This window comes from Strix uralensis, chromosome 4 (assembly GCF_047716275.1).
Source record: "Strix uralensis isolate ZFMK-TIS-50842 chromosome 4, bStrUra1, whole genome shotgun sequence".
Taxonomy (NCBI): Eukaryota; Metazoa; Chordata; class Aves; order Strigiformes; family Strigidae; genus Strix; species Strix uralensis.
Window position 1 is genome coordinate 95,408,020 of NC_133975.1, and position 142,306 is coordinate 95,550,325.

Here is a 142,306-nt window from a genome sequence, read left to right on the forward strand (position 1 = left end):
GCCCCAACAGGCTGCCTCCAGGTCAGTTGAAAGTGCAAGTGCTGAAACCCCGTCCACTTCTGCCCTGTGAAGAGGATGGGGTAGAGATGTTAGGGGTATTTTTAGCCAGGAATAATGATGGTGAGTTTGCTGTTGGCCGTAACACAAGAGGAAGCCACATCTTCCTTTATATTAACAAGTGGCTCTCCTTTTTCAGCAGGGGAAGACCCAGGGAAGCTGTAAGGGCAGCTTTCACTTTCCAGAGAGGAAAGCACCACCACTTTCTGCCTGTGTGCTGGAGGGCAATATAGAGCAGCGCATCTTGACCTAGGCAGTTATTTAAACAGTGCAGATGGCTGGAGCAGTCAGCCCACTCCCAAACTCCCCACCCAGCAGTTCTTCTTCTTGCCACTGGTTTGGTCCTCCACTTCTCAGCTTCGGTCCTAACAGCCTCCTGCTCCAGCACAGGAGAGAGACGATGGACTCTGCAGGACGGAGGGCAAGAGGAGCCGCCCCGGGGGGTCCAGTGCCAAGCAGGAGGTGCAGGCCTGGGACCCCCCAGCCAGTGGGACGATATCACCCCTGCTGCCACTCAGCCGCCACCATGCTCCATACAAGGCTGGAGGGTTTTCACCTTTCCTTCCCTGTGGCTGTGCTGGGGGGGACGAGCCGGCCAGCCCACGGGAGCCAGCCTTACCCTAAATGGCTGTGAAAACCTTCAGGCTCCTGGCCAGGCACCCTGGGGCCAGGCACAGCCCAGGGTGGGGGAAACCTGGGGTCAGGGGGTAGCATGGCCCATGAGGGTGACCAGGGGCTCTCCACTCTTGTCCCCATACCAAGTGCTGGCCACCGCTGGAGCAACACAGAGTGGATGACAGTGAGTCCAGTCCCCAAGTGCTGCAGTGATCCAGCTTGTGCGCATCTGTCCTGTCCACAGGCACCCAGTCAGGTCACCAGCTGCTGGGCTGGATGGCAATTGCACTAAACCCCTGTTTAAAGCTTCAAATGATGTCATGCAAAAGTCTACAGTTTGATTCCCCAGGCATCCCTCACGGGAGCGGATTTGTCCTTTCCATGACAGGAGCGCAATTGCGGGGAAGGCCTCTGCTTGATGCCTGCCCTGCCAAAAAAAAAGAAAAAAGCCAAAGCAGCATTTTCTAGATTTTTTGCTGATCTGAAGGTCAGGAAAGAAACATGTACCCACAGGGTATTGATTGGTCCAAAAAAAGACATGAGAGAGTGATGTCTTGACAGGTGGACTTCAGGCTTAATGTGAGGTCTAATCCACAACTTCATATTGTTTATTGTTCCTCAGCCCCTTCATCTCCTTCTCTACTATTGAGGAAATAGCTGAGGCTTTCTCAGGGAAAAAAGAAAAAACCAACATATTAAAAAGCAGAATATTTAAATGAAGAGCAGGATGGCCTGGGAGGAGCTCTTAGGGATGGGGGAGGACTTGTTTATGGGACAAACTCTCTAAACAGTGAAGACAACTTCTGAGCCCTGGCCCTGACTGCTGGGCTACAGCCACCGAAAGCACAGGCAGGGCATGCAGAGTCAGCAGCCCAGCCTGAGTGGGGTGGTGCTGGGCTGCTCCCAGAGCCTCCTTCCTTTGGTCTGAAAGTGCCACTGTCTGCATTGCTCATATCCCTCTTCACTTGCTGTGTTGTAAAGCTAGTTTTATGGTAGGCTTGGAAGGAAGGCACAAGCAGATAAATAGTCATGGCTCAGAAAAATCAGCAGAGGCAAAGCACTACAAGGAAACCCAGGGCTTACCCTGCTGGTTTGGAGCCTCCTCTTACAAGCAAAATCACAGGTGTACATTATGTGAGAAGATGGGGAGGAGGGGGAAATCCTACTAGAGAAGAGATTAAAGGAAGCTGGGGAGAGCAGCTTACCTAATTTGCTTGCTGAGTAGCTGCCCCTACTGTGTGCTGTTGGTGCTGCCCAGCAGCATCTTCCTCACTTGTGTGTCTCCTCCAAACTCCATTTTACAGCACTGCATGTATTGTTTCACAAGTGTCACCTTCCTGACAGTGAAGCTACTGCAAATATAAGGGTGTGAGGTTTGCTGCTGCTTCCCAAATAAGAAGCTTTTTTGATGTAGGAGGTAACTTCACACTACGCAGTTTGTTTTGAGGTAGCTGTGCACAGTTGCTCCCGCCATACAGAGAAGAAACAGCAAGGAGAATGAGCCAGTTAAGAGAAAAGCATAATGAACATGAGATGATTTTCTGTGCAAAAGCATGCATAACCCATAGCTGCTGCTGTGCAGCAGTTTTTGCTTGTGGAGCACAAGAGCTTAACCTGCTCTGCGGAGGCAAGCAGGCTGCCGACCACCCAGGTGCTCCCTGCCCCCTCCAGAAAAGTGGGATGAAGGGGCTTCTTCAGGCAAAGCCCTTAGCCACCCCTCCTTGCACCATGGACAACTTCAGGCTCCCACAAGTGTACTTTGGGAAGGCAAGTTAATGGAGCGGTGGCTTTGGGCTCAGCGTGTGGGTCCTGCTCCACTTCCGAGACAAGTCTGAATTTGGATCCCAGCCTCACTGACTCAGCGTCGTGTTCCCCACTCACTGCTGGGCCACTATGTGCTGAGAAAATCTGGTGTGCCTGTAAGGCTGTTGGTGTGTTTTTCAGCTGTACCAACCACTTTTCTGAAAGGAGTGAGCTCTTCCTCCACACCACGCCGTGCTAAGCTGTGCCACTTCTGCTGCTGGTGGAGGCGGGTGGCTTGGCATGGTACAGAAGACACCAAAAACCTGCAGCTCAGCTGTTCTCCCTGCTCTCCCAGGGCAGCATTTGGAGCACTAGATGATATTACAGGAGCCTCGATTAGCATCCTGAAGACCACAGCTAACAGGTAAGAATTAACCCACCCCTCTTCCCCTAATTTTAATAGCACTTGTGTTCTGTTGGTGCACTAATGATGAGGGTGGGCCTCCCTTCAGTCATATGGATCTGCATTTTCTTAGCCCTTTATAAACTATCTGTCATTGTGGCCTCATACCCAAGCATGGATTGTGAATATAGTTTTCAGTCTGATGTCACTGTGACCCATCTCGCTACTGAAATAATCGATGCTAAAAGCACGAGGAGATGTAAAGGCCATGAGAGGTGCATTTGAAAAACCAAACCTAGGAGTGAAGCATCTCTCTCAGCATTTGGAGTACAGATGCTGCATTTTACTGGTAGCTGTAACACAAAGAGAACTGCCACTTCCTTTATGAGAGAGCTGCAAGTGGATTTAAACTGGTTTTTGTCCATGTAAGTGTACATAAATGTGTGGCTGCATTTTTTTCCCACAGCCCCTTTCACCTTAGTCAGCTCTCTTGGCTGAGTCAAGTTCCTGCTGCAGTCGTGCTTTACACATGGGCATCTGATGGGACTGTCTAGGTCAGGTTCCATAGGTCCGATTTTACATTTTTAAATCCCTGCAGCTGTAAATGCTTTTCTTCCACCGTTAGTCTTTTTATAACCATGTCATGTTGCTTCATGGTACTGTCTTACCCTCTGAAGCTGACTGTTGCAGGGCTATAACCAGAGCTGGAGGGGATCCCAAAAGATGACACAGGGTTCATCCTCCAGGCTCTTGGTGGGATCAGCTGTCCAAGTTTAGCCTTTCTTGTAGCTGTCCTACTTGTTCTTTAAAGCCTTCAGCAGCTTCCTTTGGTGGCCAAGTGCTTTGCTATCCTGGCCATTTGCAGATTCTTTGGTGGCTATGGCAAATGGTGTACTGTCTTCCACTTTGCAGTAAACTTTTCCATATTTGAGGTCTGCTACTGCATCTCACTTCAGTTTTTTTCTTCCCTAGACTAGACGAGCCTGCTTCTCTCAGTCTTCCCTCAAAGGTCGGGTTTTCTAGACCTCTGAGCCTTCTTGTTACTTCTCCTTTGGACTCTCTCCAACTGATGTGTATCTTTCTTAAAAACTGGCACCCACAGCCAGACACAGCACTCCATCCACAGCCTCACAAATGCTGAGGGGAACAGAAGGTTTCATTCTCATGTTCTACAAATGACACTGCTGTGTATGTGCACTTCTGAGCATGGATTTCCTGGGGGAGGCCTGAGAGAGCTGCAGCTCTGGGATTACGTCGGCCTGCATAGCACACATACCTTGCCATGTTGCTGCAATTGCACAGCGTTCCCTGGCCGCTCACAGTACAGCCTGCTCTAGATCTGTTGATATCTGTTCTTCTGTGTTTGCTCTGCATATATAACTAGTATAGCCTCAAAAGCAATGCAATGCAAAGTTATGCCATCTCACACCATGAACTCCTGCAGCAGCCACCTAGAATCAAAGACTGCAGTAGATGCCTGGCCTGCATGTATCGTATTTTTCATTGGATCAGATTTCTACCATTCAACACCCTCCATGGTTCCCCCTATGGGATCATCCTAGGCCTGCGTCATGAAGGCAGCAAAAATAGTGAGCAAATGAACTTCACGCATGATCAGGTCTTACACCAGCGCTCTGCAGGCGCTGCATAAGCAGCCTGTCAGGGATGGAGGGGCCGCGTGACCAGAGCACTGAGCTCTCTGTAATCCCCTCCCGAGGCATTATCCTTGGCAGGCCCAGTGTACGCTGGAGCCAGACCCATGGTTGCTTCAGATATCCTGCAAATCTCCCCCCAGGCCCTGTTCTCTTGTGCAAAACTGCACCATGGATGGATGGATGGAGCCTGGGGTCTCCAACTGGCTACAGACCGCTGACACAGCATGTGAAAGCTCGAGCAAGCATCCCCAAAGCACTTTGCTCTAAACATACCTGAGCGTAGTGGTGGTTTTGGTCAAGCAGGGATTGCTGACACACTATTGCAACAGCTGTAACCTCCTGTTGCATGCCCTAACTGTACTAGCTGTAACTGCAACAGACCCAGCACGTTCCAGAGCAGCGATAGGTGGCACAGCAATGACTATTGCTGCCCTTGTCAACGTTAGACTCGCAGGTTAGCAGCAAGGAAGCTGGTGCAGCATGCTGTTGCTGAAGTGCGACAAAGAAGCTGCCCTGCTCAGAATAAATGAAATGTTTGTTGTCTCTCTCTCCAGAAAGTCATTCCAAGCCATGGAAAGAAAGGGGTTCTGCTAGAAAACAGCCTGAGGGTACCACTGTACAAGTGATGTACTTGGAGATGGGGGAGGGCTGTTTTTTTTCAAGCACTGTGCTAGAAAATGGCAGACTTGCAATTATGTAGAACATCAAAGTGAAGGGAAGGGATTTTAAGTGAAGTTTTTAAGCTGGGGCTAAATAATGACAGGTCTGAGGGTTCAGTGACTCTCTCATAAGAAAATATTTTCTGTGAGGGCAAGGGTGGAGCTGGAAAGAGACTAATCCTTGTGCTTGCCTTCCTGCTACCATCTTCCCGCTGTTCCCTTTCACAACACTTGCCTCCAAAGCTTGTCACAGTTGCTCCATGGCCAGTTTTGGTGCCTGGGAAGTGAGAGAAGCAACAAATTCTGCCTTTTGCATCTGCAAGCCATGGACACATCATCAGGAAAGCTCCATTCAGCCAGAGAGTGAGAACAAGAGACTCAAATCCAAGTGTCCCCCTTGGTGGCACCAGGAATGAGCCAGCCTGGATTTCTTCTGCTGTCTCCAGAAGTAACCAGGTTCTCCTGATTTCTCACTAGCTTGGCTGTGTGGAAGGCACAGGCTGGCTCTGCCTTTCAGAGCTCTGCTCATGGAGGCAGGTACCTGTGGCAGCCCCTGCTGCACTGTAGCTTCCCCTGTGCCTCAGGGCAGCCTCTTCCCCTCCAGCTGCCTCCACCAGAAGAGACTGCACAGAGCATGGCCTGGATCAAGCCTTTGGTTAGGACATAGATATACTGGCTGCCAGGGATTTGTGTGCTTATGGTCTCCAATTTGAAGTGTGTTCTCTTCTACACTTTGACCCATTCCCTGCCTCTTGTAGGAACATGGAAAATGCTGTTGTCTTTAGCATCTCTGGTCCCCGAGCCTCCTTACTGCTTGGGCCAGACAGAGGTACTGTGACAGGCTGTGAAATGGAATGTGCTTTAAAGACGAACACAGAAAACCCAAAGGGCTGAGCAAACAAGCCCACAAAGACCTGCACCTCAGTATAGGGCAACTAGCAGGTAAAACATGAAAACGAGAAGCCCTGACCATGGGTGACTGACGGTCTCTGTGCCCATGCCATGGAATAAGGATGCTAACCCCACTGAGGTGATCGCTTTGTTGTACAGCATGTTTCATGGGCATCTAATGTGACTTTGTAGGTGAGGTATCATGGGATGATTTTACCCTTCTACATATCTCTGCAGAACCAGTTCAGCAGCTGCTCGAGCTGAGCCTGCTTCACTTGCACATGATGCTCCTGGGCACTTCTGAGCAGCAGACACCTTCCCCTTCAGGGGTGAAGGGAGGCAGCAAAGGGAAATGTATGGGCAATGTTGGTCACGTACTCACTTTGTCTTGCAGGATGAAAGTAGATACAATGGGTATGTGATAACAGGAACATGGGACTGGAGGTATAATTCCTGATTCTAATGCTGTTCAAGTGACACTGTGAAAGCAAAGGGAGCGATCTAGGGTATATTCTGCTAGAAAAGCAAAATCAAGTTTTTTGCAGGAGGAAAAAAAGGAATTTTCACAAAATGACATGCTTCAAACAATATTAAGCAATTGTTTATTGTGTGAAGACAGCTCTGTAAATCACTTTGGCCTTAAAGCTCATGCTCTAAACAAGCACAGCTGACCCCCAGTCAGCAGAGGATGATATAACACCTTCTTTGGGTACTTGTGCAGTCCCAGAAGCCACATTACTTCCTGGGTGCAGGGCTGGGGAGCCAATTTTGGAAGTTCAGGTAAATGGGGAGGGAAGTAAAGGGAAAGAGGACTTAGCATGGTAAGGGCAGAGTAGAAGAGGAATACAGTTCAGGTGAAGAGGCCCTGAAGGAGGAAGATGTTTCATACATGGGAGCTTCATTCAGGGTCCTTTTTTCTCTCCTCCAAACACAGCATCCCTGCCTTGGTTGTTCCTTTTTTTTTGGCCTCGCTTCCAGCTATCCATGGATGACCATGGCACTTATTCCATGCGTTCCTTAAAAGCATGTTTCACCCAATCTCTGGGCAGGAGCTGCCCCCTCCCTAGTCTCCCATGCAGCATGGTATACCCCACTGAACTCCACCAAATTAAGGTCTGCATTTCAGAGGTGCTGAGTTTTTACTGGTAATGTGTCCTGGACTGGGGAAGTAGAAATGATGAAAATGTTGAATCCTTTACTGTAAGAGCCCAACATGCAGTTCAAATTTAAGTTGTAAATCCCAGAGCTACAAAGTTTTTGTGTATCTGCAGAATGTAAGTGTTGAAACTTGGCTGTGAGACTTCCCAAAACAGAAGTCAAGGGCCACTTCAACACAGCCTTGTTCATTGTTGTACAGTGACTGAGCTCACCTGCCGGGCCTCATTACAGAAGCTTATGGATGTTCTTGGCAAGAAAACAGATATCTCCCCAGGGAAACTCATGACCTGTAGCTAATATGCTAAGCACAAAGAGAAAGAGCAGAAAACAGTAACCCGAAATACCCCAATGCCCTCGGACTCCTTCCTCTTTTCATCTGTCACAGGCTGAAAAAGTAGGATGTTCATCCAACCATTCCCATGGTGGCTCTGCCCGCTGCCCTACAAAAAGCCCACTCTCCCTTCGTTGGATTGGAAAGACCTTACTGGAGACCCACTTGGTCTGGCAAGGTTTGAAGAATGCCCAAGGAAATCAGCAGCAATCTTGTATGGGGGAGAAGAGAATTCTAGGAGACTAAATAAGGAAAACCAGAGTACTGATGTGGTTACAGGCATCTCTCCCATCAGCAGCACCAGCTTCTGTAGCTTCTGTTGCTGCTGTGCCTCCCTCTCCCATTGCAAGCTCATCTCTTCCCCTTTGTGGTGCTGGTACTATTCTTCACAAGGTCAAGAGTCAATTGGGTCTGGGAACTATCCCAAGTTTAGAAACAATCTTTTTTTTTCCCCTCTCTATTGCCCGTAAGTTCACGAAACTCTGGCCAAGAACACTCTCCTGCTTTTGTTAAGGAGTCCGTGAAAAGCTAAGTCTTGGAATGAGGTTAGTAGTGAAAAGTTAAGATATTTCCCAGAAATCCAGGCAAGAATTTTGAGAAGTGAGGATCATGAAGTTAGAAATACAGATGGCAGGGACAATTAGGAGAGAGGCTCTAATACATTAGAAACCTCAGAGTTGCTCTTGATTTTATTACATTTCATTGCACTGATGCTATACATTAAATCATCTAATCCATCCTCTACCCTGTGCAAGAAGAAAAAGGTAAATGAATGGGATATTGGCAATTAATAACATTTTTCTATTTATAGTACTACTAAGCTCTGTAAGAGAGATCACTAGGTGTATTTTATACAGCTAAGAATAATAACATTACGACTATGGGGATAGTTGCTTTGTAACTCAACTCCAAGGAACGAAAGAGGCAGCATCCAGAAGATTCAGCCTCAGAAATCTACCACGTCTTAGGGCTTGGATCTCCATGGTGCTGGGCATCTCCTGGAAAATGCTGAAAATCCTCACTCACTGAATGGCAACTGAGACCTCTCACCACATTTGGGGAGGTGTGTAAAGTGGCTTTCAATAATAAGGTCTTAAAGTACAAGGGTGGGGAAGAAATGCAATAGGACCCCATGCCTTAAAATACAAAGTCCAGGACTTCTCTCAATGAATGTGTTTGCTTCTCTACTCCCTTTGTATCCCCAGATCTTGACAATTCCCATATTCTTCCAGATTCCTCAGGTTAGAAGTGTCTTGATAAACAAGAAAAACTAGAAGGTAGGAAAGCTTTCAGACAGATTTGTTGTCTTTATCATGTGATCAGGCTGTAGCTGTTGGTTCATAATTTCTGTTACTGGGTGTTCATCAAACAGTTGTAAGAAATAAAAACTAGGCTTTTCTCTTCAAACCCTGATGATTTACATATTTCCACAATGTAAATTCCTCCACTCTGCTTCTCAAAAACCAGCGATCATCATCTGCACCTCTCTGCAGTGCGGAACGGTGGGGGAAGTTTCTTTCAAGTCTGTGACCAGCTCTCCAGAGTGACAGGACTATTTTGCATTCCTCAACACTTCATCATGAAGCGCATCCAGGAGGATTTCCAAAGTGCTGGGTAGTTCTGCATTCCTCAGATCTGGCTCCCCTGAGCTGGGATGCCCTGAGTGGCCTGGTTTCCCAAAGGGTCTCCAAACAGAGACATCTTGCATTGCTTTTGAAAATCATGGATATTACTGTACTTACATATTTAAATAATCTTTCTGCCCCAAGTGATGCATGGCAGGGTAAATACAAGTCTCTGAATGGTGCAGAACAACTCTGATAACTGTATTTGTGATTATAATGTCTGAAAATGTACACAAGGAGCATCATATGACACAAAAAGACCAAGAACCATACAGAGCATCTGTCCATTATGGTCTACGCAGTTATTTATGCCGAGAAAGAATATATCCAATTTCACCTCCAATGTTGGTAAGAAGAAGAAAACAAATTCCTCTCTTTTGGAAGAGGAGCTCACTGGTGTAATTGGGGGCTAAATCCTGCCTGATGTTGTGCATTTCTGCTCAATTCATCCTGATGCTTTGCAGCATCCTTCCAGTCCATTCTCAGCATCCCTCTCTCCCACATTCATGGGCCACAAACTCCCCGTTTCCTCTGAATCTGGATGAACTAGGAAACGAGCTCACTCTGCCCTGGTTGGTGTGGGGTGGCATTTCTTTGGGCTTCCTCTCACTTTTGTGAGATACCATCCTGCTTCTCAGACTACCAGTAGAAACTAATAACGCTATTGTCATTTTTTCCCCTCGACTTGTTTAACTGACAGAAACCTGTGTCAAGCAGTTGTGGATCAGTATACTCCTTAACGGTTTGTGTTTCTCTCCAAGGAAGCTGCTAGATGATCCAAACGCACTTTAATTCAGCGTTTCCTTCTAAAACAGGATATTTGTGGGCAGGAAGCGGTAGGTGTGTCTGGGAGGCCTTGGTGCAGCACGGTGCACACTGGGTGGCTGTGGCACCCCATGACTGCAGCTGTTGACTCCTGACTCCAGGTGCGAAGCCTCGGCCACCAGCGCTGGCAATCCTAACCTTGACCAGCAGTTACCAGTCAGGAACAAGAGAAAATAGTTATTTTTTGGCATCCTAGGTGCGGGCACACCTGTGTGACCCTACGATGAAGTTGTATTTCCAGTGGGGTGGCGGCAGGACTGCAAGGGTGTGACCGAGCACCCTCACTTCGGGGCCGGGAGGACGGGCCACCCGTTGTGCCACACGAAAACATCCTCCCAGTGACAAAACGCTGCCCCCCTCACTGCTCAGCCGTCCCGCCCATAAGGTCGGATCTGTGAGGGGCCCGCTGCCGGTACGGGCTCCCGCGTGGAGCCGTCGAGAGAAAAATGCCCCGAAAGCGGCACCGAGCTTCCCCGCACGGCCCCGGCCCCGGCACCTACCGCCCGCTCTCAGCCGCCGCCGCGAGGCGAGGCGAGGCGAGGCGAGGCGGGCCGGGTCGGGTTGGGTCGGCAGTAGCCCGCCTATCGCGACGGCCGGGTGCCGTGACGGACGCGCAGGACACGCAATGAGCGCGGGCGCTGCCGCCGGGCAATGTAGGCTCGGCCGCGGGTGATAGCCAATGAGAGACGCGGGGGCGGGCCGCGGGCGGGGGCGGGACCGTCCCGCCCCCGCGGTGCTGCGCGCGGCCGAGGCGGTGAGGTGAGAGCGGGCGTCGGCGCCGCCTGCTCGGGCTGAGCGGCCGCGGGCCGGGCACAGCGGGCAGCTACCGGGACAGGCCGCCGTCACGACAGCAGCCATGGATCACTACGACCCGCAGCAGACCAACGACTACATGCAGCCGGAGGAGGACTGGGACCGGGACCTGCTCCTCGACCCGGCCTGGGAGAAGCAGCAGAGGAAGGTGGGCGCACCCTCCTCCCATCCCCTCCCCTCACACGCACACACACCCCGCGGGGCCGCCGGGACCCGGCCCCGCCACCCCCACCGGCCTCGGCGGGGCCGGTGCGCGCCCGGCCGGGGGCTGGCGCTGCGCGGCCTGGCGAGGCGAGGCGGCGGGCCCCGCGGGGGCGGGCGGGGCGGGCAGATGATGGCGGGGCGGGAGGGGAAAGGTGCCGCGGCGGGGGGGGGGTGTGTGTGTCCCAGCAACAGATGTCCGCCCTGTCACCGGCGCCCGGCCCGCCACGGCGGGCCCGACCCGCAGGTGCGCCCAGGCGCAGCGGGGACCCCGGGGGGCGGTGGCGGGGCCCCCCCGCAGCCCCCGTCGGCCGCCCCGCTGCCCGCGCCCCGGCCCCGCCGGCCCGGCAGCGGGACGGTAACTGCCTTCTCGTTTGAATGGTGTGGTTTAGGGCAGGGCTTGCGCGGAGCTCATGTCCAAAAATGGTAACATTCAGCCCTTTTTTTTAAACCGAAAGGGTGGCGGTGGGGAGGGGAGCTCAGAAGGAGCTCCAGCCTCGCCGCTCTCTAGTTATGTATTTTCTTTTTTTCCCTCCTCCTTTAAACCAAAAGCATCCTGTATTGATCACTCGGGAATGCTAATTCCCCGAAACATTTCCGTTTTAGTCACTTCATCAGACAACAATGAAGCAGAATTGGAGACAACTGCTCAGGCTAACATGGCAGGGGCACCTCGGGGTGCAGCGGGCTCCCGCTGCTCTTCCCAGCCACTCACTTGTTCGCTCTGGGCAGGCGATTTGGATCGCGCCTTGCTCTGCCTGAGCTGCGAGCAGGCAGGAGATTCCCCAAAGCTTTCATGCTAGAGGGGAGGATATTGCTCACTTATGCATAGATGATATATTAATACATAATTATACATTAATACATAATAATATTAATGTAACCCGAGGTGCGGGGCTTCCTGTAAGGAGCTGGTAGCAGCTGGGAAGGAGGGCACACCAGTGAGAAGACTCTTCTTCCCCTTTAGCCCCTTTCCTTTCTCCCTTCTCTGCTTCCAGATGAAGGCTTTTCAGGTTCTCGTGTTCATAGCTGTCTGAAATGGTGCTACTGAGAAGTCTTTCCCCTGGAGACTGATGAGTTAATTGAAGGTGATAGCTACAGAGCTGCTGTCAGCGGTTTCCTGCTTGGAGGGACTTGGGTGGTGAGAGTAGACAGCATGAGAGTTAAAGCACACAAACAAGGGCATTCAATTGAGAAAGAGTTGATGTCGTTTGAGCCTACATTTCAACAAAGGAGAAAGAGGAATGTAATCTTGGTCTGGGGTGTGAGTGCTGGATGGCTTATCAGAAGACCGGGCTCTACACCTCTGAGGAGGAAAGTTTCTTCCTTTTCAAAAGATCCCCCTGGCTGCGATCTGTATCTCCAGTCCTATGCCTGTATCTGGCCAACACATCTAAAAACAGCCAGCAGGGCCCAGAGCAAGATGGGCAGTGTTGCTCACAGGCTGAGGGGAAATGATTGTCATGCCATGGGGGTTTTTTGCCTTTCAGTGTGCAGGGTGACACCGACTTGGTTGTCGGGAGAAAGAGCTGAACCTTTGGAATTAAAAAGAAGTCCCAAACCCCAAGTTGTGGTATGTGCGGTAAAGGCCATGCTCTTTCAATATTACCTCCTTCCAGGAGATTTTAAGTCCTCTTGGTCCTATCACAAGAGGGGGACAGAGAGCTACTCTGTTAACTTGGGTTACTTGTGCAGAGGAGGGGAGAAGCTAAGAGGGAGTTTTAAGGAATTAACACGTCTGCTTCAAAATAATCCAAGCCAATTTCTTCTGATGATCAACTGCTACCAGTTGAATTTGATGTGCTGGGTGTGACTCCAGCCTGCTGAACGGGAGGGCTCCATATAGTTAGGTGTCCTTCTCTGATGGTGCGGTCACTTGGTTGTTTCCCTTCCTGCCAATGGACAGCTGAAGCTGTTCCCTTCTGCAGTGGGTGCAAGCTCATAATTTTATTGTGACCCACCCCTCTGGTGTCTGTAGGTAGGAAGATCAGGTCTGTGAGTGATGGCTCTTCCCAGCTGCAGCCCGTCAGGCTAATGCCCCCTCAGAGGGATCAATGACTGGACCCCAGCCTGGACAGGCTGTGCAGTTATTGAGAAACAGTCTTGTTCCCTTCCCTGGGGTCTGAATGTGGCCAAAAGCCCTGCTGGGGTCTTGTGGCTTGTTTCCTTCAGAGGTGGGGAGATAACAGTATCCACCAAGCATAAGTCTGGGATGTATGGTATAGTAAAACTGTCACCCCTTCTTACCTGTGAAATTAAATCATTGCAGTAATTAAAGTTAAATGTTCATTTCTGTACATGTTAGTTAACAGCTTACTGAGGTGAACTGAAGAGATACATGGCTCCCAAATAGTCCTGTAGGCTTTCTTCAGGCTCGGTCTTTCCTGGTTGACTCACATGTTTTAGGTTTTCCTTCACCTAAGGAATAGCTAGAGAATTTCTGACAGAGGAAATCTGCCTGATTTAAGTACTAAATCAGACAGTACTAAATCTGATTTAAGTAGTACCGAATTATTGTCGTCATTATTGTTTATAGCACTGAGGCCATCCAGTGAGGCAGACTTGAAACTTTCGTGCTCCAGCCCTCTCTGGGAGGGGAGACAGCATGTCTGAAGTGGTGGCATGGCCAGTAATCCAGTGAGCAAATGTCTGTGTGAGAAGTGGCTGTGTCTTGCTGGCTGTTTCCAACCCAGCCCCTCATGTCCCAGCCCAGTAAGGCCCTGGGGATGGCTGTGCCACAGTGCTGTCCTGTGTGGCTTTGCGCAGCTGGGACTAATTGAGACTTGGGAAGCAAACAGTCTAGAGATGTTGCTCAGGGATGAATTGAATCCAGCTCCCCTTCTCCTGGCCGCACAGGCTCAGCAGAGCCCATGGCAGGCGCTGCTGATTTTTAGTAACAGCCTCAACAGGCGCTGTAAGGATGACAAGCTTGCTGAGTTTTTGGGAGCTGGTTCGTCTGTTTCCTACCTGTGCTGAGAGGCAGATATGACAGCCTTTACTGTCTGGGATGGTGCTTGAGATATGTTCTCATGAGCTGCTTTGAGATGGGTAAATAGGTGAGCTGCAGAGTGAATTTCATATTCAGAGGGTGAAGCTTGGCCTCTTGAACATGATACAGAGAAGAGACACTAGTCTCTCACCTCTTCCCACCTGTCCCTTCCTGAGAAGTTACTGCTTTACAATGTAGAGATAAAGTGACAGTTCCTGGGAGGAAAGCAGCTTTCCACACAAATCGTATTTTTCATGTCTAGCAGAAGAGACTCTAAGAGGTTTTAAAGAGCTCGCCACAGCATTGCTATTCATAAGCGATAAAAAATACAATGTGAAGAACAAATTCATCTACTTCTTGCTTGGTATAAGCCTCTGCACAGCCTTTTGTGCATGAGCAGGGGGTCTCTTCTGGGGTTAAAATACTTTCCCCTTTGCACTGTTGAACTCGTCTCAGTAGTTTCTTCTAATAGCCTTTTCTTTCCTTTCCCTCTCTCTTCTTTCCTGTCTGGAGTCAGGCCTCAAAGTAGCACTAGCCAAGGCATAACAAGATTGATCCTGCTGTTTCCCAGTGTTAGAAAGCAAAACTTGCAATGGTCTCATCTAGCTGTCGAGATGGGCAAGCTTGCCATGTAAAAAGTACGTATGTGGGTGTTTACTGACCAAGAGATTGTCACTTGTGCCCACGAGGACATTTCTCCCTCTTGATGACAGATGGCCAGCTGCAGTGTTGAAACGTTTCCCAAGTCACCTGGGGGCTTTTGGTGAAGGAGCTGAATTTGGCCTTGAGGGACTGGGTGAGCCCCTTGGTGTTCAGCATGCCTGGCTTGTCTCTGCAGGTGAGGCGAAGGGTAGTGGTGAGAAGGACGACCTCCTGCCACTACCTCCTGAGTGTCCTAGGGAGGTCAGGAATGGCACTGGGGTGAAGCTGGTGCTGCTTTGAGTGCTGGTAGGGGTCAGCCCTTGGGCCCTGCATGCAGAAGACTCTCCTGTTGGCCACTCTCATTTCATGAACTGGTTGCTTCAGGTGCACCTTGTTCAGGGTTTATTTTACAATCTGACCTGAAGCAGCTTGTCCAAACTGTAGAGCTGGGGGGGAAACTTTAAATGTTGAATTGCTTTCTGACCTGACAGCTGCGGTCTTGACAATATGAGTAGGAAGCAGTGTTTGTTTGCAGCATGTAGAAGACAACCATATACAACTTAAATGCTGTAAAGAATGATAGTAATGCTTTTCTTTTAAAAAAATTAAAAAAAAAAATTGATGAAATAAATGTGCCTTGTCTTTATCCAGTGCTGCTCTGTCTCACTAGGTTGGCATTTCTGTGGCAATGTGGCAGTAAATGATATCTCTGGCTGAGAGAACTGCACGGTTCAGATTCACAGTGCTGCTGGAACAGTGATAGCACAGACTTTGGGAGCACTTTTTCTGTCTTGAAGTACTTGCTAAGTACAGTTATTTGTGAACTTACAGAAATTCCCTGTTAGAAATGGTAGTCTCCCAGACCGCTCTTGCTGCTCTGTGCCATGCACTGCATGTAAAGATACAAATAAATACAAGTGTAATCCCATAACTTAAAAAGCCATGGGTCTTGCATCCTTCCTGAGTCTGCATCCAACAGGTCTTACTGCTCTTCTTATGATTTGACTTTTGCTGTGCTAATCACCTCTCTGTTTGAGGTGGGGTTGTTAATTACAGAACGCACCCGTTGAACAGAGCCCAGGTCTCTCATGGAAACACCTCACCTCCAGGCCTGCTGTTAGCATGCTCAGATCAGGTGGTATGAGTGTGACTAATACCTCCAACAAAAAGTCACAATCACAGCTTCCTTTTCCCTTGGCTTAAGTGTCCTCTTGTCCAGACAGGTTCTCTTTTGAGAAGGGTATCTAGATTTCCAGAAAGTTACAGCTGTGGTAGCTGCTGTGGACCCACATAGAGGTGTGATACCACACCTAATGTGTAGTTTGCTAAAATTTCTTTCAGTACCATCATAGATTCAGCCGTGAGGTAAATAAATGTGCATTATTGGTGAATGTACAGCATCGAGTCCCTTTGCTCCCACTGTGAGTGACACTGTGTAGTACTCGGTGGGCCACAGCAAGGGATGGTCCTTGTGTGGTCTTCACAGTGTGGGTGTGCTGTAGGAAAGGTGGCCCTGATGCACCTGAGGATCCTCTGTGCCTTATTTTGCACCAACCAGTATTGATACAGAAGCAGAATGATGAAATTCGTAAGGCTGCTTGCTCAGCTGCTCTTTTACAGTCAAACAGGCAGGCAATATAGGTCACCAGATATCTCTTATCTTTCATATCAAGCTTTTGTTGTTTAACATGGGTAGCTTATTGCCTGATACTTGCTCTTCAAAACATTGAACTCAAAAGTTGCTGTAGGGGGCTCTGGAAATATCTGGCTTTGTAGATCAGTTATTTGTCCTTGAGTGTGGGAGCTGCCTCATACTTTCTGTGATCAGGTTTTGTCAGGATGTGCGCTTGTGGTTTTTTTAACAAGAACATTATTATTCATTGTAACCTCTTGGTGCATGATGAATGAGGCATGTGCGCTTCACAGTGACTTACCCGCCTATTCAGCATCCTATTTAAGGGGGGAAACTAAGGACAAAGTGGGAATGGGTTAAAAAGGAGACTGCATGTTCTTTGGGAGAGGCTCTATGACAGATCTCAAGGATCCACTCATGCGAACACATACTCACCAAACTGTATTGAATTTCTCCTTCTAATCCTCTAGGGAAGGGTGAAACACCTCAAAAGCATCCAGCTACCAGCTCAGTGATGTAAAGTGTGTCTGTCTGGGGAATTTCTTGCTGACTGCTTCAGGCAACCGCTTTAAATTCTTGTGCATGTGATTTGGTAATGACGTTTTTGCTGTGCGTAAGTGCAAAGGCTGGAGAGGATAACATTGTTTTCCTCCCTGACCTCTTGCAGTGCTCGGTGGTGTAGCTTGGGGTGTCTGGTATGCCACATAGGGCATCTTTAAGCAGAAGCTGTTTGGAAATTTCAGTTTTCTTGGCTGTCTGGTGAGAGGTTGTCCCCTTAAAAGGAAGCGGGTGCTTTTATATGAGGTGGTGTTGTCTGGCTATGAAAATCAAGTGTAACTGGATGGTAGCTGTAAGAATGTGGGCCAGTAAACCTGTTCAGTAAAAGTGTTTGTGAACACTGGGATCACATTTTTGGAAGCTGTGTGTATTACAGTGGAGACCCAGTGAATGGTACCTGCTCTTCCCAGCACTGAAGTGACCACCATGAATGGTAGTAATACACTCCCAAGCTGCTCCTGCTGTAGGCATCTTGCTCTTCTCAAGTGTGCTGTGTGAGAGCTGTAGTTCTACAGCCTAACATCTCATGCATTTTTAACTGGAAGGAGGAGCAGGGTTCAGTTGGCCTCCCCGACCAGGTTGTCAGCCTGTGTGCTTTTCTGTGCTGCCTCACTGGAATCCACTTAAGACTTTGGCCTGGAATTCTTAAGGTTGGCACAAGCAGCAGTTGCAGAGATGGTGAAAATTTGCATGGCTGGGCTGGGGAGGGACTGAGAGCGTTTTCCAGCTGCCTTTGGATTATCACTGTTGTGCCTGACACTTAGGCTGTACTCCGGGGTGCACTTACGCTAGCAGAGGATGGCTGTGCTCTTTCTGACGATGAGGTGCAGAAAGCAGTCACTGTAGAAAAGAGGCTGGAGAGCTGTCTGGGGAGACATTGGGAAGCTGCTAAAATACAGCACATACAGTGGACTGGTCTCACTTTAATGTGTTGCATCTGCCCCAGGGGCTTGCTGGATGTATTGCTGTGATTTTTTTTTTTTTTTAGAGGTATTTTGTACCGTCTAAGCAATGATGTTTGAGGAGTATGGGGGACAGAGTGCAACAGAGTTTACTCGTCTTTTATGTAAGAACGTAAAACTGATTTTTTGCCGTATGTGACTATTGGAAACATGACGGTTACCATAAGGAATGTGCTTCGCATGACTTCTACAAATCTTGTATAGCAACGCAAGACACTCTTATCCCCTCAAAGCCATAGGTGAACTGTGCATGTAGGGAAGAAAATATGTGTAGTATGCTTGGCAACTACTAGGTGGGAAATCATGACCTTAGCAAGAAAGGCAATGTCATCTTTTCTTCAGAGGCATAAGACTTGTTCTAACTCTGGGATTTTGGGGCTGAAGCATGTTACACAGAACTTGGATCTGTTGGGGTGAGTTGGTGTAGAGTGGTGAGATGGGCTTGTCAGCAGTAGGACCTTCTGTCTGGTGGTAGTCATGCCAGAAAAGTCTGTTTTATTGAAGTCTGTGGAGCCCCCCACTGCTTTATTTTGACTGATATACAGGTTCTCACTAGAATCACCCAGACCCCTGAAACAGAACTGGGGACTTCTTGGGCCAACCCAAAAGATGCTTAAGTGAGCAAAACCACTAGCATGAATATGATTAGTAAAAAAAGCTCACTTCTTGTTCTCCTCCTGCTGTTGCCTTCCCTGCTCTTGTTCCCCCACTGCATGAGAGCAGAACTTGGTCATAGGGTGTTTGTGGTGTGACCTGGCACCAGTTTAACCTCTTGGCTCCCTATTAGGCAGTAAAGCAGAACCATTTTTCCCCATGTTGTTTTCCTGTCATGTCTTTCCTGCTCAGCTGGCAATGCGTGTATCCTATTGGTAAGGCCTGGATCAGGCCTTTGCAAGCCAACTCTTGCACCAGTACTGCAGCTGGCTGACCTCTGGCCTTTACCTACAATTGTCCTCTCTTCTCCTTCTGCCAACTCTGTTGCTGCTTTGAAGCACTACAACATGAACAAGGCTCTGCAGAGACCTTCTTCGCCCTCAGTGCACTGAAACAGCTGCCATTGACAGGGCTGGGGTATGCATGAATAAACAGAGGGGACTTTGGTCTCTCATCCAGATGAATCCCTGATTTGTCATTCTATCTGTGTAGACTGAAAGCCTCCTGGAAGTGTGTTCATCCCTGTGGTGTGGGAAATGACAGCAAAACTGGCCTTTCCATTGTATTAGAGCCAAGATGGAAAGTGCTGGCAGGTGAAAAGGCTGTGTCTTGGCTATTAACGCTCACTACAGTGGACACCGCTGATGTTAGTAGTCTCCATATATCACCTGTCTGTCGCTCAGATTGGAGTGGTTTTAAGTAGATCTCTGAATGACAGCAATCCAGGGCTTCTGGGCAATCTTACAGAAACACACCAGTGTGGGTAGTTGATAGGCAGGTGAGGCTGCAAGGCAGACTTCTTAAGCAGCAACTTGTTCCCCATCCTCTGAAATGGCTTACATGGTCAGTGGGAAGGCAGGGATAACTTGTGTATCAGTTAGTTGCTTCTTTGGCAGTCAGGTTGACTTTGCAGTGAGCGTGCATTACTGCTGTGTAGGGCCTGTCCTTCAGGAAAGCACAGGTGGGCTCTGCTCTTGCATCTTATGTGTGGCCCTCATTTTCAGAGGGACCCTTGTGAAATCTTGTATCTCTGAGCTGCACAGCACAGTGTGGATGGGCAGCCTGTTAGTTCTGCTCCATCCACGAGCAGAGTGCTGGATGGCCAGAGAAGTTTCATGAGGAATACTCATGCTTTCTTTTACAAGGCTGAGGACAACTCTCCTGTCCTACAGAGGTGCTGAACCAAGGCCAGTTGGCAGCGGAGGAAGGACTTCTGCTTTCCGTGGCTTTTGGATCAGGCAGCACTTGCTACTCCTCGCTGCAACATATGATGCTAAGCACTCAAACTTCACTGCTGCTGTAAATGGAAGTTGTGCTGTTTACATCTTTGCTCCAGGAGCTAGCCCGTAAAGGCCTCTGAGAGATGAGGGAGAGCGAGAGAACCATGTATGGTCTCTGCATCCCAGCAAGTGCTCTTTTCTTCATCATGGAAAGTGATGTGTACATCCCTGAGCCCTGTTTCCTAGCCAGATTCCTTGGCTCTGTAGCAGCTGAGTTTCTCTTGCTACCAAGTGTACTTACCTGTGAACCTCCTCAGTTTGTTTAAATCTTCAGTAGATTATGAGTTCTGCTACTTAAATGTATTATCCCCAAGAAAACTTTAAAATTTGGCTCTACAGGTGAAAAAGATGCAAGTTAATTTCTTAACTGCTCAACAATGCCAAAGAAAGGGTACTTTGTTTAAAGCTGTTTAGACCACGTCTATGCCAGGGTTTATCACAACGGAAAATACTTAATTTCCTAAGGAAAACTTTGATTACAGCCAAAACAGTTCCAGCTTTTTTAAGCATATTTATGCTTCCGGGTGAGTTTCCTACATGTCTTATCTGGTTTGGGAGCTGTGGAGATCTCCCACCGATGAGAGCAGTAGCTCAGATGCAAGGGCGTGGTGGGAAGAGGAGCGTGGGGGTACGTTTGTTCAAGCCTCTGCCTTCCCTCTAGCTCCACTCACAGTGTTGCTGTACAGGAGGAGGAGCATCTCCAGAGGAAGCGTCGGTCTTGGCCACACCTGGCTCCATGCACAAAGCGAGACCTTGCGCTTCATCAGTGCTTGCTCATCAAGCACCTTTTGGCAGCAGCGCTTGCAGCGGCTGCACCACGCAGAGGAGGCTGGGTGGGGGCAGCGGGGGAGTACATTCATGAACACGAACCAGTCTGTTTCAAAATGGCTAACGTGTGGAAACTTGCCGTTTCCCGAGGGTTTTGTTGAGCCGTTGGGGAACTCTGGCCAGGGATGAGACTATTTCCAGCTGTGGTGAGCCAAGTGTGAACTCACTCTGGGCAAGATGCCCAGCTCCACTGGTTTTCTCCTGCCAGAAATCCTCACCCGCCAGCCAGTGATACCAAACTCAGTTTCTGCCAGTCCTGAGCTGAAGTCCTCTGAAGGGAGAGGAGAATGAGGAGACTAAGCAGGGCAAGATACTGCTGAGGAGGGGGTGAGGGGAGGCACTGAAGAGCTTGTGCAGGGGGCATGATGGTGAGCTGTCACCACCGAGGGGTGGCTGTTGTGGGTGAGGGGTGTAGGGACATGCTATTCCTAGGGCAAGTGGAGAGGGAAAAGTGGGTGGTGGGGGTTGGCTTTCCTTGGTTAGGCAGAGCTACCCAACCCACAGGGAGGTACTGCTGGCAGTACCATCGGGATAGTCATCTGGGAATGAGCATTGTTCCCTTCAGTGTGGTTTCAACACGCTGGGGATTTCTTCTGTAAAATAGGATATTCCTTTCCTCTTTTGTGGAAGGTGTCGGTCAAGGGGAGAGGCTGTGCATCTGGGACCTCTTGCCCTCCACAGAAAAGGCATGGCCACAAAACCCCTTTGTTTTCCAGAGCTGGCAGTCCTCCTTGTTGCAGTCTCTGTGCATTGGGATAGGACTTCTTCAGTCCAGCTGCTTTTCCACAGAGACTGCTCTGCAGTCAGATGCAGCAGAAGAACAAGGAGATACGTGACAGTCAGGTGTTCAGGGAGCCTCCCTGCATGTTCCTTGTGTGGATTTTTAGCAACTGGAGAGACTAAGGGATTAGCGCCTGATACTGTGGTTCTTCCAGTGCTGGCAACAATTACCAGTGAAAGGAAATTTCTATCTGCTCTTTCTGGTGGGTGCCTTTGGCTCCCCATACTGTGGGTGTTTGCATTCAGCTGTTTGGTTGAAGCTAGCAGGTATCTGTTGAAGAGTTTCTAAAATGCCTGCAGTCACAACTCCTTGCATGCTGAAACAAAGCATCACAAGCGTGATACTGTGTCAGTAACTTAGCGTGCATACACCTGTCTGCATCATGTCTTCTGGGTCCAGTCATGCAGAGGTGTTGGAGCTGACGGGGCCAGCGTATGAACAGGAGACCTTCTGTTCCTGCAAGCACACCACCTCCAACATTGATAATTTTCATGTGCCAGCATATCATTTAGTGACACATTACACTGCTCCTTGCTGTTGCAGCCTGTTGCAAGTGGTGTGACCAGCCAGCTACTGACAGCCTCCTACAGAGTGGACTGCTGAAAGCTGTTTCCATCCTAGGAAAGGAGTATTTCCCTCCCCCTCCTGTAATGGCTTGTTTCTTTAAAGCTGTTAACTGGCTATAATCCAATCATTACTACTGTAATTAGTGAACTGCTTACAGTAACTAAAACACTTGAAGCGTAATAGCCTCTACGTTTGCAGAGCTTGGAACAGCTTTTTGCCTGCAGTCCTGTGAGAGGTAATTACTGTGGATGGCCCAGGGTGGGGTGCAGGGGAGGAGGGGGCAAGCCTGGTACAGGCCATGCTGCCTCTCCTGCCAAGCCCTGGCTGGCGCCACGCAGCCTTCCCACAGCTGGGAGAAGCTCAGGAGCCCCATGGAGGTGAGCCAGCATGCCCAGCTCATGGTGATCTCCTGCTGCCCCTTTGTCAGAAAGGAGCCTTCTCTTTGCAAGCAGTGTCAGAAGACACCGGTGTTGGGTGGAACTTGCAAGGCAGCTGGTGACATTGAAGGTGTGATGTAATAGTACTTAACATCTGGTCTATTATATGGTAGAAAATCCCTAGGTTGCAGCAGACTTGATGTCTCTTCTTGCTGTCAGAGTACCCTCTTGTCCCTGTGCACAGTGTCTGTGCTCTCCCCCCACCCACCAAATTACTGACTTTGTAGGCAAGGCCAAGAGATTTCAGCTCCCAGCCCTGCAGATTCATTCTGCAGGACTTGGGATTTCCAAGCAGACACATACCTGTGCTGCATTCTTCAGCCACTTCTCCTTTTGGGAGCAATGAGCCGGCGTTGCTGAAGGCTCCTCCTGCCCTCCCCTTAATACCCTGACAGGAGGACAGTACCAGCACACTTGTCTCAAGCCTTTGTTCTGCTTCCTCATTTTTACATCCTGAGATGAAGCTTGTTGTAACTCAGGCTCTTCCTTCTTGGAGAGGAGGAGGACCGTGGTGAGGAACAAGTGTGGGGGCAGCTTTTAAAGTGGAGAGCCCTGCTGGATAGGAAGGGGTGAGGGTCAGTGCATACTCACAACTGCAGCAAGCAGAGGGCCTGCAGTAGTAAAATACCTAGCTGCCCAGCAGCCTGCAGGCATGCTGTACTCAGCAGCTGAGTAGGGTATTCATTTGCAGTATTTGACCCGTGATGGGGTCAGAAAAACGAAAAGACTTTTTGGCCTAAGGATGCGGTTTAAAAAGAAACCAAAACCCCCCAAACTAAAACAACCAAACAACACCCCCCCCCCCCCAAGCCCCAAACCCACTGCCATCACAGAGTTTTCATTTTGCTCTTGAGCAATTATTGTGCAGCTTTTCCAGGCTTCATTTCTGTGTGGTGCTGGGCAATAGAAGTGCTGTAAGATGTGCAGTCTGCATCATGGTCCCTGGCAGGTGAAATGAATGGAGAGGCAACCTCTGATGAGAATGAGTTTGCTCTGTGTGCTCTGGATTTAGCTGTGGAGGGGAGGGATGTTCTCAGCCCTCTGCATCTTGTGTGTGCTGTAAGCCTCTGCCACTGCTGTCTATATACTTAACCTTATTGGCCCAGAAATCTGCTGTTGTCACTGAGTTGCATGAAAGATTGAAAATGTACTTGTTGCCATGCAGGTCAGAGTGGTCAGTAAGGTGAGGAGCAAGTTCTGGAGTACCAGTGGCCAGAAATATGTGTGGTAGGCCCCGTGATGTGCCAAGACCTCTGCCTGCTCACCTGAGCAATCTGCCTGTTGCCTTGCACTCCACCTTTGCAACTGTCTGCATCTTCCTGCAGCAGTCTCTTGCCATGCTGGTAGCCTGTGGGGTATCTGGGGAAAGGGACAGTATTTGTACACTCCCCTGCACCACAAAGCTCCCATCTGTGAGCCTGGTTCCCTTCCCAAATGCTGCAAGACCACAAGCATTGAAGAGATGGTAACTGATTTTAAATTGACCTTTTTTTTTTGTTTTTTTACTGTTAAGTGTTACCTTAAGACTGCTTGTGCTGATTACAGCACATAAAAGGTGAAGGTCGCTTTCCTGTCTGTGGTACTTGCTTACAATCCACTTGACTCAAATTATTTTTAATTCTGTGTTCTGCACTAGCACCATGCTTTTACTTGCTGTTGGCTGTAGGTGCTGGCACAGCCGCTGTCGGCACACCCTGCTTGAGTGCTTCCTAGTCTCTCTTCAGGATGAGGTCTAGTAACAGACCATTTCAGAGTGGTGCTTCTGTATTTCTGTCATCTTCAGTTTCAGATGTCTTGCTTTCAGTGTGTTGCTACAAAATTGCAAGTATAGATGTCCCTTTCTCCACACCCTTCCAACTCTGCTAGTGTAGCATAGCAGTATTTGGTAGTGAGTTTCTATGTGGGTGTAACCAAAGAGAGTAAAATCACCAGCATGCTATTGTGTGTTAAATTTTGCTTTGAGTTTAAAGCCTCCAGTGGTGCTCCTTGACAGCTCTTTGTCTACCTATATTTTCCAATCCTAAATTCTCCCTCCTCTTCTTCCTTCCTTTCCTTGCCCCACCTTCATTAACAGGAGCTGGGAAGGGAAATCTGTGTTCCCATCTTGCTCTGCCATTGTGTTCAGTGATCTCATATGCCTTGGATTGATATTGCTGTTCTGCTTAGGTGGATACCTGGCTTTCATGGTCTGATACATTAACAAAATGATGTGATGCTGGAAAGAGCTTTTGAAACTTTTTGGTAGTAAGTTTTTAATAATTATCTTCATCTCTTTCACGTAGACACTATCTTGGTGGTGTTGCTTTCCTTCAGAGTTTATTTGGCAGTCCCCCACTGGCAGTGGGCCCCAGCAGCCCCTGAGCAAGCCTTGTTCTGCTTCTGAGCAAGGCAACAGCAGGCAGGCTTGAGGTAGGGGTGTATTTGCACTGGGCACAGTCAGGCTGTCGGAAGCGAAGATGATGCGGTCTGCACAGCCCACCCAAAGGAACAGCTCTCCAGGTAAAGAGCAAAGCTCTTCATCAGTGCCAGGGCGCAGTACGCAGTAAGAGGTGTCCTTTGGATAAGCGTGCCTCTGGGTGTGTCCTGATGCTGTAGCATTGGCAAAGCTTGGGTTTCTGTTCCCTTCTGAACTTTCCTGTGTGGTGGATTAGTAAGTTACATTCTCCTATGACTTCTTCTCATGTGAACACTTAACAAGGTTTTGTCAGGGTGCTTATTTGTCATGAAGTTGCAGTGCAACAGAGCAACCACCACCCTTCCAAGTCTTAGCAGAAGAGAATAGAAATGTGAGCTGGACATGCCTGTTTCTGTGAAACTAACTAAGGTTTGATTTACTCTGCATTTGCTACTTGCCTTGCCTTCCCAAGAAGATACGAGTGGGCAAAATATTTTACATGTGTATATTGGGGATAACGTACTCCAGAGCCCTTAATGTAGTTCATGTAGCACTTGCTTTTTGGCTAGTGAACTTCGGTACTTCTGCAGTCTTACAAAAGGAGTGAATAAATGTATTGTGTAATTGCACTCTGTAAAGTGTATTCTAGACAGTTTGCTTGAGGGTGACATAAGGTATATTCAAATTGGCAGCACCTGATGATTCCAAAGACCTGCCAAAATCTTATGTTTTGCACCTAATTTATTTAACTTTTGCATATGTGAGTGCTGAGTGTTCTCTCTTCATCCATTTACATGGGGCAAGACTCATTCCAGATGCAGTTTCACAATCTTCAATCCAGTCTGACTGTGTTTATCTGCCACTCGTTCTCAGATGGACGCACCCATGATCAGTACCTGCACATGCTGTGGAAAAGTGAGTTTTCAGCCACGTAACAGAGTTGATCCTGCTGAGCCTAAGGTTAAGAGGAGGAGGAGGTGACAGGGTTGGGGAAGTGAAGGGCAAGTGCAGAGTGGGACTGCCCACTTTAATGGCAACTTGTCAGTAAAGTGGTCGACACCAACCGTGAAACCAGTCAGTCCCTCAGCAGTATGGTATTTGGAGCTGCAGCAAATGCAAGGGGACCTGGCTCCGGCAGCCAAAGGAGCTTGAGGTTTGTGCTCTGTTTCAGACTTGGTTGGAAAGCAAAGCAGTGCTTTCTCACTTAAGCCCTGCCCAAATTCCTCGAATTGTTGCAGCTTGGACCAGGTGATGGTTCTAGTCTGCATGTGAAAAGAATAAACTGTCCGCCCTGCCAACTCTCCATAGGTAGGAATGCAGTTTAAAACCACCTCTAGCCATGCAAGATATCTGAGATTATGGGGGAAGGGTTTTGGAGTGGGGGAATGGAAATCTGCTTGACACAAGTAATGTTGGAAGCATCGAGACTGTGCTTATGGCTTGGTAGAATAAGGGGGCTGCACTAGCTGTCTGAGAAATACGTGTCCCCAGCTGCTCCTTCCCTCCTTTGCAAGGCACAGCCTCTGCATTGCTTTGGCATAACTGCTTGTGCACATGAACTGTGAGCCAGATGAAAGAACTTAATCGATGTTAAATATAATTTACCAAAACAGTAAGAGGGAGAAGAGTTAAACCTAGATAGCTCCCCACAGTGAGGGAGCAGCAAGAGGATTGGAAGGAGCTGGAGAGAGTCTAAGTAAAAAAACCCCTCTTAACTGTTTTTGCTGTGGAAATAAATATCGATGGATCTGTGTTCTGAACATCGCACTGCCTGGTTCCCCAAGCACTGGCCCTGGACTGGGATTTGGCATCTGTCTCGCTTTCAAGTCCAACACAGTCTCCCGCCTTCTGGAAGCGAGTGCTGGTCAAAGAACCGCTGCGCAGCAGCTGCTGAGCTGGGAAAGAAGCTGCTTCTGTTGCCTGTGCAGGAACATTAGCCGCCTCCTCTTAGGCCCTGCAGAGATTGCCAGAGCTTCAGAGCAGATCACACGAACCCAGTTGCTGAAGCTTTAAGGAAACAAAGCTGCTCAGCAAGTGCAGTCTTTAGCCCTCCAAGTCTGAAAGCTCAAAACCTGAAGACTTTGCTATGCTGCTTTGCAGAATACCAGACTTCTTCCATGAACAGGTACCAGTAGTCTGATCCCCATCTTTAAAGAGCAGTAAGGCTGCTGTAGGGAGTTTGGGGAGCCAAAGGGCTGTGCTGTGGGTTGGCTCCTCATGCCTGGGAGCTGGTGCTTCCCTGTTGGGATAATGCAACAGGGCTGGCTGCTGCTACACTGAGCTGTGTGGGAATCCCCTGTCAGTGGGGAGATGCTCTGCTGCAGCAGCAACACTGATGGGTGCCTAGCTCTTTATTCCCTAGCAAATGCATAATGCTCTGATCTGATCTGCTTTTGCTGCCTGGTCACTGTTCATATGGACCTGTATTGCTCTGCCAACTGTTGCTTCAAGTGTAGTTCAAAGTCTGCAGCATGAACATGTCAGGGCTCTGTGCTGAGTCTTCCTGGGTAGAGCTCAGCCTACAGCAGTCCTAAATACAGAGAAACCACACAGAGAGCTGGAGACAGGCTCTAAATTATCAGGGTTGGGTTCTTAAGCATCAGGAAGTCAGGAAAAAGAGTGCTAGAGCTAGATGCCTGCTAAGCAAGGCAAGAGGCTTAGCTGTTTTGGCAGCTGAGAAGGGAAGAAATAAATTCTAATTCACTTAACAATACCTTACCTGCGTGCAGAAATGGGCTTGGCTGGCTCATGGCATGGGAGATAGTCTACTGTGGAAATGACTAACTTCCTCTGGCAGTTGCCAGTGCAGTGCATAGGATGTAGGAGGTAGGATGTGAGGAGGTCCTGAGCTGCTAGTAAGTGTAGCTTGGCTTGCTAAGTACCAAGTTGAACTTAATGCTGTGAAAACTCCACTTTCTGAGTTGGATTGCCTCATTTGTGCAGGAAGAAAATGTTTCCCCTACAAGCACAATGCTCTGTGGCCATCTGACTGCATAAGAGGAAGGAAGAGTCCTGCAAAGGTTAGATCCTACATGCCTTGATGATAGGATATGTGATCCTGTGGGAGGGAAGAGGATCCCATGGGAGAGGGGGGTTGAAATTCATTACTTACCTGGCTTCCAGCCTGCTGGTTCAGGTCACTTTCTCTTCCCAAGCTGTGGTGGGTGCTGGTGTAGGGTTGCGTGGTCATTACTGCACAAGATGTGTGGCAGCAGTTGGAGTGGGAGCACAGCGTGCGATGCGCTGCACCGGATGCTTGTGCAGCAGCCGCAGTGCCCCTGGGCAATGTCCAGTACCTACTGTAGTGTGTTACAATCGCATGATTGCTTGGTGAGAAAAGGGTTGGGGCAACTGTGCCCTTGCTCTTCAAGCCCACCCACTGGGTATTCAGCGTGCTGGGAGTGGGATTATTTCTTCTGGCCTACAGACAAGATCAGCTTGAGCCTCACACTGCAGGATTTTAATTACCCATACCCTTTTCCCTGTGAAGCAGCACGTAGACCGGTGGCGGTGTTTGACATGGCTGTGGCTGGTGCCCAGCCATATGCTTGGGTCAGAGCAGCGTAGATCACCAAATAAAGCGGACTTCCAGGGGAGTGGTTATGGTGGAAATCGCATTCATCCTTCTGCAACCTTCCATTGTGTGGATGTGGTTTTCCAAAGGAGACAGCAGTGAGCGCAAAGCTGAGGACAAAAGGCCAATCAGTCTGTGGAGACACTGTTTTGCTGTTCTCAGTGCAACATAGTGCTGTTGTGCAGCTGCCAGCAGGAAGAGGGTTAAGCATACATATCACATGGCATGGTTCTGTTTACTGCATACTTCTCATAATCGGGGCTGGCATCCAAATCCGGAAGAAGATTAGCACTTAACCAGAGACCCTGAAACAATGTGTTTCATGTTGGTATTCCTGTGAAGCTATGCAGTCTGCCATCAGCTCTCTTGCAAAGAGACCTGCTCGTCCTTGCAGCCCTCAGAGGGAGCTATGGGGAGAGAAAAAATGGAGCATTTTAGGAACAAAGACTGAATTGGACTGAACTGCATTTATCATTGGTGTAAGCTTGAAGCCAGAGGAGTTTTGCCAGGAATGAATTTATTCCACAATAACTTGATCTCTACCAAAGAAAGTTCTATTTGGACCCTGCTCTGAGATTAGTGCATGAAGCTATCCACGCTCAGCAGTGACCAGTCTGGGAAATGGGACCGTGCCCCTTGGTGTAAGAGTTTGGGTGGGTGTCACCCAGCAATTTGGCCAGTACTGAATACAAGTGGTTGTGGTGGTGAAGAACTAAAGTATAAAATTCAAATTAGTTATTGAGGTATGGTTTTGGACAAGAGGGAAGGTATAATTTTGCAGCATGGTCTATAGCTTACCCTTGCTTTCAGCACAGGCCTACCTATAGCAGACTTCCATGAGGCCCAAGGCAGGGTGTGATTTGCCTTCCTACTACTCCTCATTTAGAAGGCAGATCCATCTGTTTCTCTCTCCTAACAAACTCATCTCTGCCCATAAATATAACTCAGCACGGGGCTTTTCCCTTCTTCGGTCTAGTACTGGTTCACTTGCAAAGACCTGCCTTGTCCTCCTTAGAGCTTCAACACATGGCAGCAACCTGTATTGCTGCTGATTTCCAAAGCAGTTTCTGAAGGCTCCTATCATCATCTCTTAGGAATTGCAGAAGTCTGTTTTCTCCCATGCTTCTAAAGGTCTTTTTCCATCACCCTTTTTCTCTCTTATCTGAAAAGTCTGATCATCATCCATGGATGAAGTTTATATGAATTAGACATGGAAGAGGAAAGATGGAGAGGTGTACTTTTTTTTTTTGTCCTCTGTGATGAAACCAAAAGCTAATGGAAAAAACTTCTTTTGGCCATCCTGTTTGTTATTGTGGTCTACCTGCTTAGGAAGCTCTTGGGCTGAAGGGGAATAGGAGAGGTTTGCTGGTCTAAGCATGAGCTTGAAATAAACCTGTCCATGTGTCCGTTAGTAATGTCAGAAGGACCCCTTTTCAGCGGAGTTGACTTTTGTTTACTTTTTTTGTGCTTCAGCAGGAAAGGAGATGAGTTCCTGCTTCCCGTTCTGTTGAGTGCTGGTTATGACTGCTAACCTATGGTACAGTTTCTTTAGCCACAAATATTAAAAGTACAGCAGTTTGAGTCTATCTTGTATTAACTTTTCTGTATTGGTCTTAACACTGAACTGCATTATTGTAGGAGAAACAGAATGCTACTTGAACTTCCAGAAATAATCCCAAATTCCTCTGATTAGAAGACTCATGGTGGATGTCTTAAGGTGCTAGCAAGATTTCTGTTTTCAGTAGATATTGACAGACCTTGTATAGATATTGCTGGAGTGAGGTTTTTAGGTCTTCTGAAACAGGTGGCAATAAATGTTCCTTGGGTGTTTGTACCAGGGTGTCGTGGTTTAACCCCAGCCAGCAACTAAGTACCACACAACCACTTGCTCACTCCTTCCTCCCCAGTGGGATGGGAGGAGAATCAGGGGGGAAAAAAAAAAAAGGAAAACTTGTGGGTTGAGATAAGAACTGTTTAATAACTAAAACAAAATAATAATAAGTAATGAAAATCAACATAGGAAAAAGAAATAACACCCAAGAAAGACAAGTGATGCCCAATGCAATTGCTCACCACCTGCTGACTAATGCCCAGCCAGTCCCTGAGCAGCCATTGGCCCCTCTCGGCCAACTGCCTCCCATTTATATACTGGCAGTGATGTTCTATGGTATGGAATGTCCCTTCGGCTGGTTCAGGTCAGCTCTCCTGGCCATGCTCCCTCCCAGCTTCTTGTGCACCTGCTCATTGGCAGAGCATGGGAAACTGAAAAATCCTTAATTTAGGATGCTACTTAGCAACAACTAAAGCATCAGTATGTTATCAACCTTATTCTCACACTGAATCCAAAACACAGCACTGTACCAGCTACTAGGAAGAAAATTAACTCTATCCCAGGTGAAACGGGGACATGGGTAATTTGACTTCCACGTGGTAACTAACACTATCTGTCATCTGCATGCACCTTGCCTCACTCAGATGATTCCTTAGCTGAGAAAACAGATGACAAAGTCATGGCAATGATGACTTGTAGATTGCACACAAGCTGCATGTCCTGCTGTTTGGGTTATCTATTTCTTGAGTGGTTTTTTTTGTTTGTGGATTTATTTTTTTTCCCCCTAATGTAATATGATGCAGGATCCAGGATCTGCTAGTTTTATTATTCCTACTGTACCCGTGCATGCATATGTTTCAGTAGAAATGATTTAGGCATTCCCTAGGTAAAGAATAAAATATCCTGAGTGTCATAGATCTGAAAGAAAACCCTGGTAGCTCACAAAATGAGCAAGACTCAACAGTCATGTATTTTACTGTGTAACCATTAGGAACAATTGCCATGTATCAGTTGTGATAGTAAGCTGAATTGCAAATGTTTTGCTTAGCAACTGTTGCAAAGGAAAATTGTCAGGCAATAGCAAAATTAGGAATGGTGAGTATGGAAGGCACACTTTTTAAGAGATGAGCTGTACTCTGACGTATTATCTGTGACTAAATGATTTGGCATTTTCTTACACAAACATGTAAGAAGCATTTATGAATATGCATAAAAGCAAGTTCAGTCTAATCCCCTAGCTCCATGAAAGCTCTTGCTGGCTTTCTGTGTGTAGTAGATATCTCTAGGCAACTTCCCAACATGAGGCAGCAGAGTTGAAGAGCTTTCCACCATAGAAGTTACTACCACGTATCCTTGGTTAACACTGATGAATTTGAGTGGACATCCAGCCATGGTAACTGAAGAATGGTGGCTGGCTTAGTCATTCTGCATCATGAAACCATTCCCTTTCCCCTAAAATAGATGATGTAGTTGAGAGGATTGTGACCGTGTTTGAGATTTTCCTCCTATGGAACTGAACCAAGGTTGATGGTGGTGTAAACACAAGTGTCAGTGAGGTACTGGTGTATCCAGTACGTAGCAGGACAGGACAAAATGACAAGCGACGCACCATATGCTGTCTGCAGAAGTGTTTGCTCAAGCAGTGTTGCTACAGTGACAAAAGCTTTAATTTTGTCATGCATAAGTATGCATATGTCATAGAGAACACTGCATTTAAAAGACTCCATGAAGGAGGCTAATCCAGTGGTCTTGAGGCCTAAAGTCTGAAATAAGAAATTGGTACCAAGCTAAACAACTGCTTTAAGCACTTATATTAGGCAATTTCCCCTTCCACATGTCTCCTGCCCTTGCTTCTGTATCTTAACAAGGGACTGTCTTAGGAGAGGCATATGAGTAACAGTTGGGCATTATAATACAAATACTGTCAGGGTAAGAGCACTTTCATTAGGTGTTACTTATGGGAGAAATTATTAAAGGCAAATGAAACCTACCTTGAACTGGCACACAAGATGTGCCTCTGTGCAGGACCCTTTCTACTGGGTTATCTGTGAGAGGATGCTTGACAGATGTCTTAGTCTCCTTTTTAGTTGATTATTAAATTCTATGCAAAAATAGATTTAAAAGTTATGTAAGGAAGAGTCAGGGTACAGCTTAGTAGCAGTCTGCCCAGGCTACTTGCCTGGTCTTGGAGTAAAGGTTTTATTTTTCCTGGTATCCCAGCACTGCAGTGAGGTTTTATAGTGCTTTCATTGCCCTTCCAGGCCAGGGCTCAGCTGGAACCAGAGCACTATCTCCTAAGTATCTGCCCTTTCTTCCTTGCCTGTCCCAAATGTGTATAGCACGTGACAGGGGGGAATCAGTGTTTTGCTAGGGTGACAGCATAGCTCAAGTAGAAGTTCTCCAAGATGAGAGCTTCCACGTTTGAACCAGAAGGACCTGGCAGGAAAATATTTTTGGCAAGGCGTTATCTTTCTCTGAAATTTTCTTCCCACCTGAGTCTGAGATATTTCTGCGAGTCCTGTCCCTTGCAGTGGAGAGACACCGGAGAGGATGTCCCTCACTGTGTTGGGTTGTGGCAGCTCTGGTATGAACATTGGTGCCATTTGCTGTGCTTTGGTCTTGCAGTTCTGTCATTCTGGCTGTCTCGTATGGGGTTTTGTGTCCTTCTTTAGCAGGAATCCTGTTTGTTGCAAGCTATGGTAGCTCCCAAATAAAGGTCAAGTCCCTGCTGCCTCATCCTCCCCTCAAGTGAAATGTCTTGTGTAAATCATTTGTCTTTCCCTGGGCAGAGACCTCATTTTATCCTTCACATTAGGAGTGGAAGCCTCTCCAACTTCATTGCCCTGCTGAACCTGTGGGGTTTCAGACAAGGTAGCAAGGGGTGCATGTTGCTCTGTTACAGACATAGTGTTGTACTCAATCCCTTATGCATCTCCTTCATCGCAGTGCTGATGAGCACAGTGTGAAACAGGCCCTGGGGATCCTCCTCTGCTGCTGGAGGAGGCAGGTGCTGCTGGAAGGTACTGGGGAAGCCTTTGCTGTTGTGACTCGCTCTTCTTTGCAATTAATTTAAAAAACTGTGTTTAAAAAAAAAAATGCTTCTTGGATGCACTTGCTTTTCCAAAGGCTATGCAGTTGGTGGAAAGCAAATGTGTGTCACAAGACATGGATGGGAGGGTGTACGCAGACACCCGTCCCTGGTGCTGCTTGGCTGCCAGGCCCTTTGCAGTGTGTGTGTGACCTGCTGTCTCCCTCCCCCGCATACCAGTAGTGCTGTGTGGCTTGTGCCTCTTCAACAGCAGTCTCCTCTCTTTCTTCCAGCTCTGGACTGTGCACTCGGCAGAGCAGCCCCTCAGCCCAGCACAGGGTGCACCTCTCCCCATGCACGGCGTGGTGCCCTGTCCCTAAATGAGAGTGCGCCCCCTGCGCTGGTGGCTCTGCTGTGTCCCACATCTGTCGGCAGGGTGACTCCTCTCTGCCAGCCTCTGTCCCACCACTCTGGCGGGGCAGTACTGGGTGCTGGTCTGTCCAGAAGATGAGGGGATTGCCACCCTGCTGCCTTCCCCGTCAGCGAGAGCGCAGTCTCCCCTGCAAGCAAGCCAGCCATGCCTGCACCCTGTGAATTTATGGGCTTCCTCAGTGTAGCTTTGTCTCTGTTTACCAAGCAGGGAATTTGGCAGGTGTATCAGCTAATACAAGAAATCAGCTGACTTGTGTCAGGAAGCAGGGGTAAGGGTTGAGAGACCAGCTCTGGTAACTAAGACTGCTGAGCAGGCATCCATCTGTACATGCTTCAGGGGTGTGCTGAGTGGGTGCAGCTGAAAGAGCCTGCTCAAATGGAGACAGTGGCTGGGAGTACAGATGTGGAAAGCACAACTTTGTGGTGCCTGCGCACCGTACCACACTGAGGGTCCCCAAAGTGATTTTTTCTAGGATCAAAAAAAATCCCATGTAGGCCTAAACAGAGGTATCGGTAAAGGACTTAAAAGGTTGTGGGGTGATAGAAATCCAGGATCGTGCTCTGTTCCAGTGGGAAATCCTTTCCTATTGCTGGTCATGGGGAGCATCTCCATGAGTTCAGCTTCAGTCTGCTGCTAGCACATTGCTCAGGTCCCTAAGCTTTTCCAAAATTGCCATAGAAAGCTTAAAACTGTCTGGAATTTTATCATGCTCCTGGGTTGAATAAATCCCATGTCAGTTACTAAAGAAATTGAGATATGTTGTTTTGTTTTGGTTTGGTTTTTGAAAAGCCATTCAGGATTTACATGGGATTAGAGGGTTCTCTTGTCACTGGGGAAAAAACCCCATTCTGCTGTGCCAGGGCCCCAGGGTGACAGACTTCTGTGGTAGCTTGGGACCACTGCTGTAGAGCACCTCTGCATTTAGTTAGTTTGTGCAGCACAGTGTTTCGTGCTTCACAGAAAACAAGATGAGCCTGTGTCCTGGAGAGTTTCTAGGTAAAATTAGTGGTTCCAGCTACCAGTGTGCAAGCATAAAGCAACAAGCATCCTTGTACTTTGTTCTTGCTGACAGGCTAGACCACGGATCATTTCCTGTGGTCAGGAGCCGCATCTGAGAGTTTTGAGAGCAATGCATGCAAGTTGGGGACCTTGTAGCTAAAATAATATATGTTTCAGATGAGATAAGAGCTTACTAGAAAAAAAAAAAAGGCTAAGGAACGATATGGGTTACAGATATGATGTGTGCATATTCACTTCAGGCAAATAGTGTGTTGTGATGGTTCACAGTGGTTTTGATGCCCTGTTTTATAGGGGGTGCTGAAGCACTGCTTTTTGAAGCAGCCCAGTTCTGTTACCCACCCAGAATGACTGTCTTTTTGTAAGACTGTTTCAAAACTTGGAGTACATATTGAACAGTTTCACTTCTGCATATGAGAGAAGGGCACCTCCCCATGCTACCCTGAGAGCTGCTGTTATCGGTGGCATTTCTCACTGGTAGTTAATATGCAACCACAATGTCCACAGAAAATCTAGGTTCAACAATTATTTCTGTACCTTGACAATGTCTTTTTCAAGAGTGGCAAGGGAGGGGCAGGAACAGGGTGATTTACTTTGTGTTGCCTTAAAAAAGCTAAACAAATCAACTGTAAGCCACATAGTATTGATCTGACCTTCACTTAAGTCAAACTACATAAAATCTGCTGTGGATGTATGGAACAATTGCTGTGTAATTATATTCTGCTCTTTCCTACTGAACTGTAAAGCAGAAGTAAATTAACATCTCACATGATTTAAGGAGTTTGCTTACAAAAATGTTTTGTTCCTGCTCTCTTGTTGTGCAGGTTGAGGACCCCACTGTGCTCTGTGTGCAGGCACAGCACGGAGCGGTGTGCTGTTACTGTAATGTCCCTAATTGTTGTTCATCCCTTTCCTTCCTCACCTTTACTTGTGGTCTTGCTTCTAGGGTATTGCTGTACATTAAGTGGATGAGTTGGTGAGTTGTTTGTCCCAGTTTATTCTGAATTAATTAATGATCCAGTATGAAACAAAGAAATTGACTCAACAGTAAAGTTTTTTTTACTGTTAAGCAGGTATTTTTTATTAGCAGCACTGAGGTTGCCCTGGGGATTCTCCACCATAAGGGCTCCCCCAAGTTAGTAAGGGACATCAGTTTACATACGTAAAAATCATACATATTCATTAGATTTCCTGGGAAGGGATGTCTTATGATAATGAGTTCTTGGAATCCATTTACATAAGTTGACACCCCTTTGAGCATGTGTCCTAAGTTCTGTTGGGGATCTTCCGTGAGGGAGTAGTAAGGGAAGAAGTAAGTAGTCTTCCTCACGGTGATCGCTAGTTGACCTTCTTTCCAGAGCATGCGCTGTGAAGTAAAGTCCAGGTGTCTTCTTCCTCAATCAGCACAAATCATCCTCCTCATTACAGGGTCTCTGTATTCGTTTGAGTCCCTCCTATATTAGTTTGCACATTCCAGGAACTGTCCAAGTGTTCATTGAAGGTCTTGAGTCTCAGTTATTAGTGATTTACGTAGGAAGCCTAATGAGCATCTTAATCTTACCTAAACAGACAAAGAGGCCTAGGGAAACAGTTAGGGAGTCTTGGGGAAGCAAAGATACAAATGAAGCAAAACACAAGCAAAGCTTTCATATATCACAGTTTAGTCCTAATCAAGGACTGTCATGAATTCGTTTGTTTGAGCTCTTTCAAGTAAAATGTTTGAGTAGTTCAAATACAACTGAATCCTTGAGGATTTATCACCAGTGACTTTTGTCATTGTGTCACTCACCTGCCTTTGATTAAATCTTATTCTTCACAGCTAGGCTTTATAAATGAAAATGTTTTCACCTTACTGATCATCTTAATTTTTTCTATCACTAATAATTACATTAGGTGATATTTGTGCTTGTATGAAATGTTGTGTAAACCCCCCCTTCCCCCCCCACTTAGTTCTCTCCATGATGGAGACCATCCACTTTATGCTTTAATTTTCTATCTTCTAGCTAGTTTATATTCCAGGAGAAAATATCCTTCTTGCCCTATGACTATTTGCCTTCGAAGGGTCAATGATGTTATGATAACAGCAAAGTTAGCGAAAATAAGTCAGAAGTCAGGCAACACAGAAGAAAGGTGCAAACTGCATTCTTGTTTCTGGAGGTGTGGCAGCATGGGACAAGTCAAATAGGTTTGTTCCTTATTAGAAACAACAGACGCACACCAGAGCAGTGTAGTAAGCCAGACTTTGTTCGTTCTGCTGCTTACTGAATGCTTGTTATCAAAGAATAAATAGGTTAATATTTGACTTTGGGGATGAGGCATTAATTTTCAAGAAGAGCTGAAACCAACTAGAAATTTAATACAGTGGTTTGTAGGAAATGTTGCAGTAGCATTATTTTGCATTTTTCAAGAATTGCACATTGCCTGTTAGTAGTGATTTGTTCGTGTTGCCAAGGTCAGCTGATGCCTAGCAGTGCTGGGAGACTAAGGCACCTTCCTGGAAAAAAAGCCCTACTGATGATAAGCAAAGCAGCTGTGGGCTTTGATAACCCAACAAAGGGGGGGGGGGGACAGGGACACAGCCTCAGTGGTGGTTAAATTTAATGCTATTTTAATGGTTAGCCATGATCACTTAAAGCCATCACTAAGAAGATGGTGTTGAATTAATACCTGTGGCAGGTGCAGTCATTTCAGCTGTACGATGGTAACCGACCCACTGGAGTGTGATGGTGGTAATGCAGGTGGAGCCCGTTGTCTGAAGGGGCAGTACTCCTAGGGCGCTGTCCTCCACTGCCCTTTGCGATGAGAGCTGTATGTCCTCCAGTAATGGATTTCCATTACTCTGCCTGGGAGGCGAGGCCTGTGATGGGATACTCAGTCACCTGGCATAGAAGGCCAGTGGATTGCTCTTGGCACCACAGTTAAACTAGCTTCTTGGGGGGACTTTCTTTGTGTTGATCAGGTCTGGTACAATTTTTGAAAGCTAAGTGCCATTCTTTGTCATACATGAGGTGGGAATTAAGCTCCTGTGTTGACCCTACCACATCTCTTTTCAGGAGATAATGACCTGGAGTAGGATGTACCTCAAGGATGGGGAAACTTTTCTAGGGCTCACACCTGATTTGAAAGGAGACTTTGGATCTTGAGGTGGAGCAGCTGCAGTTCAGGCACACACTCCTCCTTGCTGCACCTCTTAGTAGAGTTGTGATGTTCAGCAGTGGAGCAAGGTGGAGAGTTGTCTTAAAAACTATGGCTGCAGTTTTTTTGAGCCTACCCTCTTGTTAAAGCTGGAAAAAAAACAGCTATTGGGAAACATTGTTACCCAGTGTGTAATTACATTGGTGCTTGTGTGCTTTCTGCTCCACTGGATGGTGTGCAATTAGCCCTGAGTACTGCAACGTTCAACAGCCCACTACATGTCAGGCTGTCTTTAACTCTTTTGCCCTTGCAGCTTTGCAAGTCTTGAGCACAGGAATCCTCACCTAAATTTATATGTAGCCATGGCACAATGCTGAAATGTGATGTGTCCCATTGATTAAGTAGGCAGCGTGTGCAACACCCAACTTCTGAAGTGTATCTTGCGTGGCACCTCTCCCATCCTTCTTCCCTCACCTTGGAAGAGCCCGATTGGATGGCACTGCATTAGTCCTTTAGCATTTATGTGGCCAGAGTAGCAAGCAGTGCTTTCATGCCATGATTTCACCTGCAAGATTCCTTTTGTGCCCAGGTGAATGGCAGAGGAGCTGTGAGTGCTCCTGGCGCAGTAGTTAGAAAGCCAGGTCTCTGCCTTCAAGTATTCATGAAGAACATGTGCTTCCTGGGGGGGTTGCAGTGCGTGGAGGGCTGCTGAGTTCACTGTTGAATTCAGACAAGTGGGATAGAGATGAAGAGCAATACACAGGCCCTTTAAGAACAAATTGGCAAAAGAAGAGCTCAGTATTTAAATTTAGTGCAGACGAAGAGGGAAAAAATTCCCTACAGCATCTGGTTTATATTACTGCTCTCTGCTTCAGTAGAGGGTGTGTTTACAGTGAAGTTCTCCGGTGCGTAGTGAGGGGGGTGCTCAAGCTGTTCGTTTCTGGGGGACTGTGAGCTCAGGGTATGCCTTGCAGCTACCCCTATGTCCTTCCTTTGGCCTCCTTAACTAATCCCATCTCAGCTGTTGAGCAGAGCGGAGGGGTGCCCTGTTGGGTCCAAGGTGTCTGACCACAGCACTCTGTCTTTCAGGGCTTGCTGTCCTGGCTGCTTCCCCTTTTGCTCAGCCTAGAAATGGAGGCAAACAGTCCCCTGATTATGAGTTTATGAGCACAGATGACCAGTGGCTACCTCCAAAAACTATAAAACTGCTGATGCATCTGTGTCCTGGCTGTTTTAATGCTTTGAACAGAGCTGGTCACTTTTGACTTTTCTAAAGGCAAGGTTGAAGCTCAGCGTGGGAGGTGGAAAGAGCAGAAGGATGGCTGGGTTTTAGCTGTGGTGGAATTTCTCTTCTCTGTGTGTGTGTGTTTTCTGTATTAAAGCATGGTTTGTGGTCTCTGAGCAGTTTCAGCAGAGCTGAGCACCAAAAGGAAACCTGAACATAGTAGCATTAGTGAAGTGAGCTGCTCATCACAAAGTGGTAGAGCTTTCAACAGGTAGTGCTCTGCACAGGACTGTGGTAACCTGTGCAAATGCTCCCTTCTACCGGTAGCTTGTGCATCCTGTAGTGTATCTCCTTCAGGACTGACTGCAGCTCCAGTCATGCATGCTGTAAAAGTACAGTTGTTGGACTCAGGAGCAAGCTCCTGTGCTCTGTTTGGCAGGCAGGGAGGTTAAAAATTCTCCTGAGTTAAGTAATAATATAGCTGTGTTGCAAGATTTCATCATATTCAAGGATAAAATACAAATTTTTTAGACCTAGAGCTGTAAAAAATAATTCCTAGCCCACAGGGCTAGTGATCATTTTAGTGTCTGCTATTTGAAACCTTTGGGAATAGATGCCCTGTGTATCCATGCAGAAGAAAGAGGAATGGAAAATTCTGGATTTATGTTCATGTATAATACAGATTTTTTCATATGGTCATTCTCTCCAGCTACTGCTGGACTAAAGCCTGTTGCCACCACTGCCAGACTGAGATTAAAGCTCGTAACACAAATAAACTCTTCCCCCAGCTATTTTTGCAATTTCCTGTGTCCAAGAAAACACAAAACTAATCCCCACCTCCCCTTTTTCCTCCTCCTCCTGTCCCAGGACGAGTCAGAAGCAGTTCTCATCTTGCAGTTTTCATCATCCCTTCTCTTTAAACAGCAGCAAAGGCAAACAATTAATCTTTGCCTGACCCCATTCAGATCAGTTCCCCTCAACTATCAGTCATCCTTTATAACTGAATGCATGTCCCTACAGATGAATCAGAAGTTAAACCCTACCCTTGCCTCTCTGCCATAACTCTTCCTGCCAACCACTGTCTTTCGAACTGCTGTGTTCATTTCCCAGTGACCGTCTTCCTAGGGGCAGCCTGCTGTCAGTGGGGAGAAAATACCTTTTCTGCACTTAGGAACTGCACAGTTGATAGCAAAACTGGCAGCACCATGTGTGTCCTGTTCTCTTGATAATGCTTTGGGAAACACTGGTGCCTAGGGGGATGTTCAGCAATTACTCCAAAGGGGGCCAGTCCTTTTCAAACTGTTAAAATGTTCTGCGACCAAAAATACATATACTTTTAATTGTAGTATTACAGTTTTTTAGGTTTTGGGGTTTTTTTTAGTGAAAAGTGTGTGTTTTCTGTGGGGGAAAGCAATACTGGGGTGATTTTGGTTTTGGTTTTTTGGTTTGTTGGGGTTTTTTTCCAACAAAAAATGCCAGATATTGCAAATGCCCAAATCCCAATGTTTTGGTCAGTTTCCTTTCCCTTCTACAAAGTACATTTGGGTATGGAGCTAATAGTTACAGTTGTATCTGTGGGGTGGTTTCCAAAGGGAATCGCAGCTCCCATGATTTGCACCTGTCAGACTCTTGTACCATCCTACTTGATAGCTTTTTGTGGAAGATGCCTTTAAATGAGTTCTTGCACAGCAGAAGAAAAGGAAGCGTGAGGCATCTGTACAGCTCCTGATAGACATCACAGCTCCACTGACGAAGCAAAATCCTGCAACTTGTGACAGAGTGTTTCTATTATATGCACCCTTGCTGAAAACAGGTCCTTTTCTGTGGAGCAGGAAGAAGATGTCTCTGATTCACTCTAGCCAGTATCTCAAATTGACAGAGCTATCCTGAAAGTCGCTCACTTTTCTAAAAAGGGTGAAATTGCAGCTATTGATTGGGAACACTCACTATCTAGTAAGAATATAGCTCGTTAGGGTTGAAATGGAGCCTCAGAAAGGAAGGGAAAATCCTAACAAACTGTTAAGTAATGTAGAAATGTCTGAAAAAAAAATATTTTGACTTTGTTTCCAGTGGGATTTTACTCTTCTTCCATCTTCTGTCTTTCCTAAGATACTTGCATTAATGCACAGCATCTTGGGATATTTGGCATGGCAAGTAAGAATTGTTCCAATCGTCTTTCTTCCAGCTTAAAGCTGGTCAAAAAAAAAGGTTATCTAGCTCTTTTTGTTGAAAATAGCTAAGACATCATTAACTCGGAGGTGTATTCATTTTCCTTGATGAAAATACCTGATTTTTCTCCTCAAATCTATCTTCCAGTCCCCTGCCCACCTGAAAGCTCCTCCTTAGAGAGGGAAAAGTTTTTCTTCTCTCATCCCTTAACTGGAAGTGCTGAGCTTTGGAAACAGTGCTAGCATTTTTATACCCAGTAAGATGCCTCCTCCTCTGGCCCACTGAAGAATGCACCTTTTATACCAATGGCCTTTCCTATAAATGGAAAGGCTCTGGGTATGTGCAGAGCACAGTGGAAAAAAAACCTAGTGCTGGCACTCAGCATCCAGTTTACATCATCCATCCTCTCTTGTGGTGAGCTCTTTGACCTCATCTCCTAGAAATGAGTGAATGCAAGAATGTGAACGTGTCTGTGGCTAGGGCTTAAATCACACTCTGTCCTCAGCCATTGGAGCTGCTGCAGCTCCAGCTCCTGCCTTCAGATTATTCATATGTTTTCTTGACTGCCCTGTGTGCCAAGTTAATTTCCCCAGCCAGATGCAATAGTGTGGTGTTACTAATCTAGGTTACATTTGGGCTTGTCGCATCTTTCCAGAGGGTGATCGAGAAGCAGAGGATGACTTTTACAGAAGGTGGTCCTGGGCTGGTCCCCACGTCCTCACCAGTCAATGGGGATGTCTGTTTGCCCAGGGCATCGATGCTGGGACTTATCTCCCCACTGTCCACTCGTGCTCTGTCTCTCAGAGAACATTGTTTGAAGCCTCCAGCTCTCTGTGGCGGAAAAGTAGAAACAGCAAACATTTCCTGATGGGCTGAACTGACTGGTGGCAGTGTTTTCCTCCCAGTTCTTTCTGCAGTGTGTTTTCCCCTATGTTCCCATAGGCTTTCCTGTCATCAGGGCGGTGAAAATGTTGCTGCTAGGTTTAAAAAGAGATCAAATTTTTCCCATTAGTATCTAGCAAAGTGTTCTGCGTGTCTGCTTTTAAATAATGCAGCAGTTCCTTATGGCTTCTTTGGACTTGATTGGAGTCACCAGACTCTTTCTGTCGTTCTGCCACTGACCCCCACAGTGCAGGGCCTGATCCCAACCCCCTGCAGTCAGTGGAAACATTCTCCTTGGTAGCCTTTGGGTCAAGTCCAGAAAGTTTTCTGACTGTGTTTCCCAGGCTTTACCTAGGGCAGCTATTCTAACAGGCTCAACACCCTCCCAAAGTACTGCAGATCCCTGGTGTGTGTCTTTAAGCCTCAATTTCTTTTTTCCTTTTCATAAAAGTTTTGGAAAACTGGTCTGTAAAGCCATAGCACAAACTTTGTAAAGCATAAGGGATACCAATAGATACTAGCTCAGAGCTGCTGTGCTACTGAGAACTGAAACTGCCTTTGCTAATGGTTCAGGTTGAATAAAAGATCAAAGGGGAAAAAAAACCAAACTTGAATGTTTCTCTTTCCCTTTTAATCCTTGATATCAGTCCCACATCTGACTCCTTTAGAGAGAGTTTCTTGCTTTGATAAACTGCATAAACAGTTTCAAGACAAACAATTAAGGTCAAAATAGATTAAAAAATTTGAGGTTTTGGTCCTGAGATCAAGAAAGTCTTTAAAGACTACATCCCCTTAAAGTTAGGTCATATTCTGCTTAGATTCACAGTCTGGAGTCCTGGTAGCCATGGGCAGGGCCAAGGGAGCATGAGTTTGGAGCAAAGACAGCAGTGTGGGGGAAGCAGACAAGTGCTGTGCTGTCCTCAGCCAGGTGTTATGTTAGGTGAGCCAGCATTGCCTCCATATCTCTTAAGTGCAGTTGCTGCTCTCTTGGGGTTTCTGAAACATTGAACCACAGTAGTCTGGAACAAAGCTCCTGCTGTAATTATCCCCTATCATAATTTTTAATCTTCAACTGCCTTTTTTTTCCGTACTTTGCTTTAAGATCTCCATCCTGGTCTGAACACATATGCTGGGAAGACCTGACTTGACCTCCCCTGCTTCTTTGTTCCACTGCAGTACTGAGCCTCAGTTCCTATGCTTGCTATGTACTAATCTTGGCAGGGGGGCTGTGCCCTGGACCCCTGGTACCTCTCCTACATTGGAAAGCCCTTGCCAAGCTGTGTTTTGCTACCACTGCTGTTTCTGGTACTTTGTCTCAGATACTCGGACACCCCTACGCTGGTTTTCACTGTGCTGTCCAGGTGTACCCACAGACTTGGCACGGATCTCTCAAAGCACACCTCAGTACCAGTCAGGGTCATATATGGTGACTGAAGATACGAGATCCCATCACTTGCAGTGCACGTGGTGGTAAGGTGGTGGTAGAAGCTTGCAGCGGCATGCTGATGCCTTAGGGCCCATGAGGGTGCTCACTAATTAGACCACTCCTTGGGCTGCGATGCACACTGAGAAATAGCTTGTTACTCAGTGCTAGTGTAGACAGTTTAAATCCTGTTTTATCCTAGCTCTTAGATGACACATTCATGCTTCAGCAAGGAATGTGTCTTAAGATCCCAGAAAAGACCATCTTCATAATCTCACCACCCACAGTAGCTTCAGCACTTTCAGTATCCAATTAAAAATAAGTCACAATGCAATTCAATTTTAAATATGACTGTTACCTTAATAAATGCCCTTCCCAACAACCACAGGACACACAGACACTGATATATATGAATTTTTGGTGTTCTTAGCTGTTTCATTTGATGGGTATTTAAACTATAAGTGAAAACACTGTTGAACCTACAGCTGTGCAGATGTGTGTGCCCAGTTAAGAGTTACAGCCTGGGAGGAGAGATGCCTGTGGTCAACTCCTAGCAATTCACTGAGGATTTGATCATCCTGACACTGATTGTCTGTGCACTGTTGAGGGCCTGCAGGTTCAATGAGACATGTAGTGGATATGTTGGCAAGGCTGTGCCACAGTAAGGACCTACTTCTCCTCATGCGTGAGAAGGTGCAGCTCTCGGCACCATCCCGATTATTTGTGCTGGCTTCGTAGAGGTAACAGCAGTAAAAAGTGACAACTCCTGCTGCTCTGTGTAAATGAAAGGAGCACATCTACTTAGGGATAGGTAGAGGAGCAGCTCCACCTTTTCACTGTCTCTCTGTTGGTCTGTCTTGCAGATGGTGGGAGGGAGAGGAGGTGCTGGGGTGGTCACCATTCAGAATTCCTGAGGCTCAGTTCTGTATTTTGCCTTTTAGAAGACATTTACTGCTCACAGGGGTTAGCGGTGGGACTTTTTTTTGCAGCACCTTTATGTAAATAGTCAATATCTTGCCTACACCCAGATCAGTTAAACCCTTTCATCCAACGATAGATGTGACATTCCCTACTCTGACCTGACATTTCATTTCCCTCTAGAATGGCAGATGGATCGCTCATACAGCTGCCACATGGACTCTTAATTATCTTATGTCTGAGTAATGGCAACATCCTTTTTTTTCTGACCTCTGTGAAGCAATCCAATCACACTCACCCAAACATCTGCAGTGATAATGTTTGTCACCCATCACTTATAAACATGCCCTTCAGTTCATGTCTCTCCAGCAGCACCCCTTTCTTCACCTTGTTAAATATGAGGTACCTGTCTTTGCTTTCAAGGCCCCATGTTGTCTCTCTCGTTCTTCTTATCTCTCTGCTGTGAGATGTCAGTTCTCACCTCTGTCAGTCCCTGATGCCAACTGTCTTTCTGCTCATTACATTTTCAAACAAATGCTTTCTCGTTCTTGTTTGCCACCTCTCACTTAGGAGTAATCTGCTATAGACAACCACAGTTCTGTTGTTTCCCCTCCAATTAGGCTGCCAGCACCAACTGCGTGGACCAAGCCAGAGCAAATTGCACTGTGGCAGCAGGATGTAGCTTTTGAGAGCAAGGTGATGGCACCAAAATGTAACATGATGGCACCAAACATTGGAGAGCGTGAGGGAATCAGTCCTGTGGTCTTGCGTAGGAGGCTGCTGTTCAGACGCAGTTACATAGCTTATAGGGATTGTGAACTATTTGTTGTCAGATATGGTCAGTCCTTTTTTGGATTAAATCTCTCTTTAGTTTACTGTGATCTTGGTAAAGAATGTGACAAGAGGTAGGTTGTGGGTGTGCGGAGACCAATGCCAAGCACCCTGACAACACTGCCTCATTCTGAGATGCACTATCTCCACCCTCATCTCTGAGTCTTATATTGAAAGTGCTTTGGAGCACAGAGCAGCCCTTCACCCTGTGTTTATGTAGTCCCTAGCATAGTAAGATCCCTACCCATCTTCAGGGCCCTTACTTCTTTGGTAGTATGTATCCATCACAGTCATATTGTACCAGGAGCTATTTTCTTAGTTTTGGAAAATCCCGTATCAGGTGAATGATCTTAACAATTGCAGACCTTGTTCAGAAGGAACCCTCTGGAGCTGGGAGTAATGCATTTCACAGCTGCAAATGAGCATGAGAGCTCTGAGCATTGACAGCACATTGAGTCAGGGACAGTGCTGGTGGCCAAGGGGGCAAATGTATCTGAAAGTCTTATTTTCTTCCTGTACATTTTAGCTAAAAGTTTGTGTGACCAGTGATGGCAATGAAGCCCAAATATGTCCATGCCATGTAGCCTTCAGAAACTGTTGGATACAGGTATCCTTTCTGATTCCTTGCTCTTTGTCAGGGAGCTCTCGGGCTTCTTGCCAAACACTGCTTTGGAGTCCCTTTCTCACTAGAAATGTAGCTATAGGTTCTTTAAGCCAGGACGCTTGCCATCATCCCTTAGAAAACCAGATTATTTCAAGTTTTTTCTGTCTTCCGGAGCTGCAGAATCACTAAAATTCTGTAGCCTGAAAAGCCCAGAGCAATGCTTTGTGCTAATTTTGCAGCATCCATACAGAGCAGTGGGCAAATACATGTTAAATTGTTTCAATTATTCAACCTGTTTACTTAGCTCTGTATTTAGAAAGCCTGGATAAATGAAGCTGTAACTTCCTCTTCCTCCCTTTCCCTTCACCAACAAAGTAAACAGCCAAAGAAGAGGCACAGAAAAAGCAACACTGTGAATCCTCCCAGGAGGCTGGAGGAAGCAGTCCCTTGGGACAGCAGCATGCAGGGTGGGCACAAGGGCTCTGGGTAATCAAAAATGTCTCTGAACCTACACTGCAGAAGGGCTTTCAGCCAAATAGCTCCTGCACTACTGGCTTTGTGGATTTAGTGTAAACTGATAGCCCCCCACCCCATGAGAGCAGAAGCACAAGACAAATCTTCAGCGGAGTGGTTGTGTTAATGTCTGTCTGCAGAGCAATGTGAATCCACTGGAGAGAGGGCACTTCCCTGCCCTGCTCCAAGTTGAAAAAAGTCCTGTACCATTGTCCTGTGCTCCCAGACAAGCCAGGGCTGGAGTGGATCTGCATGTCCTGATTTGTGTTACAGCGCCAGGCACTCTCTGTCTTTTCCCCCCCAGCCTTTTCCTGGGACCAAGTGGGTGACACCTCACCATGAAGTTAGTACTGGGTCTGGAGTACTGAGAGAGTAAAAACTCTGAGAGAGTTTGGCTGGGTGGTGAGATGTAAAGTGCAGGCCTGCCATCAGGAACATAAGGCTGCTCGTGAAGGTTTTCATCCTGGTGTCCTGGCTCAGTTCTGTGCTGGATAGTTCAGCCCCCATGAATCGAACAGCCTTGCTTTCAGGGGTTTGCTGCCACTTTTCAGTCCATAAATAGTTGCATCCTAGTACTCAGTAAAATGATTTCTTCCTGTATATCTTCAAATGCTATAAAGCATTTGGGAAGCTCAGCATATAAAGTGCAGAGACAAGCTCTGTTTAATTTTTGTTATGAGAGAGCTTGAAGAAAGTTGACATTTATGAGCTGATTTCATAGGAGAGAGAAGAGCATAATGAGGAGTCTTGCTAGTCTGAGCTTCACAATAAGCTCTAAAAGATCATACTTCTAGCCAGTTAATCTCCTTGTACAGTTTTTCTGCATGGTTTTTGCATGTCTGAAGACTTCTTGTAAGTTCCTAGCTATTAGTGCTCTCTGGTAACTCTGGGATAAAGAGAGCTTGTACTTTACTGATCTGAAATGTCAGCCGACTCATTGATTTAATGGTCAGTAGCTTTTAAATGCCAAAACCAGATTCTTCCTGAAATGGTCTGTAGCAGAAATGGAGTTAAAGGCTCCAGAGGCACAAATGTAGAGAAGAGCAAATATTTACCCTGTGTTGGACAGGAAGCATGCTGGATTGAAATTTCTGCCCTTGCCACTTTAGCCTGTTGTTAGCTAATAAAAGGAATTGTTATGACTCCAAAGCAGTTAATACCACACCAGTGGAAAACCAGTGTGGAAGGACTCTGATGCTTTCATTTTTGTTCTGTCTTCCAGGAGAGGAGACTTAAAAATTGTGCAAGACACTGAGAACTCTATTCCACTGAGCAAAAATTAAAACTCCTACATGGAATTCACTTGCGCTTCTTGCAAGTAACGTGCTGATTCTTTGCCATCATCCAAAAGGATAAATTGATTGTCAGGAGGGTTTATTTTCCCTATGCAGTGCTTCCTAGCTCCTCTGGACAAGGAGAGGCTTTGGTGGTGAACTTCATGTTCCCAGTGGGATCTAGCTTGGCTTCTGCAGTTACAGTTAGGGCTGGGGCTCTTAGTGTTGTTCTCCTCCTGAGCTGCAGAGATGGGTTTTGGGAAGTGGCTAAGAAGCAGTGACGGAGCTCTGTCTTTCTAAGTTGCAGGGGCTGTGCCCTGGAGTAGGGAAATGCAAGTAAACTTACAATTTACTTTTTCAGTAATTCCTTACACAGCCACCAAATGGTTCTTTAGGTGGATGCTGGGAACACATAGTACAATGTAATGATACCTCCCATTTTCAGGACATAGTACTTCAGAAGCAGCGTGGGCTATATTTTGTCTTTCAGCCATGCTTGGAACTCAACAGCTGCAATTAAACCAGAACAGGACATTACCACTGATGCTAGTGCTACTAAACTCCTTTTGTGGAGGTGGCAAAATAGTGCTGCAAGTAACTCTAATGATTCCTTCTAAATACCCATTTAATTCCTTCAGCCTTTTGAAGAGAATTGACCAACTACATTGGAAAGCAAAGCTCTTCACTGTGCAGCATTGGTCTAGTTGACCAATGTATGGGTCCCCCTAGGGGTTTCCAGCACAAATCCAAAACATAGCCCCATACTGACTACTACGAAGAAAATTAACTCCACCCCAGCCAAACCCAGCACACCATCATACCTGTAATTCTTTAGAGGTCAGTTGCTGATTGAGTAACTCTTCAACACAAACCAAGCTCTTTGTACCACCCCTGTGGCCTGGAGAATGGGCTCGGAGAGTAAATGCTGAAAGGGTTTATCAAATGCCTTTCTTCTTTTCAAAATTGTTAGGTGGCTTCAAATGCAAAGCAACATGCAGTGGAGGTATTTCAGGTTAGAAGATGACATTGGATGGTATGGTAAATGCTGACTGATCTCTTAATTCAGGTTCAAACAAAAGGCACTCTGGACTTGCAATGAGGTTTGTGTAGAGGATCTCCAATCTCTAGAGCTCCTCTGCGGGGAGAGGACAGCCATTTGTTGAGCATTTTTGGGCATCCTGGCAGACATCCAAATAAACCAAGAGGCATAGTATACAGAGGTGAGGGCTGTAGGGTTGCACTTCCTCTTCGTCGCAACTGAAAACCACTAATATAAATGTGTATAAAGCTTCTGTCACTTGCAGCCTGTGGGCAGAGAAACTGTTCAGTGGGACAGGAGACTGTTTTGGCTTATTTGATCACAGTTGTAGTTCATGAAGGGCCCTTTCAATGCCCAGCTTTCTTCACTAGGGTTGTTGGTGTGATCTGCCTTGTCCAGCCATGACCTTTCTTGTGCCAAGGTGTTGACAGCATCCAGGATTACTTTGTAATTACTCCCTAATTAACTGAGCACCTCCTTGTCAGCTTGTACCACAGCCTTGGGCAGGAAAAGAAGCTGCAACCAAGCCTGTCTTTTGAGTCTGTGTTGAGTGTGGGGAGGGTGACAAGCAGCCACCCACAAGACCCCAGCAATTCTTTCAAGTGTTTTAAGGTGTGAAAGGATGATTTGGAGAAGGGAGTGCCACAGAAGCTGTCAGGAAGCAATAGGACCAGGAAGGGGAAAAATCACATGAGACCTGGGGGTTAATGCCAGTAATGAATTCTAGTGCTGAGTGCAGGGGAAACTTGGACTGGGTGGTTGAGATTTGTTTCATGGCCTGCCCAGCCTTTCAGTCCAAAACCATCTGATTAATAAGGTGTAATGATGGCCTAGTCTGTTCAAGAAGCAAGAGAGAGAGAGATTTGTGGTGACTGTGGGTTAGTATCATCCTTACTTAATACAGTATCTTCAGTGCTCAGACTACCAAGGTGGAAAGGATCCCATTTTGGGGCAGCTGGAACTGCCTTATTAGTAATTCTATTGCTTAAAAAAGCAGTGTGCAGCAGTTTTCTGCCTGTTCTTAATAAACTATTAGTTGTTATTAGGTAAGTGCCTCAGTCATTGTTCAAGATAACTTCATTTAAATTAAACTTCTTGCAGCATGGAACTGGCTGTAGAATTTGTTGCAAGAATTAGCAGATCTGTCTCAGCAGCCCTGTACCGTATGGCACTGCAGTAAGCAGGCGCCACGGAGAGTTTGCCCTCAGGGCTGGCAGGCAGGCAGTGCAGCCTGGCTGTGCAGTCAGGAGCCCAGGTGCACTCCCCTGAGCATGCAACTAGCAGAAGAGCAGCACTTGCAGCTGGGTAAATTGATTTTGTTTTCCAGCTGTGCATGATGTATTGTTTGAATTTTCTGCTTTCTTTTCTGGTGACTGGAAAGGGAGTCTTTCTGTCATTTTCTCCTACAACACTAGAAGAAAGTCTGAGCTAGTACCCGTAGCTTTCAGCCTGTTCCAAGACCTCACTTTGCAGAGCACATGTGCAGACAGCATGAAACTGTGCTACTAGGCTGAGATTTGTGTGTGAGCAGCTCCATCCCCTTCTTAACATGAGCCAAACCTTTGTGGACACATCTCAACAGCAGATCTGTGTTGAAATACTTGCTTAAAATTCATCCCCCAACATAAACACAAGGAAGGAGGGTGCCTTGGTGGCTGTGAACACTGCCTCCCTTTGAGCACAGTGGTAGTGTTCTGGAGAGGCAGTGCTCCAGTGAATTCCTTCTTCGGTTGCTTAGACCAGACCTTTCTCCTGTTGGAAAGGAGGCAAGCGGCACTGCTCTGGCTCACTTACAGCTTCTCTGGGGCTGTTACACAAATATGGTGGTCTCTTGGCTGTCTCAGAAAGTTTACACTCACCCATGGAAAGCAGGGCTGTGTGGAAGAGTGATTTAGCAAGAAGAGAAGCAAAGAGCATCTGGAAAGGTCAGATAAAGCTGGAATGTCACTGTCATAGCCACAAATAGATAAAAGTGCCCATTTATTTTTTTAATATCTGTCAGTTATGTGGTTTTGGTAGCTTCGACATTTACATTGCTGAAACTGCTTAGCGACTGAAGTGCCTTATGGCTGTTTTCTTGCAGCAAAGAGCTCTCTAGATCTGCTCTCAGTGGTGTCACAGCACTGCTGCTTTCAAGGCAGAAGCATTCTTTAAAGTGTTGGCTTACTGTCCTGCTTCCCCAGGTTTCAGGAACATTGCCTCAGCCACTTTGTTACCAGAAAGGTACTGAATTCAGAAAGGACAGTCTGAAGAGAAAATGTTATTTGGTTGCAGGAACAAAAGCAAAAGTTTGAGAAGTGCAAGGAGTACCAGGGAGTGCGTGTGTGCATGCACGTGTAATACAGGGAGAACCAGAGGTAGGTTTGCAGTTGGCAGTACTGGGAGATGTCTGGAAGAAGATAGCTGAAGATGGTATCTCAGAGTTTTGGCTGCAGGACCTCCAGCAATCACCTGGCTCTTGTTTTCGGTTAACTTATGCCTGGGCAAGGGTTAATACAGTGAACTCTGAAGAAGCAGGGACTTTTCATGTGTTGTCAGAAAAAGGGTGTGTGTGCCTGTTAATATAGGTATGCAGGTAGGCTTGTAGAGGTTACCCCAACAGTAAACCTGCCTCATGTGCTGAGGCAGCAGAACAGTTGATCATATTTGCTTGCTTTTAGTAACATTTGTTATTCTTTTTATTATCTGACAGGTTATATTGTGGTAGAATATGAAGGTCCTATTGTTCTTACAGCACACAAATAGCAAGAGTTGATCTCAGTGTCAGGGGTTTTGCTGATGAAGCTGGGGTATAAAAAAAAAAGCTACAAATCATAGCTAGATGGGAGCAGGGGGTGCAGAGAGCAGTGATGAGAAATGCATGCACGTGCATGCAAACATACACAAAAATGCACATGTGTCCCTTCATTGGGCATCCTCCGTTGTGAACACTGAACAAGAGGCAGACCTGCAGGGGGGTCCTGGCAATCTGTTCTGTCCAAAGATAAAATTAAGAGTACAATATATGGAAAGATACAAGGGCCAAGAAATACAGCTCTGTTTGCACCTCTTGTGCAGTTACCATAGAAAATTTATGGTGTGAGATTTGTATAAAGAAAATCCAGTTGATGGTATGTTTTTGTGCTGCTATTTAACAGTAAGTAGTTTTCCAGATCTGTGAAATTTCCGTAAGCCTCAAGATTAACAGAGTATTTGTTTCCTCGTCTTTGGGAGGGGGAGTTAGAGGTAAGCAGGAGGATAACGTCCAGGTTTCTGTGTCTGCAGGCACCAAGGAAGCACATCTGCTGCCTCAGAGCAGTGGTCTGAGCTCACGACTGAGGAGACCTTACTTCCCATGTGGCAGTGCATTTCTGCCCTCCGAACTGGGGTGCGTCTCACCTCACCCCACCAGACACAGGTGATTTGGTTTTGGATTTTTTTGTCTGGCTGCTCCCATGGTCAGGCCTGTGCTGGAAAGATGGCTGGCTGGTCTCAGCAGCCCTTTCCACTTTTGAAAGCTTGTTTGCTGGTGACAGGCAGCACAGCAGGGCTTAGCGGCCGCCCTGAGCTGATTGCTACTGCTAGCTGTGACTCAGGGCGTGGGGAGGAGCGGCTGTGTTGCCCAGAAGGTGGATGGGGCGAGTGGGTGGTTTCAGTAGGTTTCCTAGAATAACAAAAAGGATCCTGTGCAGATGCGTGAAGCCAAGTCAGTAAAAACAAGACTGCCAAACAAGACTGCCAGGATTGCAAGACCCAACGGACAGCAAAAATTTCAGCTCTCCCTTCTTCTCTTGCTCCCTCTGACTTTTCTGCCACATTTCTCCAGCCTTCTCCTATCTGTCTGTTCCAATTTACTGCTTTGAAGTAAGAAGATATTTTACTCCTGTGCAGTATATGCAGCAGATGCAACATAAAGCTGTTTTCTGATTATTATGTTTTGATGGATGCTGCTCTGGGTTGGTCTGTGAAGAATATAGTTTGTGAATCCCACTGCACTTATTAAAAGCATTCATAATCCTGCTTTCTTGTAAAATGGCCTAATGCATCCACATTGGGCTGCTGCTTGTTGCCTTTCCCACATGCTGTTGTGCTGCTTATGGTATTATGCTTACTGCAGCTCATGTAGGGCCTGAAGGGTGCCTTGACAAAATGTCTGGGAGTTGTCTAGTGGGGACTGTGTGTGCTCTGTCTGTTAAGTCTTCATGGTCTGTGTTGTGGAGGAGCTGAGGTGTCACCTCTGCTGCTGATGGCTAATGGCAATGTTTTGCAGAGTCATCTCACTTCAGCATGTCTGAGACTGTGATATGGTAGAGATGGATCCAGCAGAGAAGTTGGAGTGCTGGCTCCTGGACTTAGTTTTTCGCCAAGCCCTAGGTGACTCTTACAACAATAAAAGTACTCTCACTGATCTGATTATTCTGCCGGGCTTTATAATAATGCAAAGTTCAGAAGATTTGTAGTTTGCTTTTAATTTCATCTGTGTTTCTTAGAAATGTAGACCTGGTTACCCTCTTCCATCCTCAAAACATGAAAAGAGATGCCCAGTTGACCTATATTGGTATTATCCATGATTTCAAGCAGAACTTTCTGATCTGCTTTGGGCTGATGGAAAACAAAACTGAAATGGCTTCAGAGAAGTCATACAAGAAATAAAAGTGCAGCCTGGTGACCCGTGAGTTAGATCTCAGGCTTCCTCCTCAATTCAACATAGATTTTGTAATGTGGCCCAGGGCCAGTCCCTAGGTCTAGGTATCTTGCTCTGTCTGCTTTCCAGATATGAGAAGAAGGTTCATGGGTTTCCACAACCTTCCTGACATAAATCGCTCTCATACTTTGATATTTGATGATGATGTACCATTTGAAAGCATCTCTGCTCTCATTTGCCCCTCTGGAGGAGTGAAAGAGCCTGGCTGCAAAAGGGAGCCAAATAAATGAACCTCTTCTCACATAATACAGTGCAGGCAGTGGAATGAAGAAAGTAGTGCTAAAAGGATGTACTTCAGGATAGAAGGCCCATTTTCAAATAAAACCACTCTTATTTGAAAAAAACACCACTTCTCTTTCTCAGGGGAATAACAATAAAAAGCAATAAAAGGTGCTTAATGACTCTACTCTCTTTTTTTTTTTTTTTTTAAAAAGGCTTCCAAATCTGGAAGGAAACCAGGCCATCTTGAAAAAAGAGATCCCAGACTTTCACAATACATGCATCCGTCCAAAGGGCCATTGCCATGAAAGTATTTACAGCTGCACTGTTATCCCGCTCCATCCCACAGCCCCGGCGGAGAGCAAGGCCAGAGCACAGTGGTGGGAAGAGCAGCTGTTGAGCAACGCTTTTTCCAATAAAAGATTTGCTATGCTATTTGTAGTTGTGTAAGCATGAATGCGAGCAGGTTAGTAGAGGAAGCCCAGCTTCCAGACAAATAAGAGCAAGCCCTGATGCTCTTTGCCATTTGGGGTGATCTTTCTTTTGAAATTCTGTGCATGGTGTAAGCAGCGGTGAAGCATTTCTAAGTTTTTGGCATGCCATGCTTCAGTATCAGCCGAGTCCTTTCTGCTGCGGTTCCCCAACAGCCTAAGATGGCATGACTGCTGTGGTCCACTCCACCCTCTTGCTTTTGGCTCAAGTACGCCCAGTTTTCTCTTGCAGAGGCTTGTTAGGCTCTGCTATTTGCCTATGTGCACTACTGAGCAGAAGACTATCCTTACCAAAGAAAGTAAACAGTTCTTTGCTGAATTGGCTCAGGGAGCACATCTGGAAGATCCTTTCCTTGTGGTAGGACTGAGCTTTTGGAGCCGCTCATTTTTTGGAGTAACCTCACCCTTCTATTTAAAGAGTGATTGAGGGGTTATCAGTTTGTACAAAGGAAAGGGTTTACTTGGTGTCCTGTTCAAACACTGTGAAACACGTTCATTAGCACTTGGACAAACTTGTCTGCCTTAAAAGAACTAGTTGCTACCATTTACTCTTCAAACAGTACTGTCAAACAGCTTCTGCATCTCCAGGTTGGGCTCTTTGATTCACCTATTTAAGACCATGCCACATTGAGGTATCTGAGGTGTTTTATATGTTTCTTGTGTTTTGACCGTTGAATGGTAGCACTTACTTTTCTCTTTCAGACCTGTTCACGTGGTGTTCTTTTGAGATAATACCTACTACCACATCTGTTGGATGAGATGGTTTCTTCCCTGTCAGTGCCCTGCATGCCCATTGTTCTGACAGATTGCAACCACAGAAAATGTGTCTTGTCATCAGTTGTGGTGAAAATCATTTCTGTCATATGAGAGATCCTCTTACCCTGATCACTTGAGGTCAGAAGGCATTTCCAAAAAGAGTTTTGTTTAGCCTGAATGCGGCTGGCTGTGTTGTAGTTTGGACCTCAGTCCCTCCCACACTTTGAACTCATATTATTACTACGGTGGTGGTGCATAATATCACTAATTACAGAGTGGCTGTGATTTCTATCATTGAGGTGACTGCAATAATCCTTCTGCCAGAGGCTCTCAAGTAGTGGGACTTTGGGACTGTGCTAGACAGTAGTGTTGCTAAGTAATGCTTACTTTTATCCTTTCTAGGACTTCCACTTATGCTGAGACAGGTGATAGCATCATTATTCAGAAAGCATTTATTCCCCCACATGAGGGGGGAGGGAAGGTGGGACAGTCATGCAAGTGAGGGAGGTCTGCTTAGCAGCGAGTTGGAGGCAGCAGGACAGACACCACTAGGGTGTGGTTTATGTGGCTGAGGAGCTTGGCACGCTGTCTCTCAGTGTCTGTCTAAAGGCTGCAGTGTTTGCTGGGGGTGGAGTAGACCAGAGGCGGTTGGCCATAGAAGAATGGTCTTTTTTTTTCTCAAGCACCTGTCTAGAGACAAGAAGATCTGGAATGCTGTTTTCAGTTCTCCTTCATATTATGTTAAGATGTGTCATCTAACACTACTGGAGTCCCTGGCATTCTGAGCATTTAGCATGCCTTAAAATTAGTTTCAAGGTATTCTAAACCAAACACAAAATGTAGGAGCGTCTCCAGAAAATCAGACATGCTGGAGCTGTGAAGTGACTGTCTCTCTGACTCCCTCTGTCATGGGAACACCCTGCAACTTGTTTGGATATTTAGGTACTAACACTTGTGCTCCACAAGGACAGTGGGTGGAAAGATAACCGGCATTTGAATCTATGTCATGGTACCTAGCAGCACTGCTTTGGTTCTGAACTGTTGTTTGGCTTCTGGGAAGATTACTGACTGCTTTTTTTTTTCTTTCTTTCTTTCTTTCCTGTGTTTTAGACATTTACAGCATGGTGTAATTCTCACCTCCGCAAGGCTGGAACACAGATTGAGAACATAGAGGAAGATTTCAGGGATGGTCTTAAACTCATGTTACTTCTGGAAGTCATTTCAGGTGAGAGAGGTTCTGTGTGGTGCTCTCAAGTGTCCTGAGCATCTCTGCTCTGAAATCTGTCCTCCTCCTTTCTCGCAGAGCAGGGACAGCAAGGGCTGTAATGCTGCAGATTTTGCTGGAGTATAAGAACAGCTGCTTTCTGATTCAGAACAAATTTCTCCCTAACGAGTATCTTGTCTCCAACAGTGACCATTAATGTACTTTTGGAATGTACTCCAAGCCTCATGGCCTGTGCAGGCTGCCCATTGCATTCCTGCTCCTGCCTCTCAGCTTTCCTCTGCCCGTCAGGAATGCACAGCCTCCTGTGAAGGCTCAGGCAACGGCTCTTACTGCTTGGCAGGGCTGATGAAACAGCTCTGGGAAGAGTGTGGGAATGATGCACTGGCAAATCATACCAAAGCCGCATGACAGTGGGAATAGGATAGAAGTTATTGGAAGAGGAGAGTCAAACCAATAAATCTGTGTCGTTCAGTTTCAGCTGTGACTGAAGTTTTTCCATTCTAGTTTCAATCTGAGCTCAGTGCTCAAGCCTTCAGGGGAAAAAAAAAATCCCAAAGAAAAGCAAAATCCAAGAAAACACAGTTTGAAATAAAAACAGTGGCATGAACAAGTTAGGTCAGATTTGTTTTCACTCTGTATCACAAATGTCCCACTACTTGACAGATATCTCCCTGGGATTATTTCATCTAAGCAGTAATTCCTATTGATGTGCTGATGAAATAAATACCTTAGTAAAGTATTGTGGGAGGCATCGAGGGGGGATAAGACTATATGTATGAAACTGGGGTTTTATGCCCACAGACTTTCTTTTGATGGCTTTTGAGCCAGTAATAGTATCCCAATGACTTGCACTCCTGACCTCCTCCATATGTTTTCCAATAAAATCACCATGATAGAAACACTCAAACTGCCTTCCCTCTGCCTCTCCTTTCTTTTCCTTCCCTTCTCCTTTGCCAGCTCCTGCAAAGATGCTGTCAGTATATGTGTTTTTCAAAATTTATGAATATAGGATAAAACCTCAGGAGTTTTGCCCATGCTAGTGGTTTGGAAGAATCAGAGTTCAAAATATTATCAGTGCACACATTGCTTCTGCAGTGCCTGTAAGAAACGAGGTAGCAGAGTCTTATTAGTTTATTTTCTGTTCCCTTGCAGAGGAGGGGCTGCAGCATGGAAGCTGTGGTAGATGGGCCTTGACGGCTTAGTTTCTAATCACTGAACTGGAAGATAAGGGAGAGAAGCATGAAGGGGAGGCTGGATGAGGCTCAGTGCTAAAGTGGGGGTTCTCATATCTCACGCTGTTTAATTTCCTTGCCTCATCTCCCACTCTTCCTCTCCTGTTGTCTCTTTGGGAGCCCACTGGCAGGGCCTGTCGGAACCTCTTCAGTTTAGGAAGAAGCTAACAGCTTCTGAGTACCCTGGTGGTGTGGGCACGGCATTTCCCCATCTGCTGTAGAGCAGCTCTGTGCCCGCAGCCTGGTGCTAGATGACCAGCAGGCAAAGGCATTGGGACCAGCTGTGGGCAGCATCCCACCAGAGGCTATGGTCCTTCACACACTAAGGATTGAGCATCCTTTCCTTAGAGCTGGCAGAAGCTAGAACCACAGTTTTCACAGGTACAGTGGCAAAAGAGGAGAAATCTAGCACAGTTGGTTTTTCCCTATTTCGTTTCCATCATTGACGGTTCCATTTCCAGTTGTGAGCCCTACTGCTCTTATGGAGCCTCCTTCCAGCTGCTGGCCCTGCTAGTAGCCCCTTTGGCCCATAGTTGGGGAAGCAGCAGCCCAGCCTGGGAGCAGTGTCAGGGTAAGGAGTCTCCTGCTAGTTGGCAAGGGCTTGCCTCTATGTTCCTACCATGGTTCCCACTGATCACCTCCCAAAAGGATGAGTCTCCGGATGGCTCTTAGCCCTCCAGTTCCAGCTCCTGGCCTTTCCTTTCAGCTCTTGGCTCACTCCACACCTTTCTCTTCCCACATTTTGGGGGACTGCAGAGCAGCTGACAGGAATTTGGTGTGGGCAGGGTTGCTCTATGGCAAGCTGATCTTTCCCTCTAACTCAGAGAGTGATGGCCATAAAAGCCTTCAGCCATGAGAGCACTGGGTTGGCCTGGCTAAGAGCTGCACGGACCACAGTGCCGCCTGTGCCTGGTTGCCCGGCCAGGGTGTGTGGGAGTGAGGGAGTGCCATCCTCCTCTGCCCCCACTGCAGCAGTGGCTGCTGCCACACTGCCATGGGAGGAAGGATGGAGCCTTCATCAGGGAAGCTGCTGGAGACCCTAGGGTGGGAGAGGCACTGTGCCACTGGGACTGTGGGAGACCTGTTTCAGGGCAGACCCTCCTGTGTGTCCTTGGGGAGATGTTGCTGCCAGGCAGCTAGGGCAGGTAGGAAGCAGTTTTCCTATCCGACGCAACTTCCTAAAGTATGTGAAGCAGTGATGTTCTGCAAGAGGGAGAGCGCCTCAGTTTTACTCAGCCCTGTACCTTCTGGTGGTGAGCTGTGCTGCTGATGGGCTCCCTCCCAGCCCAGCCAGAGCATGTCAGTCCCCCAGCCACTGTGTGGTGGGGGAAGAAGCTCTATGAACAGTCCTGGGACCTCCTCATTGCAAATCCTCTCCCATTGGCCTCCGTAGTGGGAAGTAACAGTTGGGCCCTCCCTGCCCCCCAACTGCCCCAAAAGATACCCTTTCAATTTTCACCGCATGCATTTCCTTCCCCTGACAAAACCCATTAAAAAAATAATACTACAAGACTGGAAAAGGCTAAGCTCATGTTTAGTACGTTTAAAATAAAGTTATAAGCTTGGGGGTTTTTTCCCCAAACAGAAGGAATGACTAATTGAAATTTTTCCTAAACAAATTTGCTGTAAACAACTTCTATGCCAACACTTCCTTGCACTGTTTGGCTTTTAAAGTACAGCCTTGGGCTAGTACATGAGAATTAGAGAATGGAAGTGAGTTAGACCATTTTCATTTTCTCAGCTGGGTGAAGTACTGAGAAATAAAGCCATGATGCAAATAGCTGAAAGTAGAACATATTTCTAGCAGGCTTCCCTTTTAATAGTCTATGTAATTAATAATGTATGGCATGGAACCAGATGAAGCTTTTCTCTGGAAATCTAAATTTGTAATAAAGTCCAAGTCTGAAGGGAATAGCCATTGGGTTTTGGGACTTAAGTTCCCCCTCAAAAATTATTCTAAAACAAATATCCTATTGTGATATCTGAGAGAGGAAGACTGCAGTTTTGCAATCACCATCAATTGCTCAAGGATCGCATTGCTGTCAGAGGAAACAATCCTGCTCTCTCCAGCCCCAGGGAGAGCAGTTCAGATGCTCTCCCTTGTGTTGGCAATGCACATGCAGCCACAAGGTGAATTGGATCAGCTTGCTGTTCCAGTTGAAACCCAATCTCTTGTCTTTTTTTTTTTTTTTTTTTGCAAGGCTAGTTTACAGTCACATGAGCTGAAGAAAATGGTTATTTTTTAGCTGGCTCAATCCATTTGTTGACATTTGGCAACATAAGTCTGCTTAAGTCCATTGTGAAACTGTCACAAAAAATGCTTCCACTTTTATTTAGAATGACTAGCATTATCCAATGGAAAAAGAAAGCAATGTATCATGATGTGTACTTGAGGCTCCATTAAAGCAGAAGAGAGTTTTTTTCATCCTAGCATGGAGGTAGTGCCATAAATAAATCTTTTTACTTAAATTATCAGACATCAGTGTTTCATTTTGAAAGTGAATCTGGTTTTATCCTTAAGCTTGAGAACTAATGACACCAGCCTACAGTAATCACTGAAACACTTTTAAAGGATTTTCATTTCCAGACTTTTTTCTTTGTGGGGCATGGCTATGAGGATTATTTTTCTCCCTTCTAGCTTTTCTCACTCCTTTGTTAGGAAACAAGCCTTCCAGTTTTATTATGAAAAAGAGTTCTTTAAAAAGTACTTCTCTTTCTCACCCTTAAGCCTCAAATAAAGGTTTTGAGTCAGCTCGTGCTGACTTAAATATTCAGGTTCAAGATAAAGCAGGAGACTCTTGGAACTGAATAGGTCAGGTGAGTAATTACTTGCCTAGACTTGCCCATTTGATCTCTTTTAAATTATCTCATAACTTTTTTTTCAAAGTGCAAAACCTGCTTGCATTTTGTTTAGATCTTTTTTGTGTTCTGGAGCTTGTGATCTGAAAGTGGTTGTTCTGTTCATTTTTTGGTGTTGTGTGCCACGTACGTGTGGTTCCTGATGTCCCATCTAATTATATTTCTATCAGAGGTTTCTTTGAAAAGCCCACTTGTCTGTCCAAGCTTTAATTTGCTTACTCTGTGTGTTGGGATAGTGTTAGTAAAAGTAGTCTGTAAGCATAGTTACAGGCAGCCTATCAAGAAGGGCATGACTGCAGTTAATGCAACACTCTCAAATAAATAAGGTCAAGGAAGTGCTTTTTCAAATCTTCCAGCTTTGTTCCAGTCAGGAGCTGGTGTTTGCCCTAAGTCTCATTCCTATGAGACTTACCTGCCCTTGCCTCAGAGCTAGGCTGCTTCCCTCTCTGCCTTACTGTAAACATTTAAAATGCATACCACTGGGTGAGAGACCATTGCATAGAGTTAACAATACATCCAATGTATAAGGGAAGGGAGCAGAGATGACAGTCCTTACAGTTATAAAGCCACTAGCCAAAGAAGTGATTTTATTTCCTGATACAGGTAGTTGTGGCTATTCAGTGAAGAGACTAGAGACATAGGAGGTCTGTATCCTGGCTGGGGAAAAGGAATACAAGATCACCCTCATATTTGACTGTAAGGAGCTCTAAGAGGGAGGGATTTGCTTTGTAAATTGGGTGTTGTAAATGCTGGAGGGGAGCTCCTCATCTGTCTTTCTGGGAGAGGGAAGTTTGTGCCGTTTCCAGGCATTGTTATCTGGGGTTAATGTTATGGAGGTTAGTTCCACTGCCTAGCTCAGTGTGATTTTGAAGGACCTTTTCACCTCTGATACAAACCTGCTGTGGAAAGGACTCGGTGCCAATGGTTCCTCTGTCATTAAACTATCAGGGATGCAACAAAAAGATACTTTTCTGTCTGATTCTTTCTGGGGGTGAGTGTGGGCTGTCCCGCATTCAGTAGCGAGAAAGGATACAGGGCGTCTACCCTCTGCCTGTCTGAGCAGCGGGAGTCACCAGCATGGGAAAACACCCACCAGGGAAGAAAGGGTTCAGAATTGTTTTCTAATACCTTTTGTTTTTTCTCTTTTCTTCTTAGGTGAACGTTTGGCTAAGCCTGAAAGAGGCAAAATGCGAGTGCACAAAATATCCAATGTGAACAAGGCCTTGGATTTCATTGCCAGCAAAGGAGTCAAACTGGTGTCTATTGGAGCAGAAGGTAAAGAAAACAGCTGATTTGTCTGGGCCCAAGCTGTGCTTAGCTGTTGCCTTTCTCTCATGACTGCATGTCGTTTCCCTTTGTGCCTCCCTAGCCCTACCATGTCCTTCTAGAATAAGCCGTGGAGGTAAAAAGGGGATTTATTAGGCCTTTAATCTGGATTTAAATCCCACCTTCACACCAAGCTACCAAACCTGATTCCTGCTTGGGTTTATTGGTCAGGTCCTCCTGCTTTTCTCCTACTTCTCATGAGTTAAGGAAAACATTGAGCAGTGGCAGAAACAGAGATTTTTTTCTTAAATGAAGAAAAGTCTCAACTGAAGCAGAGCTGCTGCGAAAGAACCCCCCCATTGCTGCAGGACATGCCATGGGTCAAAGCTGAGTGCAGTCCCCAGCACAGGTCAAGGACTCCAGTTTTTAGGGCTTCCAGGCTTCTTGTTGTGTACCCCAGAAAGCTGGGTGCTCTGGCTGGAAGCCTGTGCATCATTATATAGAGACCATTGTGAGCAGCACTGGGGATGCCCTCAAGACAAACTTGCTGATCATGCAGACAACAGGGAGGATTTCTGCCTTTTTAGCAAAGGTGGTGAGTGTTTTGCAGGTATGTCACCTGAGATGCACAAGGGCTTGCAGGTTAGTAAGATAGTTTGCTCTTTTATAAACCTTAACAATTTGTCATCTTATCTGGTTTGTGTTTTCATGACACTTGTTTTCCTCTGCTCTGGATCAGTGTATGAGTCCTGCCTATGGACTCATGTTGTCACTGTTGCTGTGGAGACACTCTGCTTCTGTGGTATTTCTAGGTTTGTCTTCACAGTGACCACAGAAAATGAGGGAGGTTTGTTATCTCCATCTTACAGATGGAAATATGCGGTTTCTCTGGGGAAACTCATGACAGAGCCAGGAAATGAGCCCATGATACAGTTCTGGATGAGCATTCCTCCTTCAGGAGAGTCATGGGGCTGCAGGGCTGAGCCCTGCCTGTTCTTAGCCCAGGAGGTCAGAGCAGTGTCGGCATGCTGTCCCCAATTTTGGCATTTCAGGCATGCTCTTGGGGACATCTCCAAGACACATGCCCTTCCTATGGTCCACTTGTTCTGTGTCAGAGCAGGGAGAATACCTCAGCTGCTGCAGGTGCTTATGTTTGCCTTGGTAAGACCTTTACCTCAACGTACTGCTATAACTTTATGGAGGCTTTGGCACAATTTTAAACTAGTGTCCAGGAGCATTGCAGACACTTCTTTACCTAAGAGCAAAGTACAAGAGATGAATGGCTCAATGATATTTATACTTTGCATGTAAAACTTTTCTTTCATTTTCTCAGCTTTTCCCAAGAAGCAACCTGACGGTGTTGCTGGGCCTGAATACTGTTTATGTAGCCTAAATGCATATCTAAGGACATTTGGTGCCTTTATAAAATAAACTGATGCATCCAGTTTCTGGTACAGTAGTCCATATCTATATGGGACTCTTCAAACTGGAAGTTGGACCTGGCACCAGAGGTCTTCTGCCTTAAGACAGCTCCTGGTGTCATTTGGGTCTCGGACTGAGACACCTATCTTCCCTGCTCTATTTTTTTTTTATGGTTCTGCTCTTCCTAGCACTAGTTTCCCTTTTCCTCTCCTTCCACTGGATTTTTCTTTTTTGATCTCTGCTCCTGAATCAGCTGTGACTGTACCCTCATTTGCAAGTAAAATGGTCTGTGACCAAAGATCTCCAGGGCCCTGTTATTCGGTATGGATTCATAGCAGTTACCCTGTTCAGAAATAGGCTGTGAGGTGCCATTTTGTGACAGAAGCCATGATTATATATCATGGTGGTGATATATCAGTCTAAATAGTGATCATGACCTCCCCTGCCAAATATTCCTGGCTCTCCTTTGTCCTGATGCCCATGCAGCTACATGGTGAACACATACGAGTTTCTTTATACTACAGTGGTAGCACAGCACTGAAGTTTGGACCAAGGTTAGCTTTGATTTTTATAGAGAGTGCTTGTGCCCATGCTGTGATGCCAGCTCAGGCCATGTAAGTGTGATCACAGCATGGGCTCCCCCACCCCAGTGGCTACCCATGCACCCAGTCCGAGCCCAGACCACTCTGATTGTCACCAGGAAACATCCCCTGCTGAAGGGCCTTCTGCCTGGTCCATCCAGGTGCTTGGTGTACAATGAATTACACATCAGCTATAAAATTGGACTTTTACTTTGAACAGCAGTTACTCTGTCCATGGAAGCTATTATAAACCTTCCTGGAGCATGAATTTTAAGGGCTTACTTTCAGACTTTAAGAAGACATCATGCAGCAGTGAAGTAGAAGATAAAAGGCAATGAGGCAGTCATAACACTGCACCAAGAAAATGAGCTGTAAATGCCTCAGTCAGGTTGGACTGATCTAGGAAACTTTCCAGGTGGCTTTTTTCCCAGAGGAGAAAACCACCATCCAGTGGCAGTGTGGTGGTACAAGGCTAGGGCGGTGCACTCCTCACCTCAATGTGGCTTGCTCCATCTCTGGGTATCTGCTGGGCAGCAGGGTCTGCTGTGTGAAGGGTCTGCAGCCCAGCTGTAGTTCTCTGTATACATTAGACAAATGTCGTTGGCCATCAATGTCCTGGCTTGCTTTATTTTTTTGTGGTTAAAAAATAAACTCCAGAAAAAATCCCAAGGAGACTCTCAGGTCGTCTTAAGCCTTGTGAAACCTTGTGTTTAATCAGAGTTAAAACCAGCAAAAATGTTTTCATGGCATTTATCTTACATTTCATCAAATAAAGATCCCTCTTTGCTGTTTACAAGCCAAGCTCTGCAGCCATGTCCCAGTGAACAAGAACCAGAGTTGAAGAGGATGTCCTACTCACAGCATGAGTGCAGGACATATTCTATGTCCACATTAAATGGAGAGTGAAATAAGCAATGAGGGTTAAGTGCTGCTTTTTACAATCATCTTTGACTGTTAACAATTCAAGATGCTTCTAAACATCTTTGTTAGCCAGAGTCCATAGGATCAAAGCAGTTGTGGCATACAGCAGATCTGTGTAAATCTGGATCAAGGAAGGCTCTAGCCTGGTGCAGCTTCCAAATGTTTTTTCATCTCCTTTTAAATCTCACTGTCATCTGACACCTCAGGAGCCTTCTTTTGCTGTAATGGATTCCATACTGGTGTCAAATGCTCCTAGGATTTAACAGATTGAATAGGTCAAGTATGTGACCCTGAGACTGTTTTATTTGCACCTCTAATCTGCATAGAAAGTTGGTGCTTTCTTAGACAGATGTGGCTCAGTTCAGCAAAAAGATTGGATGAACTGGTCCCTATTCTCATCTGCACAAGTGAAAGGAGAAATAAAGCTTTGAGATTTCAACAACTGCAGAAGTCTCATCTGAGCAAAACATGTACTGAAGCACCAGGCAGAGCAAGCATACGTTTGATCGTGGAAAGAGGGGGAAAATAAGGTCTGTCCATTCAGTGAGTGAAACGTAGCATTATATTTGTCCCTATTTCCTGCCTGCTCACAATTAGGGAGCTGAGATGTACACCCCAGTCAACAATGCCAGCCATCTGTCCTAAATCTGACTGTACCATCATTAGCGACATGCTTTCTGAAGACAGGGGTGCGGATGCTTGTCGTGCTTTACTTTGCATTTCTTAGGATAAACCAGATGCAGATCAGCCTTTATTTTATGTCACCATTGTTGCTGTATGTCTCAAATTCCCAGATCATAATGCTATCCTACCAGTTGTTCATCCCCTGCAATTTCTTCTTTCCATGGGGTAACGAGAGGCTGTGCTCTCAGTAGTAGTTAGGGGGGATAACACTTTCTGTAGCATTGGTTCTGCTTCTAACTACCCAGGCCAGGGTAGAAAAGTAAGCTTGATCGTTTTTGCATTTTTCAAAATGAGTTCATGCATTTAAAAAATATGGTAGCATTTTAAAAGCCACACCTATGTAGCTAGCCAGCCAGTTGTGCTCTGAAGGACTGAATATTTGTCAGGCCCTTAATTGGCTGTCAAACAAATGGATGAGAGTACTGTAGCTTTTGCATTTTTTTGTTCACGGTATTTGGTACAATAAAGGGAGCTATGTGGAAGCATATTCACTGGTGCAAAAGATTTCCTTCCAGTGGATGCAGATGCCGCACCAGCTTTAGCCAGCGACTGATCCACCCCCAAGCTGAATGTAAATCACATTAATAACATATACTTGCTGCTGCTGTTCAGACAACAGCTGCTGGTGGTGGAGGAAGTGCAGACAACACTTGCAGAAGTCCTGCCTAGGAAGAGCACTGGGAAAGCACAGTCAGACACAAGATACTGTCTGATTATTAGCCTTTCAATAGTGAACTGCTCTCACATTATTGAGCCTTACTTATATCAGCAGGGAACAAACACAGTATCTTTAATTAAGCATTAGATTGTTCTAGCTTTGTAGTGTTACGTTCAGTTTTTTAACAATTCCTGTGGAGTTTCTTTCTCTTCATCACCAGGAAGCAGGCGGCTTCATGCAAACCTGTTTTGCAACCATGTTTTTCACTTTTGTTTCTTGGCCATATTCCACTATATTAGAAAGAGACTGGCAGTAGCTGAAGGGCGCTGAAAGGATCCTAAAGGAAAAGAAGGTTGGCATTGGGGAATGTAAGGGTGGAAAACTGAGTGAGTGGGGGCCAAAGAGCATATGGCCTTTCTGATCAGACTGGCTGACTTTGTAACCACGTTGCCAGGAGAAGTTTTTTAGCTCCAGAAATGAAAAATGCTTGCCTGCTTCTAGCAAATAATAAGTTTTGTCAACTCTATTTAAAAGGAAAAAAAAAAAAAAAGGTCTGGGGATGGTGTGGTTGGTTAAATCTGCATCCTGGGATGGATCACTCACTAATCTCACTGACATCAGTATCTGCTTGGTAGGTGGTGGGTTTTCTCTGTGTCAAGAAAAAGTAAAATGATATGTAGAGATGAAGTGGTGGAAATATCGTGGGCTTCTTCCAAAGCAGCTTTGCTTTGGTGTACTGCTAAGGAAGAATCAGACATGGGAGCAAGGAGCACGCATCTTCCTTTTTTAAATGACTAATGCAATGAAGAGGGCTGGGGGAGAAGAGATGCCTTCCACCTTAACTCCATCAGCTAGCTTTATAAAACTGGAATTTGAGAACGTGACCAGAGCATAGTGCTGAATTCTAATGCCACATTAACAACTTAACACCATCTGGTTTTATGTAAGTATCTTGATCTTTATTGCCAATTAAAATCCATGGAACAGTAATATTAATTACCTATTTCAGCTCACTGATTGATTTATTAGTGTTCATAAAGCATTTTCAACATTAAAGTATTGCCATTCAGATTTTAATCTAGTCCATTAAAATAAGAGCTCAATTTAGGTTCAGATCTTAAATATATCCTAGGGTCCTTCTGCCAACTGCTGTGAGTTTTACTAGCATTGGGGTTTTTTGCTTTTTGAAAATCTCCACAAAGATTTATTGCATGAACAAAATAAACTGAAAACACAGATGCTTTCTTTTGTGTTTTAGCTGTAGTATCTCAGGTATTTGTAACCATAGTAAGGATTTTCCTTTAAGTTGATTGCAGTGCTTTATTGGAGGGGTGAAGAATGCAAAAAGTGCAGAACTGAATATACTTGCTGTCACATGACATTTCTTACATCAGCCTAGCAAACAACCCCCAAAATACCTGTAAAAAAATTAATTTGTGAGGAAAACAGGCAAACGTAGTTTTTTCATGCCAGCAACAATAACTGTAGTTCTTTTGTACTGCACTGAAAAGTTGTTGGCTGTTTAATTCTGGGCAGACTGATGCCCCACCAAGATGCCTGTGTGTACCCTTAAGTGCAGAAAGGAGTGGACACAGAGGTTTACTGCAGTGGAACAAGGTGCTGTGTCTTGTTTTCTATCTTACAAATCTCTAAATCCCTAATGCAGATGTATGTCCAAGCACAGTGGAGATTATCCTTCTAATTTATGCTGGAAGTTGCACCACATGTCACAAGCACCACTAAATCACAAGCTTTCAGGAATTTGGACCAGATGGACACCGGTTCTGAAGCAATGTGTTTGTGGTGCATGCTACTTGTCTGTTGGTCTTGAATGCACTGAGGTTCACATTTTGAAAATTTTTCATAAGAGGAAAAACTTTTTTTAATGCCTTAAAAGGAAAATTTCAAATATTGTTACTTTTGTGACAGGATCCAGACAGGTGGCAGTTGCCTATACTGCAAATTTCTACTTGTTGCAGATCATAATGTGTTCCTGCTAGGAAGCTTTATGGAAGCATTGGCACAGAGATATCTACAGTAGTACAAAAATGGTTTCTGGCAGCCTTGTTAGAACTTGAATTATTCTACCTCCATACAGTAGGTTAATTCTAACCATTTTCTTACTGAAAATACTCTTGTAACTTGTCAGTTGTTTGTGAAAGATCCTTCTGCCATGCAGAAACCTCCCAGAAAATGAGTAGGAGAAGGCAGCTTGGCTAGTTTCACTATCCAAAAAAAGTGAAGGCTGTAAATTTTATAACATGTATATATAGTCTGTGTGGAATTTTTGTAGATGCTGAGGATCAGCACTTGAGACCCAGCTGCTCACTGTTTGGCACTAATCTATACATGGTGGAAGCCCCTTTCTGGGCCAGCATCCCCCAGAACCTTGATCCTCCACACTAAACAGATCATACCTCACACACACAAGCAGTCGCTTTATAAAACCTCTAAGTTGTTGACCCTTGTTGATATATATTGCGGAGCCCAATGAGCAATAAAGCACAATCTGCTTAACATCTTAGTTTATGTTATGGTCTGCTCAGGCTGATCAGCATGAGTCTTCGCTTCCTCTTCAAGCAGGATGCATGTACTTTGATGAATGCTCTGTTGTGTCTTTTGGCAATTATATGACTGAAAGAAGTCCTATGCAGGCAGGCTGGCCTATTTAGGCTTGTTTGAAATTAAAATGTTGACGTTTCTTGGTTTTCTTAGTGGTATCTTGTTCACACGACAAAACCAGCTGTCAGAGCTCATCTGCACTGGGAAGTCTCACTGGTTCTTCTGGTAGAATTACGCTGGGGCAGTTATATAGATGATTTGGAGTAGACATCAGAGTAAGAGAGGAAGGCTTTTCTTTTGCCCAGTTTGGCTTATATGGCTTCTAAGTGATCAGAATTAAACCTGAACAAGGTGTTTTTAGGCCCCTATGAGGAATTACACTGATGTAAATCGGTCCTTATTCCTGGTCTTTTGGATCATCCATGTCTGTTTTACGCTCAGGATTGCACTGCAGGACAACCAGTCTGGTTACTGGGTACTACAGGGCAAGACTGTGCTATACCAGCAGAGCATCTGGGAAGGTGGGGAAGAACAGTTTTCAGCTGGAATTCCATTCTGTCATCTGTGAAAGGGAATGCTTCCCAGTGCTCCTGCTTTACTAGGATTTGCACTTGCAACTTGATGCCTTCTATTTCTTCTCTTTCTGCCTTTTTTTTCCATAGAAATCGTGGATGGCAATGTTAAAATGACCCTTGGAATGATCTGGACCATCATCCTTCGTTTTGCCATTCAGGATATCTCAGTTGAAGGTAAACCTTAGTTCTTTCCAGTTGCTGTTCAACAATAAACAACTGACATAACTAAATGGCTTTGCCACTTAAAAGGCCCAGCATGTGCTCTTAGGTGAGTCACTGGAAGATCCTTCCCAGGGTGCCCTGTCATCTCACTGACATTTCTGGCCAGGTTCAGGTATACTGAGAAGAGTTTTTCACATCCTTTTCTTGTAAGAGATTTTAAGAGCAGCTCTAAAGTATGGTTAAGCCTGAAAGCCAACTTTGGTGTTGGAACCTATTGCGTTTCTTGCAGGCTGATTCAGGGAATAGCACTGAAAATGGTCCTATCTCTTACAAGTCGTACAAAACTCTCTAATGCCAAAAAGCTATCTCCTTATTACAGAACCTCATTAAGAAAATAATGGTAACAAAATTATCCCGGTGGAGTCTTCCAAACAAGGAATTTTCTGACAAGTGAAATTAAATAAAACACAATTTAGTGCGGTCTCTACTAAAGAGGAGTTGGTCGTGTTTTTATAACATGCTCCAGAGACTCCTGCTTTCTAGAAAATTAGTTAATTGGTGTGTTTTCTTTCCTTCTCTAGAGACATCTGCTAAAGAAGGACTTTTGTTATGGTGTCAGAGGAAGACAGCCCCCTACAAAAATGTAAACATCCAGAACTTCCATATCAGGTGAGTTACAGGCAAGAACTTAGCTTTACAATCTGTGTTATTTTCATATGTCTCTTGGAATATTCAGCAATGTTCCTGATAGACCTCCCAAGGCAATGCAGATGCACGTTACACAGTAGCAGCATAGTCCAGAGAGACACCTAGGAAATTAAAGGCAGAGGTTATAAGAGGATCCAAGTACCTACATCCCAGTTTCTCATTCTGGTTACGATTCCTGCTTTTTAAAGTTCTTCAGAGTATTAAGTCCTCTGAGAACAGCATATGTGCCACAGGCTAAGCAAGACAGCTTTTGTTCTGTGAAGACTTTGGAACACTTTAGGAGCCATGAAATAAGGGCTGCACCAGAAACTTTGTAATATGGCAGAGTTAGGAAGGGATGAGAGATTTTCTTGCTCTGCTCTTAACATTTCCAAACTGACAGATGTTCCAGTGAAGATTCTGCATAATAGTGCTTTTTCCAGCATATCTTGGAGAGCTATATGAACCATATAAATGTTAAGCACTTTTTTTGAGAGCTTAAGTGCCATCCATGCTAGTCAGTACTATAGTGGAGCTAGCTGTGGGCATCTGCCTTTTCCCTAAGAAATGTACTTTTCCTCCTTTAGGGCTTGTATGGGCTTGTATCTACTCCTTTTTTCAACCCTGAGCTCTACACCTGTCCTTGCACGCTCCACAGGACATGCACAGAGGACTGGCAAAAAGGAGCTGGCAATGCAAAGAGCAAGTTCTAATCACTGGATTTTTGTAGGGGTTGAAAGGAATCTTTATTGCAGTCTCAAGCAGATACAAGGCATGCCTCCTTCCCAGCACTTACAGAAGCACTGTTAGCTAGAAACTAAACCAGAATTAGTCGTCCAGCTGTCTTAGTGCCCTCCCTCATGCTTGTGCCCGTCACTGTGTCTCTCCCTGGCTGAGCACTGTTCATTGTGCTCTCTTCTGTCTCTCTCGTAGTTGGAAGGATGGCCTTGGTTTCTGCGCTTTAATTCATAGACACCGTCCAGAACTCATCGACTACGGGAAGCTACGAAAGGTACAACTCAATTTGTTTGTCAGACCAGATGCTTGGCTCCTTGGAAATAAAGAGGGAGAAGAATTAGCTTGATAAACATAATTGGAGAACTTCAGCACAAGCTGGCAGTTGCAGGATTGGGGGGAAGGAAGGAGGGATGAATCAGTACATTCAGGCTTCTTAGTGAAGCATGAACTTAATGAGCTTCCTGCTTGACTTTCCCAGCTTTCAGACTGCTTTATATGAGACACACATGCCCCAATCCCATCTGATGAGCAAAAGCTGGCATATTCAGTAACACCAAATATGAGACTAGTTCTGTGCTAATGTCACAGACTAGTGAGTCAAATCGGACTTAACATTTCTGTGGAGAATTGGATAGAAACTGGTTATCTAGTGTTCAAGTGCAAAAGCTCCTTGAGGGGTCTGTGTGCCCTCACTGGACATTTGTCACATGCTTCTGGCTTAGCACTGAGCCATCTGCAGTACTGGGCTTCTCCTAGCGTGTAGGTATCAGGTGCCAGAAAAGCATTTGTCGTAACACTCTTATTGTACTTTAAAAGTTGCCACTGGTAACATGATATCTAACTGCTCCAAAGTTTGCTTCCTGTGTGTCTTGGAGACAAGATTGCTAAGTGGATGATGAGAACAAGCGCTCAGTGGTTTGTGCTGCCAGCAGTGTCTTGAGCCAGTAGGCCAATGGAAGACCAAACTGGGTTCTCATCCTACTGACATTCCTGCAGTCTGCCAAGATCCTGTTTCACTGTATCTCTGTGCAGGTGGAGTGAAATGTCACCAAGAGCAAAATTCATGTGTTGTTACTGCAGCTAATATGCACAAAAAGTTTGACCATCTGATCTCACAGGCTGGGAGTTATAAAGCGTGTACGTGATCAGTGTTAGCTAGGGAAATAAACATAGAAGGCCATCACTAATAGACCTGGGCTCTTGGATCACTGTGCAGATAGACAATATGTAAATGAGTTAATCAAATTAGCTGCATCCTTGAGGCAATGAATTGTACAACGCCTGATCTGCTTTTCAGTAACCTTTTAAATCTTTACTGTCTTGCAGAGCAGTCAATTATATTATCTGATCAGTTTTAGTGTCTGGAGCTAGCACATGATGAATAAACAGTGGGGAGAGACTGTACCTGTTTACATAAACAGCAGCAATTTAAAAAAAAAAATAATAAAAGGAATTATTAGAGCTATGTTTTCAGTGCCTGATCTTGGGAAAATAAAGGCAACTAAGCAATCTTTGTCTGCACCAGGTAAATGCTACAGCGCTCTCTTATCAACAAAGCCCTAAGCCAAACCCAAGCTAATCTAGAGGGTGAAGTTAGTTACTTGGTCATAATCCCTGCAGGCTTTTTGAGGTGAAGAAGAGGGCGATTGTCCTACCTAGTCAAAATCAAATGTAGATGGGAATGGATTTGTCCTCCTTGGAGTAAGGTTAAAGGGAACCAGCATCTTTTGTTCTCCACTTGCCTGTGATCCCATCCTTCATCAGGTTCCCTCTGCCCTCCTGCAGTCTTCTGATTCTTTCTGTATCATTTTTATTGTTGTTCTGCCTTGATTACTCTAAAGGCATTGGGATGAAATGCACGTTTGAGAACTCTGCCACAGCTGAAATCTTGAGCAAATAGCTGGGAACTTAGAACTTAGCTCAGAGCCTAGCCTTTAGCTCTGGCAGTTGATGTGTGCTGAAGGGAAGTTGCCTTTTTTATGCTAGATCTTTGGAACTCATTTGTAGAATGTATAAACGTGACGCCTTCCTAAACCCACTATTTGCCTGGACTATTTCTGTCACTTGTTTCCTCCTTTGTCACTTCTTTCTTGTCCCTTTGGCTCAACTCAATGGATTCTTGCCTGTCTCCTTGAAGCCTACTTCCCCTCTCCCCCTTCCCTCAAAACCAAGCAAACAAACCAACCATCCCCAACATTTTGAATCATCCCTGGCTCTGCAGGGGACTTATCTTGCAGAGAAGGACATGAGAGAGGCTGCTGAGAAGCAGCCATCACAGTGGATAGTAGATTAAAGGTCCACCTCCAGGTCTCTTCCAACTATAGGAAGTGATTAATGGCATCTTAGTTGTATGTGCCTTTGGTGATATTGTGTGTGTTTCTGTGAACACACACAAACATCAAATGTGTAAGATAGAGAGGTGAACATCAGTCCAAGCTGCCAAGAGGTCTGCACTGTACCTCCTGTTTGGGCATTCTTGTGCAGTTTCCGTGTTTCCTGCTGCTTCAGAGGCTGTGTCTGTGCTACAGACCCTGAATTGGCAGTGTATGCTAGCAAAATGTAGCCAGTGTAGCTGCATGTTGTCTTCCCAAAAGTTAGCAACTTCTTTTGTCAGTTCAGTTTTGTATTGAGTTTTATGTTCCTATCTATTTTTCCTAGTCTAGCTACCTTAGTAGGGCAAGCATAATTCTTTTCTGCCTACATGCTCTGCCTAGCCGAAGTTGCTTGTATAGTCCAGGCCCCAAAATAAAACGTGTAAGTCCACCTAGCTTGGTGTCAGTGGTTCTCTGACACCACAGCTACTTAGATGCTTAGATGGTTTCTATTCAGTGCTGCTCTGTCTGCTATTGTTCAGCTCACTGTAGACAAGATCTCGAGATTCAGCTCATGGTGTGCATGTGAGGGATATGCAGAAGATGGGGTTTCACTTTCTCCTTTTACCCCAACTGTAGCTCAACCGTGAGCCACATCTGTGATCTTTTTATTATGTACCATGGTTGACCAATGGCTCAAACACCCCCTCATATACTGCAATCCATATAGAAATGTGGTCTGTGTACTGCCCTGTTGGATGCATTTATTACAGATATTCCTGAAAACATAGGTTGTACCAATTGGATTTTTTTTCTAGTGTCTTCAACTCTGGCAGGTATAGTAAGTGCTTGCTCTCTCTTGATTTTTCCTCCCCCTCCATCTTCTTCCCTGATTGCTAGTTAATAGATTTATTTTTTTTATGTCACACTGCAATAATTGCCATAGCAACCTTGTGTGCTGCAAGGACTTAGAAGTAGCTGGAGGAGGAGAGAAGACAACTCCCCATGTGAGTTTGGGTTGTGGTAAAAGACAAGGAGCTGCAGTAGTCTTTAGTCAGCAAAAGCAGAGAACATGCCAGGTGGGCATCTGTTTAGGACAGGTTTGCTGTCTGACACTGTTAAAACAACAGAATTCCTCCATGGTAAAACTAGCTTTCCTCGCAGTTGGCCCAGCTAGAGCCTGGCAAGTTATTGCTTCTCTTCATGTCTGCCATTTCTACGTTCACGCAAGCAGAGTGGGAACCGAGGCACCTCTGCAGAACCTCATCTGGGTCAGTGCTCTTCTGGGGTGTGTGTTTCAGCTGGGGAAGGAATGAGGGGCAGGTGACTTGGCTTTTGTTTGCTCTGCTGCCTTTGGCTCCCTAAAGTGTGCCTGCAGCTGTGGTGCTGCACTGTGAGGCTTGGAGCTGCCAGGACAGTCTTTACTACTTTATCCCTTTTCATGGGAATCAACTGAAACACGTAATTTGAAATAATGATTAGCTGGTGTACGGTGGGGTGGAACTGAAAATGGTGGAATTTGGAGGAATTTCGTAGGACTTGAGACCCTGTTGTATTCTTGGACAAGCCCCCAGGGAAACCCTATTTCTTGCACCTTTGTGATGAGCAGCTCCACTGTCTGTTGGGTGAAGCTTGTCCCACAGGGAACAGGGTCTTACTCAGGTTTAGCGCTCTGCTTATCTCGGAGCTAGTCTTGGACTTGTGTAGCTTGTTTTCAGTAGCACTAGCTTTAACTTCATTCCGAAGAGACTATGTGATCACACATCTTTCTTACTTAAGAAATAGAAGTCTGCTGGCTTCATCGAGGTGAGTCTCCAGTTTCCTGCATGTTAAGACTTCCAGCCCTTCCTTTGGGAGTGCCCAAGCCCAGTAAGCTTTCCCATCAGGAAACCTCTCCCAACTTCCAGCTTAAAATTTCTTTTTAACCTTTGGCAACATTGCTCCTGGTGTTGTTACTTGCAAACTGATAGGAAAGCTATCTGCAGTGAGTTTGTTCCTCCCTTTCCTCCAGGAGAGGCTGACAGATCTTCAGTCAGCTCGTTCAGATGTGTCTGTGTTAAAGAAGGGTCTGCGTTAGCAATGCCCCAGTGGTCATGGTCAGCAGAGACTGAAATTTGGTACATAGTGGTGACATTCTACAGAAGTATAAAATGGCACATGGGCTAGGGGAAAACTGGCTAGGGAGCTGCCTCTTGGCATTTCTGGATGCTCCTGCACTTGAGTGAAAGAAAAGCTGTTACTCTTCCTTCCTAAATGGAGCGAAGGCCCTGCCTACACATAGTGAACAAGGTATGTTACCAGCTAGTCTCATCTCCTCAAGTAAGACTTTTGCTTACACTTTGGGTTCATGGAGGTTTCTCCACAGCAGGTACAGGAGACAAGTAGTCTGAAGCTGAAATGGTACCAGCCTCTAATTCCATGGCATGGGGTGGTTCCTTGTGGCTGGAGGAGAGTAAAAATCCCCTGCCTGCACTGCTGCTAATCTCTAAAGAGGTGGATATAGACATATATATCTGATGTAGTCACCATTGAAAGTGTTTTATATAGGGATAAAGTACTCTTTGACACTGAGAGGGGGGCCTGTTACCATGTGTGGCAGCTGCTGGTTTCATCACAGCATGCCTGTGCAACATTTCCTTGCTTAATATTAACTTGTCCAAGTGGACTAAATACAGATCACTGGTCGTGTTTGTTTTGATGGCCTCTGCGTGCAATTTATTTTGGTAGGTGAAACATTGCAGTCTACTTGGAGACATTCGCCCAAAGGAATATGATACTGATATGGGATGCCAACCTAATACATGCATTAATTTGTAGGGAAATGCTGCAGGAAACTGCTTTTCAGAATAGCTCAGTTTCCTAGTTTCATGAAGGCTGTAATCTGAGGAATACATAATAGCCAGTGCCATAAAGGAGCTTTTCTGCCTGCCCCATACCCTGTCTGCCCAAGCCTGCCTAGCTTCATGTTGCATGCTGGGTGGGTTCAAAGGAAACTACTTGTTGATTAGAGTTTAGGCACAGCTTAGTCTTCCAAGTCAATGGAATAAGCAAGCACATGATCTCAAATAGAAAAGAAACAGAATATGGATGCCACTCTAGAAAGAAGGTGAAATAATTATACTCCTTATTTCCAAATTTTTAAGGTGGGTCTCAGTGCGAGTGGCACAAATGACAATATGGAGAGTACTAGCCCATCCTTCCTCTCTCCCAAAAGACACTTAGCAAACAAGATGACTAAACACTAGCAGTTTATGCACAACCTTTCCTCCAGCAGAAGCCACCTGTCTCAACAGTAGAAACTGACAGTGCAAATGGCATTTGTCATCCATGAAGTGGCTTGATCCTTCAGAATAACTAAGTATCGTGGATATACAGGAATATAGGAATCAGGCTTGTATGGGGGTCTCCTACAGGTACTGGTAGATGTCTTGTTGCTGATCATTATATTTGAATGCTGGAAACAATCTGCAGAGGTCTTTCATTTCCAGTGTCATCTGCATTTCATATTCTCTTGTGTGGCTCTTTAAAATCTAGTTACCTCTGTGATATGACTCATGATGTGATAAGTCGCATTTAACTTTGTTTAGGATTTGATTACTGTGTATTGATGTCAGTATCTGAAGTGCATCCTGCTGCAGCAGAAGGTTTATATTGAGAGTAATAGAAATGTACTAAGGAAATGACAAGTCCTGTGCAGTGCCTAGAAGGAAAAGCAATACTCAGACAAAATGTGTACTTTTATATATATTTATTTTGTAGAGATTTGTTAAAACATTTCTCTTCCTCCCACTCAACTGGTGTTCAACAAACTGTACGCTAGCTAAGGACAGCACCCATTGCAGATGTTGTTACTATTTTAGTATTGCTTAGATGTTGTAACAGATACACTGCTCTGCAGTTCTTTAAAATGGAAGTTGCAAACCTAATATAAGCATGAGATGTAAATGTGAGATATGACCATTTACTATCAGTATGATGTGAAGCTAATTTTACTTTAAACTAGGCTGAAGACAAAATGTATTATTTCTTCTTGTTGCAGGTGCATGGATTATAAGTTAATTATCATATCATGAGTCTCCAGGCTCTGCTTTCAAAAGGAAGCTAATTATTTCATCCTGCTACATGAGGATTCACACATAATTTTGTCTGGACAGCACAGTTACCTGAATCAAGCCAAGCACAATAGCTCTGTTTTGAGAGAAATACTGTGTACCTTGTTACAAGTTGATGCTGATGCTCTGGCTCTGTTTCTTTCCCAGGATGATCCTCTCACTAATCTAAACACAGCTTTTGATGTGGCTGAGAAATACCTGGATATTCCCAAGATGCTGGATGCAGAAGGTAAAGTAGAACGCAGTGGCTTTTAACTTGATTTTTCTCAAGAAATTTCCCACTTCTTCTAGGTGGACTTGTATTGTACAAGAATTCAGTAACCTCTGAATGCTCCTGCCATCACCACATATTAAACATATAGGGAAAAAGTTACAGTGGAATAATGAATCCCATGTTCTGCTTACCTCTTCCTCCTGTGCCCCTCAGTCTTCTGAGTCTGGTGTGGAGAACTTAACCTGGGGTTGACACGCTAGGCAGAGATGAGTAACAGCTGGCCATGTCCACTGAGTTAATGTATGGTGTAGGACTGCAATCCTTTTGCCCCAGTATTTATTTTCTGGTCTCTTTCTGACGTTGCTGGTGAGCTTCCTTTTTGGGGGGATAATATTTGTATTATAAACTGCTTCTTGACTATTCAGAAATGTTGGGCATGAAGATCCCTCACTGGATGGGTCTGGAGACCAAGGCAGCGATCCATGTTGTTCAGAGGTGCTTTTGTTACTGACTGTGACTGCTTCCCTGAGGCCACTGGGACAGCAGGATTACTTTTCAGAGCCTTGTCAGCTTGGCAATAGACTTTGAAAACTGTAACTCTGGAGTACAAATAACAGCCTGAAATAGTTCAGTGGTTGTTGGCTGTTTGCCTGAAGCCAGCTGGTTTCAATGGTAGAAGCTGTACTTCAGGCTTGGTTTGGACAGGGGAAGCAGTTAAAGACTTGTTAAATAAGGGATTGACAGGAACAGGGAGGAAAAGTGGGGATAGGGCAGCTGAACCCAGTGAACCTGTATTTGGATAACTAGGATGTTCATATTAGGTAGTATTTCCCATTCCCAGGGATGAGTCTTGCTTTCCCTGCATTCATCATGCTGAGGTCACAAAAAACCATGAGGTTTCTGGAGTAGATTCAAGTGCTTCCTGCCATTATGTAGGAAATACAGTCACCTCCAAAATAAGTGGATCTAGCTTCACATCTCAGCAAAGCTAGCAGTGATGAAGAGGGCCCCTCACAGGAGCTCCCATTGTTCTTTTCTGATCACTCTCCTCCCTCATGGAGTAGAGCTAATGTGCATTCCTCCACACGTTAATTCTGATCTGGAGGTGTTGAGTTTCCCCTGAAACTAATGAAAGGGCCTTTTGAAATTCAAGCCATCATTGTGTTGAAAGGGAGGATGGGGGCATGGAAAGGAAGGGAGAAAGGATCTTTCCTGAAGAACTGCACAGAGGAATTGCATTATAATACATCTATAAAAGCCATGTCAACCTGCTGCCAGTTTGGATTGATTCAACCCACCATTCGCAGTAATGTTCTCGGGACAGGGAAGTGCTGTGACATGAGGCATGCTGACAAATGGCTGCATTAACCTGGCCAGACCCTGGAAGCAATTTTATCATGAGGGAGGGAAACCAGGAGGGTGATCCTGGCTGCTGAGACAGACACATCTTCTGGGAAATGCTGGGAAGCCCTGTGGAGTTGCTATGACAAGCATATATCCCAGCAGGCCTCCTGGACAGTTGTGGTGCTCCCTTTCCTTTGCTATCCTCCCGTCAGTTGATTATGCTCTTAACGTGAGGTTTTTTTTGACAGACATTGTTGGAACTGCCCGTCCTGACGAGAAAGCCATCATGACCTATGTTTCTAGCTTCTACCACGCCTTCTCAGGAGCCCAGAAGGTATCGCAGGATCCCAAGCTCCCTCCGCAGAGCACACCTGGTGCCGTTGCTAATGTCCAAACCTTTTTTTCTTTCTCTCTCTCCTCTCTAGCTACGGGCATCTTTATTATTATGTTCTTGGTAGAGTTGGCTATTGGTTCAAAGTGGTGCCCCAGACATAATATGTGGGGCAAGGGAGCCAGGAGTCCCATTTCCCTATAGTCAGTGGTACTTCCTGTGGCACTTAACATATGCCAGCACCTTGGCACGCACACAAATCCGAGGGAGTGGGGAGCTCTGCCTTCTCCATTTGCCTTCCGAACTGCTGTCCTGATGGCCAAGGACCTGCACCCCCAGTTCCTGGGAAATCTGAGCTAGAATGCTTGGTTTCACAAAGAGGGAGACTACCACATAGATGCTCTGCTCAGCAGGACACTGCAGCCTGCCCCCACTGGAAAGAATGCTGATACCTATTTACTTTTTTTTTTCCTTTTTCAAAGATGGAGAAACAGAGCTGACTTAGTGATTTTATGAAGGGTTCAATGAATACCCAAAGCTTTATCTTTTACCTTATATATGCTGCAGGTTCCCGCACCTTTGCTTCAAGGTCTGAACCTTCTGCTTTCTCAAGTTGTGCCACAAATTCAGTCCCAGTTCACCTGGGGCTTACAAAGCATGTCTAACAAGTACATCCGTGGTGATTTTGCAAACAGAGCATTGCTTATCATGACTGAGATGCCTGTTTTGTTCATTTGTTCCTTTTTTTCCTCTTTGCTCACCCACCATGCTGGAAATCGGGCAGTTGGGTCCTTGCTGTGTCTGGCTTAGCCATTTTCCTGTTGATAATGGAGTCACTTAAGGAAACATTTTGTGGATGAAACCTTGTAAACATCTCTTGCCAAAACCAGGCAGCCGCCTGTACTTCAGTACCGTAGGAACAGGCAGTGCGTGTTGCAGCAGAGCAGATAGTGTGTAGGAAGTGCACTGCGTAGGAAGGCTCTGATCTCTAGCTCCTCGATGTACAGAAAGGCCTTGAGCACGGGTGTTCAAACCTCCAAACAGCCTAATTGCATCCTTGGGCCAGGCCCCTAGACCACAGCCATAAAGGTGCAGAGCCCAGATCCCCCTGGATTGGGGGGGGTGGGAGGGAGGGGTGCCGCTTTGAGCCACAAGCCAACGCTGCTAGCCACCTTCTGATCCGAATTCCCAGCTCTCCGCATGGAAATCTGTTTGGCCTGTCCTGCAATGCATGATGGGAAGTTTTTTCCCCCTCTCTCACGCCACCCATGACTGTTTTGTTTTATTCTATGTGCTGCTTCTTACTTTATCCTTTCAACCTCTTTTCCTTCTCTGCACAGATATTATAGGCACGCTAAGGCCGGATGAGAAGGCCATAATGACCTATGTCTCATGTTACTACCACGCCTTCTCAGGGGCGCAGAAGGTGAGACTTTACCCCTAACAACTCCCTCCTCTGTCCCTGCCCTGCCCACCGCTCCTCTCCACTGAGGAACGCACCAGATCCCCCGTCCACCCCAGGGCATTTTCAGGGAAGCCCAGTGCATCCAGCGGTGTGTGCTTGGATGTGCCATCTGTAGTCTTGCTGGAGAAGTGATGTTGTTACTCAGCAACAGTGACCTGAGCTGCCCCTTCCCGCCAGCTTCACACCCCAGCAGTGGAGAAAGCATTTCATAAAGCTGGCATCGAAAGATGAATGAATGTCTGCCCTGACAGAGTCAGTACCCTTTCAGTGACTAGTGGGCATCATCCTGGCCAGGTGATGCGCCTCCAGAAATGCCACAATCAAATTAGCCTATTCTGGGAAATCACAGCCTGTCCTTATTGAGCTGTCATCCTGCCTTCCATGCTCAGCCCCTGCTAGGTCAGTGGTCTTTTCCTAGGCTGAATCATCTGTGAGCTGGTTACATAGCACCTTTGTGCTCCAGCCACAAAGTCCGTTCCTACCAGGCCTTGAGCTTTCCCAAACTCACACACTTCATTCCTTGTTTCTTCCTGGTCATTCTCCTCTGTTTCCCAAACCACCTATATGTTTTATTTCTCTTGCCTCTGCTTTTCACGTTTCCATAACTTCAGTCCTCCTTCCTCTGCTTCCTCTTTACTCCAAAGTCTCTTTGCCTAGCAAAGTCACAGTTTGCCTTCGGGCAAGCTTCCTCCAAAACAGCAAATTCGCTGTAATGCTTTGAATAGAAGAAAAAAGTCCATCCTTTCCACCCATGCCATAGCCTGGCTCAGCTGCAGCCTTTCCACAAGATCACTGCTAATTTCAGATTGTAGGCTTTGAAACAATAAAATCCAAGTTCAGGACTGTATTCTTCATGTTACAAACAGATATAAAATCTCCCTGTTTCCCCCAGCCACAACTTCTTTCTCTCACTAGGCCTTTTCTGTTTGAGACACAGTCCATGTGTTGCCCAGCTTGAGGGCTAACTTGATTCCAGGAAGAGTCCATCTCTTTCGTACAAAGCAGTGCTGATAGTCGCAGCGTTGGTGCGGATACCACGCTGATGCTGGCTTTCAGAGGGCAAACGCAGGCAGTAGGTTCCAGGGAGCAGCTCTTTAGTTCAAGCTTTTTGTTCTCTGCGTTGCTTCATATAAATTACTTGATACTGTCTTGTTTCCAAGGAATGCGGAATATGTCCCACAGCACTGCAGTAGACTTGCCCATTTGGCATAATTTTTGTAGTCATGACTTCCCTACTAGGATCCTGCTTTGTGAATAGTTTGAATCCCTTAAGACCAGGCTGCAAGCTCTGGCCAGCCGATACTTGCCCAGGAAGACTGTAGTCTCAGAACTCATGCCAGCCTGGTGATAAGGCCCACTGTTTGCCAGGTGCCCCTGAGGGACTGCTCCATGCTGTCTCCTTAACTTGAAGAACTCCAGATTGAGGAAACAGCAAACCACAATATGAGGAGTGTTGTGGCCTGCTGCAGGAGCAGCCATGCCCCTTGCCCATCCCTTCCTCTTCTCTCTGCACCCATTCCACGATTTGGAAGCCTGCTCAGCAGGTCCCATGCTCTCATCGGCAATTTAGGTGGATGCTAGGTCTCCTGGAGTAACTGAAAACAACCTTTTACTGCCTCAGGGACCTGAACCAAGCAGTTGGGGCAAGAACTAGAGATGGAGCTTCTTAGTTATTAAAGCTTCAATCGCATGTAGTCTAACTGGCTTACAGGGAAGATTAAAGATTTAATCGTTTATTAATTTTTTAGCAGTCCTAATGGGCCAGCAACTCAACTGTGCCCTAACAGGAGGGGCAGAGCTCCTTTCTGGAGCTGCCCTAGCCGTTCATTAGCCAGCTGCTGAGTTACACAGATTCAAACCCCCGGGCAAAGGCAAAGTGATTACTGAGTACAAGCCCCAGCCCAGATTGTAATGTGTTGCCACCTCATGCACGATTAGGTGACTTACTGTGATATCGCTCCATTTTTCATTCAGATTTTTCATTACTGCCACCAGTCCTGAAGGGGAAGTCCCATGAGCCGCTTTCTGCTTCTTTCACTCTCTTATACTGAACCTTTGAAGGTACAGGGTCCCCAGCCTGATGTGTGTGTAGATGGCTGCTTTTTCTTTATGCCATTTATATATATATATGTAGGTATACTTGCTTTGGTTTGCTTGTTTTCTAACTGCTTCTGACTTTCACACTAAATGCATGCAACTACTGGTTGGCTTAATATTTTGTAAACTTGATTTCTGGGGTTGAAAGTTCTTAACTAATGTTTTACCATTTTATTAAGAGATTGTGTTTGGCATACAGTACTCTGGAGTGGTCCTCTGAGGCCAGACGACAGCAACAGGCAGGCATCTTTCCCATGTAGCATACTGTGGGAATGCCTTCCTTTTTATGATCCTCCTCAGCAAAGAGACCTGGATCCATGAGCTAGAGAGACAGTTAACTCCACTTCCATCCTAAGCAAGTCGAAGTCAGGATTGAGAAGAACTGAAAAGACAAAAGGCAGAGAAATCACTGCTACTTTGGCTAATTCAGATTTCCATTTTGAGTCTACTATGCACGTGCATATCACACAGCAGTGTGGTATCAAGCAGAATGCCCTGGGCTTGCCCTCCCCACAGTCTCTGAGTGCAAGTAGTATAGTTTGTCAGCATGATGCTGCACTGAAGCTGATCAGCTCACACAGGTTCTCCAAGAATACAGGTATGCAGCTTCCAGACCCCAGGATGGTGCATCTTCTCAGTGCTGCTCCCTGTCTTGTGGGCATCCTGGCTTGTTTGGAGCCTGAAAGTGTTTCTCTGAGGCTGCCATCACCACAGATCAGCTTATTAGCAGCAGTGTGGGAGGTATTGGTGGAGGTTACCTGAAAGCACTGGGATTCTTTTGTCCTACCTTGCTCAGAGCAAGTCAGTGTAACACATTGCTCATTACATTAATGGTGACAGAGGCCACAGAGCCTTTCCTGCTGCTGCAGCAGCAGCCCGCTGTTGCATAGAGCAGTCTGGAGCAGGCAAGAACCATCGGGAAGCAAGTGCTAGTAGGGAAGAGAAGGCTTTACACTTCAGCCATTAGGATAATACAAATAATGTTGTAATTGCTGACATTCAGAGGGCTTCTGTGTTTGGACAGATGTTCAACACACATGTATACACACACATATTGAAAAGCTTGGGCAGCTGGAGGAAATCTGTTGTCAGATACATGTAAATATGCCTCTGCAAAATGGGGTCCCTCCTGCACAGCTAGATGCTGCTGCAGTGAGCTCCTGGGGTATAAGAAGAAAGTTAAGAGTGTGCAGGGAGCTCCTCTCCTGGGATGACCGAGATAAACATTTGGCACTACCAGTTCCTTGCAGTCACTAGGCACATCATGGTAGGGCTCTGGCAATGTCTTTTTGACATACTGTTTGGTCCCATGTCTATAAAGTTTTCTCTGAATATCAAAAAGCACTCCATTAAAGTACAAACTTTAGTTAAAAACAGATCGAAGTACAAGCTTTCTTAGATGTAACCATCATTTGCCCTTTTTGCAGTTATTTTTTTTTCCAAGTGAAATTGCTCTTTCTTCGGTATAAGTCCCTCTGATGTGTTTTAAATTAGTTAATATCTGTGTATCTGCTAGCTGGTCTGCTTTAGTGAAGGGACAGATGACTGAATATATGTTTTTACAGCCTCTTACAAATGAATAAGATTGCCAGATCCCTTGAGACCTTAGCAATCCATACATCACTGTATAGCCTATGACTTTACTGCTATTCTTGTTGCCTTGCATCAGCTGCAAAAATTAAGAGGATTTTTCTCACATGGCCTTGCAGATTGAATAAACAGATAATAAAAGGCCTTTTAAAAATAGAAAAAGGTTGAAACTTGCCAACTATAAGCTCAGCAAAACTTCTTTTGGCATCAGTCCCACACATAGTTTTAAGGCAGGACACAGCATTTGCAATTGGTCTATTGTAGCGTTGGCATGTACCCTCTCCTCTTTATCCCCACTTAGGCTCTCTAAGGAGGACTAACTACTCCACAGGGGTCCTGTGGGTAGCTCTAGCACCTTACCAGGCATCAGGGCCACAGCTGTACTGTGGTAAGAGGGTGCTGAGCAATCCCCTGACACCCATCACAGGGGCACATCCTCCAAGGCTTTGTAGCATGGCAACTACCATGATAACAGTAAAGGGAGCTGATAGCCATGGATAGATGCTGTGCAAGGATCAGCCTGCTGTATGTTCCCCATGCCAAACACATGCTTGACACTCCAGGGCAGACTGACTGCTCTTGAGTTCATAGCTGGGATTTTTCTGATCCTTACTTTGTTCCAAATTCATGTTTTAACATGTTCAGCTCCCTGCAGAGAACAAGGTTTTGGTCCCACAGTGAAAAAAAACCCCACAAACCAACCCAACACTAAATAGTAACAGCAGGCTCTTTTTTGGTGAGACTTGTTTTGGGAGAGTAAGCAGAAAGATTACCCAGAAAGGGAAAAAAAAATATTCTCAGCTGGATCATGAGACCCTGAATACATGGTAGGTGTCATGTGGCAAGATGCTGTAGGAGGTGGCCCTGTAACGAGTGCAGAAATACAGGGAAAGCTGGAAGACAGCTCCACTGGGCAGAATTTAAGGTTAAGAGGAGTATCCACCGCTTTATCTTCCAAACAAAATTAGGAATTTTCCAGAGACCAGTCTATGGATTAACTCTGTTTAGGTAGTACTTCCTTGCGGTGAAACCATGTAGAGAGCCTCATCAACTTGACAGGACTTAGTTCCTGGTGTTGCAGCTCTGAATGCTGGTGATGGGAGTGGAGGTGGTGGCAGAAACCCCCTGTCTTTGTAAAGAGGCAGCCAGGATCCCTCTGGTAGGAAGCAAACAACAGGGCCCTCTCATAATAGCAGCTTCAGAAAAGGTATAGAAATGTGGTCATCTCACAACACATAGGGTGGGATCATTAGAGCTGAGAATCTCTGAAGGAATGTATTCACCTGAGAAAGGGAAAATAAATTGTTATAGAAGGTCAGGTGGAAAGCAAAGAGGTCAGGACAGATGTTTCTAAGTGCAGACAGGTTGCTAAAGCCAAGGGTAGGAGACTTTACCCACAGGTATGTAGCAGGAAGCTAAGCTGCAAGCTTTGGCTTATATATTTTTTTCACGCTTTTCCCGTCTTCTGTTTTTCTTCTCTTTGTCAGGCAGAGACAGCAGCAAACCGTATCTGCAAGGTGCTGGCAGTCAACCAAGAAAACGAACAGCTCATGGAAGACTATGAAAAACTGGCCAGTGATGTAGGTGTCCATGGTGCTGTTGGGTTCTGGGTGGTGGTATGTGGAAAGGAATTGCATTTAACATTGATAACTAATCTGGGGAATGATATTGGCCCATGTTTCCCTGGAAAATTATTTTTTTTCCCCTTGTAGCTTGAGAAAAATTAAAGATCGAACTTATATTAAAGGCAAGAGCAATCTGCTTTAAAACAGAAAGCTTCCATAGAGGAGCTGTGAGTTTCTCAGCTTATTAAGAGCAGCCACAGAATATTAAAATTAAAGGAAAAATCAAACAGTTTAACTCGCATTCCTCAGGACTATGCAACTTCATAACATCTTTCATACACGTTGTATGCTGATATACTGCAGAAGTCAGGAATTGGATCAGAGAGAATGGAAGTTAAAGACAATTGAGGAAAGAAGTATGCATTTGCTGATAGTTGGAAAGAATCTGTGTAGGATACAAGCTGGAGGCTGCTTTGGTTAACTGAGAAAGCTGAAGGCTGACAGACTGACAGCTCTGAACTACAGAAGTGGCCAAATGTGGACTGAAGCGTGTTTGTGGAAGATAATAGGGAGGAGAAGATGGAGAACAGAAGGGCAAACATAGCCCATGAGCCTGGTTTCAGCCTGGTCTGGAAAGCATAGGACACTGTTCCACTTACATGATAGACTGCCCATTGCAGTAGCATTTTGCTGGCTTGCCAAATAGGTTTGTGAAGGGGAGGACTATTCAAAGAGCAACACTGACTTCAGGGAAGCTAGAGTGGAAAAAGTGTAACTGGAGGCAAGAACTTGATTTCTTCTGTCAGACCCTTCTAGAGATAATATGACTTACAACATCCTTTAGTTATGCAACAGTCCAGCAAAACTCTAAGGCTCTAATGTAATCTGAGGACATAGTTTGGTCCTGATTGTGTGAAAGCTACGCCTTAAGCATGTTGGATTGGCAATGCTGCAACTAGCAGTACTACTTAGTGTGGTAGGGAAGGGGCTGCTCATAAAAAAAAAAAAAAAAAAAAAAAAAAAAAAAAGCCCTTCCAAAAAAGCCGGCAAACTTTTCTTTACAAGCCCTGCTGGTGGCAGAATCCTTCTGGCAACAAACATAAAAGTAAGTGGTCCCTAATGAGATCAGAGCAACAGCTGTAGTTCTAACACAGTTTTTAGTTCAAGGCTTGTCATTGCTCTTTCCAGCTGCTGGAGTGGATCCGTCGCACCATCCCCTGGCTGGAGAACCGGGCCCCAGAGAACACCATGCAAGCCATGCAGCAGAAACTGGAGGACTTCCGGGACTACCGCCGCCTGCACAAGCCCCCCAAGGTCCAAGAGAAGTGCCAACTTGAGATCAATTTCAACACCTTGCAGACCAAGCTGCGGCTCAGCAACAGGCCAGCCTTCATGCCTTCAGAAGGGAAAATGGTCTCGGTGAGTGGGGGTAACTGCTCATATGTACCCCAAAAACAGGGCTTCTTTTCCTGTCCATGGGTGGGCAGGGCATGCCTCGCCTTCAGTGTGAGCTATTCTTTGGTAGAAACCCAACAGAATATAGTTCAGTGAGGCCGTAATAGGAGAGGGTCAAGTGATCGTTTCTTCCTTGTATCTAAACCAGACTCTGAGGCTCTTCACAAGTTGCATGCCTTTATGAGGAGATGTCTGGGTACCTCACATTTTTTCTAATTGAAAAATGGTTGGGTTTTGTTGAAGTTTCATGTGGAGGAAGTGTTTCAAGAGGGACTCTTGTGCAGACAGGTATATCCTGATACTGCTAGTCCTGCTTATCTTGAGTCTGACACTTCATCTTCCTGAGCTGTCTGCACAATCCTGTGAGATTAAAAGCCCACATCCACTCCCTCCAACCAATTGAAACCATGTAGCTCAGGGAAACTATTGCTGATGTACATCTTCCCCCCCATCTCCTAACCTGTCTTTTCTTCACGTGCTTCTGTCCCTAGGATATAAACAATGCCTGGGGTGGCCTAGAGCAGGCTGAGAAGGGCTATGAGGAGTGGTTGTTGAATGAGATCCGGAGGCTAGAGAGACTGGATCACCTGGCAGAGAAGTTCCGGCAGAAGGCATCCATTCATGAGGCCTGGACAGATGGTAATGCCAACCTATGTGCTTCCTATTGCCTGACATGGTGCTGTCTGTTATGGAGGGAGGAAGAGATGGATCATGCATAGGTCCTTCCATGAGATTTTCATCTCGAGAATGATAGGTTAATTTCTTACTTTATTAGAAAATAATGCATGAAAATCAGCTTGATCTCTGTTCTGCTACATCATGTGGCCGCACTGGCGTTCCCTAACTGTTGCAAAGTGAGAACTTTGGATAGAAAAGAGCTACAGAGCAGAGGAAAATTTACCGTACAGTAAATGCTACAGTTGGCGTTTACAGGGCCAGCATAGCCCAGTCTGCACATACTGAGACAAGTCCAGTATGAACTCTGACAGCACTGGCTTGAGCTGCACGATGTGCCCTTCTCTGCTGTTAATGGCAAACTCACACTCTGCGGTTTGAAAGCGAGGATTGTGCACCTCTGGGCCAGCACACGTGAGGGCAGGCCTCGGGCAGGGTTCTTGGAGTGGGGGCTGCCTCGATGACAGGGAGCTGGCTTTGGGGGCACTGGGTCCTGCCCTTCATTCTCCTGTCCTTTGGCTCCCTCCCCAGGTAAGGAAGCAATGCTGCAGCAGAAGGATTACGAAACTGCTACCCTCTCGGAGATAAAGGCCCTGCTGAAGAAACATGAGGCCTTTGAGAGCGACCTGGCTGCACACCAGGACCGCGTGGAACAGATTGCTGCTATTGCACAAGAGCTGAAGTACGGCACCCCGGCACATGTCCCATCCTTGGAGCCAGAGAGGCTTAATCAGCTTTGCTCTCTGCCCTCTGGAGAGCCATAAATCAATCCCCATACAAAAATGTTGGGAAGTCCGAGTGTTTCCAAACAGTATCTAGGATACTGCTCTCCAGTATCCGGATGCACCAGAAGAGCAGGCCAGAAAACGGATGAGTCGTGGGTGCTGATGAGGGGGCGGCAAAATTATATTCCCAAGCCAAGTTTCCATCTTCTTCCAGCTTGATACGCTGCTGTGAACCCTTTCCTAAAGAGTCTGACCTGCCGCTGGTGCCTGCTAGGTTTCAGAGTTGCAATGCCATCATACTTTTCCAGGAACAGAAGGAAACAGCAGAAGATAGCAGGCTGTCAGTTTGCTCTCTTTTATCAAAAAAATCCTCCTGATTCTGGCAGGAAAAAAATCTGCTGATGCTTGAGCCTGTTGTGGCCTCTGCTGCCACCTGGGGCCTTTTGCCCCGGGAGTACTGTACCATGTGGACACTGGCTGGCACTTGCTCTGGGACATCCCCACAGCAACTCAGCTCCCTCTCTGCTTCCCCCAGCTTGGAAGCCTTCAGCTCCACTCCTTTTCCTGGAGTGATGAGTGATGCAGCTTCCCAGGAGAAATGGGGTCTCCTCAGGGCGGGAGGTTGATTGCTGGGAATAGCAGGCAGGTAAAGAGCTGGCCTCTGCAGCACAGGGAGAGCGGTTTTGAAACCCTGCATGTTTCTTGGCAAAAACAGTCTGAACAACTTGTCTTTGACTTTGTTTCCTATTTTAAAAATATTTATATATCACACTGGCCTATCTCAAGTTAGTGTCTGGGCTAAGATCAGTACTTTTGGTCTGAAGGACTGTTTTTCTCTAAAAAATCAGGATTATTGGATCAAGATCAGTATCTCCTTTAATAACACAGATTTACAGAATTGCTCCCTTGTCCAGTGGAGGATTGACCTTGGAACAGGAGGAGGGTTCAAGGCAATCCTCCATGTCAGTAATATTAAAACCAAGGCTGGCTAGTCAGCAGGCATTAGCTGACCTGCCACTTCCAAAGCACATGCTACGTGCCAGCCAAAGCAGCTGCAGCTCTAAGAGCAACAGGGAAGGCTGGGCCCTAAGCTGGGGGGAGAGATAATTTCTTCCAAAGTGTGAGAACAGCAGGTTCTGCCATCCTTCCAAAAGCCATCTTCCATCTCAGCAAAGAGCCCATGCCCTGAAAAACCATGCCTGAGCTCTTTTCTTCCCCAGAGATACACTGCCAGGGAGATGGAGATGGTCTGGAGGAAGCCACTGCAGCTGCCCATGCCAGGCGTGTTTGGGGGCACAGCACATTCCACTCCCCTGAAGTAGTGGTCCAGCACGGGTGCATTACAAGCCAGGCTTTCAGAAGCAGTTCCTTCATCTGCAGTGCTGGCTCTGCAGCAAAGCAGATCAAGGAACTGATCTGGATTAAAAACCCAGTAAAGAAAAAGTTATTTTTAGCCCAAATCAGTTTCCTGACTAGTTTACCACAAGATTCCACCAACAGTTGTGCCCACACACCTCAGAAGGGCGATACAATAGTGGGAAGAAACAAGGCTGGGGGAGGCAAGAGGAAACTGTTTAAACCTGCGTTACTGCTTAGAGGAATGCTCATCAGATGGCCCAGGGTCACTCAATAGCCCAATGAGTTATTCTGCTTTCTCTTTCGAGGCTGATACTTCCAAGCTTGGCTGATCTTTGCCTGCAGGCTTCTCCCTCTTTGACCATGTGCAGAACAAAGAGCACAAAGCAATATAAAACCACAAGCTTCACCTTACCCCCATGCTCCCCTTTCCCCAGCCGTACTCTTACCAGTCTGTGTTCCATGAGTGCCAGCCTGTATACATCTCAGCAAAGTACTCCCCATCAGGCATGTAGGAGAGAAACCTACACTGTAATTCTGAGATTGTCTTAAATAAATGAATGGATTGTGTAATTCAGCTATTCCTTGGCACCCATACTATGCAACTCTTAGAACGATCTTCAGCAGTTTCTTTGCATTCGTAATAAAATCTTTGCTGCCCATTGTATTGTACAAGATGCAGGTAATTAGCCTGCATGATGTTGTTAAGCAGAATACAGGGGCATATTGCTCATAATCTGTTTGTTCCCAGTTTGAGCAAAAGTCTATACTCCCTTCCCCCAATACCAAGTTATTCCCATCAGGCAGCCAGCACCAGTGTTTGTTGAGGCCTTGGGTGGTGGTTGTTTTTCTTCCTGTTCTGTGCTGTTGATATACCATAACATAGAGTGTGTCTAAAACTAGATACTGCTGTCTTCCTGGCTCACTTTACTTGCAGAGACCATGAGCTCTTTGTCTGAATCTGTCCTCAAGGCTGATAAAGATTTCTAATGGGTTTCTCTTTCCTCTCCAAAAGGTCCTTATTTGATTTCTTGTCCTTTTTTTCCCCCACCCCTTATAGTGAGCTGGACTATTACGACTCTCCCAGTGTCAATGCCAGGTGCCAGAAGATCTGTGATCAGTGGGATAATCTGGGTGCCCTAACCCAGAAACGTAGAGAAGCCTTGGAGGTGAGACATGTTACAAGTTGGACCTTTGGGATTATGCGGGTAGGCTGTTTGTGGGAAGCAAGCTGCAGTGGGCACGAACAACCAACTTCAGCTCTTTTGTGCGCTCCTAGAACATCCTGAACTGTAAACAAGGGCTGCATTTCAGTATATTTAGCCTGCTTTTCCCTTTCCAGCCCAATTATGGTGCCATTCATTTGCTCAGGCTATTGATTTATTTCTACTTTTCAGTGTTTTGTAATTTCATTCTGCTTGAAAAGACTGTCCTTGTTTTGTTTTATTTCAAAGGACCTCAGATTTTTCCCTCAGAGGAAAAAATCCATCCTGTATGTAATCTCTTAACAGCAGAGAGACTTTTACTGTAGTGCCTTCCTGGGAGCACCAGGAAAGGAAGGAGCAGCTCAGACGACCCGCATATCTATGTGATTATTCTTCTGTAACCATCTTTCCTGATTTTCTTTCTCTTTTTGTGCATGCCCAGAGGACAGAGAAGCTACTGGAGACAATTGACCAGTTGTACCTGGAATATGCCAAACGAGCTGCCCCTTTCAATAACTGGATGGAAGGAGCCATGGAGGACCTGCAGGACACATTCATTGTTCACACCATTGAGGAGATCCAGGTACAGAGTAGTCATTTGCACCAGTCAGGCTGGGATAGAGACAAGTCGAGGGTCTTCGGGATTCCTAGTGGTGCCAGATTTGTAGGTCTTTTTTGGTGCTTCTGCTCTAGTGAGTGAGCCTTAGCAAGGGAAACAAGGAGGAGTATGTTTTTCCTTGATTTCCTCCAAAAACCTGGCTCTGAATAGGTATGAAACATCCTCATGGAATCCTAGCTGGACACAGAGAACTGAAAGTGGATTTTTCAGTGTAACTCCAGAGTCTTATTAGTGAAAGCCTGAAAACTGAGACACTCTTTCAGGGCCCTGTGGGGTTTTTTTAACTCACGTGAGCAAAGCTTAGTGCTGCTCACAGGTTTTGCAGGTCAGTTGTCCCATGTCATGTCCAGGTCATTCGGTCCTGTGTGATAGGATGTGCCATGAGGAGGGCAGCTGTCAAGCTGCCAGCTGGGTTTTGGTGCTGAGCACAAGAAAAATCAGAATTGCCCACTTTGGTGTTGGATTATCATTTGAAGCGAAAGTCATCTTGCCTCCTGCAAGACAATAAAGACAGTATCTTAGTTTTACCCCCTTCTGAAAGGGTGTTACAAAAGCAACTTGAGGTATCGACAGGTAATTTCCAGACCTTTGAGAGCGGGAATTACTCTTCCCTGGGTTGTTGTGGGGATTTCTATTTCTCCTGCTTGATGGGCTCATGAAAACAATCCAAGTCAGCTCTTTGCAGGAATGGCTGACAGGAACGTGGCCATCAGTGAGGCAGCGAATGGAAGACCCAACAGCGGACGCTGTGTAGCCAGTGGGGCAGAGGGGTAGTGAAATAGCCCTGCTATCAGCCTGGTATCAGCTCTGTCACTGAGCTGCAACTTGTTTCTTCCACCCTTCCCTCCTGAACAAAGGGGTTCATTAAGTCTTTCATAATGCAGAACAAATCTGAAGAGCATTTAAACGTTTCCATCATCTCTTTGTGACTGTTTGCAGTATCTTTCCCAGCCCCCCAGACTTGCATTACATCTCTATGGCCACTGCAGCAGCTGCAAAGTAATGAGTCACCATGTAAGGAAGCAATTTTACAAAAAGTAGTTATAGTGTGTGTGTTGTAAGAGTGGTCAATCATGCAGTTTACTTTCATTCCCTCTTCTGTCCACACTGCTCCCTCGATTATCCCTGCACACGCCTCTCTGTCCCCCATTCGTTTTGCTGTCTCTTTCCCCGCCTTTGCTTCCCTAGTGTTGATCTTCCAGGCTTCTGGGATGAAGTACCTCAAAGGCCTGTAGAAGCCGTGGGAGATGAGCCAGGACCAACTGGCTTGTCAGCTGTCCACAAACTACCAGCAAGCATGCCCCCACCACCGGTCCTTGGAGCACAGTCTGAGCACCACAGCAAGACGGGGAACAGAAAGGGCCTGTTGTGTTCAGGGAGAAGGAGCTGGTTTTCAGCAGCAGGAGCATATGTTGCCTGTGCAAGTTTGCTGTTGGCTGGAAGACCTTCACCTAGTTGTAACTGACTCTGATCAGACTGAATCTGACTCTTGTTATTCATCCAGAGCTATCTTAGGTGTAGAACTAGTGCATACCTAGTGGGAGAAGAGAAAGGTGGCACGTTTACTCTAGTGAGATGTGACTGCTTTATAGTAATGCTAGTAGTCAGATCTTCTTCCCAAAGGGGCTGACAGGCAGTCACTGAGCAGTGCTGGAGAAATAGTTCCCCCTAAATTATGAACCAAAATTATTCCACCATTTTCTGGGATGTGATCTCTGTCACTGATCAACATGGGAGAGAAACAGAGGGAAAACAAGACCATATCATCTAACTACTTTCAACAGCCTGTTTAGTAATGCTGAGAGAACCTGAAAAGCGTATTCGAGCTTTGTAGCTGGGAATATGTAAGCTTTTGCAGTCACTTCTGCAGGAATATGTTTGCTGAAGAGGCTATCCAGTAGCTAATGCTCTTACCTTCCATTTGCTGCTGCCTTCCTTCTGCAGGGATTGACCACAGCCCACGAACAGTTCAAAGCCACTTTGCCAGATGCCGACAAGGAGCGACAGGCCATCCTGGGAATCCACAATGAAGTCTCAAAGATTGTCCAGACATACCATGTCAACATGGCAGGAACGAATCCTTACACTACGATCACCCCACACGAGATCAATGGCAAATGGGAACATGTGAGTTCTTTCCAACCTTGCAAGTTGGTGTGGGAGGATGCCACTGCTCAGTCACTGGTGCCCCAGGAGATGGATTATTTACTCTTCAGTTACCCTCTCATGCCTACTGCTGAGCTTTTTTTTCTTTTTGTCGTTTGTTTTTGGCTCAATTGCCAAGTGCTTGGGAAGTGGAAGAGATCTTTTATATAAATGCCTAAGGGGTGTCAGATTCCTTTTGCTTGCTATTTTTGTAATGAAAGATGCTAAATTAAAAGCTTTGGGGTTTTCACTCTTCAGTCGACCTGATAAGTAAGTAAGTATGGCATGTGAGTCAGTATCCTTCTTCACCATTCAACCCTTCAGATGTTTTATCTCCACAACTAAGTAGCATTCCCTTGCTGTAATCCTAAAAGAGCAGCTACTCTCCATACCAGCTGTGCTGATGGTTCTTACTACTAAATGAGATCACCAGAGTGAGATCTGAACAGGGTCCTGCAATTCAGTTAACATAAGCCACCGAGAACCCAAGTAGTGAATGGAAGCTGCTTCTGGTCTTCCATGGCCCGAGATGAGGTTGCAGCATGTACCCTACAGCAGATAGGATTCATGTTCCACAAGCCTTTCCAGTGTGTCCTAAACCATATGACTGCTTGTTGTCAGTGCGAACACCCACTCCTCCCTTCCTTGCAATTCTGCATTTCTACATTTCCTTTACATGTGCCTTTGTATGTATAAACTGCACACTTTGTTACTCTTTGCTGTAGGTGCGGCAACTGGTTCCCAGAAGGGATCAAGCCCTGATGGAAGAACATGCTCGCCAGCAGCAAAATGAGCGACTTCGTAAACAGTTTGGCGCGCAGGCCAATGTCATTGGACCCTGGATCCAGACCAAGATGGAGGTAGTGCTTTGCTCGTCTGTTTTCCTCTGTGATCTTCACTGATGTTCTTATCCTTGGTCTTTCTTGACCACTGTCATGGTCATTCTTCCTTCAGGTTACAGCAAGAAAAGCTTTCATAGAAAATATGGAGAGTCTCAAGATTGATATTGGTTACTGAAGCGCTTGTACTTTTCTTCCCCATGCTCTTTACTACAGAGATAAAAACCATGACTTAAAATGGGGAACACTGATATTTTAATAGAGTTGTGTTTATATGCAGCAAGTTAAAGACCCTACATCAGAGGCATATTTTGTGTAACTGCTTTGACAGCAATGGTCTTGATACACATGACAAAATAAATATAATTAACATATCAAACATCAGCAGAAGAGACATTTTTAAGGGAGATCTTCTCTCCTTAGGTAAGATTTGAGTTAAAGGAATTGGAGTTGATAAAATGGAAAAATATGAATCTATTACTGATGGCAGGAACTGTAAAGAAGAGAGAAATTGCAGAAATACGTCTGTATGAGGGGACTAAGTTAGTGGCAAACAATACATCAGAAAAAGATCTGGCTTGGTACGTTACTAGCTTATGAACTGCAGTTTCCTTATTTTTTATATCCTTGTATTAGGTACATCTCATGTGACTCACCTCAATTGGAAAATGTTCAGGGCTCTGCTAAAATTTTTGCTGACACTGTCTCGGTTCATTTAAAGTAACTGCTCCATGAGATTTTTTTTTTTTCAAATCATCATTCTATATGAGCGTGAAATAGCTGCAATAAATGTCAAGCACGTTGAGGCTTGTCCTTCCAATGGGGTCTAACTCCTTTGTCTTTGCTAATGCAGGAGATTGGCCGTATTTCAATAGAGATGCATGGGACCCTGGAGGACCAGCTCAACCACTTGCGGCAGTATGAGAAAAGCATTGTGAATTACAAACCAAAGATTGACCAGTTGGAAGGAGACCACCAACAGATCCAGGAAGCGCTTATCTTTGACAACAAGCACACCAACTACACCATGGAGGTAAAAGTTTTGGCTGCAGATCAGCCAGCCTCATCTGCTGTGGCCAGTTAGCATCAGCCACATCTAGCTCTGGCAACATGTTGTGATTCTCAGGAAAATGGAGAGCTTGACAATGTGGCCAAGCATGCAACAACATGTCGCTGAATTTTTTTTTTTTTGCCTTGCTGTACTTCATGCCAACTCATTCCAATGTACTTCCAAATATAGACAATAGAAATAACCTGAATGAGACCAACAGTATTGCTTGAAAAATTGGCTGGTCTTGTTTCTCCTGCCACCCAATTGTGGCAGCCTATTAGCTGGATTAGAAAGACTAAGGGAGTGCTGGTGATTTTGAGCTGCCACAGCCTGGCAGAAGAAAAAAGTCCAACAAAAGCTTTTTAAAATCGGAGTCTGGCTTTCTGTTGACAACGTGAGGTTTCCTGGAAGCAATCTGAGTTCAACATGAGTCCAGCAGAACACAGATGGGCTTTGAAACTTGCCTTTTGGTTTCTGGCCAGCTCTCCATTAAGCAGCAGCAGAGGCAGTGGAGCACCAGTGTCTTCTAAGGACTGTGGTTTATTTATTTTCTTGGTAAGGAGAGTTTTCTGCCCAACTAAATCCTACAAGCACTGGTTTTGATTCTCATGTGTGTTAAAGGCCCCCAATATGTTGCTCTGACAAGGCAAAGGAACTTTAATAGGACCAAGACTTTCTTAAGATCAGGAACTGGCCTGTTGTCTCACACTGCAGATGAGAAGGAAGCTTTTCTGAGCAAATGGACTTCTCTTGCCTTGGCCACCGGGATTGTTTAATTTGCAACAAGTGGCACATTCAATCCACTGGCCTCAGAGGCAGAAGAGCTACTTTTTAATTTTAAAATTGTCCTGTCCTCTTTTTCCAGCATATCCGAGTGGGCTGGGAGCAGTTACTAACAACAATTGCTAGAACCATCAACGAAGTGGAAAACCAGATTTTGACCCGTGATGCCAAAGGAATCAGCCAGGAACAGATGAACGAGTTCCGGGCTTCTTTCAACCATTTTGATAGGGTAAGTCAGTGCAGACTGCAGCTTGGTAAGCTACAAGCTTCCATGTAGACTGCACAGTGCAATGAAGAAAAAAAAAGACACTGTGTTAAAACTAGGTCAATTGAAGATTTTCATTCTTAAAAACACCACTCCTGTGGAGCAGTTATTCCTGTGAAGAATGCTAAGTGATCATTATGCTGGGAGGAGAAGTATATCTTCACAGGAAACTGCTACGTTTCCTGATAAAGCTAAAGTATGGAAAAGTTTGAAGGCTTATTTAGGAAATTAGACTTCTACCCCATCTTCTCCAGAGAACAGATTATTAGCTTGATTTATAAAATTCTGTAGAGCAGCTGTCCTGCACTCTGACATACCATCATATAAACCTGTATTGAAGTAACTAATGTTGCTCTTGTATGGAGCAAACAGGAGGACCTATGCACACCACGGCATTGCATGATGTAGATAAACCCTGATGTAAAGCCTGCCTTGCCTTACTGCGGAAATACATGCCAAGGCACTAACAGGTGCAGTAAGAAAGGAATTCCTTAAAGGAAATTCTCCTCCCCTCCCATTTGACAGCTGTCTGTAGCTCTTCCTTCTACAACCTGTATCACAAAGGTGTCATGCAGGGAAGCAGAGACAGCAGCCCAAGCCTGAAACCAGCTCCATTATCAGCCCCTTCAATGTTGTCTGGAAATCCATGAGCAGCCTGCAGAGATACTAAGTCAGTGATGCAAATATAGGTTGCTCTCCACCACTTGCTGCACCAGCCAGACTGTTTGAAAGGTCTCCAGAGAACAGGGCTGCTGCCTGCCCTCAGAGATTGACAACACTTTCAGATTGCTGAATGCTGGCTGTTCCAGCCCTTCTCTAGCTGCCTAAGAAAAACAAACCCATGGCTGCTTTTCTTAGCAGAGGAACCCATAAAGCCCTGTAGATTTTATATTTTGATCTTCATATCATTTGCCCCTTCTTCCACAACAGTCTGAATGATAATGCAGAGAGAACATGGGTTTCCCATCTTCAACTATGTATTTGATTTATGAAGACTTAATGCTGACTTTAAAAGCTGATTTTTCAAGGAAAATTGCTTGGGATTAGCCCCACCATCCTGTCTGTAGATTCCTTGATCTGGCCAGAGATGGTGGTGGCAGGCAGGGGCTTTTCAGTGCTTGGGGGGTGTCCTGAGCTAAAATTCTGCAGGGTGGATGGGAGTCTCAGTTCCTGTGGTAGCTTGTGTATAGTTTGATGATCCAAACACTGGGGAAGTGGGGAATGAGCAAAGGGAAGAGCAGCTGCCAAGCCGCGTTGTGCTGCACTGTGCAGCAGTGCTGTTTGCAGAGCTGAGCACTTGAAATAGCTTTGCCAGTCAAAGCTCCACCTCATGTGCAGGTCTCATAAATACAGCCATAACACTGCTCCCCTGAGCTTCAGCTGTTTTTCCATGTCTGCTCCTGGGATGCCCTGACAGCTAAGCTTCCTTGGGTGTGTTGCCAAACATACCTGCCCTCATCTACTCCTTTAGTGAGACTTTTGACTAGAAGATTAAGGCAATGCTTCCCACTGCCTCTGCCTGCTTACCTGCACTCCGGGTTACTAGTGAAACACAGGGCTTCTGACACTACGGATAACAAGCAGTAACACAAGTAATTCACTTGGGAGATGGAGATCTTGAGGCTTCTGAGCACCAACTGGTTTTTGTCATTCAAATGCTCTCAAGATGTGACAAGCGCTCTGAGAAGGAACTGTTCCAAGAGCATTTTTAGCACATCCTGAAATGTCATTGTGATATCTAATGTTGTGCACTTTTTATTTTTCTTCCCTGTCTTTCCATCTGCATGTCATCCTTCCTCTCTCCTCACCCACTGCATGGTGCACCTATTTGTTGTCCTTCCACCTCCCTCTGATCTCCTCTGTGTCTCCCTTCCTTCTGCCCCACACCGTCACCCCACTGGCACTGCATGTCCTGCTGCCTGGCACACCGCATAACCAGGACCACTCCGGCACACTTGGCCCTGAGGAATTCAAAGCCTGTCTCATCAGCTTGGGTTACGATATTGGAAACGATGCACAGGTACTGAATGCTAGTGGTGAACACAGCCAGATGTTAAACTGTGAAAAAATAACAGTTTTTTCCTTTCTTTTCTTGTTTGTCTTAATCCGTCATTGCTGTTCTTGTGTTTGACTATATATACATCACTTTTCTATACTACTTCCTCTCTAAATGTACTTTGGTATCTATTCCTTCTTAATTCCCTAATTGTTTGTCTTGGGATAATTCCTTTTATGTCTTCAAACTATTCCATTTACTTCTGTGTCACTTAACACTCCTTTTCCTGGCCATCCCTCAATCTATCTTGCTTGATATCTTCATTCCTTTTTTTCATCATCAATATGTCCCTCGTGTGTAAACTATTCCATGTCCAAAACCACCTTTGCTTCCTCATGGTTTCACAAACTACCTTTCCTCTGTTTTTCATTGTCCTGTAAATCCTTTCTTCCATCTCCTCCCCCTGAAACTCATTCTTTGTAATGTCTCCTGTGGGTTCATTTCTCCCTGGACTGGTCTCCCTTTTCTCTCTTGGCTTTTTCCATCTTTGCATCATTCCCTGTAGAAGAAGACTGGTATGATGGATTGTGAAGATTTCCGAGCCTGCCTTATCTCCATGGGTTACAATATGGTAATGTAGAGCCCTCTGTCACTCCTGTTCAAAGTGATTCTTGTAGGCACCATCAAAAATAAAGGGAGAATATGTCATGAAGCACGGTAAACACAGCCTATTTTCCAGAATTATCAGCAATGGATGTTAAATCTAGTATTAGTTGTACACGTAAAATTCTTGTCTCTCAGTGGTAGCTGAAGGTAAAAAAATGGAAAACATTGTCTAATTCCTGTATATTTCAAATAAGAATTATATTTATTAAACTGTGTAGCTACAAGTAGAAGAAACAATAAACTGCACAGCACACACAACTTCCCCAGCCCTAAGTATCAGTTGAACTCATCTGGAAGTATACATGATCTGATTTCTGAATACACTCAAACGCTGCTCCTCTCATTCCTGCCATTTATTTCACATCAATCTTCCTGTACTTGTAAGTAAGTTCAAGTTCCAGTCTTCCTCCTCCCCATAGCTTTTCCCCCACTAGAGTACCTGCATATTCAGAACAGTAACATGTGGCACCTCGAGAGGCACAATAACTAATAGGATAAGCTTCACCAAAGACTCATGCTCATCAAAGGGCAGGAGAAGAGCATAGTGCAAAAATATTCAGCTGTACTCTCAGTGTCTTTGCTCCTGATGTCAGGCAAAGCACTGTTTATTCATCTTACTCATCAGCCCAGTATAAATTCAGCCTCTTTAGTGTAGCGTGCCAAGCGGCAGTAACATTTGATTAGATACCTTAATTATTCTGGAAGGTATACTGTTCTAGATGTGTTAGAAGAGCCTGCTCCCAGGAGAAAACTCAGCTCTGCTCTCCCCTCCTCCTTACCTGGGGAGAAAGGAGTCCCGGAGATGAGAATAGATGATCTTACGTTTATATGAAGAAAAAAAAAAAAATGCCGCAAACGACACTACAAGGTTTTGGCTTCTGTAGCAAACTTCTTTGTAGGATCTTCCCTGTAAAGGCCACTTCCCCGGGCCACTCCAGATACATGAGTCCTTCTTTCCAAAGCCTGTCTAGTTAAGATGAACCGGATACTATTAAAGACCCCAGAGACATTTCTTCTGGTGATTTCTGTTCTGGCAGCTGAAGAGAACTGTAGAAGTTCTCTTTTAGTAAATGAAAGTAAAAGGATTTGAAGAATGCAGATCTTCAAATATTGCTAGAGACATCTAGCACGACATGTATTACAGAGAGATTTGCATCTTCCCCTGAAGTCTGTGTGATATTGTTCCCTGATAGTAGCATTGTCCTAGAGCTAGGTGAAGCTGGATGTTATCCTAGGGCACAGTTGAGAATGTTTTATTCCAAAGGACAAATGAGTGGGAAGCATTTGTACACAACAGCAAGCTAAAAAAGAATATCCTGATTAAAAAAACAGAAGTGGTTTCTATTTGGCTTTGTTCTTCTAGCTGTGAGACTTGCTGCTGAACAGCTTCTCCCCACTTTCATAGCACCGCTGCCCAAATGTCCAGGCTGACATGACTGTCTTGTTCTCCAGGGAGAGGCCGAGTTTGCCCGCATCATGAGCATCGTTGACCCTAACCGTTTGGGTGTAGTGACGTTCCAGGCCTTCATCGACTTCATGTCCCGGGAAACAGCAGATACAGATACTGCTGACCAGGTTATGGCTTCCTTCAAGATCCTGGCTGGCGATAAGGTCAGGCTCCACACCCTCCTTTCCTGCATCTGCATTGCTCCTGTTTTCCTTTTTTCTCTCATCTCCCGAGAGAAAGTGTGGAGGGAAGCACTCTCTAGCGTGGCAGGTATTTTCACAGGAACATTGTGCAGTGCTGGAGGAGTGCAAGGCTAAAGTGTGGGTTAATGAGCAGCCTGCCAAGGCACTTGAAAGTCCTGTTCAGCTGTCAGTCAGAACTTTGCTGCCCACTCTTGCTTTAAAAATTTAATTAAGAGCTTGGTTGTGATTTGTTATTTTAAAATGTATGAACAAATTCAGCAGATGGTTCTTGATTAGTCTTGAAAAACTATTAATTACTGACAGCTGTGAACTTGAGATGACCTTTCTCAGATATACATGTGTCACTATCCGTTGTTATACAATCAATAGTAGATTTTCATTGAGGATACATTGTATCTGCAAGAGAAGCATCTTTTAATCATAAAAATTAGTCTAAAGTAGGAAAACTTACAGCATGATACTAAAAGTATTAATTTTCTAAATTTGCATCATCATCATCAGTGGAACCTGCTGAATAAAAAAATTATGTAATCTTATTTTTCTTACATAACAATCCCCCCTAATCTTTTACGTAATTGAACAAATAATACGTACAAGTAATATTAATATATCTATATTTGCTAATGTTTTTATTCATCTCACTTCAATTGTTGGACACCATTTCTTAGACTGTAATGAGTTACCCTTAAATCCAGCACTGGTTTCCATGTCTCACTAATAATCTTTTCATAATCTGTAATGTAGAAACCCATGATACCCATCCTTTAGGCATCTGCCTGACTGAAGCCAGTCCTATTGTCTTTCAAGACCTGAAAATTCCACATTATTCAGATAAGCTAATGACTGAATAAATAGGTACTTTTGGATACAGTATTACTTACTAATTTACTCTGTACAGTATGTTAAATATACTTGTCAGTTTTTAATATGCTCTAGTGACTATAACATGAATCAGTATTTCATTATGAAGAAAAATACCTCTTACTCACTCCAGTCATTAAACTGAAAGGGGGGGGGGGGGAATAAAAAGTCACAGGAGAGAGAGAGATGGTGTGAAACCTGAACCATTGTTCAGACAGACTGCAAATGCCCATGAGTCAGTTAGCTAAAGACAACATACTGCTTAGCAAACAGGCAGCTACTGTTACCTCCTGCATGGAGAGAAGCCAGGCTACCTCAGCTCAGTGAGTCTCCAGAAGCTGAATTTACATAAGATGTCGTGCTTGCTTATTAAAAATGTGTGCTGTGAAAGGCAAGGATTGTTGGGGGAACTGTGGAAGCAATACAAAGTGTTTGCTTGTCTGCTGCCTGCACTGGTGCCGCCAGCCGGAGCTAGTGGGAATGGCTCCTTCCTCGCTCTGAAGAGGGGGAACAGCAATTCCCAAGCAGCACAAGCAGCTGTTACCTCCTGCCAGTGAGGGACAGGGTCCAAGTGAAATCTCTTCTTCCTCCCATTTGCTTTCAGCAGGACCTACCCTGTCAACGGGAAGGCACAGTCTTAGACTAACACCTTACCTTACTTACCTCCAGGTCTTTTCCTTAGGTGTGCCAGCATCTCTCCTGCAAAAACAATCTTTGTCTCCATTGTAAAAACCATTTTCTTGCCAGAATGGTAGGGGGTGACTGCATTTCCTCCCAAGGTGTATGCGCACAGCTCCCTGTGTGGGTGTGCAGTACTAGTGTAGTTGCTGGGGTCCTGTCCCTGAGTGTTGTCTGCTGCCCTGAGGGGACAGGGGTTGGTTGTTCCTCTGAGGAAGGTCAGTTTTCTGAATGTAACAATCACCTTATCGTTTGTCCTCGTTGCAGAACTACATCACTGTGGATGAATTACGGCGGGAACTGCCTCCTGATCAGGCTGAATACTGCATTGCTAGAATGGCACCCTACAATGGCCGTGATGCTGTACCCGGTGCCCTGGACTACATGTCCTTCTCCACGGCACTCTACGGCGAAAGTGACCTTTAACTTTTTTCTGTCCCACCACACGCTCCCTCCCCTCTCCCCCGTCCGACACGCCCTTCTTTCTCTTTGCAAAGCAGCCTCTGCTCCGCTCTTTTTTGTGTTTCCCTGTTTTGCTTCAGATAACAGATCACATTTTTAAGTGGGGGGGGGAGGACATTGACATGGCACCGCCTACCTTGCCCTTGAAATGACAGTTTACAAAATTATTTTGTGCAAAAAAGTTAAGTTTTAAAAAGAACAGACATATTTTATTATAGAAAAAGGTATTTTTCTCCACCAGATTGAAACTTAAAAAGAAAATGTTAAAATATTGCACCAAATATTTTTTGTTGTGACATAGAAAGTCGAGCACAATGTTACATTCCATCCTTTCCAAAAAGAACCAAACAACAACAAAACGCCACTTGTTCTGTTAACTTTTACATTTGCGTATGTCTCTTATCACGTTTATCTTGGGAGGGGGGAAGGCACACAAGTGCATGTGTTTGCTGGTTCACTCATTTCATGAAAATATTTTATGATAAACTTTTGAAATTGCTGTGTTTTCTAGGGAAAAAAATAATGTACACAGCTCCTGTTTTCATATTTAATTAAAAAATACAATATGCCTCCTATGTTTATCAGTGCACAACTTTTTTTGTTGCTGAGAGTTGTCTGGTTTCAGAACATGAAGCTTGAGAGTTGGTAACTTTGATATTGCTTGTCACAAACCATATTAAAAATTTCTTGTGATAACAAATCTAGACTTTATTCATTTGTATAGTAAAATTGTTTAATCCTATGTAGTTAAAACCACAAACATGATGAGAATCCAAAATTAATGGTTTTTAAATTGAAATTACAGTACTTTAAAGGTAAGCTTCCTTTCCCCCTTAACCTTTTCATTCTTGTTGAATGATGTTGGAATTTCCACAGTTTTCTTACTACTTTAAATTAATGTCTTATATAATTTTTAACCATCCCTGATACACCCACATCTCTAGGAACAATACTCTTGTTGTTCCTTAAAACCCAGCACAGACTGTGTTTCCTTAAAGAACACACTGAAACTGTGCAAACAAACAACCACCCTATCTTGAACCATCTATGGAAAATTCCTCCACTGTTCCATGCTGAGCATTGAATACCTCACTGCTCTTGATAGCACATCTTCTGACATTGTAAATTCTTCCAGAGTCCTCAAGATCATCTTTGTACTGGACATTCAAAAGAAACTCCTTTGGGACCTTTAATGAGTCATAAAGTATACACACCGGCACATGCCTGAAAACAGCTCATCCCCTGCCAGCCATCTCATTACAGGTGCATTTCCTGCTCTCCCACAAACTTTTTTTAGGAAACATGGAGTTAGGAGCAAAAAACTGCATTACCGCTTCATGACATGTTTCAAGTGAGTGTTTTTTAGGTATAATCACATACTGCTGTCTCTAGTCCCAAAGGCAGTTTTTATTTTGAGGTAACGACTGCAGGAGCGGAGAATTCACGCGCAGAGTCACGCGGAGCTCCTGCAGCTCCCAGTAGCGCTGCCCTTCCGTTCTCCAGGGCAGAGCCAAGCCCTGAGGAAGCCATTGTACGTGGTGGGTTGGGGTTCAGCGCAGCTTTCTGGTTTATTCCTGACCTTGAGTAGAACACAATAAAAATCACAGCGGTGTTGTGATGTATCCCAACCTGATGGTATCTGCATACTGTATGTGGGAGAGGGGATGCTTAATGTGTGATGCCACACTTGTTCCAGGAGACGCCAAGATCTGTGTTCTCCTATAGGCCGGATAACGTGTTCACAGAGGGTATGCAGGGGTGAGCGCTATTTAGCTTCATACACAGACAAGGCCAGACTGAGCATGCCGTAGTTTGTCTTCACAGGTTGAAGCTGAGACAGTTCATGTAACTTAACCTACAGTTGCATTGTTAATGAGTGCTGGGGTTGAGCTGAAGCGGAGTTTCCTGTGTTGTAACCCATGATACTGAGAGGCCTGGAGGGGTCGATATGAATGGGCAGTAAATAGGACTTGCAGCTGCATCAGTATTTAATCCACTCGCAAGCTCCTCTATAAACCCATTTTCAGCTACATCACTACTGTGTTGCTACAAATGGGACTGTCCTCTTCAAAGACAGGGAGTGCTGATTCCATTGCCATGTTTTAACATACATAACACAGGCTATCTGTTTGAAAGTAAAACAGCAGAGAGGATGACTACAGGCATCATCAGATAATTCACATTGAAGTTTGACTCAGAGTGGCCATTGCCCTTGCTTTGATAATCCTCTTTCCTCTTCCACGGTAGCTGCCTTGTGCTTGGTTTGCTGCACCTGGAAAAAGATGTTTGCACTGTCAAACAAATTGAGGTTCTCTGTGGGTTGTACCCATCCCAGAAGATGTAATGATACACGTTTTTATGCATGTTTTGTGGGTTTTTATATTAACAGTAATGGGGGGAATATCTGCTGGGTTACTGAATGACCACTATCTGGAGAAAAGAGCCCATGTTATTTTGAAATAGGGCTGGAAAAAGAGCATAGGTGCACCTTGGGCCATCACTTTGGGCCCAGGTCTGCTACCCCTCTGAGAATGGAGCCAAATTATTTTAAATGATCCCAGTGACAGCGTTCTGCAAGTTCATGCTTGGAGATTCCAGAAGTCTTTACAAAAACCTTTTACTGAGCTGTGGTAGTGCTGCGCTCTGTGACCAGGCTTCCCACAAAACCCCAGCTGGGTGTAAGTCTTCCTGGTTTTGTGAGACAGAAAACAGGTGGCTCGTCCCTGTCACACCACAAATTGGTGGCAGGGTGTGGGCTCTGGCCTTGCTGATGTTGCTCCACTGGCACCACAGCACTGCAGCCTTTGGTGAAGTTGAGGCACTAACAGCACCAGAAAGGCTTCGCCTTGCATAGAGTCCAAAATACTGGCAATAGATATGCCTAAAATTTTAGGTACATCTACTGGTATTTCTTCTGCTTATGTGGCACAGCCTTTGACAAAGTGGCTAGAGCGAACATGACCTGGTCTTTCCATCTAGGCTGTAGATAAGGCTTTCCCATTCCCACCCCACCCGAGGAGGAGCTCCAGGATGCTGCAACACATTCATCTTCCTCATATGCAGCACAAGGCGTATCTTGCAATCTTGTGGCCTAACAGTCTCTGGCAGTTAGTATGCTGGAATCTGAAAACAGCTTTTTGTATTAGGCTCATGGCTTTGCAGCTAACGTGCCATTCTTTAGCCAAGTCCTGACATCAGCCTTGATGAAATTCGTCTCTGGAAGCAGCTGTTTGCAGCTCAGTTGACTGCCCCTTCCCCTGCCAAGAACAGAAGCAGCGGACAATCCGCTTCAAGCTCACATCTCCCATTCAGGGGTAGACTGTTTTTGTCAGTCTGCCATGCTCACTATTTTCAGGCACGGAAATTGAAATAATGCTTTCCCAAGAAATTAACCATTTTCCTTTCATGACTGTTGATATCTTTGGCTGCTGAGATTGCAGTACCGGCCCTGGCATGACTGTCTGATAGTACATGGGCAAAAAACACAGCAGTGCTCAGACAACGTGGGTCTGTCTTGCCTGCCAGAATGTCAGCCACATTTCCAAAAGCCTCTCAAATCTATCTTGTGACTGTTGCATGTCTTCAGTGCTGCCAGCATCTGGTTTTGGAGCAGAGGAGCAGAGCCAGGAGTCTCAGAAGACAATGAAAGGAAACTGGTCTGCAACCTTGAATGAACTTGGTTTCAAAGAAGTATTCATATGTCCATGGAGGATCCATCCAGCTGAATCAGACTGACTGGTTTTATCAGGGAAATAACTGAGAGCAAGGAATAAAGAGAGGGTGACTGTTCATAACAGCTGGGAAAAGGAACAGCTTGAACTAAAATGACTTTGTTAAGAAGCCTGAATGCAGGTATGATTTTCAGACCATAACAAGATTATTTGTATGACATTACTTGCACTACAGATGCTGGGGTAGGACAGATTTTTTCCACCCCTGTGGTAGCCAAGCACTAAGGAAGCTTAATTCTGTTGAACTGATCAAACTGCCGAGGTGACTCTGGCTACTGTAAACCCTTAAAATCTATTGCATTAGCTCTAAGCTGCTGAGAAAGTCTTAGCATAATAAACCTAGATTAACAAAGTCTAGGGCATATCCTGAGACAAGCAGGTAATCAGAACATTCCCCAGCACACCAAGAAAATGTGTTCAATGCTGCAGTCAGTAGAGAAGTCAGACATTGCGAAGGATAAAATTAGATTATTAGATCTCGTCCAGGGAAGGAGGTTCTATAAGGCCATTTTAGGTAGATTTAAATCTCAGCAATTTAAACCCACTGAAAGTTCAAGAAGAAAATTAATCTTTTCTATATTCTGAGGACTTACAGCCACTATAGACTATACATCTCACCAATAAAATATTAAAATGGATTCCTCCCCTGTCTTTGGACACCACACAACAGTCAGGAAATAGTCTCAGTTTTACTCTCTGCTTTGATTTCTGGGACATATATGCATGAAAACACGTTAGTAGAAACTGCACTACATCCCATCACTGTCTTATCTCTTCTCTGTAACACTTTTTACACCTCGCTATTAGTCAGTAGTTCAATTCCTGGTGACCTAGCAAGCATTCAAGCAAAATATCAAGAAGTATCTGCAGCTATCTCAATACCTCAGTGACCCTGATCTGAGGATCTGTCTGGAAAAGCATAAGCTCTCACTACTGCCGTGGGAAACATCTAGTGTTATTCCCCATGTACAGATGAAGAAGGCACATGGGGAGAAAGGGCTAGGTGTCACTAGAAGGTAGAAATGCAAAGCCTATATTTACAATTGCAATCCAGCCTCTGTTCAGCTGCTGCCCAAATCTGGAGGTAATGTTCTCTAGGCTTTTCCCTGTTGCATCTAAGCCTTCTCTGCATGCCTACGTTTCTGCTTCAGGGCAGGCCTGGAATGGGCCACTGAAACAACTGGACACCTCGTCCCCTGTGACAGTCCCCATCAGGGTCCAAGCATTGCCCCCGCAAAGACCCCACATCACTTGGGGCAGCAAACCTCACCCCGTGTACAAAGAGCAGTACAAACCAGCAAGACTGGCTGCTTTCTTTGCAAAGCCTCTAGGTGGGTTTGCCACCCATCTGCTCTATAAGAGCCTAATTGCCTAAAATTGCCTTCACATCAGGAGAGTAATGAAAGTTCAACGCTTCATTCCTCCTCAGGTGATCCCCATCACCCAGCACTACATCCTAACCAGCGGGAAACCTCATAGGCTGGGCCAGGGAGCATCTCCCCAGCCTCACTCTGTCCGTCTCTGAGAAATACAGAATAGAATAAGCACGCAAGCAATAGGAGAGAGGGCATGAACCCGTATCCTTGTGGTTTTGGCAATCACTTTGCAAAAGGAATGCTGCATTTCAGTCCCCGACAGAGGCATTTTTTAGGTATTTTCTCTTAAACGGTCAAAGGATAAAATACAGAACAAAGCCTCAGGGTGGGACACAGGCCCTGGGACCTCTCCCAGCACTCCAGCCACTGGGTCTGCCCTTACGGTTGCTTTCCCTCAGTTGTCTGCTCCATAGTGGCACAGCTTGAATGAGAGGAGCCGCCCGCCTCTGCCACCACAGGCGCACATGTGGTTAGGGCACTCTGAGGCGGGTGGGAGCCTGAATCTTCAGTTGGAGGAAGACAACGGACCCAACCCTATGGAGTAATGGGTGTTTTAAACAATAGTCCATTTTACAAAATGTAGCTGTTGGTCTCAACATGTCTTTTGGCAGCTAAAGGAAAGAGCAAGTCCTAGTTAGTCCTCACTAGAAACAGATGTTGGCACTTTTCTTTGAGATGACTCCGACCTGTGGATCCCAAGTAGAACAAGGCTCTGGTTTCCCAGCTGCAGGCAGGTGTGTTTGTATGAGCAGGGGCAGGATGTTAAGACCTACATCTCTCCCCACCGCTTCCTAGCAGCTCGTCACTCACTCACTTGCTAGCACGCGAGCATTTTTGGTCCCCAGACATCTACTTTCCCCTGTGTCCCGTGCAAGACCTAGCTCAAGGTCTGCAGGGCAGCTGGCACCTGTCAGGTGCTGCCATGAAGGCAACTGGGTGCTTATTGTCTCCAGCCAGAAGCAATTTGCCTGTGGTCCTCCGGGAGGTCCAAGCCCAGCTCTGTCACATTCCAGTCTAAGTGCTGCAGTCATCCTACAACTATTTCAAACCTTTTCCCAGACCATTCCCCCCAGTTCCTTAATTGCTGTCGTGGCTTTTTGTATGAACCCTGTGGCTTTCATTGTACAGATTTGCCTGAAGCCAAGGATTACTTTAAACTGCAGAGTTAAGAAAGCATTTTATACCTTCTTTATTATTAAGCACATTCAAATGTCACCACCATCACTTTAATGAAGAATTTCTCTCCTGCTACTTCTTACTTGAATATGGCACAATCTCTAATCTGTGGTACTGAACCACAGCATCCTGCTTTCTGCCACAGAGAAAATAAAATGTCTTCCTTGGGGAAGAAAAAAGCAGTTCATTTACCCCAGCAATAAACAGATTGTGTTTTTTAAGTATCCCAATTCCAGCTATTTGTTTACATTTGTAGGTGTGCAGTCAGAACGCTAATAGTATCCAGTGGGCTTTCAGATGGTCTTCTGAGAGACTGATCTTTTTGTGCAACGAAAATAACAAGGAAACTAAAATACAGCTTTATTACGAAAGTTGATTTTGCACATGATAGCTCCCAGAAACTCTACCCACACACTACAGGCAACGCTGCAGATTCTTCTAATGATATATTTCATGCCTCTCATCACCCGTGCAGAGTGTCCACGACCAAGAAAGGGAAAGCAGGACTGCAGCCCAGCTCAGGCACTGCCAGAGCAGCCGGGGCTGTGTTCCAGACACACAGCTGCATTCTTCCCCACTGACATGACCCCAAAGGCTGCAGAGATGCAGGATAAAACCAAAAAAGCTTTAATTGAGCTTCCGGCATGACTTATCTTCATTATTGCCGGTAACTCAAGTCCCTCTTACTCCCATACCATTCCAAGACTGCCACCTAAGGAGCTTTTTTCTGCTGCTGAGCTTCTTATGCAGCGATTCAAGCACACAGGCACACAGAGACTCTGGTGCTACTCCCATAACTGTCCAGCTCTGCTACCTACACAGAATTTGCATAGGAAGAGTCACAGGGCTACCATTTTGAGTGTCCTGGACAGTCTTACCAAATAAAGAAGTAAAACAGCCTTGTAACTGAACATTGTATTCAAACCATGTAAGCCATACTTGCCCCAGTTACAGCTACCCACTTTTTAAATCACAGCTGGCTTTGTTAAGCTGTCACATTACTCCATTTTCTTACCAAAAAAAGTTCACATCAGTTGCCTTGCGGCAAAAGCCAACAGCATCCTGGGCTGCATTAGGAGAGCATTGCTGGCAGGTCAAGGGAGGTGATCCTTCCCCTCTACTCAGCACTGGTGAGGCCAGACCTGGAGCATCATGTTCTCTGCTGGGCTCCCCAGGACAAAAGAGAGATGGACTTACTGGAGTCCAGCACAGGGCCACAAAGATGGCTGCGGGACTGGAGCATCTTTCATATAAGGAGAGGCCGGGAGAGCTGGGACTGTTCAGCTGGGAGAAGGCTGAATGTGTAAAAGTACCTGATGGGAGGGAATGAAGAGGAGGGAGCCACGGTCATCTCGGTACCATCCACTGACAATTAAAAACCTTGAAATTTCATCCGAACACAAGAAAACACTTTTTTACTGTACGGGTGGTCAAACACTGGATCAGTCTGCCCAGAGAAGTTGCGGAGCCTCCACCTGTGGACATATTAAAAAGCTGACTGGACATGGTCCTGGGCAACCCTGGGGGGTTGGACCAGATGATCTCAAGGGGTCCCTTCCAACCTAAATGATTCTGGTTTTTATGGATGTTGAATGTATAGCTTATCTCCATCCTAAAGAATAATTAGAGGGCAAGAAATTTGAATTGATGCCTGAATCTAACATACGACATCATAAATGTAACTAAGATATTTACTCCAAGTTAAATCAGAAAATCCAAGCATGATGTTATCAGACAAGGGGAAAAAAATGGGCAAAAGAAACTGTAGCTATATTTTAAGTGTCTGGGTGAAGCTTTAACAAGCTGTGCTGTGCTGAAAAATGGGTAACATTTTTTCATCTTGGTCATCATGCTGTGAACTGTCATGAATTACGCTGTAAGAATTCCATAAAATGAGTACATCTCAGGCACTGATAAACCAGAAAGTAGCGTGCTGCATGTATACGCATGGAAGAACCGCTTCGGCCTAGCACCTCCACCCGCGCCGGTTAGCCTCACTAGCCGCTTTTCCCCACCCAAGGTTTCCCCCTGGTGTCAGCGACAGTAATAGTGCTGCGGTTTTATCCAAAGCGGCGTAATTCTGTGCGCTGGAGAGGAGAAGGTGCAGTGGGGGGTGGCCGCGGCGAACTTTTGTTGGCAGAACTGCAGTTGCTGAGCTAAGGTGTAACAGGCCGACGAGCGAGCGCTCCGGCCGTGTGGGCCTTTGCTCCTCCGCCCGTTAACCGGAGCAAGGGACCCGCCTTTTTTGCCGCGTCCTGGTGGAAGCTCCCAGGCAGCTCAGCACACGGAACGGCCGGGGCCGGCAGCAGCTCGGCAGGGGTGCACAGGCACAGCATCGCCACATCGGGAGAGGGCTGTGACTTGTTTCAGGGCGCTCCACGGCGAGCGCTGGCTCTCAGCGTGATCCCACCCCGCGGCCTGCGCCCGGCCGTGGCAGGAGCCCCCTCGGTCCTCCCCCGACCCCACGGCCCCGCCCCGCAGCTCGCCCTGACGGGGCCGCAGCCTGCCCGCGGCGCCCCTCCAGCCCGCCGCTCCTCCCGGCCAGCGCCCGCCCGCCTCGGGAGCCCGCAACCCCCCCGCAAAGCTCCCCCGCGACGCCGCTTCAAGCGAGCCGCCCTCGCCGAGGGGCCCCGGGGACCAGGCACCGCCCCCAGCGCCACCTCAGGGCCGCCGCGGGGCGGGCACGGGGCGGGCACGGGCCGGGCGCGGGGCGGGGCCGTCGCGGGGCCGTGGCGCCGCGGGGCGCGCTGGGAGTTGGAGTCGGGCGTTGGCGGTTGCGCAGCATCCGTTGGGGGCGCGCGGCGGTGCTGGTGTGAGGCAGGACCGAGGCAGCCATTGCCGCCGCGGCCGGGAAGAGCCGTTTCCTCACGGCCCGCAGGACTCAAGCGCTCGGTGACGGTGAGCGCCTGCCCCTCGGCGGCTCGCTCGGCGGCGGGAGGGCCCGGGGAGGGTCGGGCGTGGAGTGGCGAGGGGGGTTCTTGGAGCCGGGCCCTGCCGCGGGGCGGGGACGGGCCCGGCCCTTTCTTGTGGCGGCGCCGGGCCGAGGGGAAGGCAGCGGCTCCCGGAGGCCTCGCTGGCGCCGCGCAGCGCCGCTGGCCCGGGCGCTCGGCGGCGGGGGCCGCAGGCCCCGTGGGGTAATGGAGGCGCGGCGGCAGCAGGCCGCGGAGGGCGCCGCGCTCCATCGCTGCCCCGCGGCTCTGCGAGGGGAGGGCTGATGCCGGCCGATTGGCTCGGAGGGGTGGCCGGGAGCCGTCGGGGCTTGGAGGTGAGCGTAAAGCTTTCGTGTCGGCCGCGAGGAGCCGGAGGGGCGATCGCCGCGGGGCGAGCTGGTACCTCGGGGACGGTGAACCCGAGGGGAGGGTCCTCCTGCCCCGGAGAGGCGGCGAGCCCGGCGCAGCCCCGTCCCGTCTCGACTTCTCAAAAAGACGGACGAGCAGATGGTGTTTGGGTGCGGGCCCATGCTTCCCGAGCGCTTTTCCGCCGGTGTGTGGTATCTTGGGAGCCACCAACGAGCAAACGCGATTGCATTGTGCTCGGAACAACGTGTGAAGCTCTGCGGCTTGCAGGTGTCGATACAGATTTCGCATCCATTGTGCTCCCTGATGTTTGCATAAATAATGCAGACGCAGTTTGCACGTCTTACACTGTATCTGTGACAGTTTCTCAGGCAGTCAACTCCATCCACCCCACGCTTGTTTCCCCCTGTGATTCTTCTCTCCTCCCCACCTTGTTTTTCTAGAACTAAGAACTGAAAGCATTGAGCAGCAGTTATGCAGTGGTTTTAATCTGTCAAATCTATGTTGTTCCCAAAATGAGTGCTGTTGCCAAAGTGACTGTTCTTGCCGTGTTTTAAAGTACACAGTTATGTAAGTCTGTCCTTCCTCTGCAGAGGCCTGTCTTTCCCTTAATACCCACTGCTGGCCTTGCCAGTGTTTGTGTGGTGAAGGTGCGTCAGGGAAACAGTCTCTCGGAAGGCTAAACCGCTCTGCGAGGGAGCTGAATCAGTCCTGTGAGCTGGATTTCCATGTGGGCATAAAAATGCAAATGTGAGCACAAAGGAGGGAATGGTTGCAAAGGGCAGCATAGGCTCTTGTAGGGGAAGCACAAAACATTTCACGTGAAAGCGATTAAATAGCTATCGCCTCAGGTCGTGCTTCGGGGACAGTTTAGGCTCATCGAAGTAAGTGCTGTCCCCCTTCGACCCCTCGCCCCATAGGAAGCCCTATACCCTGTCTTCCAAAGTTCTGGCACTTCTCTGATTGCACAGTGAGCGCGAGTAAAGAAGCTAATCGATAGAAATCTAGGGGGTGTTAACATACAGAAGGTAAATCACGCTAATTCAAAATACTGCATCCAAATTGTCTTGAACTCCTTTCACAGCCAATGTGATATGTTGCCTGTTTACTCTGCTTTACAGCCCAGTATTGTAATATAAGATCACATTGTATTTCCACTCCTTAGGGCTTGGATTCCTTGTTTTTTGTATGACAGCAAGCTTGCCGAGTGAGCCAAATAATTAATATTTTCCAGTTACAAGAACTTAAAAATTTCTAAATCGCATCAAGTGACGTACTCAAGGTAGACAATGGAACTTCCTGGATCAGTAGATAGTTTTGAGAATCTGAATATCTGAAATAGCCTTTGTTTTTGCCCTTGTTGAAACTCACAATAACAAAATGTTTCTTCTTCATAACTTGATAGACTCTTAAAAATAAGGTACTTTACCGTTAGTGCAAATTTAAATAATTTAATAACTACTCTTTATCTTTTGGATGCTAATATAACTTATTGCAGCAATTCTTTCAGGTGAAAGCAAAAGTTTGAGAGTGTTTTACGTTGTTATTCTAGTGATAAGCATAACAGTTTTGTTCTTTTTTTTAACTGCTGTTAGCCTAGTAAATTCATCTTGGAGCTTATAGAGTGGGGGGTTTCTTGTGCTCTGTGATACAAAGCTTTAATAATGTAACAGCAAACAAAAACATTGTTTCAGATACCAGAAGTCTTTAAATTACATGACTAAGAAGGGCAGAACTGGGAGTTCTGTGTAGGTTCTGCTAGAAGTCAGTAAGACAGGATTTCCTCACTTCTCAGGCTATAGAGGATTGAGTTTTTGACGTCTATACCTGGAGGACAATAAAATCAAATCCTATTTAACCAAGATTTCTGAGATGTAAAAGTGATCTTAATCACCCTATTTGTTAATCTGGTAAATGCTGTTTTCTTTATTAGCATCAACCTTAAGATGAGTGGCTGCCGTGTCTTTGTTGGTCACTTAAGCTCACGTGCTCGGGAACGGGATGTGGAGAAATTCTTCAAAGGATATGGACGCATACGAGAAATCCATCTAAAAAATGGATTTGGATTTGTGGTAAGTAATACCTTGTTTTCCTTTCTCTTGCTTGCAGGTACTAGACTTGCTAGGCTGATATCAAGGAAGGGAAGATGCTTAAGAGAGTAATAGTTCCACTGGGAAATGGAAAATATTAATACACGTTTCAGACTGCTTTTCAGATGTTGGGATTACAGTTTTACCTGATTTTGATCAGGTTTTGCTCAAAATCTTGGTAATATTCTAGCTACATTAAATACATTGTCTGATCATAGTCTGCCATGGATTGAAATTTTATTCCTTATTTCTGGAGACGGTATAAATATCCTGTTATAGTATTACAAAACTCGACAAAGTCTTGACCTCGAGAAAAGTTTACATAGAACCACTTATGTTTCTCTTTCACTCTTAGTCTGCTCGGTCATGTCTCTAAATAATGTCCTGACATAAAAGCAAAGTAGTTGGCTAAGACAACAGGTGTAATAGGTGCTTGCTGCTGGATTTAAGCAGCACAGCTTTGAACTCTTGTGCAGCTAAAGTTAGCCATATTCACCATCAGTGTTCACATGTGTCTGTCAGGCTAGTGAATGAAATACACAGTTCCTTGGATCTTAGTTTCCTAACGCTGCTTTCTAGAACTCTATGCTCCTAAACTGTCGTCGAAATTTTTACAGCTTTACAGGTGCCCAAGCTGACTCAGGATCAGCCTGTTTCTTAATTATTATCTCCTGAGAACTGAGAATTAGCTGTTCTGCAGCACTGAGTTAAAACTGGAAAGGCTGATACTGCTGTTGCACTACGGCAGGCTTACATGCCTGTTGTTCTGCTGAGGTCAGTCTCTTGGGTGAAGCTATGGGAAACGAACAAAAACCCAGGCTTTGCCTACTTAAGTTTCATACGAGTATTACTTGACTTCTACATGTGCTGGTTCCTGATTGCCCTGCATTATGAGCTGCTGCTTGTTGACTGCTGGTAGGTAAATACCTGCCTCTTCAAGTCCGGAGGTAAATGGCCAATCTAGATGTGAACCTGAGTTTATTTAGTGCGTCCTTTCCAATTTCTGCTATTTCTCAATCGCCTTTCCCTGAGCGTTCCTCTTCTCTTCGTGGGCAGGGCTGTTGACTCATTCAGGAACAACTTCTGTTCAACTCCTGTACGTGAGTCAGCCAGCCCTCCTTCCTCTCTTCTCCAGTTCCTAGGCAGAAGCATTTTCTTTTCAAAGCTCAGTAATAAGCTTGAATAATTGTCTCATAACTCTGTCTAAAAAAATCAAATTGTTCTCATGTTGAAGAATTTTTTCCTTACATCTGAACAAAACTTTCCCCTCTTTTACCTGTCATCCCGCCACTGTGCACCCACATGAGGAAAGCACTTCCATCACCTCTGTAACTGTGTTTTAGGTTTTGGAAGACTCTGACTGGATCCCCTTTGAGCTGCCTTTTCTTCAGGCTGAACAAACGCAGCGCTCTCAACCTTTCCCTGTTCTCCAACCTTCTGATCAGTTTTGGTGGGCCTCTGCTGGTCCCGCTCCAGTTTTTCAGTGTCTTTCTTCAGCTGGAGGGACCAAAACTGGACACAGTGTTCCAGGTGTGGCCTAACAAGTGCCAAGTAGAGTGGAATAATCACATCCCTTGGTCTGCTGGCTGTACCCTCACTGATGCAGCCCAGGACGCGGTTTGCTTTCATTGCAGCAAGGCCACACTGCTGACTCACGCTTAGCTGACTCTCCACAAGGATTTCCGTGTCCTTTTTGGCAGAGCTATGCTCCAGCCACTCAGACCTTAGCCTGATCTCCTGCTTAGGATTATTCGATCCCAGGAGCAGGACTTCACATTTATCTTTTGTTAAAACTTGCAATTCTTGTTGGCCTAATTTTTCAGCCTATCAAGGTCTCTCTGTGTGGTGTTTTTTCCTTCTGTTATAGCTATTTCTTCTCCCACTTTGGTGTCAGCCACAAAATTGGTGAGGGTGCGCTCGGTCCTGTCACCCAGATCTAGATTTATAAACACATTGAATGGCATTATCCTCACTTGTCATGGGCTGTCAGTTCATCTTCATTTTCGGTTATTTAAAATCCATATTTATAAAACCTCTTACAAAACCAAGTGATTTTGATTGAACATTGTTGTAGTGTCAAAAGCATGTTTTGTTATGCTTGATTGAAATCATTGCTTGATCTTTGAAACTAATAATATTTACTTAAATTTTGTAGATTTCACTGCAGAATGTTTTCAAACTTCAGACCATAAAGCTAGAATGTAAAGCTAGATAGACTTGCAGACATTCTGTTTGTTAGAAACTAGCTGAAATCATGGGAATTGTAGGTGCTGACTGTTGATACTCTTAAATGCTGAGCCTAAATGAATTTTCTGAAGATGATCTTTGCATCATCATGCAAGGATGTGTGATGTTTCAGTTGGTAGTGAAACAGATTTCAGTGCAGAAGGAGGAAGATTGCTTAAGCCAGTGTTGCTTCTGAAAAGCTGTTCATAGTTATGCAAACGCTTTCTTCAGCTTGAGAAGCTTCTTCTTTGTTGTTCATTGCTCTCAAGCTGCAGTTCCACAATTTTTTTTTCTCCATCCACACTGTTGGTTCAAGCAGTGCCTACCCAGCTGCTTGTTCTGACTGCTTGCTTGCTTTCCTTTCTCCCTTTGCCTCATATGGTGTTACCGCAGTTGTTCAGCCACATAATGAACCTACCTGGGAAGCTCATCTAGTTGAAAAATAACACTGTCTTTTTCACCCCACCTCCTGCACAAAGTGTGCTGTTTTTCATCTGGATAGGTTCCTTGACCTAGTTTCCTGCAGAGCTGTACAGACAGCTTTGCCAAGAACCAGTGGGCTGGATAGTGGGCAGAGGCTACTCAGGCTGACTGAAGCAGCACTGCTGCCAAAAGCGAAGCGACAGATTCTGTTGCGAGTGTATGGAAACGCATGTTATAGCTGATCCAACCCCACAGGTGGCCAGTGCTGAAGAGGGGCTTACGTTTCTTACTCTTCTTACACAGACACCTTTTTGCCAGACTGGTGAGCTGAATTTGCTCAGGAAAAAAAATCAGAAGGGCTTTTTTTTCTAGTTTACTGCTTCTTTGACGATTCAGTAAGAATTGAATCAGCCCCAGAACTCCTTAAGAGACTTTTGGGAGTGCACAGCTCTCCTGCTTTTGTTTGCAGTTGGTCAGCTCGTGCTGTTATATAGGATTTCCCTGTATGTGTTTTAAACTGTATGCCTTAAAGTAATCCCCCCACCTCTCTCCCAAAAATTATTTTAGAAATTTCTGTAATAAACCAGGTAATTTAATTATTTTATATAGGTCCTGCAAATAGTTACACTGAAACAACTGAGGGAGGCATGAGGAATCTGTGGCGTGGAGGGAGAAGAAATGGTCATGAATGGGAATATCTTGGCTTTAGTCATAAATGTACTAGGAATCCGCTTCCTTGGTCAGAGTTCTGGCTGGCACTTGCTGCAGAAATGTAAAATTTATGAAGAAAGCATGTTTTCTAGCATTTGAATGTACTATGAGGGAAAATACTTTTTTATTCCTATTTTCTTTCTAGGAATTTGAAGACCACAGGGATGCTGATGATGCCATTTATGAGTTAAATGGTAAAGAGCTGTGTGATGAAAGGTAAGCATGATGCCATAATTTCCCTTAAGAACAGCAAAAGTGCATCTGACTTCAAAAAATAAGTTGATGAGAGCCTCACATCAGTTGGAGTGTTGCCCTTCAGTTTGCAACAATGTGAATTACAAACCCATGCCAATTTTCATGAAAGTCTGAGGCAGATGAATGAGATGAGAATACCCCTGTTCTGGCTCTTTAAGAAATGCCAGTGACTGTGTTATAAATCATTGCTTGCAAGGGCAAGATCATTCTTGTTCCTGCACATGTGCTTTCAGTTGCAAAAGACTTAGGTCAGTGTCAAACACTTAAAGTTTGTGTTTTATTTTTTGTTTGATTGTTTTGTTTTGTTCCTTTCATAAGGGTCACAATTGAGCATGCTCGAGCCCGAAGAGGAAGGGGCAGATTCCCACAACGGTTCAGTTATTACCAGTCACAGAGTGGATCTAGGTAGGTGGTCTGGACTCTGTTTTCTACAAACACAGTAACTGAAGAACTGTACTGAAATACTGTTTTCTTCTTGTGGTTGGAGTTAGGGATCCAGCCCTTGTTTCCTTGTATAGCTTCTTGAAAGAAGTTTTATGTTCTCAAACATTGGAGGTCCATTGCTATTATTCACCTCCTCTGGCTGTGGATTTTAAAGCAATTTAACTGGCTTGCAGAGGTTCACAAACCTGTTACGAAATGCTTCCTCTCCATGTTGTAGGCACTACATTGGTCTTGCTTCCTACTTTTGTGTGCATGATGTGAAGGAGTAATGCTGCAGTTGGATTGGCCGTTTTTAACACTAAATCAAGAAAAATGCCAGAGCTTCTCTGTTAAGGCTTTTGTCATTAAACTGAGCTTGCAGGCTAAGTAGAATTATTGTAGAGCAATAGTTCAAGGTATTTACTGTCTAACCAAGCTTTCACATTTCCAGTTGTATGGTTATCAAAATGCTTACTTCAGCACAGCATACAAAAGGAACTGTATTTGAGAAACAGGGCTAGGGCACAAGATACAAGCATGTGTGGAAGTTTTAAATACCAGTTGACTAAATTTGCTGACCAAGCAGGTGTCTTGCTGAAGGAGAGTTTCTGTCCAACAACAGAATCTGAAAAACAGGATGTAGCTCATACCTAGAATACCTGTAGTGGACGTACAGTATTTATGGAGTTGTTCGCTTTCAGTAGTTTGAGCCAGTGGCAAACCTTGTGCCAACTTGCAGTGGAGTTTGTAAAAGTTCTGCAGACTTGCATATATTCCACCAAACAACTACACATTACATCTTTGTACTTTATATCTCTACCTGTGCGAAGTAAATATGTATGGAGTAATTTACTCTGTAGAAACATTTATAGCTGTGGCCTGTGCAGAGTAGAGTTTGGAAGAAAGACGAAGACTTAACTGACATAAATCTCTGCATTTGTTTCGAAATCAAAATTGCTGCCAGTTACAAACCAGTGTCTGGAACATCTAATTTGCATATGCAAGTATGCTAATTAGATTATTTTTTCTTTAGTGGCAGTAACCTTGATGCGGTATAATTGGTCCGAGGTCCAGGCTAAAAGTGGACTTTTAAAGTAGGAAGTGTGATTGAAGGTCGTGGGCATCTGACGTTGTAGTCATGTTCATGACGTCAGACTGCCGATGCCAGACAGGAGGAGACTGCGGTTTGCAATAATGGAAAAATGAGACTCAGCCTGCCAGTTTTGGGACTCTGGGACCTCTGTTTAAATGCCCGGAAGATCTGGATGTTCTGAAAAAAATTGGGACACTTTGAGGTATGCACTGAAATGAAATTGCCTATGCTTCAGTGTACAAATCAATACGCACAATTTAGGATTATGTTTTTGTGGGAGGAGAAGATGAGAATAATTTTCTCTAAGGTCAGTGTTCTTGATTCTTGAATCTTGTAGTAATATGAAGTGGTGCCATTGTTAGAATTCTGCATTACTTACCAAAAGGCTGGCATACCTTTTTCCATAGTTCTCAGATACCTTTGGATTCAGAATGGCTAGGATTGGGAACAGAAATGACCTCCAAGGGCAGTATTCTTTCCAGATGTCTTACTCTTCTGTATGAACATTTTCAAGCCACATATTTTTTGAGAGGGTCTTTAATTTTTGGTTAAGTGAAAAACATCGTCTTTCATTCAGGAACTGTAAATTGCCACAGTTATTTCAGGACAACCAGTTACCTAACTCTGATGTTACTGAAATAAGAATATTTCTACCCAGAAAAATATCTAATACAGGTCACAGTGGCATTTATAAATATTAACAAGTGATTTGGAATTTAGAAGCATGAACTAAGATGCCTTTTAGTTGTGCCTTCTGTCTCCATGACATGAAGTAGAATTTATCCTACCAACTAAAAAACATTTTTAAAATTGCCCTTTACCTGAATGTCCTGTAAAACCCTATGTGTGAGCCAAGCCCATCAAATACCAAAATTAAACTAATTCTCTTTATGTTATTTTCATTCTACTAGGCACTTATTTCAGTGTATCTAGGAAAAATTACAGCTATATTGACTGCCTTGGTATAAAGTTCTTCATCAAAATCCTTTTTAATCCCCTTGTAGCAGCTCTCTTCTTGTAGTGGACTCTTAAATATTTTCTTGACTAGGGAGAATCAAATCTGCTGTCCAGCAACAAGGAAAATACTTAAATCTCTCAGCAAGCTATAGAAAACATCAGATTTCTTAAGTTCTAAATTCCTTACCCTGGAGACTTTTTCCTTTTTTTTTTTTTTTTCCCTCTGAACTCTTCTAGCCGGTATGGACCTCCTGTTCGTACTGAACACAGGATCATAGTTGAAAACCTTTCATCCCGTATCAGCTGGCAGGTGAGTTAACATCTTATCTTCTTTTTTTACACCTATTTCCCTACCCTGTAAGTAGACTGCTCTCAGCCTAGTTTCTTGATAAAGCCATCATAAATATTTAACCTGAATAAAAAATAAGCAAAAAAGCTTCAGTGATTGCTAAAAATTAGCATTCAAACACTTAAAGAAGTCTTTTTTGTTTCACAGCTGTGCAAATAGTTCTGTAACTAGATTTTGCAGTTGGGAGCTGATTTTTGCCTACTTGTGTTTAAAACTTGTGTGATAAAACTTTTGAAGACTCTAGATTGTTTCTAAATTATTCAAGCATAGCATCCATTCAAACTACATCGTTCTTTTGTATTGTTACAACTGGAAGTGCATGCTTCTGAGTGAAATCTATATTCTTATGTTTTGCAAAATATTTTTGTGACATGATGCATGATTGAGAGGTCTGGTCATTAATAAAGGGAATCTTTAGAAAGCTACTGTGTAAAGTATGCTTCTGCAGATATTTTTTAAAAACCCCAAACTCAGTAATTGTCTTTTGAAGCTTTCTTACCACCTTTCTTATCTTTTTTTCACCCCTTGCTAATGTTTTGCTAATTTCTAGCTGGCTTTTAACAGAATAACCATATAATCAATTCCTTGTGTTCTGTGTAGTATACAGTCTAGAGAAAGCTTACTTTTTAAGGGCGTAGCAACAGATACTATTTACAGAAGATGAGTGAATAGTGGAGTTTAGTCTTGTTCATTAACCTTTATATTCTTTGAATAAAGAGACTTTAATTAGTGTACTGAAAGATGCAGTAGAACATGTTGAATGTTCAAAGCCTTGGTTTTGCAGCTAAATCTGCAGGAGGAGGCTGTTTGGCTTGCCTGGAGCTCTACTGATGTGTTTCATAAGCGCTTGGGTACAGTCCATGCAGATAAACGGTTGAACTAGGTTTGTTTATCTTCTGCATGACAGGTTCAAAAGGTTCATAGTTGTACAGTTGTGTTAATTATTGAATAACTAAAAAAAAAAAACCAACTTCTGAGTTGATGTGATGAGCAAGTGGATTTCATCTAAATATCTTCTAGGTATGCTATGCAGTTATGTGTATGAAGAGATTGTTATAAAACACAGTGCTTGGAAACAGCAGTATGGACCAGAGAAGTAAGCTAGAATGGAGTGTTAAGGAGAATAAATCCTATAATGCTGTTTAGTGTTAAATTCTTGACTTGGGAAAAAAAAAAAAAAATTCTGTAACTTCCTTTTCTTAGGAATATTTATAATGGCTTTATGTGTACTTACCATTTTAGAATGAGGCCCACCCAGTTCAGATTTTATACTGATGAATCTTTAGGATTCTGATTAAAATGTTTTAATGACTCTCTTAAATATATGGTAAGTTAGCATAAGAGAATTTGCTTTTTGATACCTGCCTAAATAGACGTCGTTTGAAGCTAACATCCAGACTCATTTAATTCTGAAGCTGTACTGCTTTGATACTAACTATAGTGTTTTAATTTCTTTAACTGTGCTACTCACACAACAGATTAAAATAGCTAATACATTAACAGTAGCGGCATTATTCTTCCTTTCTAATCCCTGATCTTCTAGCAAGAACAATGGATATAGAACCTTCTTTTAAAATTTACACACTTAATTTCATCTTTAGTGTGGGCAGATCCTCATGCTTTGAGAACGCCTTTAAAAGTTACTGTGTTGGGATATTTAAAAAAAAAAAATAACCACAAATAAAATTTGTATTCAGATCAGTTTCCTCAAATTGTTGACTATATTGTTAATAGGTAATCTCATATCTAAGTAGTAGACAAACTGTCAGAATTCTCCTTATTTTAGCGAACATATTTATGCATGTTCCAACCACCCTCATTAGTTCTTCAGTATCTGTGAATTTTCAAGCAGTTGGGAAATGTAGATCTGTGTTACATCAAGATACAATTTTTAATATGTGTTTTTCCTATTTATGATTGTCCTATACCTTATTTTCCTTTGCTGCTGAGGACAAGAGGGTATTCTTGTGCTGTTTAAGGTGAATGAGAACAGTAAACTTAGGCTAAAATTTGACTGTCCCACTGGTTGAGTAAAACCAGATAATTTTAAAACATTCCCCTAATAGCAAATACTCAGTTGAGCTCTTATAACACATGCATGCTTACTCTCTTTTGAGCGATAATGTTGGCATCTTAATCATGTTGACATTACTATTACAAAGGATATTTCATTATGATGATCCTTAGGATTCAGTGTATAGTGTGGCAGGCCTGGGGGAGGCCTCGATTTTAAAGTCTGAAGTTTCTGAATTAGAAAATAATTACGTAGATTAACATTTTCTAACTTCCTTTTGACTTACCAGTCCTGGTCTGGTTAAGCTCTCATTGACTTGAGCAGAGCCAAAATTTTGTTCTTCATCTCTAAATTGGGATAAACATACTGAGGTTGAAGTATTACTTTTAGTGGTGCTTCAGGGCCCATTTCTCATATGCTATTAAGGTTTCTTTGTGTTAAGCACAAGTGAAACAAGGAAAATATCTACTAGTTTGTGTATGCCAGTTTTTAAAATAAAACTTGAATTTGAATTAAAAGATAAGATAAAACTAAGCCTTCTTATATTCTGTGGCAAATGTTCTAAAGTTTTTTTTCTTGGCTTTTTCTTTTGTAGTCTTTTCGTCCTTAAGCATATTTCTAACCAAGTGCATTTTGAACCTCTTCTAACAACCTTGATTTGGTTAACCCTCATTTTTCTTGTGTGGAGGAAAAAGAACCAAAGATTTGGGGGTTTTCTAGTGGCTGAAATTCTAGGGTTTGGCCTGTTTTGAATTTTCCTTTTGGTTCCTATGACACTCCTGTTTTTTGGCGATCTAGATCTTGGTTTGCCTGGGTTTGATCTCGATTGGCTAGCACAGATCATCCTCGGGTTCTTTAGCCACTTCTGGAGACTGGAGACTATGTCCAGTGCTTTCAGGGCCTCTGGTACCTCCGTGAAGCATATTGCTATGAGCCATCACTCTGCCTTTCTCATGTAAGAGAGTTCCTCTTGGCCAGCTAGGTATTGGACAAGCAGCTCTTTGCTTAAGGTACCTTCTTAGATCATCTGCCACTTGTGGCATGTTGCGGTAAGTAGTCTGGGACTATAAAATACCAGATACTGTTTGGTAAAAGTACTGCTTTAACTTATACAAATGTTTAGCTTTTTAGTGACCTTTTACATTATTTGTTTGTACTTTATCCTATTGCTGAGCAAGTAATTTTACGGTGTCTGCGTGTTTAACCTCTATTAAGTTAAATAAAAGGGTGTCTATTGATGTGGCACTGTAGTGTGATGGATACTCAAGTGAATTATAAGAAAGTTTTTCCCTTTGTAAAATTCTTAATTACATAGTAATTACACCTTTTTGCTTTTAAATTTGCTGTGAAGTTGGGGGAGGTGAGCATATAGATGAATTTGTCTACATATATTGTCATTTAGCTGGGGTGTCATGAAAATCTGCATTTAATACTACATTGCTTTTTATCTGTTGTAGTTCTGATTTCAGTGTATATGTTGGTATTTTAAGTATTGTGTTGTGTTTTCTTAACAGCTGGTTTGGGGATATAGGATTATTTTTAAAGCAATATTTTATTCACTCTTGTTGTAAAAATGAGGGATCTTTTCTATATGCAGCTGCTATTACATAGGCTGTTTCAGAAACTTTTCTAAATTATATGTATTTATATATATATTAAAAGCATTAAGCAGTTTTAGCAGAGAAAGTTTTAAGGGGGGGTATTACTTCTAGCTGACTCATTTGTGTCCTGTTTAAGGCTGAGATGTTAACTTTTACTGCAGGACTTGAAAGATGTCATGAGAAAGGCAGGGGAGGTCACCTATGTGGATGCACACAGAAACAACAGGAATGAAGGGTAAGTTCATTTTGTGCCTAAATCACTATGATATCTGAAACTGTTAAAGGCAAGATTATCCTTCTGGTATGAAAGAAATGAAACATAAATCTATGGTGTGGCTTAGATGCTGAAATTTCTCCAATTTAAAAAAAAAAAAACAAACCAACAACAAAAAACCCACGAAAGAAACACCCAACCCACAAACTGCCAATGAGTAGGAGTTCAGAAGTGGTACTGAACTCAGCCTCTGCTCTCTACCACGGAAACAGTGTGTCAAAGCAGAAAGGGAAGGGAGAATACCTTTCAGCAGTTGAGTTCTGCTGTCTTAACTTAAGATTTATTTATGTATAATCATTTATGATCTAACTCCTGAGACTAAAATACCTCCTGTCTGTGGCTGCTTTGCACTGGTTCAACAGTCAGAGTCATGGGAAATGACCATAACTAGTCTCCATAGGGAATACCTAGCTGTCTGCTCTCCAGTCTTAATTCTGCAGACTACAAAGGTCCTGTATGACAAAGCGTGAGAGACAGAAGTATGAATAGAGTGTCTGTGCTGGCAGAACAGTGCTCTAGGGCCACTGCAAGCAACTGCGACTTGGACTTTTTCTGAGGGGAAAACAAATTTTAAAAAAAAAAAACCCAGGGTTTTCCTATTCACTGTTAAAAATCTAAATAGGCAGGAGAGTCTGCAAGTTTATTTTGTTTCTTGGACAGCTTTAGAATGCAATTTAGTGGAGGACTGAAAGATACTTCCTCAGCTGGTGCAGGTTTGTGTAGCTTCCTGGATGTTCTTCATCTCATTGCAGATGAGAGTTCTGGTAATATTTAAGATGATGTGAAAGGTACGGGTGACTGGACTGTTAGTGACATATTTTCCTTTTAACCAAGTTAAAAATTAGCTTTCAGAAGATAAAGCATCAAGCTGTGAATCAACAGACTGAAAAAGGCCCAAACTTGTTCTTGCTTTTTGAGTTTCTCTGAAACTTTCTCTTTTTTTCCTGATGGTATACAGGGTTGTGGAATTTGCATCTTATAGCGATATGAAGAGTGCACTGGAAAAATTGGATGGCACTGAGCTGAATGGACGCAGAATTAAACTGACTGAAGATCACAGAAGGCATAGGTATGTCACCTGACCTGATAAAATTTTGCTGAGGGCATGGATTTGGGTAGTATCAATGCCAAAGTTTTATTACCTAATTCTTTGGCCCCAAGCTAAATATCACCGCACAGAACCACTTTCTAGCAGTGTAAACAGATTTAGATAAGAACTAGCTTGCTGAAAACAGGGTAAATAGAACCCTTTTGGATGAGGGTAAGGAGATTATTTTTTTTTTTAAAGATAAAGCTTGATATTTAAATGAAAGGCCTTTTAAAAAAAAAAACAATGAATTTTGGTATTAAAAGCCTTTTAAATTAATGGAAAGCTGCTTCACAGTCCTGTGAAATCTCTCAAATAGCTGTGAAAGCCAACTTTTTTATGAGAATAAAAGAGAAGCAGTTAGCTTGCTTGCATTATTCCCAAAGTAGTTCTGCCATTTAGTCATTAAAAAAACATGTTAGCGTCAGCTCTTTCATTGTCTCTCTTAAAAATAAATCCATTTCTTTTTGTGAAAAAAGGGATTCATAACCAGAGAAGGTGGTAAACTCTCAGGCCTTAAAGTGTGCTGGTATTCCATGCCTTTAGAAACTTTTTTAACACCTTGAAAGAAACTAACTAATTTACATGGGCATTTCTAGAGGAATAAATACCACAGGTATGAACTTCATTTCTGTGCTTTTCTCAGTAAATGGCTGGTGGGGGTGGCAGGAAGGCATCTTTTATTAAGCAGTTCATGTTTTGCCAAGCTATCAGAGAATGTCAAGGCTAGAACTTCAAGCCTTGGCCTAAGAAAATATTGTTGTGGTGGAGCGTAACAGAAATCTAGCAGCACTGAAATAGCTGAATGCTGTGCATAGCGCATTGAGATGTTCAGATGGATGTGCTGTGCATACAAAGTAGCTGAGAATTTAAATTGAGTATTTTAAATTTAGAAGGAGGTGAGACTACAGCTTTTAATTGTGTTTCTCTAGAAGCAGATCTCGATCAAGGAGTTACTCAAGATCTCGCAGCAGGTCCAGGTCTACAGGATCTTCCAGATCGGACAGCCGGTCCAGGTCCAGGTCAAGATCAAGGTCCAGGTCCAGGTCTCGCTCTCGATCCCGGTCCCGATCCCGATCCCGGTCTCGTTCTCGCAGTCGTACTCCTAAAAAGAGTTACTCCCAGAAAAGCCACCGCTCCAGCTTGCTAGCTTCTTCCCCATCTCCCTCTTCTTCTAAAAGAAAATCTCGTTCTAGATCGAGCTCTGCTCATAGCCGTAGTTAACCTGCTCTTAGAGACGTATTAATGCATTTAATTTGATTCAAGTTTCTTGAAGACTTGAGACAAATTATACATGAGAACTGGGAGGGGAAGAGTTAACATGATGAAAGGGTAACCTCCTCTTACATTGCCAAAGTGCCTGTCATCAAATAGGCCATCTCTGTGAGGAGGGGCTGTCAGCTTTCTCCTTTCAGTGAAGTCTGGAGTGGGAAGTCTTTTTTTAATTTTTTTTTCCCTGCTATTAGTAAACATTTCTATGATAGATATGTTATGTACACATAATGCTGAGGTAATGGGATGAGACAATACGCTGCTTTCTCCCTCTCTTGCCCCCCCACTTTCCCCTCCACTTCCAAGGCCTTTGACTTCCAAAATACTACATTAGCTTTTGTCCTTGGTATTAAGTCCGAGAACAGGAAGTATAGATTTTATTCCTTTAAGGTTCTGTGGCTACTTTTCTGTGTGAGAATGAATGGACCAGCTGAATTTAGTTTAGAGTTCACTTTTTTTTTTCCCCGTTGCTTGGCTTAACAGGCTGTTCAAGTTCCAGCTTTAAATGACCTGGATAAAATGCTTAATTTGCAACAGACTTTCAGGAATACACATTGGTTAGTTGAATATTGCTCATTTGGATAGTGAATCAATATCGTGTTAAGCAGTAACGGAAGCTGGAATTTCCTGTTAAAATTAGACGTACCATCCAGATGTCAGGATTATTGGGAATCCACTATAATAATTTTCCAGTAATTCACTAGTATGTGGTATTGTATGTAGAGGCCTTATTTGACAGGTGACTCCATAAAACTGCACAGAAATGTCAATATGCATGTCCATGTTTTTGATGTTTATAAAAGTGACATAGCTTTCATACCCAAAAGTATGATACTGAATAATATGTGTATGACTAGCAATAGTCTTGATGGAAAGGAAGGTTATTTTAGTAATGACAGCAGCAAAAATATCCCAGGAAAAGTGTAGTCAGTTGTGACAGGAAAAGTTAATCACACTAAAGCATAAAGAGGATAATTTCTTTAAATCTTCTGAATGCACAGTTGTTTTAATTAATAGAAATTTCCACTGCAAATACTGTTTGTTCTTACAATTTGGAATTAGATTTTTTTTTTAACTTCTGTATCATTAAAGAAGGGAAACATTTTTGGGAAAACATGTAAATTAATCCCAAAGTCTTACATGTGTTTAAATGTACTGTTCCTAATAAAATAAAACCTTTTTCTGGCTTACTTTGTGGTTTTGTTTAGTAATGTTACTGTTGCTGTTGTTCACTTCATAGAGTCTTGCAAACATGATCACAGGGAAATTTATTTGAAGGTGTACCCATAGAAACCAGTTATGACATGTAAGTAACCAGATGCTGACTTAGAGGAGGACAAGGATAGGATATTACTGTCATGGCCACCAGAGGCTGTTTGAATGGGTGGCAAATAGTCTTTCTGCAGTCCTTGCAGAGACATTGCTGTGGTACTTTCTTATCCACCAGTTCAACAGAAGAGCCAACAACCCAATGGCCATAGGTGGTAGAATCTTCCTATAGGTAAAATCATTTGTCACTTTTGAAATATGGTTCCAGAGATTCTTACATTGCCCACCCTGCTTCTGTGCTTCTCAGGCTTCAAGGCTGACACCCGTTCTAGAGCAAGTTACCGCTAATCATGTTCTGTGCAGGTTTGGCTTGACATGATCTGAATATGCTGGCAGTTCAGAAAGAACACAAGGAACAAATAGAAATCTCTTTGCAGAGGAATCTTACTAGATAGGACTCTGTTGGGAAAGCTGGGATATGCTCAGCTGTGTTAAATGTAAGTGTTGCTTGCTTTGGGAAATTTGTTACACTACAAAAAAAACTCCCCAAAATGCCCACTGCCTAGCCGAGAACCTTTGAGATTGGCAGGTGCAGTATCAGAGACCATGAATGCTTCTGACCGTAGCGTGCTTACCTTGCAAATTGTTTAAATATAGAGCTAATGGAGATCTGTGAATTTTACTAATTCTTGATTCTGTATTGTATGTCATTTCCATTCCATAATTTTCTGTTGATTCAGTCAGCAGTGGCAACAGTAAGATGCATATAGACCAAAGAACCAGCCTCCCCTTCCCCACCAAACACCTTGAGGCTATAAGCAAGTTTATAATCACTGTGATTGCAACTGTAAATACATACAGCTTATGTCTGAACCTAAAGCCAGGTCAACCCATACATTTGTGTTGCTATTAATACTGGTTAGGAGTATGGTTTTTTTTAACTTGTTTGAAATTGTGTGATTGAACTGATAGTGGTTTAGTGTAGAAACACCTGTGACAGTATCTCTTGTGTGCTGGCATAGTAGTGGTTTAAACATCTTTGCTAGCACAGCTGCATCCAAGTTAACTGTAGTACTGGTTTCTAAATGTAGCAACAGGTAACTAAGGACTGCAGATCGTAGGGTGGCGTTACCAACGCAGTGTGACACAATCTAAATAGACATCTCACTAACCTGTTACATGTTTTTCAAGGTGGCGAGCAGTGATTCTTTCTTCCTGTAAGATTTACAGAAGTGTTGAGGTGAGGAAAAGGTGGGCTTTTGAGATATTAGGAATATTAAATCTGATCTTTCTCTGGGAAAGATTTGTTTATGGTGGATGTGAACTTGGCAGCTTTCTCAATATTTATTTGAAGGGCAAGGATAGGAATCCTTAGCAGCTAAAACCAGTTTTCTTAAAGGAGAGGTTGAGTCCCTGGTTACTCAGCTTACTTGTTTGTTTCAGTATATTAATTTTGATGCCTGGAGAAACAATGGATTTTGAAGCCCAAATTTTTATTTATTGTGCATGTGACCTTTTTCCATGGCTTTTTGTGTGTCAGAAAAGCTTGAGCCCTTAAAATGTACCTGGGGTAGAAGGCGGAAGGGCGGTCTGATTTCCTCCCCTCCCCCCTACTTCCTGCAGTGGCACCACATTTTTTTTTTTCTTAAAGAGGACAGACTATGAATAGCTGATTGGATTTTTTTTTTTTTTTTTTGCCTTTGGCGGGAGGAGGGGAACCCCAAACCTCAAGACTATTGTATCAGGAAATCCTAACTATTTTGAGCAGGTTTCAGAGTAGCACGACCCTGTTTGGCACACAGTAGAGTTTGAAATGAAAAATATACTTTTCATTGGTGTTTAAAGTTTTGACCTTACCTGGCATGTCAAATGAGCTACAACTGTGTACACTTAATTGCTTTGATGAAGGATAATTCATTGTGCCACTCTAAGTTGGTCATGTCTGACCTCAACTTGGAGCAAACCCAATCTGGAATTTGTAGTTTTAGGGTGTATGAGTTGGTGCAGAGGGGTTAAAAGGACAGTTCAGCAGCCTGAATAAAGTACTTGCTTGGTGGTCAGCCAGTGTGTTGAAAAAACTTGAGGGAAGAAGAGGGACTGGGGTAGATAGAAGCTGTGAAGGGAAAAAAAAAGGATAAGAAGGAGTTTGAGGTTTGACAGGTGGTAGCAAGTGTCAAAGATGGGTATAGATAGACCACAGAAGGGAATACAGCTTTTGTACTCATGACAAAGTTCAAATTTAGAGGTTTCCTCCAGCATGTGATCTTGAGATAAGCCAGTTGGGGAATATGTGTGCTTGCTTGTTTTACTTAAAAAAAAAATTTGGTGTTTTGCTGAAGAGCAAAAGGTCTAAAGAAAACTAAAGTCATCCCTGTGTTCCTGTAAGAAGATAGTATCTACGAGTCAGGTAGATGTCTTGATTAGTAGACATAGACTTGCTTGGTAGATTCTTTAGGGAGCACACTATAGTCTGAAATTTAGCCAAACTATTAAAGTATTTCAGAAACCAGATTATTTTAAAAATAGAACATTTTTAGACTGTGTTGGAACACATTATTTATCCATATCAGGTGCCTTAGTTCCAACTTTACAGAGCACAGAAACATAAGCTCCACTTTAAAATAACCATAAACAGACTTTAATGTACTAAAGTCATGTTCCAACATCTGACACTTTCCATGGGAAAGCTGGGAATCATTCCTTCCAACTGGCTGAAAGCTTCTGTTCCCAGCCCTGCAAAGCTGAAAGAACAAAGCTCTGGAGTCATGATGCATCTACAAGTAAATCTGTCGTTACTCCTACCCTTACTCTGCTAACCTGATCCTTGAAGAGTGGTTTTCACAAATTTCTCCTCAGCAAATGGAGGTGACATAAGACAATACAAATGTTAAATTTATATTAGATTCAAAGGTTCCACTTGTCGCTTGGGGGTGCAGTTGGGCAATATGGCTTGGGTGAGCTAGCAGCTTGCTGCTGGCAAGACAAGCTATCATCCCTGTGCCTTCCCCTTGTCTTGTGCCAGCTCTGATGCTCATCTGATCCTCCAGAAGCCAATTCAATTACGTTACTTACAAAAAGTGGGTACTTTGGGTCTCCTGCAATATTGCTTTTCCTGAAGTGGAATTATGACCTGGAGTATAACTTCCCTGTGATCCTTCTCTTTGCCTCCCTCACAAACACAAGTATCCTGTTTTTCCTAACTTTCTCTTCCCATTCTGTTCTCCGAGCAGTCAGTCTCCAAAGAGAATACCATCACTCTCCTGTCCAGAATTTCTTGTGCTTATCACAGGACATTTTCCTCCCAGGGGAAGCCTTATGCTACAGCATGCGACTGCTTGGAGCGCAGGGCACAGCTGGAAATCGAGCACTGCAATTAGTTGCATTTTGGCAAGTGGCTACATCCCACGCCAAAAATAAGAGTGTATTTTGTGATGTTTATGGCACTTCTTTAGTATTAATTACATTTTTGTCAATTTAACACAGGGCTCTTCATCCAAGGGTATCTCAGTAGTTTGTGAGGATAAACTTTATTATACTTGGCCACATCACATCCCTGCTTTACAGATGACAAAAAGGAAAGCAAGTGGTGGGGGTGTTCACCTGCCGTTGCAAAACAAGGTCAGGAGGAGTGTGCCAGCAGCGCAGGCCAGGAGTCCTCACTCAACAGGCTCATCTCTGACTTGATGTGCCATCTAGTGCCTCAACTTGCTGCCACCGCTGGGGGAGCCATGAAACGGGCTGAGAAGGGGTTTGGTTCCTCTCAGGAAAGAGTTTCTCTTCCAAAAATGAGGTGAAGTAGCGGCGTGCTTCCAAGTAGGAAGAAATGGCCCAGCATCTGTACCCACAGTGCTCTGCCACTGCCACACAGTGAGTCAAGGACCAGGAGTTCTGAGGTGGGAAGTTCTGTGCTCTGCCTGCTCCTCCTGCTGCACCCTGATCTTAGAGCAGAGTGCTGTACAGTTCCTAAGTGGCTTTAGTTTTCTTATAAGGGTTTTGGAAGCATGTAATTTCCAGTCTGTTTCCTTCATTCCCCCTCCCTAGCCATTGTTTGCTGGAAGACTGAATGCTCTGTGTGTACAGTACCGGAGGGCATGCTTCCCATTTTACCAGCCCTGCAATCAGTTACCCCTCCACCCCCCTCTCTTTGCAAACCTGCAAGAGTTGTTAGGCTTTCACCCTGGGGGTGATTTACTAGGACAATAACGCTGATTAGCTAACAGTTATGCCTGGCAGAGGGCTATAGCTGGGGGAGCAGCACAAGCAGAGTGCTCTGCTGTCAGTTTAAAGGAGGGGATACAGCAGAAACACTGACTCCACATAAGGGAGCCATTCAGGCATTGGATGGAGTCAACACCAAGAGGAAGGTGCAAGGGTTAACAGGCTGGGGGCCTGGGTTAGAAACAAGGCCAAATTATATGCTGTAGTGAAATACTAGCTAAGGGCAACTCTGTATGTCTGGGTAGTCTCAAGATGTTCAAAGGACAATCACTACTATTGATTTGCTGGGCCTAGGACCATGAGGGAGAGAAGAGTATAAGGTAAAACCTGCTCTTCAAGATTAACGAAGGGATTAAAATAAAAGATGGAGTTTCACTGGTAATGAATGATACTTTTGTGTTGTGTGATGGCTTTGTCCTGTAACCAGGGATGAATGTCTTCTTTCCCTGTTCTCCCCTTTTCCACTCTAGAAACCCCTTGCACTGTGTGGGCATTTAGCAGTGGCAGGTTGAGCTGCAAAGATCCAGATCAATATACTTACAGTAGATGTTTCAGTTCAGATCAAGAATTGCTCTGTATGTGTGTATGTAGGAGTGATACATCACTGGAGACCCTGAGATAAGGTTCAGCAGGATCCTACATGCACGCTGGATTTGTTTTACCCAACAGCCAGCATGCTGGCATTCTATGGCAACTGATTTCTCCTTGCCTGTCAGAGGCCCATGGATGTTACGTGGTCTCATACTCCCTGCAGTGCTGTGTTCAGCTCTGGGGCCCCCAACATAAGAAGGACATGGACCTGCTCAAGCAAGTCCAGAGGAGGCCACGAAGATGATCAGTGGGCTGGAGCACCTCCCTTATGAGGACAGGCTGAGAGAGTTGGGGTTGTTCAGCCTGGAGAGGAAAAGGCTCTGGGGAGACCTTATAGCGGCCTTCCAGTACTTAAAGGGGGCTACAGGAAAGGTGGGGAGGGACTTTTTACAAAGACATGTAGTGACAGGATGAGGACTAACAGCTTTACATTGAAAGAGGGTAGATTTAGATTAGATATAAGAAAGAAATTCTTCACTGTGAGGGTGGTGAGGCACTGGAACAGGTTGTCCAGAGAGGTTGCGGCTGCCCCCTCCCTGGCAGTGTTCAAGGCCAGGTTGGACGGGGCTTTGAGCAACCTGGGCTAGTGGAAGGTGTCCCTGCCCGTGGCAGGGGGATTGCAACTGGGTGATCTTTAAGGTCCCTTCCAACTCAAAGCAGTCTGTGGTTCTATGGTTCATAGAGGTAAGATGTAGCAGGACACTTTTAGAGGAAGTGAGCACCCACTGGTATAGCTGAAGTTATTAACATCTGAAAATGCTCCCACTGTAGAGCCTTGAAAGTAGAGATACCCTAAACTGTTGTTAAAGTTTGGGCCAGATTTTAGCTGGGGGCTAGGGTGGCAGTGGTGCAGCGTGTACTGGCACTGCAAGGACAGGAAAAAGACATAAGGAAAAGATATACAGGGAAAGAAAGGAAACTGGATGAAATCTTTGTATTTCACATCTATGGCTGAAAGAATTATTCCTCAAGCTCGGTGAATGGGACTGTGGATCTAGGCTGCACTCACCACTGTGACTTCTGGTTGGGATTTTTTTAAAGTGCCTCGGGATATCAGGAGTCCAGGCCAACAGCATTTCAGCTACCAGCCAGAGCTCTCCAAAGCAGACTGTGCCTGCCCAGGCCATGGGCAATCTGTCCTCCTGCTGGTACTGACCACCTGAGAATCTGTATCTGGCCTCTCTAGACAGCCTAGCCGCTCCATGCTTCTGGCTAAAGATGGAATTTACTGGAGCTGGAGTTAAACACAACACCGTGCTCCAGCCTGAATTGTTGGTTTTGATTGCACTTGGCTTTGTTCCCTCTATGTTTTTTTCCCAATAAAGCTTCAGATCACAGTGGCTGTTTAGCAAAAAGTATAAGCAAGCAGATCTGCTGTTTCTTACACACATGGCCTTTGCCATGTTCTCTGCATCACTGACAGTTCCTGTGAATGCCTAACCAAAAAGTGGTGTGCTCAAAGAACCAAGTTTTCTTACATATTTAAAAAGCTTCTTCGTTCTTTTCCTTCAAATTGTCGGAGCCTATTTTTTAGCACTGTGCAAGAACCACTGGTGATCATGTAGACTGGTCTTCCAGGTTTGCCAGAATGCTTGCTGCAAGCTTTCTGCCCACACTGGCCCTCTATTTGTTTCAATTTGGTTTCTTTTCCCAGTTCTGGCACTCGAATGGTCTGAAATCCACATCTGCTCATTGTACATACTCTCCTGAACTTTTTTTAGTCCAGTAGCTTGTATCTCTTATCCTTGAACACCAAAATGATCACACTACGCCGTCTTTCCCAGTGAGAATGGATGATACTCAGTATATAACTTTTGAGACCCCCAAATCTCTCGGCAAACACCTCACAAACTATGAGCGAATTTACTTAGCTCAGCTAAGACCTCGCAAACCTGCACTGTGCACTTTCCCACCCTACATTGGCCTATACCTGAACAACAGTAATAGCTGTATGTGGAAAAAGAGTGTGGGAAGAGTGGTTTATGCTTGTACTTCTGGTGAAGAAGTTGTGGCGTTGCGTAGCAGCCGGTGCTGCCTTGGACTTGGGTCTAAAGCTGGTCCACACGCTGTTTCACCATGACGGTGCGGTTTATGTTAACAGTGAGTTTCTCCAGTTCGTAAGCAATTAGATGTCAGGCCACCAGAGCCTCGGCTGCAGTGCAGTCCCCGAGGGAAGTCTGAGCACACCTTATTATCAGACGGGTCATGTGAAACCTGCAAGGCCGGGGACGGTTCGCAGCATGACAGCAGGCTGTGCTTTCAAGGCCTGTTCAGCTCTCTGAGAGCTCTTGCCAAGGGCCGGTGCTCCGTGAGCACAGACAAGATCTCCCCTCTGCTCCCACCGCGTGTGCTGGCGGCGGCGGGCTCAGCGCAGCCCCTCCCTCAGGGCCCGCTGCAGCACAGCAGCCCCTCTCCTGCCGGCGGTTGGCTGGGACCCCACCAGATGGTGCTGTAACACTGCCTCAAGGAAATACCCTCCCTAGAAGAAACTTGCAAAATCCATCTTAAAATAGCCCTGGTGACCCAAACCATTGCCTTTGTGGAAAAAAAAAAAAAAACCACACACACACACACACACTCACAAAACCATAACAACACCCCTGACTAGAGCACTGGAAACTCTGTCTTCCTCCCCCCGTGTGGTTTCCTGCATGCTCACCTGCCAGGGGAGCGGAAGGAAGAGGTGGGGGACCGGGGCGGGGGGGGGGGGGGAGCCTCAAAAATCAACCAAGATGCTGAGCCACGTGCAGCTCTCTCAAAGGACCTGCTGGAAGCCGCGTCTGCCTGTGCAGATATTCTGTGTGCCATCCCTGTGACTCTCTGACACGGCCCCAAGCCCTTGGAAGTCCCTTTGTCACGAGGGCCACCGTGAGGACTGACCCGAAGGGCTGCGGGCCTTTTTCTCCAGCCCAGCTGCGGCCCCAGGATAGCTCCACAGATCCCCACAACAGCTTCTGAAGGACACAGAGGCGCAGCTTCACCAAGGGCCCAAGCTGCCCACCTTTGTGACCTCTGGCAGGGCAAGGGAGGGAGATGGAGAGGCTGAATTAAGATCCAGATACTAAATTGCAACGGTAAAAACCACAAACCAACCACCCAGGAAACCTACACAGGCTAGTCATGAGAGGAGAGTGGTTAGCAAGGCTTAGAAGTAGTGAGAGCTTACAAATGCTTCTCTTCTGCACTAGACTGAGAAATTTAAAACTGTCTGCTGAGGAACCAGCCACCCCCAGCATTCTCCTCCCCACACACATGTGTTCCCACAGGAGCTGCCCAGAACCGGGGCTGCACCCTTCTCTTGCCATGGCCCTGTATCTAGCCAGCATTAGGTATACACTGAATGTTGCCACTCCTCCAAAGGAGTCTGATGACAAAGAGGCTTCAGGAAATAGCTTTTGGCTTGCTCTGGAGAAATTTTCTTGCTGTCTGGGCGTGACTTCTGTGTGGAATGCTTTTCTGCTATGTTTTACCACCCAGTGCCCTGAAGCAGCCCTCTTGTACCAGGGCTGTTATTCCCTGGAGGCTGTCCTGCGGGCTGGCTGGGGGCTCTTTCCCCAGGTATGCCTTTCCCTGGCCCACTCCAGAAACCTCTGGCCCTTATCAAGCCAACTCCCCAAGGCAGCCTCTCCACACTCCAATCTTCTGCCAATGTCAAGGCTCCATAGAGGCTACCTCAAGACAGCATCCCCCACCCCCAGTGAAGGGGCCCAGTTCTTCCTCATCATCAGTCCTTTTACAGCAAGGGGACTCAGCTGCCTTTCTTGCCTCAGCCCTGGTCTGTGAAGTGTTTCTTTTCCAAGACCAGATCCCACTGCTTGAGAGCTTGAGGCCAGAACAGCCAGACTCCAAACTCCTGGAGGAGTGGATCAGCTCCCAGACTGCCTGGACCCTTGCTCCTGCAGTGTGGCAACAAGGTGGTAAGTTGCTTAATCGTCTTGTGGTCCAGAGAAGAAGGATTTCCCTGATCCTATTTGTCTTTACCAGGAGTCCAGCATGTGCTGCCTTGCCCTTCCTGGTACCTGCCGGACTGCAAAGCAGGGAAGACAGAAACACTAATGACGTCCCAGTCAGCCCAACTTCCCATGGGCATTACTTTCCCAGGATTTGGAAAACCTTGGGAAAACAGCACAGGCCATTTTCCAGTCTCCATTTCATCTGGGTTAACAGACTGCATTGCTTTCTCCTCAGCTTAACAGTGATGGCCATCCACTCTCAGCTCTGTTCTCACAAACAGCACTGGCAGAACAGGCAACACTCTTGCTCTTCCTACAGGACATTGCTAACACACCTCCATCTTCCATGTGCCATCGTCCAACATCCACGCAGTAGCACTGGCCTCCTAACAGCCATCTCCCTGGCTCCAGGGGCAAGGGCATCTGAGCTTCAGACCACACAGAAGAGTTCCCCTTCACATCCCCTCCTCTACATCCTTTTTACTCCAGGAAGCAGGTTCAGGCCATTTTCAACTCTGAGTTCTCCAAGAATAAGCACCAAAATTGAAAGGCAGTCTTTGAGAATGTTATCCTAGGGTATTCAGACAAACACTGTCCACCATTTCATTTACTGAGAAAACACTCCACTGTGGAAAGCTTTTCTAGTCTTCAGTATCTCTGGGACTTTTGGTGTCTTCTTAGGGCAAGACCTTCAGTAGGGACTTGCCCCACTTCTCATTTGCAACTGAAGTAGACGTAAAGAGGGCAGGGGAAGTGGCCTCTTCCACCCGTCTGGGAGGGAGCTGCCCGCACTTCAAAGCTCCTGAGGCTGTTGGCGGACAGGAAGGGCTGCTCTGTGACGCTGGGGCGTGAGGCAAGCCCACGACAAGGAAACAGCGAGGCCGATGGGATGTGAAAGCTGCGAGTGTGTCAAAGGCAGGACGGAAGTGTTGTAGGGGGCAGCCCTATTTTTAGCCACCTCTTGCAGAAGTTTGCTAGCGCTTGCTAGAGTCAACGGCTGCTTCCCCTTTCCTTGATGTAAGCAGCGCTGGCTGGGTTCAGGTCTGTTTTTATTTAGCCACTCACGCAATAGCATTGACTGAAAGGTCCCTCCAGCTCCTTGGACTCAAAACCACCCGTGGCCAGTCTTAGGTAAGGAGAACAGAAAGCGTCTGACACTTCCCTGTCTCCATTTCAGGGCCATGAGAGGTAGAAACTGAAGCTGAGGCTGCAGAGCGTGACTCTTAGTCACATCAGTGGGGGATTTTGCAATACAGCGGGTGCAGGGCATAGAGCAGGCAGTGTGCAAGCAAAACTGAAATGCTTTGCAAGGGCATTTGATTGGGGTTCTCCAGCTGCAAGGCCAGAGTATTGCTGGGTAACCGTCACTTTCCTGCTCCACTTCAACCTGCTCGGCCACTCGAGGTGTGTGGGAGGTGAAAGGGTTTAACACACCTCAAATTAACATGGGGCATTGTGGAGAGCAATAGATTGCCATGAATGTCCTCTGCCTGGTTCCTTTTAACATTTGTCAGTATTAAATGTCTCCTACGCCTGCTGTAGGGAAATGCACAGGGAGAGGTCATTCCTAAACCAGACTAGAGAGAAGATTAGGCAGCAAGGCAGAGGAGCAGCCATGGGGAAGGAGTGTGAGCCGAGATGTGACTTTTCTGTACAGGCTGTAACCACCAAGACAAGTTCCAGACTGGTTCCAGTTGCCGGGAGTTTGGATCAGTTTGACTTGTAGTATTCAGTTCAGGGACAGGTTGGGAATGACGGTGTCCAGGCCTAGGAAGCCAGAGCTTGCTGCTGGTCTCAGCAGACCTGGTCCCTCTGCTTGTTGTCAGAGGGGAATGAGATTGTTGTAGGGATAGGAGAAAAGCACATTCAGAGCCAAAACAGATGCAGTTCTGGAGCATTTCCAGAGCAAACTCTTCCCAAGCCTGGCAGTAGTGAGGAGTAGCAATGGGATGTGCAGATGAAAATCATGCTCACTCTGTGGCTGTAAAAGCTTGATGTGACTAAGGCGGCAACACAAAGCCCTGTCCCATACTCAAGTCTCCCTGATATAACTCTTTCAAAACCACACTTTTAGTACCACTCTTAGAAGCCCAGAGCTCCCCAGACCCCCTCAAATATCTCCACAAGGCTCTGCTTTATGTCTCATGTTTCATACTGTCTTTCATCTCTATGGCGGATACATTCATTATCTATATAGCCCATTCTTAAGCTGGATTGATTAAGGCAGGGTATGCAATTCTTGAATGAGAGATGTGGATGGTGAAGTGCTTTGCACTATTGCAATTTTATTTAGAAAAGAAAAATCCTTTCTAAGGAGGTTGTGAGGGGAGCAGCTTATTGCCAGTGCCCTTGCTGTCCAAGGGAATGTGCTGGAAAGTCACTTTGGCCTCTAGATGGCAGACCTATTGCTCACACACCAAAATGCTGAAAAATACAGAAATGCCTTCCTTTCAAAAATGGGGCATAAAGACAGGCCTCACACTTTAGTAGTTCCGACCAAAACCTACAGGCAGCCAAGACTGCATTGAAACAAACTGGATTTGTTTTTTTCTCTCTTCTTGTTCAAAATGAGGACTATGGATTTGCTCCGCTCTGGACTCCGCACTTGCCTGTAACGGACCAGAAATTGTTAACTGGGAATTGACCCTGGCATTTCTGAAGTTGCTTGGAAATCAAAGCAGAGATGCAGCAGCAGCTCCTTTAGGCCTCATGCTTGCACACATTTGGTGTGTGCTTTGCCTGATGCACCAGCAGGTCTCCTGGGGTGAGATCCAGTGCATCCTCAGTGCTCAGAAGGGTCAAAGGCTTTGCTGCTGTACTTGACCTTTAGGGATATAGGGTTGTGAACTTTGACACAACCTAAACCCCACTTTGTCAAAGCTATTTGTACAGAAAATTGCTTTATTGTTTCAATAAAAATATTCAGCCAGGCATTTAATGGCTCCCATCCACAGCCACTCTGTGTGATTCACTTTCCACTTTAAGGTTTGAATTCTTCTTTTCTTTTTCTAAGCATGGGGACAAAAAGGGAGAGTTAATGTCCCTAATGTTGATAGATGTATCTTCATGCTCTATTTTAAATGAGATAAAACAGCCTTTCGAGGGAGAAGGGTCATAAATATTTCCTTGTGTGAATGGAAATGCTGGCAGTGGGAATCATGGGAATCTATCAAAGCTGGCTATTACCAGAAAGTGTTAATAGACTGTCTTTCTAATTGACTTTAAAGTTGCTTAGTTGACCTCATTTCTATATTTCCTGAGAACTCATGGTCATTACTTCTTCCATCCTCGCAACACCCTGAGAGCAAAAAGTGCTGTAGTCTAATTGGGGACTGAGGCTGTCAACCAGACTTTAAAGGCATTTGGTACCTAGAGATGGGAACTGGGGTTTACATGTGCACCTGCATTGAAATCAAAAGGCAGCAGGAGCAATGCCCTTTTGATATCCTATTAGGCACTCTGTCAGCATCTTTAAGAGCCTCGATATACCTGTAATATTCCTCCCTAGACGACTTGCGGGAAGCATGTTTCACAACCCTGCATGAACAAAGTGTGCAAGTAAGGCAGATAACATCCACAGGGTACAGAAATGTGACATTTTTTAATTGATAGTTTGGGTAGGTGATAATAAAATAGAAAGAATGTCCTCTCAGTGTGTAATTCTGTCGTGTCGGTGCTCGGTACGAGTGATGAGCCTTGAAGAGGAGCAGGGCCGAGTTGGTTGTTCTTCACAGCCGGCAGAACTGGGGGGCTCAGGAATGTACTTCTCATGTTACGGGCAGTTGTTGGATCATGGTCTTGTCAGAGGTGGGATATACTCTTCCCAGTGCCAGGAAGGAGCAGAAAGGAGAATAAATACATAAGAAAAAGGGGAAACAACTTTTAAAATAGCTTTTTTGTTTGAGGGGTTTTTTTGACTTTAATAAAGCAGAAGAAAATTTACAAGAAATTTACGGTCTGATTTGAATCCTACTAATGCTCATGGAAATCCCTTTAGTGAATACTGGACCAGGTCCAAGAAAAGCAGGTTATTACTCCCTTAACTTCTATTCATCCAGAACTGTGCCCTTCTGCATGCAATCGTGTTAGATCTTGCCAGTAGATTTAACGTGAACCACATCAGCAGTGGACCTGGATAAGACACTGGCATCAGCTGCCTCTTAACTCTGAGCCTGTCTTCCCAGAACAGTGGTGGTAAAGGAGGATGCCCTGACTACACGGCAGGTTGCTGTAGCCTTGATTGGAGCATCCCAGAAGAATCTCCTACGGTAAGACCCATCTGAGAGGTATGTGACTTCTGTCTCTCTTGCACTGAACTGCTCTGCCAGCTGGGTGATTTTAGCACACCAAAACCAGAGCAGCTCAATAAAATGGTTTCTGTGTGAACAGCTCAATGAAAGTATCTCTTTGGTTGTGGTCAACAATGCAAATTAATGCTCCTTTGGGATATACAGAGAATGGACCAGAAAATGGCCTTGTGTTGCCAGGACCAGAACAAAGCCAGGCACCTGAAAGCAATCTCTCCCCAACCTGGGAGACTGGAGATGAGAGGAAGCAGTTTTCAGTCCTGGCTCTGCCAAAGACTTTCTGAGTGCTCTTTTTAATGTGCCATTGCTAAACCTGTGCACCTGCCACAAAAGAGGTCAATGAGAATTCTCGGCTCTTGTTTCAGTGCCCTAGGGATAGGGGAATGCTTTTGGGGAGTTTTGCACTTGCATCACTCTACATCAATGCTGTCCTCAGTAAATGTGTTTGAGTTTGTGAAGCCAAGAGGTTTGAGCCAGGAGTACTTGTGCTGCTGGTAAGGACATAGTTTCTACATGGACCAGACTCTTCTCTGCTGTTTGGAGAGGAAGACTGTGTATGGAAGAGGTGAACACTCAGTGAGTTTGGACTTGAAACTAAGCCTGAACCCCGAGTTACCCATATATAAATCTACCAGCGTGTGGGAATTCAGATTGAAGGTTATAGCTAAAATATGTCCACCCATATTAAAAGCATGGAATTATGGTTTTGGGATAACTCCATAGCCTTCCTTTCTTTCCCTGTCCTGCCTCTCTGCTCTGCAGCTATGACTAAGATATCATAGGGCATGTGGGCTCACATAGGCCAGGGTAGCTATGGCTGCTCCTGGTAAGGT

At 45.2% G+C, this 142,306-nt stretch overlaps 2 protein-coding genes and 1 long non-coding RNA gene across 14 annotated transcripts in view; 2 read left to right on the forward strand and 1 right to left on the reverse strand.

The window, feature by feature from the left end:
* The first annotated feature begins 10,707 nt into the window (after positions 1 to 10,707).
* On the forward strand, positions 10,708 to 103,481 carry ACTN1 (actinin alpha 1). Of its 8 annotated transcripts, none has more exons than XM_074868060.1 (22): positions 10,708 to 10,923; positions 55,859 to 55,973; positions 61,220 to 61,339; positions 68,821 to 68,907; positions 69,477 to 69,564; positions 70,516 to 70,594; positions 76,892 to 76,973; positions 78,551 to 78,636; positions 85,273 to 85,365; positions 86,539 to 86,769; positions 87,297 to 87,444; positions 88,012 to 88,162; positions 90,622 to 90,730; positions 91,209 to 91,349; positions 93,330 to 93,512; positions 94,256 to 94,390; positions 95,223 to 95,402; positions 96,286 to 96,432; positions 98,408 to 98,488; positions 99,030 to 99,095; positions 100,583 to 100,741; positions 102,587 to 103,481. In XM_074868060.1, the coding sequence occupies exons 1-22, from the start codon at positions 10,819 to 10,821 to the stop codon at positions 102,743 to 102,745; spliced, it is 2,745 nt and encodes a 914-aa protein (XP_074724161.1). In that variant the 5' UTR covers positions 10,708 to 10,818; the 3' UTR covers positions 102,746 to 103,481. The 8 variants fall into 8 exon arrangements, with proteins under 8 accessions (XP_074724161.1, XP_074724162.1, XP_074724154.1 ...); XM_074868061.1 differs by lacking the exon at positions 78,551 to 78,636 and adding an exon at positions 79,974 to 80,059; XM_074868053.1 differs by lacking the exon at positions 99,030 to 99,095.
* An 8,323-nt stretch (positions 103,482 to 111,804) lies between these two features.
* Positions 111,805 to 128,325, forward strand: LOC141943211 (serine/arginine-rich splicing factor 5-like). 4 transcript variants are annotated; one of them, XM_074868065.1, is made up of 8 exons: positions 111,805 to 111,962; positions 114,294 to 114,432; positions 117,956 to 118,026; positions 118,384 to 118,470; positions 120,776 to 120,848; positions 124,664 to 124,737; positions 125,735 to 125,845; positions 126,796 to 128,325. In XM_074868065.1, the coding sequence occupies exons 2-8, from the start codon at positions 114,307 to 114,309 to the stop codon at positions 127,085 to 127,087; spliced, it is 834 nt and encodes a 277-aa protein (XP_074724166.1). In that variant the 5' UTR covers positions 111,805 to 111,962; positions 114,294 to 114,306; the 3' UTR covers positions 127,088 to 128,325. The 4 variants fall into 4 exon arrangements, with proteins under 4 accessions (XP_074724166.1, XP_074724164.1, XP_074724165.1 ...); XM_074868062.1 differs by lacking the exon at positions 111,805 to 111,962 and adding an exon at positions 113,010 to 113,110; XM_074868063.1 differs by lacking the exons at positions 111,805 to 111,962; positions 124,664 to 124,737; positions 125,735 to 125,845; positions 126,796 to 128,325 and adding exons at positions 112,978 to 113,110; positions 121,908 to 122,561.
* Positions 128,326 to 140,748: 12,423 nt separating this feature from the next.
* The window catches only part of LOC141942250 (uncharacterized), a 5,713-nt gene continuing 4,155 nt past the window's right edge, over positions 140,749 to 142,306 (reverse strand). For both annotated transcript variants that reach the window (XR_012628576.1, XR_012628577.1), the window contains exon 4: positions 140,749 to 140,985. This is a non-coding gene — a long non-coding RNA (uncharacterized LOC141942250). The remainder of the gene's footprint in view (positions 140,986 to 142,306) is intronic.

Excerpts from the sequence above, each read along its gene's own strand:
- ACTN1 (XM_074868060.1), top strand. The coding sequence starts at position 10,819 with ATGGATCACTACGACCCGCAGCAGACCAACGACTACATGCAGCCGGAG. Across the intron at positions 68,908-69,476 it reads TCAGGATATCTCAGTTGAAG|AGACATCTGCTAAAGAAGGA; the intron begins GTAAACCTTAGT and ends TTCCTTCTCTAG. Across the intron at positions 85,366-86,538 it reads ATGAAAAACTGGCCAGTGAT|CTGCTGGAGTGGATCCGTCG; the intron begins GTAGGTGTCCAT and ends TGCTCTTTCCAG.
- LOC141943211 (XM_074868062.1), top strand. Across the intron at positions 114,433-117,955 it reads AAAATGGATTTGGATTTGTG|GAATTTGAAGACCACAGGGA; the intron begins GTAAGTAATACC and ends TTTTCTTTCTAG. Across the intron at positions 125,846-126,795 it reads GAAGATCACAGAAGGCATAG|AAGCAGATCTCGATCAAGGA; the intron begins GTATGTCACCTG and ends GTGTTTCTCTAG.